The sequence below is a fragment of the Macaca thibetana genome, chromosome 1 (genome assembly GCF_024542745.1).
Source record: "Macaca thibetana thibetana isolate TM-01 chromosome 1, ASM2454274v1, whole genome shotgun sequence".
NCBI classification, from domain to species: Eukaryota; Metazoa; Chordata; class Mammalia; order Primates; family Cercopithecidae; genus Macaca; species Macaca thibetana.
In genome coordinates this window covers 55,431,672-55,575,850 of record NC_065578.1, presented here as the reverse complement: position 1 = coordinate 55,575,850, position 144,179 = coordinate 55,431,672, and the positions used below count along the sequence as shown (strand labels likewise).

Here is a 144,179-nt window from a genome sequence, read left to right as displayed (position 1 = left end):
CAGCTGTTGTGCCATTGTGATGTTGTGGGGCTGGGCAGCCCTGTGGCAGTCTGTCCCAGATCATGGCTGGACTGGCATTCTGGCTAGTCATAGGCACACATGGACTGGGTGGGCTGCCTCCCTGTGTGGTGTGGGTGTGGGCAGGCAAGGATGCTGCGTGGCTGTGTGTTGGCTTTTCCGCTGTGCAGGTCTGCCTTGTCCCTGGGAGTGGTGGTGTGCTGCATCGGTTTAGACACCAGGGTCTTGGTCATCATATCTGGCCTAGGCTCTGGGCAGCCAGCAGACAACCAGGTGAATGTGATGGAATGACAGTGGGGACTCAGGAATGGAGACAGTCAGTTGCTACTAACCCCCAGGGAAGGACTGATGATAGTAGTGGTTCCAGTTTCAAGATGGTGCCAAGCTGTTTGTGGCAGCATAGCTCACAGGGAGGGAGATGCTCAAGGAGGGCTCCTACTATGATGCAAGGCTGCTGTTTGAACTCCTGGCTACTCTCCAGATGGAATTCGGTGCCTGCAAGGACTGGAAGACTCTCCTGTAGTAAGGTTGGCTGGCGTTGGTAGTGACAATGAAGACTACTGGGGATCTCCAGCTTACCTTTTCCCTGTAAGAAGTCCCCTTAACTCTGAGTCTATCCCAGTGGAGGAAGCAGTGTGGGCAGAGGCAGAATGCCTTGCTCCCCTCTCCGCGGCGCTGTCCTGGGTTTCCTGTGCTCCACAGTGATATCACCTTTCCCCTGGTGCTCTCCAGCATGTTTTCTTAGTCACTCCGGTCATAATATAGTTGTTTATTTGTTGTTTTGGTCTCGCGAAGGGGATGAGCACCAGGTAACCCTAATTAGCTATCTTGCTAATATCTCCTGTTCTCCTTTCAGTCAATTGATTTTTTATAAAGGTGCTAAGGTAATTCAATGGGAGAAAAGATAGTCTTTTCAATAAACTGTGTTGAAAAAATTTTTCCTCATATATTACCTATTTGAGGAAAAATTTACCTTGCTCTTTTCATTATACCATACATAATAACTAACTGTAATAACTAACTGAAATGGGTACAAACCTAAATGTAAAACCTAAATCTACAAAACTTCTAGAAGAAAGGAGAACATTTTTACAATAGGATTGGCAATGACTTCTCAGGAAACAAAAAGCATGACACTTAAAAGGAGAAATTAGGCCAAGTGTGGTGACTCACGCCTATAATCCCAACACTTTGGGAGGCTGAGGGAGGAGAATCACTTGAGATGAGGAGTTCCAGACCAGCCTGGGCAACATAGGGAGACCCTGTCTCTACAAAAAAAATTAAAAAATCATTTGGGCATGGTGGCAAGTACCTATGAACCCACCTACCAAGGAAGCTGAGGCGGGAGTATCACTTGAGCTTGGGAGGTCAAGGCCACAGTGAGCCATGATTGCACGATTGCACTCCAGCCTGGGTGACAGAGCAAGACTCCATCTCAGAAAGAAAAAGAAAAAAAGGAGAAATTAATAGATTTAATTTCACTAAAACACTCGAAAACACTTAAGAGTATCTCCAAAACACTGTTAAGAAACGGAAAGGCAAGTCATAGACTGAGAAAATTATTACAAAACATATATTTAACAGAGGCCTTGTATCCAGAACAAAGAACTTGTGCAATTCAATAATATTATTACCAATTTAATAAAAAAAAGGTGAGAAAAAGATTAGAGAAGATTTTTCATAAAACAAGGTGTACAAATGAGTAATAAGCACAGGAAAGGGTGCTCTGCTTCAGAATCACTTTTCATCCTTCATGTGTTATTCCAAGATTTCTTTGCAAGTCCTCCCAAGTTTTCTAGTCTCTACCACAGTGTCTTGCAAAAACACATGAGTAAAGCAATACCATGTGATTGTTGAGCTATAGTCATGGATCTTACCTATTCAGTCAGTAAAATTTCTTTTTCCTATGTAGTTATTAAGACGGACAAACTCATTAGTAATTAGGACAACATAAAACAACAATTAGATACCACAACACACCAATTAGAATGATTATAATTCAAAAGATTGATGATGCCTAATGTTGGTAAGGAAGTGGGGCACTGGAACTGTTGTCTATTACTCACTGGAATGTAAAATGGAATGCCCACGTTGAAAAACAATTTGACGGTTTCTTGTAATGTTAAACATATGCTTGCCAACTTGGCAGTTCCACTCCTGAGTATTTACCTTAAAAAAATGAAATCAGGAGGCTGAGGCGGGTGGATCACCTGAGGTCAAGAATTCGAGACCAGCCTGACCAACATGGTGAAACCCCGTCTCTACTAAATACAAAAAAATTAGCTGGGTGTGGTGGCACATGCCTGTAATCCCAGCTACTTGGGAGGCTGAGGCAGGAGAGTCGCTTGAACCCAGGAGGCAGAGATTGCAGTGAGCTGAGCTGAGATTGCACCATTGCACTCCAGCCTGGGTAACAAGAGTGAAACTCCATCTCGATAAAAAAAAAAAAGAGAGAAAAGAAATCATAGCTCAAAGACTTCTATACAAATGTTCATAACATCTTTATTCATAATACCCCAAACCTAGAAACAATCCAAATATCCATCAACAGATGAATGCATAAACAAATTTTAGTAAATCATACAATGAAATACTAGTTAGCCATAAAAAGTAAGGAAATATTGAGGTATTTAACTCAACATGGAAGAATCTAAAAATCATGGTAAGCAAAAGATAATGTACACAAACGACACATACCGTATTATTCCATTGATAGGGACAGAAGGAACATCGGCGGTCACATGGCATGTGGGAGTGGGGCACGTGGAGGGAACAGGGTAGGCAAGTTCTTCATCTTGAGGGCTTGGATTACAAAGGAAGCTTGGAAAGGGCACAGGTCAACTGTTTGGGATTATGGAAATATTTTATGCCTTGATTGTGGTGATGGTTATGTGAGTTTATACATCTGTCAAAATTTATCAAATTGTGTTATTCAAATGGGTGTGTTTCATTTTATATACATAATATCTTGATGAAGTTGATTTTTTTTTTTAAAGCCAGAGTCTAGACTCCAGGGACTTGCATGATGGATAGGTGACAAGGCAGATACTGAGAATTAAGTTCTCCTCCTTCACTTCAGCCCAGGTTCCTCTTCTTTCAGGATCCATATTTTCCCAGGTGATGGCAAGAGTACCCTAAAATTCCATGTGCCCTCCTGCCAGTACAGGGCTCATTGTAGGTACTCAAGATGTATTAACAAATCCAGAGTGATGCTGAGAGGTTAGCCATTAGCTCCAATTTTGCTTTTTGGCAATTGTCTCTTGGTTTATTAAATAGCTTTAATTCTTAAAACTTCAAAAATTTCCCCTCTAACAGAACAATTTTACTTAGGATCCATCATGAATATCAATCAATTTTTAGAAACACATTATGACTGGAGAAGAAAACTATCTCAAATCAAAACATTGTGCATTCCTGAGTCTCTGTGTACATAATTATATCCTAAAATAATAAATAATAATCCACTTCTCAGGTCAAGTAATTTAACTTCATGGCTTAAAACCCTTCTGTGGTTTCCTATTGTTTTTGAGATGAAGTCCAAACTCCATGGCCTGGCTCCTTAGATCCTTCATGATCCAACCTTTGCCATTCTGTTCCATCTCATCACTTGCCACTTCTCTCATCAGGCTTTAAGCTTGTGGTTTTCTATGCACAGCACTCTGTCAGCTCTATTCCTACTCCCTAGAATATCCCTTTCTCATTTGTTAATGTGGCAAAGGCATACTTGACTTTTAAGACTTAAGTCATATGACAGCTGCTTCCAGACCTTTCTGACTTCACCCTCCTACATTCCCTGCTCCCTGGGTCTGGGATATGTAAGTCTTGTTCGGTGTTTCCACATACTCTATGTCAGGGGTATTCAATCTTTTTGTTCCCTGGGCCGCACTGGAAGAAGAATTATCTTGGGCCACAAATAAAATACACTAACACTAACAATAGCTGATAAGCTAAAAACAATTGCAAAAAGAAATCTCATGATGTTTTAAGAAAGCTTACCAATTTGTGCTGGGCTGCATTCAAAGCCTTCCTGGGCCACATGTGGACCATGGACTGCAAGTTGGACAAGTTTGCTCTTTGTAGACCTTGATTGCTGCATTTCTTTAACCATGTGAAATGATTTCCTTCTTATCTTTCTTATTCATCTTGTGTACATGGATTATTCATCTCTGTATTTGCAAAAAGATAGTCAGAATGATGTATTATCCAACTCCTGGACTCTTCGAGTCCAGGAGTTGAAGGATGCAGTGAGCTATGAATGCGCCATTGCACTCCAGCTTGGGTGACAGAGTAGGAACCTGTCTCTGGAAAAAAAAAAAAAAAAAAAAAAAAAGACAGTGACAAAACCAGAATTTTAACTCAAAGCTATGCAGCCCTAAAATGTATCAGTCCATGCCCTGCCCCTTTTGCCTCTGCTGCAAGAATCAATAGCAAGGGTTGGTTTGGCCCATTGCTCACCAGTTGATAGCATGTACATGTGTTTCACTGGTTAAGTTTTGAAGTGAATTGTTTCTCCCAACAGTCTTTTTAAGTGACCAAGCTAAATTTGAGGTCAAGTGTCTTTGGTGTCATGAGACGCTCCAGTCCAGTTGGTCTCTGTAAGAGCCCCTCCTAGAACCTCCTCCTGGACTGGTCTACTATAGGAGCCGTCAAGTGCATTGGTTGGCACCTTAGTGGATACCATTAAATACTTGTTGAATGAGTAGACCCAAGAATTACATAATTTATAGCTTACAAAAGGAAACCTCTCCCCAAACTCTTCTTCAGTAGAGTGAAATACTCATCTATACCCTCATCTCATCTCCAATATTTCATGTAGAGTCTTGAGCAGAGAGCCATGAACAGAGAAGGAATTTAATTGATGTTGACATCTTTGTTGAAACATACATTTATGATAAGTTGTCTTTAATAATTCTTTTTATTTTCAAGTTAAAAGACTTTAGTTTTAGCTTTGGTTCTGCTATCCTTGTGAACTTTAATAAGCACTTTCACCTCTCTTAGCTTCACTTTCCACATCTAAATAAAGGAAATGATAAAACTTACCACAGAGGACTATTTTGAGAATGAAATGATATATCATCTAGATCAAGAATTGTGGCATTTGAAATGGTCAGGGAGATCTTTCCTAAAAGGTGATATTCACAATTATTCAGAGATGGTCGAATCTGGAGATCCTGGGGATGCTGGCTCAGAAAGGCTGCCTGAGGTATCTAGTCAGTTTTGGGGCCGATGGCTGAAAGATAATCTTGAAAAATCAGAATGGGTTGTGGTACAGCAGGGAGAGGCCATAATCTTTTCTTGCCCTCTTTCTTACCTCTGGAGACTTCTATCCACATCTGGCTCAAGTCATCAGGCAAAATTAATGTGTTGGTTTCACCCTGCTGATATCTGTTTCTGGCAGTGCAAGCCCTTGGCAGCTTGGATGCAAATGAGCACAAGTGTCAGCCCTTTCCCCAGGGAGACCCAAACAATATGCCTGAATTGGGAAGGAGATTTGGGCATGAGTGAGATACCATTTCATGATGCTGTCTGAAAATATGTTGAGTCCTCTAAATGACAAAATTTGAGCAAGGGCTACTTCTGCATTTTATGGCAAGTGTCAAACCTCTTGCCTTGCAAATAGTAACAAAACAAATCAGAGACAACTGCTTTGGTTCCTTTCTTATTTAAAGTGGAAAGAGTTGGATAAGAGAGTATCAGTGATGGTTGGATGCTGTGGCTCATGCCTGTAATTCCAGCATTTTTGGAAGCTGAGGTGGGCAGATCACCTGAGGTCAGTAGTTTGAGACCAGCCTAGCCAACATGGTAAAACCCTTCTCTAAAATACAAAAATTAGCCAGGCCTGGTGGATCATGCCTGTAATCTCAGCTACTCGGGAGGCTGAGGCATGAGAATCACTTGAACCTGGGAGGCAGAGGTTGCAGTGAGCTGAGATCACGTCGCCGCATTCCAGCCTGGATGACAGAGTGAAACTCTGTCTCAAAAACAAACAAACAAAAAAACTATCAATGAAAATAATTATCCTGTTACAAATGTACACACCTCTTTTCTCTGAAAGTAGCTATTCATTTTCTCATTTGATCCTCACAGCAAGTCCTTGGGGGTAGATAGGGCAGGTATTAACCCTATGTCATAGCTAAGAAAAGAAATACTCAAGTTCATGAGAGTTAAATTCCTATCCAAGGTCACCGGCTAAGAAGTAGGAGATGTGGGTCTTGACCTTAGTCTCCTGATTCCAAATCCTCATTGAGTGACGCAAGCTGTTTTCTCCTCCACGTCTTTGCTCATGTTGTCCCTTCTGCCTGAAACAACTTAAAGCAAAGAAAGAACTTTCTAACAGCCACAATATCCAAAGAAGGAATGAGGTAATGAGCTCCTCATTGCTGCAGAAGGGTAAGCAGAGGGGAAACCAATTGGCAGGGATATTGTAGATGAGATCCAACTATTGAATTGTAGATTGGACTTGACAGTCCGAAAGTCCCTTCCAAACCTGTGATTCAGTATCATTAGCCTAAAAGTACTAAAGCTAGCATATAATCCCTGGACATGGAAGCCAGGCTGAGAGAGCAGAAGTGTGGAATATGGATTCTGAACCAGAGGGAACCCTTCAATTCATGTAATCTCAGAACATCATAGCCAGAGGGGGCCTTGGCCCAGGTTCCTGGGCCAACTGTCAAACTCCCCTCCCAACAATCACCATTGTGCTAATTAGGACAGCCCCAGCAATCTGAAAAAGAAGAATTTTAAGGGCTGTTCTGGCTCTGAAAATCTGGAAAAAGGTGCCTCTTGATGGCTCCTGGAGTAGACCAGTCTGGGAGGCAGTTCTAGGAGGGGCTCTTATAGAGACCAACTGGACTGGAGCTTCTCATGACACCAAAGACACTTGACCTCAAATTTAGCTTGGTCACTTAAAAAGACTGTTGGGAGAAACAATTCACTTCAAAACTTAACCAGTGAAACACATGTACATGTTATCAACTGGTGAGCAATGGGCCAAACCAACCCTTGCTACTGATTCTTGGAGCAGAGGCAAAAGGGGCAGGGCATGGACTGATACACTTTAGAGTTGCATAGCTTCGAGTGAAAATTCTGGTTCTGTCACTGTCTTTTTTTTTTTTTTTTCTTCAGAAACAGGTTCCTACTCTGTCACCCAAGCTGGAGTGCAATGATGCATTCGTAGCTCACTGCATCCTTCAACTCCTGGACTCAAGTGATCTTCCTGCATCAGCCTCCCAAGTAGCTGGGATTACAGGCATCTGCCACCACACCTGGCTAATTTTTTAATTGTTATTTTTTTGTAGAGATGGGGCCTTGGTGTTTCTCAGGCTGGTCTCAAATTTCTGGTTTCAACCAATCCTCCTGCCTGGGCCTCCCAAAATGCTGGGATTACAGGTGTGAGCCACTGTGTTCAGCCTCTGTCACTGTCTTGTAAAGTGACTCTGCAAATTAGTCGCCTGTCTTTCCCTGCTTTCTTATCTATAATTTGGGAAATATGTAGGCACCCCTCTCAGAGAAATGAGTAAAATAACATATATATATATATATATGCATTCACATGGTACAAAATAGGTGTTTAATAAATCCCAATTTGTTGACCAGGCGCCGTGGCTCACGTCTGTAATCCCACCACTGTGGGAGTCCAAACTGGGTAAATCACTTGAGGTCAGGAGTTTGAGACCAGCCTGGCCAACATGACAAAACCCCGTCTCTACTTAAAATACAAAAATTAGCTGGGTGTGGTAGTGCATGCCTGTAATCCCAGCTACTCAGGTGGCTGAGGTATGAGAATCTTTGAACCTGCGGGGTGGAGGTTGCAGTGAGCCGAGATCGCACCACTGTGCTCCAGCCTGGGTGACAGTGAGACTCTGTCTCAAAAAAAAAAAAAAAAAAAAAAAATAAAATAAAATAAAATAAATCCCAATTGGTTGCTCCCATCCCAAATAGTAACAGCGTGTCCAATAACTGAAATATAAATGTTGTATAACATGTAAAGATACATGAAAACACTGGGAAAAAAAGATTTAAGAAATTGCCTACTGTTTTCTTAGACTTAGAGTGAGAACCAAGGGCTAACATTTATTATCCATCATTCAGCGCAATTTGAAACAAAACAATGGGAGCCTGTGGGCCCTTAATTTGGCTGAAGAGGTTATCGTGCCCAAGTCTAACCCAGTGTTCTTCACAGCTTTGCCCAACACTGGATTTTCCCCTGCACTCTCCACCCCACGCCCCCTGTCAACATGACTGATGAATTCAATATCCCCCTCTTTCCAGCTGACGAGTCATAGAGCTGACTCCAATCAGCAGGATCCCCTGGTCGCCTGACTCAGGCCTCCCCAATCAGAGGTAGAGTCTGCGGTGGACAGACAGACAGGTCTGGAGAGGCTGGTAAGTAAGAACTCCCCGAGTGCCTCCGCCAAGAACCAATTTGATGAGGCTGCCATTCACTCTGTCAGGCTGCGTGTGGGATTCATCAGGACCCAGCCTCGCTCTCTTTCACCCCCATCAATGTGCCCTAAAGGATTTTTCTTTAAACCTGATTGCTTGGAAGGCATCGTAAGTCCACTGCCTTGTGATTCATCAATCCATGACAGCTCGTTATTCCAGAAGCGTTTAGGCCCCGAACCAGGAGAGAGGGAAAGGTTTCTTGGTGCCATCACGGGACAAAGATTCACTGGCTTATTGATTCATGCCACAAATATTTCCTCAGCCTGCTCTTTAACTGTGGAGATGAACTAGGGGGTGGATATTTGCTGGTGGGCCTCACTATAAAGAAATCCCACTCAACAAAGTGGAGTCCAGAAATTCTGACTTAAGGACTATTAATATTGAACTTCTGAGAAAAGCGTTTTACGTACATCACCTGACGGACTCTATGATGTCTCTGTATGTGATACAGTAATCGTTATTTCACGCATGAGAAAACAGAGGCTCACGGGGCTCAGTGGCTTATTCAAGTTCCATAGCTAGAAGGTAGCAGAAATGGGATTCAACCTGTCTGACTCCAAATCCCATGCACTTAACCATTTTTTACTGCATTACTTGTTCCCACATTTTTTTTAGTTGTTGATAGGTTAAAAGGAAAACAAAGCTGTTTATGGAAGCATTTGAAAAATATAATACTCTCAGTTGTAAGAGAATACTGTGGTGTCGAGTTATCTGGAATTGCACCGGGTGTAACGTTCAATGGGCAATGGAGCATTTGGTAGCCTGACCTCTCTTCCAAGTTCAGGAGGCCTCTCAAGTTTCAGTCATCAAGGCTCCCTTGGAGCACTGGGATTCTGAACTATTTGCTTATGTACTTCTCCTGGGCTGAAGCTCCTGAGTGTGGCTGAACCTGGTGGCACTCTTCTGCCACATAGAGGTGAGGTCAGCCTGGACACTGCCCTGGGGTGTTAATCTAAATAACCACTGGATCAGGCTGCGTTTAAGCTGGCAAAAATGTTTATTTCTTATATCTATTTGAAGTAAGCTTCCTTTCCAAGAGCTCCCCACTAAAAGAGAAGGGATAGAGGGTTTGTCTGTGTTCAGAGAACTCTCTCTTGTATTCATTAGTTATCAGTAATAGAGGCTGAGTTTTTCAGATCCAAAAGACATGGAGATAGGATATTAAGAGAGAATATGGAGTAGCAGAAAATGTTTTGAGCTGGGAGTCTTACTCTAGGTCAGGGTCCCTTGTATTCATTACTCCACTCACTGTCATTTTGGGCAAGTTGCTTAACTTCTCTGTTTTCATTTCTACATCTATAAAATGGAGATGATAATACTTTTTATCTTACAGAGTTATTGTGCAAGTCTTATATAATAATAATTTTATTCATTCATTCATTCACTCAGTAACTGCTAGAAACTTGATATAATGATGAATAAGACAGTCATAGTCTATGCTCATGAAGCTTACAGTCTAGTGGGAGAGATAGACATAAATCAATCTTGATAGAGAGGTAGTTGTTCAAACAAAAGTTATGAAAAGTATTATAAGAAAGGAATATAGGGTGCTGTGAGGGCCTACTACTGAAAGTGTCATTGAAAATGAAACTAGAGGGATGAGTCATAGGTAGTGGAATTAAAGGGGAGAGGAAAGGCATTTTGCTTAAGTAAAGCAGCATGCATGAAGTTGCAATGCAGTCTTGCACAAACCAAGAATGGAGAGAAAGTCAACATGTAAAGTGACCATATGGTCCTGTTTTCTGTGGATAGTCCCTTTGTAAACCCAGTGTATTTGTTAATAGAGCTTTTGTGCATTCCCTAAAGCATCTCTATTGGATGGAGAAATAATACAGTCATCTCATTAACGTGGCTGGTGTGTACGGAGCAAAGTGGGATGTTAGGCTAAACAGGTTCACTTAGATAGACCCAAGCTTTGTAGATCATATTAAGGAGTTTGGTCTTTACTTCAACAGCAGTAGGCACCAATTGGAGGGTAAAAAATAGATCAGAATACTAGTTAACATTTATTTAGTATTGCTACATGCCCGTATTATGCAATATGCTTTAGAAGAGAGAAGTGCCATTGCAATCTCCATTTTATATACGAGGAAACTGAGCCTTATACCGATCAAGGGACTCGCCCAGGGCCACTTGATGGTTAGGGGCAGAGTGCTGATTTAAAGCCAGATGTCATTCCTGAGTCTAGGTATTTAATCTCTCTGACACTGACTCCCAATGTGGAAGCCTTTAGCTGTAAATGCATTCTTTTCAAAAGCTACTTCTTTTCTGAGCACTTAGCCAACTTTTGTATAGGTGCGTTGAAGTGATTTGAAGCCTTCATTGCAACGTCTCCCTACTCTATGAAACAGTAGAACTGAGTGCTAGGAGGGACATCAAAATAGCAGCAATGAAACTCACTGTGGTATCAGTATTTAGGATTCAGGCCCTGGTTCTGCCAGCTGTGACCTCTCTAACAGGACAAACCTGGTCTTTTACCAGGAAGAACACACCAAATGTGAAAGGGCCCTGAAACCTGGAAAATGCAATAGTGATAACAACAGCCAAACACAAGAAAAACCTTTGTTAGGAGCTTTCTTCTTACCAAAGGACTGTGTTAAGTGATTTATAGAATTTTTTTTTTCCATTTACCCTTCAAAATTGCCCCACAAAATAGGCACGATTGTCATCACCATTTAACACGTGTAATCTGAGGCCCAGAGAATTAAGTAACTTTTTTTTTTTTTTGTAGAGATGGGGGTCTTGCTATGTTGTTCAGTCTGGTCTTGAACTCCTGGCCTCAAGTAGTCCTCCCACCTCAGTCCCCCAAAACATTGCAATTACAAGCATGAGCCACTGCACCTGAAAAGAATTAAGTGACTTGTTGAAGGTCACAGGGTTGGTACTAAGAGACACCAAGCTAGGGTTCTTTGCCATTATATAAGTTATGAAACAATTTTATGAAAAGTACTATAAGAAAAGAATATAGGGTGATGTGAGGGCCTATGCCTGAAAGTGTCATTGAAAGTGAAATGGGATGAGTCATAGGTGGTGGCATTAAAGGGGAGGGGAAGGGCATTTTGCTTAAGTAAAGCAGCATGCATGCAGTTGCAAAGGAGTTTCGCACAAACCAAGAATGGAGAGAAGGTCTATGTGTAAGGTGGTCATATGAACAGGATATATCCTGTTTTCTGGGGATAGTCCCATTTAAACCCAGAGTACTCATTAATAGGGTTTTTTTTGCACTCCCTAAAGCATCTCTACTGGATGGAAAAATAATACAGTTATCTCATTAATGTGGCTGGTGTGTAGTGAGCAAAGTAGAATGTTAGGTTACAAGCTTTGTCCAAAGAGGACAACATACCATGGCTCTGAACCATTTATCCCGAGAGCTTAAGAGCCCCAAGGATGAGGATGTTCAAGAAGAGAAGAAGTGGAAGGCAGAGAGGCACTGGCTTATGGGAGTCTGTCCAGGAAGAGAAAGTGACCTCAGATTAAGGTTCACTCACAGGGTATTGAGGGAGTCCTGAGATGGCCAGGAAGGGCCAGAGAGGAGTCAGTGATGAGAAGTAAATTTTTTAGGACACAAATGATGAGTTTTGTTTAGAAGACAGATCTCTTTTTTACTGTGAATAGCATAGTAAATGAGAATATGACTGCCGTTTTGGTGAGTTCTCAAGTGGATTATGTTGAGGATGGTACAACATTGCCTTGTGTTTTCTCTCATCAATCAATCAACAAATGCTGCACAAACCAAGACTCAACTAATGTGATAAGTGCCATATTTTGAGAATTTATTGCCTCTCAACTATCATTCCATATTTTTTATATGTATTACTCCAATAAACCTTTAAATCAGGCCCTGTTTTACAAATGAGGAAACAGCACAGGAAGTGAAATTCTAAGCCAAAGTTCCCATAGCTGGTAAATGAGTTTGAACAAAGTTGTTCTGCTTCAGAGTTTGCTTTCTCAATCACTGGACAAGGTCACCTTCACCGACATATACCAAGTAGAGTGGTCTCAACTCATATTTATAAAATGCCTGCTCTGTCCTGGGCCCTAGGAGTTGCTTTTATATAACTTCATTTAATTTGGCTTTGCCATATAACCCTGGACATGGCACTTAACACTTCCGGTCTGTTTCCTCATCTGTAAAATGAGGACAGTAATAGTACTTACCGCAGAGGGCTGATAAGAGAATTAAGTGAGATAAGCAATGCAAAGCACTTAGTAGAGAGTCTAGCAAGCAGAAAGCACTGGAAAAGTGTTTGCCAAATCAATATTCTGGACAACTGCCTTGTTCTGTAGTTACTTTATCTATTATTCTAATTTTAGCCTGGAGCTGAGAGCCATAAAGAAGGCAGAAGACACTATTTGCTTGCCTCTGGATGATGCAGAAGAGCGACTCTTAGCGCCATAGCGACTATTGCTTCTTCTTCCTGATCCTCTGCCTCCTTCTCTTCCTTCTTCTTCATATACAATAAACTGCACATGTTGAAAGCATACAATATGATACATGTATATATACACCTATGAAACTATCAAACATAACTAAAGTAGTGAGCATATCCATCACTCCCATATGCTTCCCTGTACCCCTTGATGATCCTCTCTTGTCCTTCTCTACTTGCTTCCTCCAACCTCATTCCCATCCCCATCCACATCCCTATTTTCATCTCCATTCCCATCCCCATCCACACTTCCTTCCCATCCACATCCCCACTTGCATCTCTACTTGCATCCCAATTGCCATTCCCATCCCCACTCCCATTCCTGTCTCCACCCCCATCCCCTTCCCCAGCGCATCCTCATTTTCATCCCCATCCCTGTCCCCAAATCCATATCCATCCTCATCCCCATCCCCATCCCCATCTCCATCTTCAGGCAACCATGGATCTGCCTTCTGTTACTGTACATTATTTTGTATTTCTAGCATTTTACATAAACAAAATCAAACAGTAAGTATTCTTTTAAAATTCTGCTCTTTTTAATCAGCATAATTATTTCGAGGTTTATCCTGTTATTCTATGTATGAATAGTTCATTCTTTTTATTGCAATACTATTTCATTGTATGGATATACCATATTCATGGATCCATTTACCTGCTGATGAACATTTTGGTTGTTTCTAAATTTTAGACATTACAAATAAAGCTGTTAGGAACAATAGTGTTTGTATGGACATATGCTTTCAGTTCTCTTCGTTAAATTCCTAGGAGTAGAATGGCTGGGCCACATGACAGAGGTGTGTTTAACTTTACAAAGATGTCAAAGTGTTTTCCAAACTGATAATAACATTTTAAACTTCTCCCAACAATGTGTGAGAGCTCTACTTGCTCTGTATTTTCTCCAGCACTTGGTGTGTTAGTCTTTAAACATTTAGATATTCTAGTAGGTGATTAGCATATCTTACTGTGCTTTCGTTTGCATTTTCCGAATGACTAATGATGTCAAGCATCTTTGCATGTGCTCATTTGCCATTTGTATATCTTGTTTTTGGTAGAGTGTTCAAATATAATTTTATTTTAAAAATTGAATGATTTTATTTTTATTTTTTTATTTTTTATTTTTGAGACAAGGTCTTTCTCTGTCACCCAGGCTAGAGTGCAATGGTGTGGTCATGGCTCACTGCAGCCTCAACCTGGGATCAAGCCATCCTCCCACTTTCACCTCCCAAGTACCTGGGACTACAGGCACATGCCGCCACGCTGGCTAATTTTTGTATTTTTTGTAGAGGCAAGGTTTTGCCATGTTGCCCAGGCTGGTTCGAATCTTGGGCTCACCCACTTTGGCCTTCCAAAGTGCTGAGATTACAGGTGTGAGCCACCGCACCTGGCCTGGTTTGATTTTTTTCATTACGAGTTTTGCGAATTCCTTATAAATTATGAAAATATTTTCTCCTAGTCTGTGGTTTATTTTTCCATTCTCTAAATGGTCTTCTCACATAGCTTAGTGATGATTCATTCATTTTTTTTTTGTTAGTTTTTTCTTCCCTCTCTGTTTTGTTTTGGATAATCTGCATATTCACTGTCTTTTTCGGGGTTAGATTTGCCATTAAACCATACAGTTCGTTTTTCAGCTCAGATGTTGTAGTTCAATTTGTGTCTTTTTACATCTTTCATGTCTCTGCTTAACATGTTTGACCTTTCCTCTGGCTTCTTGAGCATACAGAATACCCTTTCAATAGCTGTTTTAATGCCCTCGTCTGTTTATTCTATCATCTGAGTTACTGTCATTGGATTGATTTTTTTCCTCATAATAGATTGAGGTCCCTTCCTCCTGTCTCAGGTAGTTTTCTTTACATGCACATGCTGCTTGTAAAGAAAAATTAAATTGTAGAGAATTCATCACAAAAAAGCTGTTACTTGTTTATGTTCTCCCATGTTGGCAACATTGTATATAGGCTGTTCTCATGGCCTAAGATGCAGTATCAGCTGAATACTTAAGGGGGACTGTCAGCACATCTCAGGAGTTCCCTCTCTCATTGGCCTCTCCTTCTAGAATACTACCCCTTGAACCCTAGTCACCTTGGTCTCCCTAGACCACATCAGCTTTGTCTTCTCAAATCAGGGTGTCCACTAGCCTCCATCTGGATGTCGCATCCTATGACCACATCAGCTTTGTCTCCTCAAATCAGGGTGTCCACTAGCCTCCATCTGGGTGTCGCATCCTATGCTGTGGCCTAGAAATTAACTCGAGGCTGTAAGCTGGGGCAATCATAAGACGTACCTTCTTTTCCTGTTAGTATAGTTTGGATATTTACCCCACCCAAATCTCATATTGAAATGTAATCCCCAATGTCGGAGGTGAGGCCTGGTGGGAGTGATTGGATCTTGGGGGTAGATTTTTCATGGATGGTTTAGCATCATCCCCCTGATGCTGTCCTCACGATAGTGAGTGAGTTCTCATGAGGTCTGATCACTTAGAAGTGTGTGGCACCTTCCCTTCCACTCTCTGTCTTGCCCCTCCTCCTGCCAGGTAGTGTGCCTGCTCCCCCTTTGGTTTCCACTGTGACTGGAAGCTTCCCAAAGCCTCCTGAGAAGCAGATGCTGCTGTGCTGCCTGTACAGACTGAAGAATCATGAACCAATTAAACATATTTTGATATAAATTACCTAGTCTCAGGTATTTCTTTATACCAGTGCAAGAACAGACTAATATAGCTGTCTTGCAGGAATCATTGTCCTACATTGCCTAAGTGTCCAATGTCTTGAGAACTATTGTTGTTGTTGTTTGATTTTTCAATTGTTTCAGGTAGGAGAATAAAGCTGGTTCCTCTCACTCCATTTTGGCCAGAAGTAGGTATCTCCATAGTTTTTTTTAGGACTCTTTTAGTCCTTTGTCAAACCTATTATTTTTACAGATTAGGAAACTGAGGAACTATGCATCTATCATCTACAGTAGATAATTTGGGATTTAAGGGGCAAAACATGCACTATTTGGTGTTGAGGTTGGGGGATAAATGTCACTAAGGCTGAAGGGGTGGAGAGAAGACAGAGAGTAAAGAATGTTGAATACCATGTAAGTAGAAGGGATTTTATTTTGTGGTTGGTGAAGGAGGAACTGAGGAAGCATTTTAAGTCTAGAAACAGCAGAGTAAGGCTTAATAGCCTAATTAATATTAACACATCCTTTTTAAAATGCAGTTGAACTGTAGTTACCTCTGATACTAGAAAGGAGTTGATAGAGAGTGAGGAGTTGTGTTTGCTGAGCTCTGGACCATATTCTGATCCTATCTGTGTGACTCTGAACACATCAGTTTATCACTCTTAGGCCTCAGTTTCCATGTCTGTGAAAAAATAATTAATAAAACTGAGGGTCAATGAGGTTGTTTTGAAAGTGGTAACAGAGCAAGTAAGGAGCAGCACTGAGGCTCCAACTCAGCTCTCAGATAGTTTTCCATGCCTATGACCCTTGAAAGCAGGATTTCATCCAAGAGAGGTAGTAATGACTGGTTGAGGCAAATAGCCACAGGGCCATAAAGATATATACAGTGGTGGTGAAGAAGTCTCCTCTGCCCACCAGCACTCCTTGACCCAGCTGTTATATCCCAACCTGACATGATTTTCTGACAATGAATGTTGAAAGCTGTTCAATGTCAGACACAAAGAGTTACACTTTGCCAGCTGTCTGCAAATGAAGAATCAGAGCTCGACTGTGGTGTGCAAAGGTTTATGGTCATATGTTTTAACATAATGTTTTGGGAAAAATTAAATTGTCAAGAACTTCAATACACACACACCAAAGCTTTTATTTGTTGATGTTCTCCTATGTTGGCAAGATTTTGTATAGGGCATTCTCATGGCCTAAGATGCATATCCACTATCCACAGTATTCCTTATATGTCTGATTGGAAAACACACACTCTTCCTTCAATTCTCAGATCAGATACTATTAAACATTTCCTGACTTCCTCAGGCAGATTGTATATATTTTTTTCTATTCTTGATTCCTCTGCATTTTGCAAATATTGTTCTTTTCATAATTGACTTTTTTTTTTTTTTTTTTTTTTTTTTAAATCATGCTATTTGTCTGTGTCACCCATCAGACTGTGAACTCTATAATGGTAGCTATTCCTCATTTGTTAACTGTAGTATCCCTAGAACCTAGGACAATTCCTCGAACTGTTAATGCTCAATACATATTTTTAGATAAACGACTGGATGAATGGGCATTAGGAATAGAAGGTGAAGTGATATACGTAAAGAGCTCTGCACATGGGAGTTCCCCTTTTCTCATTTGCCTCCCTTGTGCCAGCCTGAGCTTTCATGGGGTATGTATGATGTCTTGTTTATTTCTACATATTTACCCTGATAGGTTGTTGCAGAACATAGCAAGGGCTCATCAGATGCTGAATGAACAAACACACCAGCCTGGAGCCGTAGTTGCTTTATCTGTTGCATGAAATGGTTGAATTAGATTTCATAGTCACTCAACCAGTATCTCCTGAACCTCTACTATGTGTCAAACACTGAGCCAGGCCGGGCACTGTGGCTCACACCTCTAATCCCAGCACTTTGGGAGACTGAGGTGGGCGGATCACCTGAGGTCAGGAGTTCGAGACCAGCCTGGCCAACATGGTGAAACCCTATCTCTATTAAAAATAAAAAATTAGCCTGGCATGGTGGGTAACACCTGTACTCCCAGCTACTCATAAGGCTGAGGCAGGAGAATCACTTGAACCCAGAAGGCAGAGATTGCAGTAAGCTGAGATCGCGCCATGCACTCCAACCTGGGCAAAAAAGAGTGAAACTCTGTCTCAAAACAAAACAATGAACACTGAGCCTGCTTCAATCATGGACGGTGGCATCAAGACTACAGACTAGTTAAATTGAGACAGGGACTATAATGCAAGGTAAAAAATGAGGGGTTGCATGTTGAGATGCAGCTGAGACTGACAAGGAGTGAATGAGACTTAAACCCAGGCCTTTCCTGTAGGATGGGCAGGTTCTTGGTAGATGGTGCAGCTACAATTATGGAGAAACAAAAAAAAAAAAAAAAAAAAAAAAAAAAAGAGTTCGACTATCAACTCCTCTACACCCCTCAGCCAGAGGTAACCTTTTTTTCATTCAAAATGCTATAGGCCTCTCTCTGAATTCCTTTTAGAATACCAATTCCTTTCTTGGAGGTTATGATGTTTTATGTGTCAACTTGACCAGGCCAGATATTTGGACAGACATTATTCTGGGTGTGTCTGTGAGGGTGTTTCTGGATGAAATCAACATTAGAATTGGTGGCCTGAGTAAAGTAGATGGCCCTCCCTAATGCGGACAGAACGCATCCAATCAGTTGAAGACCTGAACAGAACAGAAAGGCTGAGGGCAGGAGTGCCTCGTGCCTGGCACTTGAGCTGAGACACTGATCTTTTCCTGCCTTTGGCCTCCAGCTGAAAAGCTGGCTCTTCTCAGAGTTGTGAGTTGGCTTTCAGACTGGAACTTATGCCATTCACTCTCCTAGTTCTCAGGCCCTCGACTCAGACTAGAACCACACTATTGGCTTTTCTGGGAATCCAGCTCGCTGACTTCAGATCTTGGGGCTTCTTGACTTTCAAATCATGTGAGCCAATTTCTTATAAGTCTCTTTACACACTCATACACACGGTCTATCTGTCTGTCTATCTATCTGTTATCTATCTATCCATCTATCTATCTCCTATTAGTTTTGTTTCTCTGGAGAAACCAGACTAATATGGATGGTTAAAACAAACAACAACAACAACAAAAAAGACAAAAAAAAAAAAAAAAAAAAAAACTTACCCTTTCTTGAGCTAAAACATGACAGGTACTGGGCTAGGTGATTTATAGCCATAACCTTATTTAGTTCACATAATACTCCTCTGAGGGTGGATGTAATTTCTAGCTTATAGATGAAAACCTTGAGGCTCAGAGGAGAGACACACCATTCCCAAGGTCACACAACAAGCAAATGACTAGTCAGGTTAAAACCCTGTTTCCTCTAGTTCAATACTCCATGCTATTTCTCCTCTACTCAACCATATCCTTCTGTGCATGTTTTGTTTCTTGATTAGGCAGTAAGTTATCTATGGGCAAAAATTAAGTATAATAATTATCATTTTTTCTATCTGTTCGCTTTTAATTCTTGTGCCTACCATGGTATTTGGCACATGAAGGTGAGGAGGGGGCGGTGGCCTCAGGAATTCTTGTATGATCTACTTGGGTCATGAGACTTCTCTGCAGGGAAAGACTTCAGAAACCACCTAACGCTTTCCACCCCTCCCTTTGTTCTTGTTTCTAGACTGATTCCTGTCTTCTCCATGCTGTTAGTAATTACTATATGGCATGTATTCCCCAAGGGATTGCAGGGCATCCTGAAGTTTGCACCAAAAGTTTGGGGCACATACCTGCTCAGGATACACTTCCACAAGCCCCTTTTGGCACCTTGATTTTCCTGCCACCTGGGCCTGGAGCCAGATCTGCAGTTGTGCTGGAGCAGGGAAGAGAGAGTGTGAGCTAAAGAGCACACAGAGACCCTGACAGGCTCCTGGGGCCCCCAGTGGTTGAATTCTGGCTATAAATAGAAGGAATATGAAGCAGAATGTCTTTTTAATATGCACATGGAATTCATTTATTTAATGAAGAATTTTCCTGGAACAGAGAGCTTGCCGTCAGAGCTGAGCTATTTTTGAGTAGGATGTGAAGGAAAAACTCCAGAGAATTATTTGCTGTTTGGATTTATGCTTTTAAAATAGGTTGTAATAAAAAAAGCAAAACTATAGGAAGAGAATTAAGATCAGTGTTTGCCAAGGGTTGGAGGTAGGTGCACGGGATTGACTGGAAAGAGGTGTGAAGTGACTTGCTGGGGTGCTGGCAGCATTCTGTATCTACTGTGGTAGTGGTTACATGGCTGCATATGTTTGTTAAAACTTGTAGAACAGTTCACCTAAAATGTATGAATTTTACTGTATGTAAACTATGCCTGACTTACAAACAATGTGTCACCGTGTTCTTTCCAAGGGAGAAGAAGGAGGAGGGAATGAATGCTTTCAAACATCTCCTTTGGGTGGGGTTCTTTGTAGCTTCTTTACATTATTTATTCTATTTAATACCTGCCAAGCACTATGAGATAGAGATTATTATCCACATTTTACAGATGAAACACCTGAGGTTTTGAGAGCTTAAATTAATTTCCCAAGGTCACACATCAGCTTCTAGTGAGAAGTAAGTTTCCAGATTCCACAATGACCTCCCTCCACTTACCTGATGTTCATGTAGATGGAGCTTAGAATTAAAGCTTTGAAAATAGAACTGAGTTTTGCTCCTTGAAAAAAATGCTTCAGACAGCTCCATGCTTTCTCTCCAAAATGTTCCCCCATTCTATGTTCTTTGGCTGTTTCTGGCTGCATCTGGGAAAAGGTCTTACTAAGGTGCTAATGGTCTCTAACAGCTTTGTTTAGTGCCCTCGGATCTCCCTTTTTATCAAGCAGGCTTGGCTTTGGGCATACTTTGAAATCTTAAAGGGATGGGATGTGTTCTGTAGGACCTGGTAGCATTCCTGGATCCCGTTCCCTTGGCTGGCTTCATTAATCAGTCGTGATGCTCTCTGAACCCTGATTTGCCCTTGTGATGCTCCATAGCATGGTCCTCGGGGCAGTAATTACTAAGAGATTTGAGTTGGCATTCAAGATATCAAAGCCTATTTTGCATACTACCTGTGTTGCTAGGCCTAACCTAGGTACATTTATAAATTGAGGGTGAAATCTTATCTTTTCCACTCCTAAGACCTGGAACCCTGATAAGAGTTAACGTCTGGATCTAGAGGCAAAAGTCGAAAGAAAGAACAGGGATTTGAAAATTACAACTGGGTTTAGAGATCAGCTCTGTACCACTTTCCTCCATCTCACCCCAACACTCATTTTCTTCATCTGTATTATTAGATAATAATAATAGCTATCTAAAGGTGTTGAGGTGAAGCTCAAATTGAATGAGATAGCACCCAGGAAACAGAAGCTCATTATGTGCTAAGAACTTTCATATGCATCATCTTGTTCAACCTTACAACAAAGTTATGCATAGGAAATTTAAATCTACATTATATAGATATGCTTAATTTGTTCATGTCACACAGTAAAGGGTAAAGTTGAGAATTGAACTCAGGCCTGACTCCAAAGCTCGTATTGTTAATGACAAGCTACACTGCCTCTTGTTCCAGGCATGGAACAAACAGTATTTGGGATGGTCCCTCTTTTATTCCAGGTCTGAGAGGATGCGCAAGGACTCAGATCAGGGACTACCACCACATTAGGCTGGTGCAGGCACTGAAGAGGTGGAAGCAGTCCAGTGTGGCAAGACAATCTGGGAATGGTGGCAGGTACAGGTACCAGCACATGCCTGTGTTAAGGATCTTATATCTGGAAATGGTTCTTTCAGGGTCCTGCTGGTCTGTTTGGTGCCTTTGTATAAATTAGAAAAAAATGCTCCCTTGGGACAGATGAATCATATAAGGTTACTCCCTCTGGAAGAACACAGCTCAAAAGAATCAAGGCTGAGTGTTTGGATTAAAAAATTCTTGTGAGCAGAAGAATTGGTACAGTGTGGACTGGATTTCAGCAGGCATTCAGCCCCTCAGCTACTGTGTCTGTGCTGAACATAACTTATACAGCAGTACAAAGTGGTCCTGGGTCTTGATGGGAGGGAAAGGTGTAATCTTAAGGAATCTAGGAACAGAAAAAAGATAAATGTCCAGGGAGCAATTTTGTTGGGGAGTTAACGCCATTGGCCTGAACCAGAATTGGATCCAGCTCTAAACAATTCCAAAGCCAGTGGGACTGATCGTGAGCATCACTTGGGGAGTTGGGGGAGTGGGTCTTGGTAAAAATGCAGACTACCTGCTCCTTCTCCTGAACAATTTAACTCAATAAGTCTGGGGTGGGCAATTCTAATGATCAGAAAAGTTTAAGAAATGCTGCTCTATTTCATGCTTATCATACTGTGTTGTAACTGTCTCTATTAGCAACCCTGGTTGCCATCTGGTTGGCTGGACTTTGAGTGTTTCAAGGGCAAGGCCATCTCTGATTCAATTCCACATCCATAGCACGTAAAGCAACGTCTGGCAGAGCAAATAACCGATCCATCAATTGAATGACATCACGGCCAATTTTCGAATTCTGGCTTACTTGTCATGTTATCACATCTGCCAAGGCAACTAAAACTATGTGTATTCCTTCCTGCCTCCTCACGTCGTCCTATTTCCCTAACCACCATCTATTACTCAACCTAACCTGAAAAAGGACAGTCCTGACACTATGGAAGATGCTTTCAGACTTAAATCTAGAACGTGGCATGTTTCCTGATATCCACACCTATGTTTGGGTCTGGGCTCCATGATGGTGCATATTTGGGCCTCATTTCTCCCTCTATAAAATGAACAGTTTTACAGCATGATTTCTGAGGTGTCTTCCAACTTTGACATACTAGAGTCCTCTGACAGGAATCGAGAGTTTCCAGTAAATTCTGTGAGATGTGAAGACCTCCTTCGAGGCCTCCATATTGGCATCCTTCAGCTCGTTGGTTGGAGCCCAGGCGACGGACAGCTGCAGTCTGGGATTTTCCTGAGGTCGACTTCACTGGTGGGTAGGCTTCGATTACTGGGCATGTTCCAGCAGGCTCAGGGCACCCCTGTGGGCAGGTCAGTAAATACTGGCTGCCTGACGATGTCTTGGATGGGAAGCCAGTTGGATGAGGGATGTGTGTGAAGCCCTGGGAAACACAGCAGTTCAAAGGCTGTGCTGAGTAGGTTTCCAAATGGACTCACCCTCCCAGACTTTGAATTTGAGCTCCATCGGAAAAACACAAGTGTTTGGTTCCAAGGGAATGGCTTCTAGTAATAATAATAATAATAAAAAGGGTTTTGATGGCTTCTTGGAAATCAGTTTCTATAAAATGGTGTTTTGAGAATTTGAGTGCAAGTCAAGCAGAAACATGGATTGAAATTCTTCCCTTTCATACCCATTCTTTTAAAATATTTTATTTTTAAATATGAAAATAATGTGTGCATATGATTAAAGAATGCAAACACTACAGAAAAGTACAAAATAAAAAGTGTCTTTCTTCCTCCCTCCCTTCTCATCCTGTCTCATGTGGTAATAATTTATTGTTTTGTGTGTGTGATTACTATGTGAGTTATTTTTTAAAAAAAATTTTATTGTGGTAAAATATACATAACATAAAATTTACCATTTGACCACTTTTAAGTGTCCAGTTCAGTGGCATTAAGTATATTCACATTATTGTACCTATCACCACATTCATCTCCACACCTTTTTTCATTTTCCCAAACTAAAACTTTGTATCCATGGAACAAAAACTTCCCATTCTCCCCTGGTACTGGCCCCTGGTAGTCACCACTCTACTTTCTGTCTCTATAAGTTTGACTGTTTTAGGATGTCAGATAAATGGAATCATATAATATTTGTCTTTTTGTGACTGACTTATTTCACTTACCATAAACAATTTTTTTGGTCTATTTTTTGTTTAGGTACGAACCTATATTTTCTTTATTTTTGACCATTTTTAAAATTTAGGTACTAACCTATTTTTACCATAGCTCTAATTACATGCTTATATCGTGTCACTTAACCTCTCAAACTTAAATAGCATTTGTTAATTCCTTGCAATGAAAGATTTAGCATAATTACCTCACATCCAAAATTCCTTCACACTCTTCATCTCTCATGCTATTATTTCTAGATCTTCAAGTAGGTGTTCCTTTCTTCTGAACTCCAGACTCATGCCCAACTGCCTGTTTGCTATCTCCACCTGGCAGTCTAATCAACATCTCAAACTTAAAGTGTCCCCAGCTAACTAAATTCATGGTGTTTCGCCTCATCCCACTTGCCCTCTCCAATCTGTCTCCGCTTTCGTCTTCCCACTCAGTGAATGCCACTTCATCTGTGTAGCTGCTCAGCTCTCAAATCTTGTAATCATCTTCCAGTCCTTTTTGTCCCCTTCACATCTCACATCCAAAGTGATGAAAACTCCTGCTGACTTTGCCTCAAAATATATCCAGACTCTGACCATTTCATACTGACTTGCCCTAGGATAAATCATCATCACCTCTCACTTGGATTATTGAAATAGTCCAACTTGTCTTCTGCATCCTCCTTTTCCCTCCTGTAGTCGAATTACAAAATAGTAACCCAAGTGCTTCTTCAAAAATGAAAGTCAGATCATGTCACTTCTCTGCTCAGAATCAGCCAATGACTTTTTATCTCATTCAAATAAAAGTCGAAGTCTTTATAATGGCCCAGGGGGCTCCACACCAGTGATTTTCAAACTTTAATGGGCATAGTATTCAACTAGGGATCTTGTTAAAGTGCAGATTCTGATCCCAGGGGATCTGATGTTGTTGGTTGGACTACCACACTTGTATTGCAAGACTACACAGTCTCCTGCTCAGACCTGCAAAATCCTCCTACAAAATCCAGCGCTGGGTCTGCCCCGTGTAGCTCTCGTCCTCCCTCTTCTTGCTCCAGCCTCATGGTTCCTTTGTTGCATGCTCCCACCTCAGTCTTTGCACTTGCTGTTCTCTCTGCCCAGAACATTCTTCCCCCACAGATATGAGATCTAAGGCTCACTCACTCCCCTTCTTCAGTTCCTTGTCCAAGTATCCATGTCTCCCATGGCCTTCTCTCATCTCCCTGTTTAAAATGGCAACCTTTCTCTTTATGGCTCTCCCTAGTCCTTATCCCTGCTTATTATTATTATATTTTTATAGCAAGAGTGTGCAAACTGTGACTCATGGGCTGTGGGTCAACTCGAGCCCACTGCTTGTTTTTGTAAGTAAAGTTTTATTAAAACAAAGTCACACACTTTTAAAATACATTGTTTATGACTGCTTTCCTGCTACAGTGGCAAAGTTAAGTGTGTAACAGAGAGGACTTATGGCCTGGAAAATTTAAAATATTTACTATTTATCTGCTTTTTACAGAAAAAGCTTGCTGACCCCTGCTTTGTAGCATTGATCACTATCTGACTTACTATAAACAGTAAGTCAGTCATTTATTTGTTTATTGTAAGCTTCACCTCACTAAATTGTAAACTCCATGATTAAAGGGGCTTTGTCTGTTTACTGTTATATTCCTAATACCTACAAAGGTGCCTAGCATAGTCATTCAGTAAATATTTGTTAAATAAATAAATTATTACTTTTACAAGTTAAAAAAAAATATATATATTTTTGTCAGCAGTTTAGATAGCATCAACTGACTTCCCACCAAGTGAGAGGACACTCTTGGGCTGCACTTTCTTCTCCTCTCCTTCCACCTTTCCTGACTCCTGATGGCCAGCATCATTTTTATATTTTTAGTGTTGATACCAATTATATCCTGTACTATCATTATTATTACACGTTAATTGTTTTGCCTATAGATTGATTCTAAATATTCCAAAGAAGCCATATCAAATATTGTAATTGGGCAAGCAATATTTACTACAGAATCTAGGTATGTGATTGAACCCATGGAGAAGAAATGATAACTCTAAGCCATAGGCATAAAGGGCAACATGTCTGTTATCAGGGGTAAATGGATTCTCTTTTCTAACTCTCTGTCAATTGCTTAAAATCATACATATTTGGGGCATGACTTTTGTATACGCTTTCTAACCTTTCCCAAAGTTCCTAATTAATCTTTTTTTAATTCACAGAAGATATAAATGTCTTCATCAAATATTTAAGATCCTGTGCTTCTCAAACTTATAATGTTTGAAATGGAATTTACTTTCTCCTTTAAGATTTTCACAAAACCTTTAGCTTTTTTTTTCTAATTTTGGTGGAATGCTTGTTAGATCTGTTACATAGCTGTCAACTCTGTCTTTACATTTACTTCTGGATTACTTCCATTGTATCTTGTATCATGTATGTTTCCCTTTCTTAGCTTCCACTTTCATTTTGCTAGATTATATCCTTAAGTAACTGTTTTTCAAAGTGGAGTTTGGGAGGTAATTCTAGTTGCTCTAACACATTACCACAAATTTAGTGACTTAAAACAACACAGATTTATTATCTATAGTTCTGTAGGTTACATGGCTGACATGCATCCCACTTGGCTAAAATCAAGGTATCCACAGTGCTGAGCTCTTTTCTGAAAGCTCTTGGAGTAAGTCTGTTTCCTTGCCTTTTTCAGCTTCTAGAGGTCACTGACATCCCTTGGCTTGTGGCCCCCTCCTCCATCTTCAACACCAGTAACGTTATATGTCCCTGACCATGATTCTGTAGTAACCTTTCCCTCTAACCACAGTGTTAAAGGTTTATTGGTTTTTAAAGAAGACATTGATTCTTTTAATTGACTAATCAAAATGGTATATATTTGTGGTGTATAAAATGATGTATTGAAATATGTGTATACTGTGGAATGGCTAAATCAAGCCAATTAACAAAGGTATTAAAGTATCCTGCTTTTAATGACTCATATCAAGGTCTTTAATTTGATTGCATCTGCAAAGTTTCTTCTGTAATGAAAGGTAACATGTTCACACTTCTCTGGAAATACAATGTGGATACCTTTATCTGTGGTGGAGGGCTAACAGGAGACTTGTTTTTTCTACCACCTAACATTTCAGAATCCTCCCAAATACTGAAATTTCTTTAATTAAGCTTCACACTGTTCATAGAATTCTAGGTTCAAAAACATGTTTCCTCAGAACTTTGGAGACACTTGTCCTCTGTCATTTGGGGTCTAGAATTGTTGAAACAAGATCTGAGCACAGTCTGATTTTTGTCCTTTGTAAGTACATTTACGCTCACATCCTAACACAGCTTTTAAGTCTGTCTTCTTGACATTTTATCAGACTATGACTGGGAGTGGGTTTTTGTTTTGTTTGTTTTTCACATCCATCACATGTCTTATTGGAATAGCTCTTTCAACCTGAAGAATTGCATCTCTATTTAAGATAAGAAATACTTTCTTCCTGTTTTTTCTTTGATAACATTGGAACCCTCACAGCCTTCACTAATTTCTCCACCTAGTTTTTTTTTTTTTTTTTTTTTTTTTTTTTTTCAGTCAGTGAAAATTTATTGAGCTCCTATTACAGTCAACCATTATGTTAAATGCTGGAGAAGCAGCAATGAACAGGACAGCCCTAGTTTCTCCTCTCGTAGAACTTATAAATTTAGCTATAGCTACAGACACTAAAACAAAAGTGAAATATTTATTAGCTATGTTCCCTAAATTCTAAAACCAAAGTTATTATTTTATTTTATTTATTTATTTTTTTTAATGTATTTATTATTATTATACTTTAAGTTGTAGGGTACATGTGCATAACGTGCAGGTTTGTTACATATGTATACTTGTGCCATGTTGGTGTGCTGCACCCATCACCTCGTCATTTACATCAGGTATAAATCCCAGTGCAATCCCTCCCCCCTCCCCCCTCCCCATGATAGGCCCCGGTGTGTGATGTTCCCCTTCCTGAGTCCAAGTGATCTCATTGTTCAGTTCCCACCTATGAGTGAGAACATGCGGTGTTTGGTTTTCTGTTCTTGTGATAGTTTGCTAAGAATGATGGTTTCCAGCTGCATCCATGTCCCTACAAAGGACACAAACTCATCCTTTTTTATGGCTGCATAGTATTCCATGGTGTATATGTGCCACATTTTCTTAATCCAATCTGTCACTGATGGACATTTGGGTTGATTCCAAGTCTTTGCTATTGTGAATAGTGCCGCAATAAACATACGTGTGCGTGTGTCTTTATAGCAGCATAATTTATAATCCTTTGGGTATATACCCAGTAATGGGATGGCTGGGTCATATGGTACATCTAGTTCTAGATCCTTGAGGAATCGCCATACTGTTTTCCATAATGGTTGAACTAGTTTACAATCCCACCAACAGTGTAAAAGTGTTCCTATTTCTCCACATCCTCTCCAGCACCTGTTGTTTCCTGACTTTTGAATGATTGCCATTCTAACTGGTGTGAGATTTCTCCACCTAGTTTTTTCATGTCTGAAACTCTTATGAAAGGAATGCTGATGCTTCTGGGTTTATTCTCCATTTAGTTTAAGTTTTAATTTTCTTATATTTTCCTTCTCCTCACCTTTTGCTACATGTTCCAAGAGATATTTTTTACTTCATTTTTCAAATTACTAATTTGGTCTTTAACCACAACCAGTCTACTACTTAGCACCTCCACTAAATTTCAAAAATGTTGACAAACATAGTTTGCATTTCCAAGAACCCTTGACTCCCTCTTTCTCATAGCAACAACAACTTCAAATTTCTCACAGATTACATATAAAATTTATTTTGAAAATTCTCTTCTATTTCTTGCTTATTTCTATTCCTCCAGATTCTGTTGTTTGCATTTTCTTAATGTTTGTCTTTCTCTTTCTCATCAGTTTTCCTCAAAGGTGGACCCAGTTGACTTCCTTTTATTTGTGAATCTCTTGCTTGATAGCATACATAGCTGGCATAGGTTTCCTTTGTAATCCTGCAGGTTGTTTACCCAAAATGCCTTTTCTCTAGATTGGTGAGCTGATGGTGAACTCTGTGCAGATGAGCGTGTCTTGCTGAGTGGCAGGCTTGTCTTTATTGTGCATGGTCGGGAGCAGGCCAGTTTGCTTGCGCCCTCCACAGTCTCCACGGTGAGCTGATCCTCGGGTTAGAGCACTGCAGCATGTTTCCTTTCTTAATAGAAGCATCCTTCCTCTTTCTTTTCAGGTCAAGGCAAGGTTGGGGATTTATGCTGAACTGTTCTCTGCCTCCATCCAGAGCCCCTGTCTAGACTATGGGCCATCTCCAGCCTAGGCATGACTCCCTCACCATGGCCCATTCCATAGCCTTCTTGGCTGCCCTGTTTTTTCTTCAATAAGTTCAGCACCCTCATGACCTTCCCTAGCTGAGGTCTTTCCAGGGCTCCATCAGGTGACACAGTGCACACACTCACCACAATCCTCTGCTTGTGTCTTGCACTGAGTTCTTATGCTCCAGTTTAAGCCTCAATGATCCCGTTTGCTTTCCACCCTCCGTGGAAACCTGAGTAAATCTCTGTTGTATGGGTATCACACTTTTTTTTTTAAAATTAGAATTAATAATGATTTATGTATTCTATTTTGTACAACTTTGTTTAATGGGCTCTTATCTGAGTGGGTTACCTTCTCTGCTATATTGAACCATAAACCTGAAATTCTAAAAGTCTAAATACAATTCAAATTTGAAGGAAATAACATGTATTGCCATTAAGGAGTTTTTTCTCCCCTCCTCTCCACCCAGATTGGTCAAGACCCCTCGTTGGGGTTCCCATGGGAGCATCTTGTGCTTCTGTTTACCATGCTACATCACATTACTATTTGACTCTCTCTGTAGTGGCTGCACCTCCAGGTTATAAGGCCTTTGAGTGCAGGTTGCATGTTCATCTTTAGATCTCTGGAGCTGCACACATAGTAGATGTGCAGTGAATATTTCCAGATTGAATGCATGTGCACCTACTCGATGAACATGAGGAATCAAAGGTGGCATCATATAGCTTTAGCTTTCAAGGAATTCAAGGCATATGGAGGAAAACAGATATGACAACTAATAATCTTCAGACAGTGTAAACAGGGTGGGTACAAAGTGTATGGGCCCACAAGCAAGAGAACAGAAAACTGTGCCTAGGGTGGGTATAGAGGTCAGGAAAGGCCCAAAGTTATGTTATGTTAGTTTTGAGGGTCACATAGGAGCTGTCAGGAGTATTGGGAGTATTAGAGCCTTCGAGAAACAAAAGAGAAATTCAAAGTTAATTATGGCTGGGATGTAAAGTATAATGGTGGCAGTGGCAGGGGAGGGATCCTATGAAATAAGAGGGGGCTAGAGCACACCAAGAGCATCGGCAGCCCAGGAAACACTTGCATTTTATCCTGAGTTGAGACACCAGAAAGTTTTATTCAGAGAGTGGCATGATCATATTGACATAAAGATTTCGACTGCAGTATAGAGGATGGACTGGCAGAGTCCTAAAGATTTGGGACTTGAATGCAGTAGTACAGGGCAGATGTGATAAGGGATTGACTAGGGAAGTATGGGCTGGGATACAGAGACAGATACAGATTTAAGTGATGGCAAGAGGGTAGAATGGGCAGGGTTTGATGGCTGCTTGGTGTCAGGGGTTGCTGGAGAGGAAGGGGGCAAGCATTTTGAGGGCCCTTCCAGTGCTGGGGTTCCAGGGTCCAGTGACTATAGAAAGAACATGAGCTATGTTGGTTTTTAGTCAATGTAGAGTGAATGGCAGAAAGGCTGTGGTTGGAGTAATTTATGAGATTCCACTGGGCTGTTCCCATCTTTTCTGAAGCTGCAGATTCTAGCTGAAATGGGAAAAAGGTGCATCTTCAGTTCTGTTTTGACAGCCTGTCTACTCACTTCCTTCCCAGGAGGATGTCCTGGTAAGATGCATAATATCAGCTTCTTGTCAATTTGGTTTAATTTTTAAAAATTGGATTAGCATCCAGCTGAAATGGATGTCAACTGCTTGGAATGCATCTTTGGATCTGAGTGATTTTGATATGAACCAAATGTGATCGCCTAAGAAAGGTTTTATCTATTCAGAACCATCTTGATGTTTCAGCCACATCTCAAGTTTAACTCTTACGAACCCAGTAAAGAAAGAAGTACATTTCACTTGTTTTGCCTTTGTGGATTTATACTTTATCATGGTGATTATTTACTGTCCCTAACAATGACAACAAAACACAAAAATGTTCATGAAAAGAAAGGGAATAGGTCTTACCATATATTGAGTGCCTTCTATATGTTAGGCATGTCCACTAATGTTATTGCATAGATTCTCATGAGTTAGGAGGTTGGACTCAATGCCAAAAGTGGGTCTCAGACACCCAGTCAGATTGAGGACTAGCTAAAACAGGGCCAGGGTGGAAGCAGCTTTGCAATCAGACATGCCCACCATTGTGCCATGTCAATTTATCATTGCCGTGGCAACACCTGGGAGTTACTGCCCCTCTCCATGGCATGACCCAATGACCCCAAAACTACTACCCCTTCCCTGGAAGCTTCTGCATAAACTTCCCCTTAATTTGCATGCAATTAAAAGTGGGTATAAATATGACTGCAAAACTGCCCTGAGCTGCTAACCTGTGTCTGTGGGGTAGCCCTGCTCTGCAGGGGCAGTCATGAAGCTGTGACACCACCAGAGATGTAACAGTGCCTCTTCAATAAAACTATTTTCTTCTACCTCTGGCTTGCCCTTGAATTCTTTTCTGGGCAAAGCCAAGAACCCTTGTGGGCTAAGCTCCACTTGGGGGCTCACCTATCCTGCATCACTCACAAACACATTAAAGAGAAGTATTATATCCATTTGATGGATTTGGAAATTAGATCTCATAGGGGTCTCTAAGTTAGTAAACGGAAGAGGGGAATTCAAACTCAGAACCAAGTGATGTATGGAGCACCTATTATAGCCTGACATTACACTCACACTTCTTTATTTAATCCTCAAAGCAATGTAAAATATAAAGGCTTAGAGAAGCTAAATAAAAAGAGGCTTAGCAAGATTAAATAACTTCCCCAAGGTCACTCACCAGAGACCTATGTTTTCTTTTTCCCTCTTTATTTGCAGACCAAAGATAATTATTCTATACATAAGGGTGTGTTAACAAATACATGGGCAATATTATGTCATTGCTAGGAAAACTCTTTATGATGCTATTCAGATAAAGAGAAAGAAACCTTTTTCAGAAGCAAAAACCTCTGTTTGCTAGAGAGCCATTCACAGAGCCTTTAGAGAGGGGGCCAGAGATGGGGAGTAGGTTGCTCCAGGCCCTGTATTAGACTACTAATTACATGCCACATGTAATTCTAACACTCCAAACAAACCTTTGGGGTGGATATAATTATTCCTGCTTCCCAGATAGGAAAACTGAAGTTCAGAAAGGTTATGTAAAGGTTAGGTAATTTGCCCAAGGTCCTACCCAGGTCTCTCTGACCCAAAGCCACAGGTTTTCAGGATAGTGCTAACCCACTTTGAGGGCAGTTATTTAGAGAAATGTGAAAAGGAAGAAGATGATCAGAATGCAAGCTCTGCCATTGGCATTTCATTTTGCCCCTGATGTTTCCCTGGGTAGGTGGTGAATAAACGCCCTTTGATGAAATTTGCAGATGATTCTAAATCAGGCCCTGGGTAAACATGAGCAGCACAGAAAAGCAATACAAATGATCCCAAATGAAGGAGGTTAGAAGTGCAGGCAGGAAATAACATGATGAGACTGATTACCACACGGGAAATTCTGAATTAAAACATCTGGGTAGGCCAATGTGAAACAGGCCACTAACATTAGCACCTTTCAGTAGCTCCAGCTCTGCAGTTGGAAGGGCCTGAGTCAGTCCTCTCAAATCCTGTCACTGCTTTGTTAGCTGAGTTTATGTAACATTCTAGATCCTTTGTTGTCATGTCAATCATGTTCATGGGATGTTCACGAGGATTAGATAGTATCTTAATAAACTGCTTTCTTTGCTCATTCATAAGAATCACCTTCTCATCTATTCAAATTTTAGCATGAGATTATAGCAATTTAGTCACATCCTCAGGTTCCACTTCTAATTCTAGTTCTTTTTCTGTTTCCACCATATCTGCTATTACTTCCTCTACTGAAGTTTTGAATTCCTCAAATTCATCCATGAGGGTTGGAGTCAATTTCTTCCAAATTCCCATTAAGTATTGACCTCTTCCCATGAATCAAAAATGTTCTTTATGGCATCTAGAATGGTGAATCTTTTCCAGAAGGTTGTCAATTTACTTTGTCCAGATCCATCAGAGGAATCACCACCAAGGGCAGCTATAGCCTTATTAAATGTATTTCTTAAATAATAAGTCTTGAAAGTCAAAATTACTCCTTGATCCTTGGGCTACAGGATGGATGTTGTGTTAGCAGGCATGAAAACAACGTTAATCTTGTTGCACAGCTGTACTGGAGCCCTTGGGTGACTAGGTGCATTGTCAATGAGCAGCAATATTTTGAAAGGAATCTTTTTATCTGAGCAGTAGGTCTCAATGGTGAGCTTAAACTATTCAGTAAACTCTTCTGTAAATGAATTTTGCTGTCATCCAGCCTTTGTTGTTGCATTATTAGAACACAGATAGAGTAGATTTATCATAGTTCTGAAGAGTCCTAGGATCTCCTTAATGATAAACAAGCATTTACCATTAGGAAACCGTAATGCCCAACATAAGTCACCAGCTACATAGCCTCTGACAAGAGAGTCAGCCTGTCCTTTGAAACTTTAGAGCCAGGCGTTGACTTCTCCTCTCTAGCTATGAAAGTCCTAGAGGGCTTCTTCTTCCAATGGAAGGTTGTTTACATTTACTTGTACATTGAAAATCTGATGTTCAGTGTAGCCACCTTCATCAATGATCTTAACTAGATCTTCTGAATTACTTTCTGCAGCTTCTACTTCAGCATTTGCTGCTTCACCTGGAGACAGTTTCTTTCCTTAAACTTCATGAACCAACCTCTACTGGCTTCCAACTTTTCTTTTGCAGCTTCTTCACCTCTCTTAGCCTTCATAGAATTGAAGAGAATGAAGGCTTTGCTCTGGATTAGGCTTGGGCTTAAAAGAATGTTAAGACTGGTTTGATTACCCAAACCATTGGAACTTTCTCATGTGAGCAATAGGCTGTTTCTCTCTTTTTTTTAATCACCTGTATGTTCACTGGAATAGCATTTTTAGTTTCCTTTAAGAATTTTTCTTTTGCATTCATAACTTGGCTAATTCTTTGGCACAAGAGACCTAGATTTTGGTCCCATGTTGGTTTTTGACATTCCTAAGCTTAATCATTTCTAGTCTTTGATTTAAAGTTAGAGGTGTGATGTGTGACTCTTCCTTTTATTTGAACACTTAAGAGGCCATTGTAGAGTTATTAATTGGCCTATTTGTAATATTGTTGCATCTCAAGGAATAGCGAGGCCTGAGGAGAGGGAAAGAGATGGGAGAATGGCCAGGGGGTGGAGCAGTCAGAACATGCACATTTATCAATTAAGTTCACCATCTTCGATGGATGTGGTTCGTGGCGCCCCCAAATAACCACAACAGTAACATCTGATCACAGAGCATTGATCACAGATCACCATAAAATATATAATAATAATATAAATGTTTGAAATATTGTGAGGATTACCAAAATGTGATATGGAGATATAAAGTGAGTATATGCTGTTGGAAAATCGTGCTGATAGATTTGCTTAAGGCAGTGTTGCCACAAACTTTCAATTTGTAAAGAATGCAACATCTGCAAAGTGCACTAAAGTAAAAGTGCAATAAAATGAGGTATGTCTATAAATCATAATACATGATTCTCCCCTAAATATCTGAATGTCTGAATTCACTGAATTCTTATAGCAGTACTCTGAGATAGGTACTCTTAAGTTTTAACAAGTACTTGGAGAATGGAATGTTACTAATCTATCAGTCAATCAAATCAAAAGTGAAATGTCCAGCAAAAGTAATTTGTAAATATTCAAGCACCATAAAAATATAAGTTAACATTTTAGTTCTTCTATTTCTCTACTTTGATGTAGGGGGCACACTGCTCAGGCTTATAAAAAAGGGAGGAGAATAATTTATAGAGAATTCAGAAACACTGTTCTTCACTTACGTGATTTCATTTAATCTTTCCTACAGCTATTTGAGGAAGATATAACTAGCCCATTTTATAAATTTGGAAACCGAAGCTCAGATAAATTAAGTAATTTAGTAACTTGCTCAATAGCCACCCGACTATGAAGTGGCAAAGTTATGATCCCAAGTTGGCTATCTCTAAAGCCCTGGTGCTTCCGGAAATGCTAGGGAAGAAGAGGAGGCAGGGAAATGGAGAGCAGAAAAATAGGAGGATTCCGATGGGTTTGCAGGGCTCCACAAGCAGGACTGGATTACAACAGGGATTAAAAATATCAAGGCCGGGAGAGGTGGCTTATGCCTATAATCCCAGCTCTTTGGGAGGCCAAGGCAGGCAGATCAGTTGAGGCCAGGAGTTCCAGATCGGCCTGGCCAACATGGTGAAACCCCATCTCTCCTAAAAATACAAAAATTAGCTGGGCATGGTGGTGGGCACCTGTGATCCCAGCTACTTGAGAGTCTGAGGCAGGAGAATCGCTTGAACCCAGGAGGCAAAGGTTGTAGTGAGCTGAGATTGTGCCACTGCACTCCAGCCTGAGCGACAGAGCAAGACTCCATATCTCTCTCTCTCTCTCTCTCTCTCTCTCTATATATATATATATATATAAAAAGAAGAACTGGAGCATTGCATCTACTCAGCTTTCAGCATGATCTCAAATGTTTTTCTTATTCTGAGAGTCAGAAGCAGATGTCCCTGAAGTACCTCTGTTTTCAGGGAAAGGCTGATGAGCACTCTGAAGGGAAGAGCAAGAGTTGAGATGTGTGCCTATGGGGTCTATGAACTGTGAACACAATGATTACTGTGCTTGGGTTATACTCTTTTTTTTCCCCCCCAAGTGTCAGCAAGAAAGCATGTGCAAGTGGCATGAATACTGGACCAGAACTTAGGTGATAGCACCTGGGAACCTTGCTAACTTGCTTTCTGCCCTTTGGCCCTCCCCAATATCCCCCTCTGGAGGATCTCCTTCTTAACTGAGTAAGAGTGGACTGGACCAGCTGACATGCAAAGGCCCTTCCTGAATTATATCCTATGGTCTTAATTTATTGTTTATATTCTAACTTCCTACATCTTAAAGAGGGTGATTCAGGTCTAACTTTGAAAGAAGATGGGGCATTCTCGTCTGGTATTTCTGAAGCATACCTTTACTAATGTCACATCTATGCTTAGGTCTCTTGTATGGTATTTTTGCAAATTTCTTACACTATGTGTTTCAGGCCCTGTACTCAGTACTTTAAATGCTTATATTATTTAATTAGATAGTATGGGTGGTAGTGAGGGAAATGGGGGAGAAATGCCTGAAAGGTAGATTCCCTGTTTGCAATCCCAGGTTCACTTAGTACTAACTGTGAAACCTTGAACGAGTTACTAACCTCTCTAGGCTTCAGTTTATCCTCTGTAAAAGAGAGTAATAATAGTACCTACCTGACTGAGTTGTTGAGAGGAGTAAATGAGTCTGTTTTTGGAAAGCCCTTAGAAGGGTGTCCAGCCCATAGTAAACACTCAATGATATGTTATTTTTAAAATAAATTCTTACCAATACTCTCATTTACACATGAGAAAATGGACCTTCAGAAAGTTTAAGGAACTTACTTGAGGTCCTAGAATAAGCAGATGCTAGGAATAGTGATGGCAGTTTTAGGATATTTTGATTGTATTTCAACCATGGACTTGGAATTGCTTATATAGTAACTAACACTCTCTTACCTATGGTGCTCTACAGCCAGAGATTTCTAAACCACAAAGCAGGCCAAGCCATTCCCAGATTAAACCCTGCGCTGGCTCTTCCTTGTGAAGAGGAAATAAATCTGAGCTCCTTAATATTACACAGAGACTACTTCTTATTTATATATTTATTTATTTATTATTTTTAATTCCAATAGGTTTTTGGGAAACAGGTGGTGTTCGTTTAAATGAATAAATTCTTTGGTGGTGATTTCTGTGACTTCGGTGCACCCATTGCCCAAGCAGTGTACCCTGCATTTGATGTGTCAGACTTCTTTCTACCTCCCCAACCTCACTGCGGCACCCCAACCCACCCAGAGATCTTTGCTTTAGACCTTCACTTAGGACTTTCCCTGTGCTTAGAATGGTGTTTCTCCTTCTGTACTGACCTTCTTGGCCTTCAGTTTTCACTTAGATATTAGCGCTTCTAAGAAGCAATAGCCCAAGAATCCCTTCCAATGTCCACTTGGAACCTTCTCTCTCATCACTTCCCCCGGTCTGCTTATTTGTCCTTATAACTTCTTTGCTGAATCCTATTTAGACTGGTGTGCCATTTCATTGTGGGATGGATCAGTCTCCAATTTGGAACTTTTGGAAGGTGCCACTCTCTTCTCTCTAGGCCATTCCTGCTTACCCAAAGAAGATGAGTGAATAGTCAGCACTCAGTTTATAACATGAGCATGATGAATGGATACAATTCCAGCCAAAAATGGTGGGAAGAAAAATCCTTTTCAGTTCTCTTAGCATGGTGGCCCTATTATGGTTACAATATGATTTCCTTGAAGTCTTGTAAAATTTTGACAGGATCCCCTGAGCTGTTCTTTGGGGAATTTTCTCTAGGACTTTTTTCACAAGACTGGACCTCAAGGCTCTTAATTATGCCACAGGACAGCAGGGAAGCAGTTGAGGAGGAGAAATTAATGAAAAGGATTCTTATCATAAGCTCCTTCTCTAATTTGGGGAAACAGAAACCTCTGCATGTTTTCTCAATAAGCACTCTATCAGAAGCCTTCTTATCCTGACAGGCTTCATTCTTTCATAAACACAGCAAGAATAACCTCTGGACACTGGCCTGCCATAGTCAAGTATGAAAATGTGAATTCCATGGGTCACTGTTTTTGCAGCCGCCAGATGTGGATGAAAGAGGAAGGGTGTTTTATTGTGTTTTCTCAAGAAACAGAGAAAGGTCTGTCCTGAGATGGGCCTACTTTTCTCCCACACAAGTGGCCACCATGTGGCCAGAGGACAGCTAGCTAATTTGCAAGATTAAGCTTTTCCAAATATTTGGAATTGGTCCATTCTGTCTTCAGCTAATAAAATAGATCTTTGCTCCAAAATGGATTTAGGAAGCAGACAGAAGAGCTCCTAAGGGCTTGTTGGCAAGTTACCTGTTAACAGGGTCTGTCAAATGGATACACAATGGGTAGGCTCCATATGGACTGTCTCCAACTTGACCTCTCTAGGATGCCTGCCTTCATGCAGCGGTTCTGCCAATGGCAGATGGTATCCAGTGCCAACTGATGCTGAAATGCCCAGGATATAAGCTTCTGTTCTCTGTCATTCACTCACACCTGAGTAGTGAATACACTGAAACAAGCATACATTAGAAAAACATATGCACAAGTGAGGAATCCATATTAATTGCAAATATCTGATTTAAGGATTCATTCATTAGTTTAATATTGGGTGTCTACTATGTGCCAGAGATTTTGCCAGGTATTAGGGAAATAGATGAAATAAGACATGGCTCCTGCCATAAAGGAGCTTATGGTTTATTTGGGGAGGCAGAGTTATAAACATCTATAATATAAAGTGCTATAAGCTGCAAAAGAGCTCTGGAGAAGGAGCCCCAGGGTCTGTCTGGGAGAGGCAGGGGAAGTTTATAGTGGAAGTAGCCCTTGCATTGGGTCTTAGAGAATAAGTAGGCGGTTTCCAGTGGGAGAAGTATGTTCAGGACAGAAGCATAGACCCTTTAGAGAGCATTCTGTGTTTGGAGAATGGCAAGTTGTTCACGTGGCTGGATTGTGAAGTGGGAGGGAAGGTAGAGGTGGCTTGGGGGAAGACCAGGGCCAAGTCATCTGGGCATTAGTCATGCTAATTAATTTATATTTGACTCTGTAGGCAATGGGGGGACATGGTGGAGAACTGAATCATATTAGTGGAAGAGCAACATGGTCATGCTACGGTGTAGAAAGTGGTTTAGAGGTGAGTGGGGCAATAAATATTTAGTCCAGAGAGTGAAGCGCAGCTGCCAACAACTAACTATAATACAGGGTAATGAGTTTTAATACAGCAAGCTGGGGCTCTTCCTTCCTCACTCCTCAAATCTTTCTCTCCACTCTTCAGAATGCTCTGTGCCCCAGGGGGATGACCTGTATGGACTGTTCCAATGGGCTTCCTATCTAGTTGGGTTCTGCTCATAGAAGCACAGGAGGGAGATGGAAAGGAGAGAGGAGAGTGAAGTCAAGGTATTTATTCCCTTGGGTGCTTCCCTGAGGAGTCACCTTGGGCTGATTTTGTTCCTTGATGGAAGCCATAGCTTCTCTTAAGGGGGCCCTCTCCACAAAACTCTTTCCTTTTGCGTTCCAGTAACCCCTCCTGTCCTTAGTCCTTCAGGTGTAGGGTTGCTAAAAGCCTTGCTAGCATTTGAGTATGATGCTATTCCTTGTGGTTTCTCTACATTCTACACACATCTTCCTAAATCATCCTTTATTAAATCCTGTTTGTATTGTCCAAATTTGAGTAGGTTGTCATTTCATGGTGGGGCCCTGACTACTCTGTACAAGGTGGCATAGGAGTAGAGGGCATAGAAAAGTTAGTTCTGCCTGGGACAGGGAAGAAGGGATCAAGAAGAAGAGGCAGCACTGGAGCCCTGTACTGAAAGATGAGATGGAGTTTCCTAGGCATCCTGGACTGAAGGAACAGAGTCAATAAGTGAATGGCTGAGTGAAGAAACAGGCATTTGTAGGGAGCAGTGACTGAGAGGAGAGGAGAGGCTGATAAGGGAGGTGAGGTACTACAGGAGGTGAAGGGGCAAAGATGAAGTTGGGTCAGAGTGGAAGAGCTTTGAATGCCAACTGAGGAGTTTGTGCTTTCTTCCAGAGGAAAAGGGGCAAGAATGGTGACCACACTGGGAAATGAGTCATATGAGGATAGGGGATATGTGCGTGTTTATCTTGGAGAAAAGACTTGGGAGTATGATTGTCATCTTCAAATATGTGGAGGATCTGGATAACGATATGGCACTATGCATCATGAGTTCATAGTTTTTGGCCTGGGAATTCTGTGTCTAGGAATTTAGCTGAAGGAAATAATCCAAAATGCAGACAAAACCTTCTGGCCAAAAACATCCATTGCTGCATTATTTATAATAAGCAAGAACTGGAAACAACCTAAATACCCAGTGACAGAAGAGTTGTTAAATGAGTATGGCAGGTCTTTACAATAGAATATTGTGTGGTTGTTAACAGGGTGTACAAAAAGTTTAAAGGTGCAGGAACATGCTTTTAATATGTTAATTTAAAAAATTGGATATAAAATGTCTATGTAATTCAGTAATATATAAAAACAATATGAACTAAATAAAGACGTCAAAATATTATTCATAGCTATTGCTATTGATGACTTCGTGGGTGACCGATATTCTCAGGCTGTTCCAAAGATCATTTGTAAACAGGAGTTGGGAACTGGTAGTATCATTAAGATAAGTACACAACGTCTCAAGTGAAAATCGTTGAATGGGACCCCTACCATTTAAATATATATTTTATGCTGTTTGTTTATCACCATCATCACCACCACCATTGAATTTATTGAACGGGTACCATCTCTTAGGCATGTGCTACTTTTTTTCCCTACATATTTTATCTCTTCACCCTTTTAACTTTGTAAAAGTTTTATTTTTACTTGCATTTATGAGACAAGAAAACAAGAGTTCAGAGAGGTCAAGCAACTTGTCCAAGATTATTCTACAAGTAAATTTCATAGTTGAGATTTGAACCCAGGACATGTGATTCCAAACTGTGAGGCTGTACTGTTGCTGTATTACTTTTGCATACTCACATCGTTGTCTCCAGTCATATGTCACTGATTAGAAGTTTTTCCAATAATGAACTCCAGTGGTCAAAATGGTACATCTTCTTGGTAATACATTATAGATGCTGACTGCATTTTAAGTAGGTGACCCAAGTGGGACGAAGTCCTATGAACGGGAGAAAGATTCATAGTAAATGCAGTAATAACTTGTTTAAGAAAAGTGATAAATAATATTGATGAGCTCTTATCATGTGTCAAGCAATATTCTAAGTTTTTTACATTAACTTTTATAGCACTCTATAAGCTTAATACTATTACAGTCTTCATTTTACATACAAGGACACTGTGTTTAAATAATTTGTCCAAGGTGACACAGCTAGACGACATATACAGCTCACTATGCTTCCTACAGTGCAATACTGCCTCTGGATACGTGCGTAATGAAGTGAAAAAGGAATTTTTAATCTTAATGGCTAGTGCCAGAATTCTTTTTTTTTTTTTTTTTTTTGAGGCAGAGTCTCACTCTGTCTCCCAGGCTGGAGTGCAGTGGTGTGATCTCAGCTTACTGCAGCCTCCATCTCCCGAGTTCAAGCGATTCTCCTGCCTCAGCCTCCTGAGTAGTGGGGATTACAGGCGTGTGCCACCAAGCCCAGCCTTATCTTTCTTTATTAAAATACCTCAATAGGCCGGAAGTGGTGGCTCACGCCTGTAATCCCAGCACTTTGGGAGGCTGAAGCGGGCCTGAGGTCCGGAGTTTGAGACCAGACTGACCAACATGGAGAAACCCCTTCCCTACTAAAAATACAAAATTAGCCGGGCATGGTGGCGCATGCGTGTAATCCCAGCTACTCGGGTGGCTGAGGCAGAAGAATCGCGTGAACCCCGGGAGGCTGAGGTTGCGGTGAGCTGAGATTGTGCCATTGCACTCCAGCCTGGGCAACAAGAGCGAAACTTCGTCTCAAACAAACAAAACAAAACAAAACAAAACAAAACAAAACCCTCGATAAACTACTTTGGAATAAAAGTTTTAGCAACAGCTTCAGCAACAAAAGAACAGTCAAGCTTCTCTGCCTGAGAAAGTGAGAGGAGTTTGTTTTTCGCTCTAGAAAAGGAGACGGGAGGGAGACGTGTAGTACATCCTGCAGCGTGTAGATCCTGCCGGAAGGCCAGCCGGCAGCAGCAGGGGCAGAGATGAAATGCAGGGAGGCCAAGGGCATAGAGAGAGCAGGTTACACCTTCACTTCAATTTGAAGTTAGTTGTGTCTTAAATGTAAAGTCTGAAGTTAGTTGTGCCTTAAATCTCTCCCTCCAGAATGTCAGTGAGTACTACTATGCTCACAAACAATGTATGATTATGTTGTTGTTGTTACTGGAAATTGAAGAAGGGCCTGAATTTTATATCTGCCTCAACACTGTGTGAAACAAGGTCGACAAATTTAAACTGGGATCCTAGAACCATATACGTCCTATCAAGAAATGCCCCTGGAATTTGCAGAAACGTGTGTGTGTGTGTGTGTGTGTGTAGGGGTGTGTTTAGACTTTCAGTGTCTGGAACGGGGGACTCCAGGAAGTATTTTTTAGATGTCTCCAGGAACAGAGGCCCCAGCCAACACCTGAGTTACCTGCTTCATCTGGTTTAAATTTCCTGACCCTCCTGTAATCTCTTGCTCTGGTCCTTTTTTTTTCAAAAGAAAGAAACTGTGTTCAGAGAAGGTACAGAACTTCTTCAGGGCTGCAAGGAAAAGGAAGTGCTGGGACGCAAAGCCAGGCTGGTCCAATGGATTACAAAGCCCATGGCTTCCCAGGACCTTGACTGCCTCCTCTGTCTTGGTTTTGCTTTTCTGTTGAACCTCTCAAGGAGACCACTGCAACTTCAGTGGTGGAGATTCTGAATCTCTGGGTATTGGGATGGTCCAGGTCTTAGTCCATAGGCCAGGCCTTAACACTAAGTCAGCAACCGGGGTGGACCTCCTCATTTGGTTATACAGAAGAACAGATGACACTAGGCCCCTGTGAGGGTGAGCCAATGGGCTAATTTGGGAGAGCAACAGGTTATTGGTAAAGATTTTAAAAGTAATGGTTTCCCAGTCTTACAAATGTGCAAGACACATTTTCCCAGTTTTAGACCTGCAAATTCTTATTAAGATGTGCTCAGCCTTATCACTGAATTTTCATAATTCTCAAATATTTTTAAAATTGAAAATGAATACACATTGAACATTTGAGAACTACGAAAAAGAGTAAAGGAGACAAAATCTTAGGAATTTTAGCATGACATTATCAGTAAAAAGTACCTTTGACAATTTGGTTCATAAAAGCCATCACTTATTGTTGTAATTTGCATTGCTTTGAATACTCAGGGAGACTCCCACACCTTTCCATACATCAACTGACAATTTGTTTCTTCTTTCATAAATTGCTTTTTTATTCCTTTGGCCCCTCTTTTTCTGGATAAAATTTTTGTTTATATTGAAAATAGAGTTCTCTTACAAGCCCTGAAAAGAGGCGGTTGTCCAAACATCCTAGCACTTCACCTATATAATAACTGTCTTTCTTTGGCTTCCCCATGTATAAAGATGAGGGGGAAGTGAGTTAGCATAATCATGATAGAGAGCGGTATTTCCCCAATTGTGCTTTCTGGAACAATAATACAAGGGGGAAGTTAGTGGGTGTAATGGGGGAAAGGGCTCAAATGAGTTGGAAAATCCTTTATTAAATAAAAATAAATGGTTTCCCAAATGTAGTAAAACTATAGAATATGCTGTAGGCTTTTGGTGTTCATAGGGACCAAGACTTCTCTAGAAAGGGGTAGAAGATAACATTTCCCACTCAGCACCTCAGGCACTTCAGACATCCCTGGTGTGGAGGAAAGAATGTAGGAGAGGGTGGTGGCCAAAGGCCTGTTTTTCTCCAGGTTTGACACTGATATGTTTTATGACTGTAGGCAAATTCCAACATCCAATCACTGGTAAAATAAACAAGGATATGTTTGAGATGAGGCTTGAAGTATGCATAGGATTTTGATATGAGAAAAGAGGTTTCAGGTGGAGGCAATTGAATGGGCAAAGTCCAAGATGCTTTTCTACCCAGAGAGATACCAAACCAAATACTGTAATTCTGGCCCCCTGTTTTGTAACAACCCCACCCTTTGAGTAGAAAACAGATGTGTTTTCTTCTGAGACACAGTTTCACCAAGTGCCAAGATTTTAAAATTCTATTTCAATGCTCAGAAACCCGCCTACCTTTTCCGAAGTGTTCCTGCCCACCTAGATAAACCACATCATACAAATTCATATTTGAAATAAGAAACCTCAGTGCTTCAGTCACTTTGACAGCCAGTCTTTGGGCTTATGGAGAAATTACAGATGAATGTCTTTAAAATTCAGTGAAAGACTTTTATGATCCGTTACTTGAATAGCAGGTCTAGAATTTTCATACATGGTTTATTTATACTAATTGTATAAAATAGCCATGCAAACTCATTAGAAAAGTATCTGTTTTATTAAGGTGGGGAGGGGGGAAGCATGAACCAGAAGATTATTTGGATTGCTAATTGTGAAATAAGTTACTCGTTTTTAGAAAAATCTTGAATTTGCAGTCATTGTATTACATGTATAATGTAATACATTTCAATTCACTCAAATTTCTCAAACATCTCTTTTGCATCTGGCACAGCGCTGGAGCATTCTTGCTATCCAGGAGCTCACAGACTAGAACACAGCTAAAAATAATCCTGCAGTGCCCCCAAAACTATGTTAGTGTTCTCAACAAAAAAATCCTACAGATCCCAGAGAAAAGAGTGACTGTCTTGCTTGGGGAGATACATAAATTCCACAGAGATAACATTTAAGCTACCTCGTAAAGCTGAATAGGATTTTCTCCTTAAAAGGAAGGACATAAAGTCATTCCTTACTCCAAGAAGCCTTCCCTCATCTTCATAACCAAGTCAATTTCTTCTACCATTACTCTCATAAACAATGTTCCTCCCCAGTGAAGCAGGTACTGTCTCCTAAGTTCCCATTTCTTTGTACCATTTCCTAGTTCATATCTGTTTACTTCATCTAGTTAACGTTAGACTTTACGTCCAATGGAGGTAGGGGCCATATCCTTCTTTTTTCCCTATTCAGAACTCAGGTCAGAGAAGGAGCTCAGCAAATGTTGAAATGGATAAACAGCATGAACAAAGACAAAGCACCAGGAGGTAAGGGCACTTTAGGGGAACAAAGAGCAAGTTATTCAACACATCGGGAGTAGGATGCAGAATGGACCTGGAATTGGCAAAAATTTGAGCAAAAATGTGCTAGCTCTTAGCTACGAATTTTGAACTAAAGTAACCAGAGGGAAGTGAAAATTAGCCAAGCAGCATTTCTAAAAGGCCAGGTTGACTCTCTCCAACATCCTGAGTCCATCTGTGGTTTCCTACGTCCTGTCTTGTGGTTGAAGTCCTTGTCTACTCTAAGGCTGCAGGTGGACAGACCTTTGAGCATTTTTGGTTTTTCAAATAACTCCTTTTAGTTCAAAGACATTTTATTCTGTCTACTCATTCAAAGTAAAGAGGAGCTTTGGGGACAACAAAATCCTTCTCAACCTTCCAAGTGAGGTTCATGTTCTGCCTCATGGAGTTCTTGAGCCTCAGAGCTAGAAAAGACATTAGGAAGCTGAAGAAATTGAGGCTCAGACTGAGGAAAGGACTTGCTGAGAGCCACACAGCTAGGAAGGAGCCAAGCTAGGTTTAGACTCCAGGTGTGTCTGACTCCACACCATCTCATCATCCACTACTTTTCTGAAACTTCTTGTCTTTCATTCAGCAAACTTCTGCATTTCCAGGCTTCCTGCCCCGGAAAAGTTTCCTGTTTCACCTCCAAAGCCATTAGCAGGCCTTAGGCCCCTGCCAAACATCTGGCACTTGACAAGGATGTTCCCTGCTTCCCCATCTCTGCAGGGTGCTGAAGGGGTGGCTCATGAGTTATGCCTTGATTCCATACAGCCAAGCAGAGTGCAAATAAGCAAGAGGGGAGAGCACATGTGCGAATAGAGTGGATGGCACATCCTCCTCTTTGTGTGGCTGTCTGCAAGACAGCCTTCAGTAGCTTCTCTCTGTAGCTGCCTCAGACTTTGCCTTAGCAGGGATTCCTTGAGACTAGGCCACTATCTGTGCCTTAAATATGGACCCCTCCTAAATTATCTCTTTCTTCTCCTATAATACAAAACTGTGTGTACTTCCCATAATGTGCCATGTTCTGTCATACTGCCAGGTTTTCCATTTCGTCATCTCTCTTGTTAGGAATTCTCTCTCCTGAGTTTTTGGGCCTTTAAGGCAGTTCAGTTTAAGAGTTACTTCCTTTGTGAAGCAGCCTTAATTCCTCCAAACTTGAGGGCTTCTTTACCCATTTTTATTCTGCACTTTCAACTCCTTGTAAGTCCATCATTGCATTTATCTTATTGGATTATACTATCGATCTCCCCCATCAAATATATAACAGCTATCATTAATAACTATAATTTATTAAGCACTGACAATGTGCTGGGAAATGCATGAAGAATTTGTCTCATGTTATCATAGTTAATCTTTGCCATGACCTGGTAAATTTGATGCCTTAATTTGAATTTCCCTCAAATTGAAGGTTGATTAAGGTAGCTGTTATATTTTTATATCCCCGGTTCAGGGGATCTCAAGAAGCAGGAGTGAGGGACAGGGAGAGGGAGACAGGGGAGGAGGAACAGTCAAAATAAGTCTGTTTTGTTTTGTTTTTGAAGTCACTGCTGTAGGCAATGGGTGTTAAATTCTGTCTCCTAGGAGAGTGGGAGGCTGGTGCATTCACTCATCAGCCACCATGCCCTGTTGATCAGGAGCTGTCCTGAGGGCTGGGAGTTGTTAATGCCCCTGCACTTCTGGGCTGAACTTACCTACACAGGTCAAGCAGATTATGGCAACCCTGGAGAATGTCCTGGGACAGAATACTGAAAGATGGGAGCTACTTGCTTGATGTGGGAAGCTGATAGTACAAGGTGATTCTGAGCATGGAGATATCTATCACAGCTGCAGCTGGAACAGGGTGTAGGTCAACAGGATGTGATGAAGGTGCTATAGCAGACAGCCTCTGCCATAACAGATAGCCCCATTTTACATGTGAGGGAACCACCGTCTCTAACTCTGAAGCTTGGGCTTTTTAGTAGTATAGTAGAGTCTAAGTGCCCAGAGGTTGAGAATCGGTATCTTTTGTCTCTGCAGCTTTAATGACTAGCAAAGCCCTGGCACATTCTGTGTCCTTAGAAGATGATAGCTGAATAAATGAATGAGTTGCCAGAGTGGTAATTTGAGGCCCTGTAGGATTGATTCTTACCGTAAACACTCATCTGACTTACGTTAAGCAACCCAAGAAGCTTGTAGCCAATCAGGAAAGGCAGATAGCAAATAAGTATGTTTTAAAAATCTGATGAGTGTTTTAAAAGTAGAACTCTGTGTTATGGGAGCATGCAGTGAGAGGGCTTATCTAGTTTGTAGCTCAGGAAGGCCTTTTTGAGGAAATGAAGTTTAAGCCAATACTTGAAGAATAAATAAGTAATGGAGGATGGGTGGGAGGAGGAAAAGCACACTGAGAACGCCTGGCAGTGTGGAGAAGTTGTGGAGCTGAGAGGAGGTCAATAGAGCTGTTGTGTGGTGGGGAGGGCCTGGTTGTGATAATTAAGGCTGGAGAAGTAGATGGGGCTAGATGATGGAGGACTTCTTTGTAAGCCAAGTTAGAAAAGAGCATTCTGGCTATGGTAAGAAAAAGGTATTGGAGAGAAGTGAGTGTGGAAGTGGGAAGACCAGTTAGGAGATGGTAGCTGATGTCCAGAGGAAAAATGATGGCAGCTTAGTTTCGTATCTAGGGGTGGCGAGGATTGGAGAAGTTGGTGAATTCTGGAGATATGTATGGAGCTGAGTGATTAGGAATTGTGATCCACTGGAGGGAGGGGAAGAGACAGTCATGTCAAGGGTGAGTTCTAGGGTTCTGGCTGGAGCAAACAGATAAGTGGTAAATGGTGGTGTCATTCCCTGCGATCGGGAGTATAAGAGGACTAGGTTGTCAGTGGAAGTTGGTAGGATCCATTGCAATCATGATGAACTTGAGAGGCCTATGGATCAATAACTAATACACGGACCTGAGGGTTAAGGGTCACGACTAGAGTTAGTCAAGCAGGCACACAGCAACCAAAATTTAAGGAGGCACTCACTTTCAGGGTACTGTAAGCACAGGGTTAGCACGTGAGAATAAGTGTCTCCCTAAATATTGTACCTTAGGAACCTTGCTTACCTGATTGCAGTCCCAGCTCCATAGGAGGTAAAGGAGAGAGGTTCTGGTTGGAATTTTAGGTTGGGACGATAGCAGCATCGGTGATGGAGTGGACATTTGCCATTGTTTCGCTTCCCAGCATTGATTTCTACTTCCTAACAGCACTCAATTTCATTGGGGAAATTTCATTAGCTTAATCCATTGTGTGTCTTGGTGGGACATTGTGTGGGAAATAGGTGCCTTGCCTCCCACAATAGAAAGCTAAGAGGGCCCCTGGAAGGACACACTGAATATCAGAGCTTGAATCTAAAGTCCATTGTTGTACTCAGTGTAAATTTTGATATAATGGTTCTAGCTCAACAGTTAAGCAAGAGAGTCAAAGAAGAAAATGAACAACTATAGGCCATTTCAGTTTGCTGGCCATCATTCTGTCTTCTGGTCTCCCTATTGCCAATTTTTAATGCAATGTTTCAATGTATTTTTCAACAGAAGAAAATATCACCCTTTTCTAAAAGTGTGATGTGTGAGGATTTGAGGTCTGTACCCACTACAGCAATTTTTCTTACTATCAGTGAAGCCCCTGAAGCTATTTTTGGGCTGGGGTTATGGTAGGCTGGCGGTATACAGAGCAGTTGCGGGAGGAGGACATGTTGAGTCTTGGAATAAGGCAGACACCATAGAAGGAAGACCAGAGACTATGAAAGAAATTGCATCTTTGGTGACATTGTTGGAAACTTCTGGATCAAGTCTACTGAAAAGAATTGTGTTAGTAAGTTATAGACTATGCTGCTATAACAGACTCCTCAATAAAGGGACTTAAATAGCATAGAAGTTCAGGTCTCTCTTAACATAACAGTACAGAGGTCTGCCATCTGCCACACATGGCTTGGCGTCTCTAGGTTCATAGTGATTGCCCCAGCTGACCCATTTCTCAGCCAATGGGAAGAGCAAAAGAAGAATTGTAAAGCTATCAGCTTCTCTGTTAAAGACAGTGGCTTGAGAATTGCACTTATCTCTAATTTACATTCCACAGCATGGTCACCCCTAGATGCAGGGCAGGCTGGGAAAGGTAGACTCTGGAGGGTGTATGAAAGAGATGAGTAGAACCTTTGGGTCTTTGGAGACATGATGGTCTATTACTAAACGAAAGAAAAGGAGACAAGCTTTTGAGGGTAGTGATCAGCTTTTGTCAAACCAATACATTATTTTTTTTTCTTCCCTCAATCCAATTGGAGTTTGGGTTTCAGTTCTTAGCATGAAAATTCCCCCAATATGAGAGAGGATTTGTCACTGAGCCTTTGCTCTTCCCATCATACTGCCTCTCTATCATCTCTAAGGGACAGTCCAATGCTGTGCTTATTTGAATGCAATCAAATTTAATTTGTTAAGGAAAAAAGAGGGAGGGAAATAGCCTGAGATTATACTACATGCCAGCTACTGTTCTACAATGTTTACATATGTGATATCCTTTAATTGTCAACATAACTCTTTGCTTTCTTTATCTCTGGGTTGCAGGTGAGAAAAATGAGGTGGAGAAGGGTTTATACAGGTGGTACAATAGTTAATAGAATTGTGATTCAATCCCTGTCTGTCTGATTTTATAGCCCCTGCTTTGTGTACTCCATTCACACTGTGTCTTTGTGGTATTGAGATGCATGATGGCATAAGAATTAATGGGGACATGGAAGGAAAGATTGGCAGTAGGGAGATAATGGTAAGAGCACAGGGAGCAGTAGGGCTAGGTGTCACACATGTGTGTATGTGTATGTATCTGTGTGCTCATCCACAGAGGTGAGGAGGCAATCAGGAGCCAGATATGTGCTGATAGGACTAGTGAGAGATCAGCCCATAGTCATCACTATTCCAAGGCCCCTTCTTTGTCAATGGCACTCTCAACTCCTCCTTGACAGGAATTTACTTGTTGACTGGGTGTTTATTTGAATGAGATGGACTGCAGACCTGAAGCCTTCTTTGCTCTGACAAACTTGGGGAGGCTGGTTGCACAACACAAAGGTCTGGGATTTAGTGCAGAAAGTCATTTGAGGCCCATCCTGGCTGAAAGCACCATTGGGAAGCTGTTACATAAGCAGAGGAAGCAGTAGCTGGAAGTGCAGGGCATTGAGCAGGGGCAGAATAAGGGTGGGGAGGCAGTTTGTTAGTGAGATGAATTTCCAGGAAGGAAAGCCTGCTCTCCACCACCCAGGCTGCATTAGGGCTGCTGCAGGATGTCTCATTCCTGAGAAAACCCTCTCACAAGAATTCTATTGTCTGATCTTCAGGAACGCAAGGAAACTTGTTCCTTAGTGAGCACAATGAGGACGCCAACAGCCAAGGGAGGAAGCGAGGAGTCCTTGAATTTTCTAAGAACCTACTGCAGACTGCCTTTTGGCAAGTGTTCAGGGAGTGGTGCTCTAGGAAGAGCCCCTGGTGGAGCAACCTGGCCTGGGAACAGTGGTGAAGCAGAGGGGTCAACCTCATGACCTCACTCAACCCTGTCTCCTTCCATCCGAGGCTTATAACTGGGAGTCTCCAGTCTTCCTTGTGCCACAGCCCAGCGTGCCTTATTTCGAGCCAGGCAAAATGGCTCACCATCCCTGAAGAAACAGCCCACTTTCACCGTCCCAGGTTCCCTGTCACACCCTTTCTTTCTCTACGTATCTGCTCACCCTTCAAAGGCCTGATCAAATGTCACTTCTTTGGGGAAGCCTGCCATCATGGATGCCTACTTTCTACTGAGCTCATATTACTTTTACCTGCATACCTTCACACCTAGCTTATCATCATAGGTTTTGCAGGTGCCCAGTAAATATATGTCGGTAATACGAATAGTCCTGATGTACTTTAATGTTATTTTGGATAAAAGTCATACTTTAAATAAACAAATAGGATTGCACTGTATAGGTTTCTGGATGAAATTCTCAAGAACTTTCTTGAACTTTGTGTTTTTTTTTTAGTTCATGGTGTATGGTTAACCTGCATTCAAATGACATGGTAAATGAATTACATGTCACTCACTCGTTTCTGACTGTGTGCTCCTCAAGACGGCCACTCTCTTGATTTCCATCTCTAAATAAGGGTTAGGAAACAGGGGACGCTAAAGTTTCTTCTAGCTGAAAACTGTTAGGTCCCAGGTCTGAAATATTTAAAATGTGACCTCCCAGAAACATTTGTGTTTTAAAGGGTTCACTTAATTAGAGGCAAGAAGCCTTAGAGGTGGAACTTTAATGGAGGATGTCATAGCAAGCAGAGCTCCAAAGGCAAAGATTCAAACAACTTTCTCCAGAATGAGGAGGTAAAGATCCTCTATTCAGCTTCCTTCCAGTATCCTTATTTGACTTGGTGTGAATGTACGTATCCTTTTAAAAATATAACAAAGGAAAAGACATGGAGACTATTTTTTTTTTTTTTTGAGACGGAGTCTCGCTCTGCCGCCCAGGCTGGAGTGCAGTGGCCGGATCTCAGCTCACTGCAAGCTCCACCTCCCGGGTTCATGCCATTCTCCTGCCTCAGCCTCCCGAGTAGCTGGGACTACAGGTGCCCACCACCTCGCCCGGCTAGTTTTCTGTATTTTTTAGTAGAGATGGGGTTTCACTGTGTCAGCCAGGATGGTCTTGATCTCCTGACCTCGTGATCCGCCCGTCTCGGCCTCCCAAAGTGCTGGGATTACAGGCTTGAGCCACCGCGCCCGGCCTACATGGAGACTACTTAAATGCACGTTACTAAGTGAAAGAAGCCAGCCTGAAAAGATTATACCTGGTAGAATTCCAACTATATGATTTTCTAGTAAAGGCAAAACTATAGGGATGATAAAGAGATCAGTGATTGCCAGGGATTCAAGGAGAGGGAGGGATGATTAGGCAGAGCACAGGATTTTAAGGAGAGTGAAACTACTCTGTAGAGTATCATAATGGTGGGTACATATCATTATACATTTGTCCAGGTCCATAGAATGCACGACACTAAGAGTGAACCCTAATGTAAACTACAGATTTTAGTTAACAGCAATGTGCCAATATTGGCTCTTCAATTATAACAAACCCACTACAATAATGCAAGATGCTAATAATAGGGCAAATTATGTGTGAAAGGAAAGAGGTCTACAGTAATTCTTTGTAGTTTTTGCTATATTTTTCAGTAAACCTGAAACTCCTCAAAAAATAAAGTTTATTAATAAAAAATGAACCACACATCTTCTTAATCATAGCTAACATTTATATAGCACTTACCACATACCATTCACTGTTCTAAGCATTTTGCACATATTAATTCATTGGAAAAATTCTCACATCAAACTTGTGAACTATGTATTATTGTTAATCTCATTTTATAGAGGAGAAAATGGAAGCGCAGTGAGGTTAAGTGAGTGTGCACCATGCTACACTACTCTTTTTTATTCTGTACTATACCATATGCCATATGTGTACTTTATATGCCCAGTTGTCACCTCTTCCAGGAAGCCTTTCAGACCTGCCATAGGCAGGGGTAGGTCACACCTCTCTATGCTTTTATAACATCCTGGCCCAACTCTGCAGACATATTCCATTTACCATCTATTTGTTGAATGTGTATTAATGGATTTCTAAAGAAGTGTTCGGCACGTGTTTTGTTGAATCCCAGAGAAGCTAAGAACTTCCACTGAACTCACAACTCATAACTGTTCACAGAAAGGCAGGAGGTGAATGAGTTTGCTGTGGCATGCTCTGTGCACATTTATGCAATCTCCTGGTCACTTCTGCTTCCTTCTCTGATATCCTCAGCTCTCCCCTTTGATCACCTCATCTGCCTCATTGCTTGATCCAAATGTCAAAGCCACTGCTGAAGTTTGCTGTGTCTACTTCTTTTTTCTCATTTTTGGAAATGAAAATAATGTTGGTTAAGTTCCCATCCTTTCATGCTGTTCTCCCTCTTTGTGTGTCCTCAAAGCCCCATTTTTGGGATGGAGTTCAATACCAGCCAAGGAATGAGAACTCAATTAGAAAAATGAAGGGTTCACTTACAGTACCCCAATCTCCTGGAGACGATTTTTCTGGCCAGAGAAGAAAAAGGAGTGGGGCGATTCAATTTCCCCTCACCATTTCCTAAGCATTACACCATTGGTCCCAATCAGTAGGCCACCTTCACATTCCTAATTCACCCTGATTCTTCTATTCACAATAATTGGACTGTGGAGATATGGGTAAGTGTGGGCTGAATTCTTCAACTTGACAAATGGATTCCTGGGAAGAAGCTGTGGTTTGACTGGGATTCTGGAAGGTTGGTTAGAGCTAGGGTCTCACTGAGGATTATAGGTTGCAAAGCATGGAGCCTAAGGACGTCTGAAAACTGTGCAGTGTAGATAGTTGGAAGTGAGTGGAACAGCCAGCCCTCTCTGCATAACCTGGCTCTGGTGCAGTCACATCTCATACCACTCACTCCACATCCTCTGGGACCCAATTACCTTGAGCTCCCTTTATGCCCCTTGCTCCCTGCTCTCCCTTCCCTTGGCTAACTCAGCTTCTGTCCAGTCTCAGCTGAAAGGCCAATGTCTCCAAAGATCCTCTTCAAAGATTCTCCAAGATTCCTCTTACAGGGTAGAGTGCTAGCTATATTTCCTCATACGGTCCTGCCTTCCCCTAGCAATGCACTTGTTACACTTAGTAGTCGTAAGTATAAACCATGGTTTGATTTCCTTATTAGTTTATAACCTGCATAAAGGAGAGAGAATGTCTCTGTCTGGCTTGTCATTTTATCTTTCACTATAATGCCTGAAGTAGGAGAAGTGCTCATTAGTGAGTGTAGACAAAGATGACCACTCCACACAAAGTCACAGGCCAGAAGCCACTGTCGGTAGGGCAGCAGCAATAGCCTATGCATTTGTTAGTTTCTCTGCCCCCAAAATGTGTGTTTAACAAATGAAAGAGTATTGATTTCACTATGCTTGGAGTTTGAACCACAATATTCCCCCAAATTAAGTAAGCCTCTAATGAAGTAAAACACTTTCTCCCCAAGAATCAGAATGGCCTCTGCTGATAAATTTTGGCAAGTGCTGGATCACAGATAAAAAATTAGAGTTTTTCACCCTTCAAAGTACTTCCTTGAGGATGCACTGAATCACAGTGAATGGCCAATTGAACCACTAGCAGGCTCATTAGAAAGTGGGTTGTCAGAGACTCATATTACGTAGGATTAATATTAGGCATCTCTGTCTCAGCCCAGTGAAAGGCCTCAAGTGTCCTTGGAATTTCAGCGACCTTTCACCATCAATGATGACATTGTTCTCCAGGCTCGATGGCTTAATTCATAGGAAATGCAACACACTCCTCATCATGATTGCCCACCACATCTGGAATGGGGTCTGGGGGCCTGGGAATACTGAGCTTCAGACACCAAAATGTTACATTTCCCTTGCATAAACTTTCCAGGCTTTGGGAGTTCCTGAGTGTTCTTTTCTGAATATCTCGACAATCTTCCCAGGGGTCTTAACTGAGAATTAGGAGGCAATTGCACAAGTTCTAGGAGCCTAGCAGGTCTTAAACCTGTCATCAGTGGGCTCCTCTGATCCAATAAGGCATAGCTGCAGATGACAAAATCACCTAGAAGTTAGGCAATATTAGTAGGACCCAAGCCCATACATACCATTTTCAGTTGGGGAAATCACAATGTCACTAATGGGTTGTTGGCATGTTTGTTTCTAAATCTTCTTTGTGCCCTTAAGAGTTTGCTATTGGTTAGCTTTCATTTTACAGATGAGGGGGCTAGGGTTCAGGATACATAGCAATTAAATGGATTGCTGGGATTCAAATGTAGGTCTGCCTGATTTCAGACAACAGAGTGAGTGGTGATGGTACCTATTGAATGCCTAGTTGTATTACACAATGTACTAGGGGTTTTACATTCTTTTTCTTGTGTATTTCTCATTGCAACCTTGTGACGTAGAAACTGAAGCTAAGACAATTTTGTTAATTTTGTTATGATGCAATGCAGCATTATTAAGCAAAATTGGCAGCCAAAGCAGGGAAAATGAGTGACTGGGTGGTGCAGAATGAGTGATCTGTAGGCTGGTGAGAGGATGGACTATGTTGGAGAGGGAGTGAGGGCAGTCTGTAAAAGCAAGGATGGGTCTTATTTAAGGTGAGTCTTCTGCCTGGAGAATGACTGGCACTCAGAATATGTCTTCTGAATAGATGTGTGAATGCTAGCAGGAGGCTGGTGGACAGGGAAGGTCCTGGAGGATCCAGTGGGATCTAACAGGGAGTCTTCATTTGGCCACACATTACTCAGTCTTCTAAACCTTCTCCTAGGCCTATCTGTGCTCTTCGTTGTAAAATCTAGTTTTAGCAAGAATGCTACTAAGTCAGTTTTGCAAGAACTCCCTGCCCTCAATACCTGATCTCTCTTGATATCTGGTAGGTTCCTCATCCTGCACCACCAAGTGATGACTGACTACTCTAGTCTATCTTCAGCAAGAATCCTGTTAGGTCAGTTTTGTCAGAAATCCCCCTTACCCTTGATGTTTCTGCTTAGCAATTTTCCATCCACTGACTGCCACCCTGATGTTTGGCTATAAATTCCCACTTGTCCGTGCTATATTTGGAGTTGAGCCCAATCTCTCTACCCCACTGCAAAATCCCATTGCAGTGGTCCCTCTATGCCTATGGTAATGGTCCTGGATAAAGCCTGCCTTACCAATCTTTAACAAGTATTGCTGAATAACTTCTTTAATAGGCCTTAAAGCATCAGTTTTGACAGTGAGCTACCAGGAGTTGAGATCCTAGAGTGGAATGGTGGACTTTAAGGGTCTTAGAAGAGGAGTCATTTGCAATGATGACAAGAGCCAATGTGGGGTCGTGAGCCGGGCAACCGCAAAGACATGTGGCAATGGCCCCTGGCACTGAGGAACAAGAGGCTGAAGAGGGCATAGCCTAGGGTGACTCCTTCCACTCAGTTCCTGAGTATTTCACACTCTTCTGGGTGGTTGGTGCACACAGGGGTAGGATGGATGTAAATCCTCACTTTGAAGAGCCAAGTGTCAGGTTTCTCCAAAGCTCAGTTTCCAAAAGGGAGAGAAGGCTGTAAACATCTTTATATCAAGGTCCACTTTGCTCCTGTGATGTTAGGGCTGCCTGTGGTGTGTAACCAGGAAGCTCAGATGTGGGCAGTGGTGCCTCCTACTGTGGCTTTCTCTGGATTCAGTGGAAGGTAAAGACAGAGTTAGTTTGTAAGTACATTTTCTTTTTCATCCAGGCTCTGCCTTTACCCAATCAGCCCCTGCTTCCTGCAGCACAGATCTGGGCTGTAATAGAGCTGGCCTTATTTTATTTTTTATTAAGTTCATGAACTTTAGAGGAAGGAACTTGAAAAAAATGGTCTCATTACCTCAGGAATGAAGGCTCAAACTTCTTTTAATGCCAGACGTTGGCGTGGCCTTGCTTGTTATAGCCACAAATAATCCTGGTGGAAAATTGCAACAGAGTGGCCAGGCACAAACAGGATGGCTTCTTGGGGTGAAGCAGGTGGGGTGGAGGAAGTGGAGGTCAGTGAAGGGTCAACTTAAAATGGAAAAGATCCTGAAGTTGAGGCTTGTAGACTTCAACTATGGCTAGCCATTCATATAGATTGGCAATGGGAGGGCCAAATCTACCATTGACCCTTCCAGATGCTAGGATATTGGGAAGAGCTTGGGCCTGGATTCAGATGCACTTGATTCTTATTCCCGTGCGGCTACTTACTATAAGCTACGTGACAGTTTACAATTTTCTTGAACCTCTTGTGCTTTAGTTTTCCATGTCTGTAAAATGCAGAAACTATCTACCTTGCAGGATTGTTAAGGGGATTAGAGGAGAACATGGGAAAGTTGTCAGGCTCTGGGTCTATAAAGGAAAATGTGGTACAAGCAACATTCTTTAGGAAAATATCTCCTTGCATAACCCAGGGCAGCAGTTCCCACGGTTTAATTGTTAACTGACCAGGAGGCTGACCACAGTGCTGGAATCTCCCTCCTCTGCAAAGGGTTGTTGGAGGAGTGCTGAGCCTCAGGGCCCAAAGGTCATTGTTTGCCAAAATTCTCTGATGATGAGAATCTCCTGAGGGTGTTTGTTAAATATTACTAGTTTCTGGCTTTGTCCCAGACCCATTGAATACGAAGCTCTAGGAGGGCCAGGAACCTGTGTTTTTAATAAGAGGCCCTGACAATTCCTATCATCAGGGAATTTGGGGAAACACAGTTATTGCTTCCTGCACTTCTGAATGATTGGTGATAGGAAGCTAGTTTTTGTCTCTGTATGAGTAAAATACATATTTTCTACACAGATGACCTCCAAGGTTCGTATTTATTAAATTTCTTAAACCTTGTATTTGACTGAATTTAGGGGAAGAATGTGTCATGTTTTTAGGGGAAAGCTCCCTGCCTTTGCTGTTGCTGTTCTTCCTGCTCGAAATTCTCCCCCTGTCTTGTCTACCTGGCAAATCTTGCTCCTTCTCCAACACCCGGATCAAGACATTTCCTCTGCAAACCTTTTGTGACTCTTGCAGGCTGGATCAGGTGCTTCTTCCTCTGTGTTCCCTTTGTGACTTTGTGATATGAGAAGTGATTATAAGAGGAACCATTTCATATTATGTGTTTGTTTTTGCACATCTTCCCACACTAGCTTATATGTATAGGAGTCAAAAAGAATCACGGTACCTGTATTTGAATCTTATGAGTCAGGTCAGGCAAAACACTTGAATAGGGAGTTGAAAGAGTAAGAGTTGTCCAGATTAAAAAAAAAAAAAAGGTGATTTCCAGTGAGTAGCAGGTGCAAAAGTGTGGATGTTAAAGAAAAACACAGCTTTTTTTTTTCCCCATCTTGAAACATTTTTAATGAGAAAATAATTTTTTTTTGAGATGGAATCTTGCTCTATCACCCAGGCTAGAGTGCAGTGGCGTAATTATAGCTCACTGCAGCCTCAACCTCCAGGGGTCAAGCAATCCTCCCACCTCAGTCTCTGAAGTAGCTTGGACCACAGGTGTGTGCCACCACGCCTGGCTAATTTTTTTATTTTTTGTAGAGATGGAGTTTCGCCATGTTGCCCAGGCTGGTCTCAACTCCTGGACTCAAGCAGTCCTTTTGACTCTGCCCCTCAAAATGCTGGGTTTACAGGCATGAGTCACTGCACCTGACTTGAGAAAATCATTTTTGCAATGATACTTTTGAGGTCTTGAACATTTTTTAGTAAGGCCATGATTGGTAGTTTTTCATTAGGATTTAGTTACAAAGGCCAGAAAAGGGACTATTCTAATTCTGAAAATAATGTTTTTAATTGTTAAAATTAAAAAGAGCACAAATTAGTCCTTTGTGTGTGAAAGTGTGCGAAAGGCTTTGGCTTCAGACATACCTGATCACCTCTGCCTTTTCTATCTCTCACTGGGTGGCCTTGAGCAAGTTACTTAGATTCTTTATGCTTCAGTTTTCCATGTGTAAAATAGAAAATGAACACCCTTCTCCTTTCATTCTATCCTTTCAAAGTTGAAAGAGGAAATTAAAAAATCAAAATAATAAAGATTTTAAAATAACCCTGATAGGCTGGAGCACTGGACTAACACTACTTAGATAAAATTTTAAAAAGATAAATATTGGCCGGGCGTGATGGCTCATGCCTATAATCCCAGCACTTTGGGAGGCCGAGGCGGGTGGACCATGAGGTCAGGAGATTGAGACCATCCTGGCCAACATGGTGAAACCCCGTCTCTACTAAAAATACAAAAATTAGCTGGGTGTGGTGGCACATGCCTGTAATCCCAGCTACTTGGGAGGCTGAGGCAGGAGAATGGCTTGAACCCAGGAGGTGGAGAGTACAGTGAACCGAGATCGCACCACTGCACTCTAACCTGGGTGACAGAATGAGACTCTGTATCCAAATAAAATAAAATAAAATAAAATAAAATAAAATAAAATAAATATTAAGTCCAGAATTCACATACATAATAGAAATACTGGCTTGAAATGAATTAATTTGGTAGCAGCTCATGTCAGAAGCACTCTCCAAAATTATTAGAAATTAAGTTCAATCACTCCAATGGGTTAATGGGACACTAAAAATGTACTTTTTCCTCTGGCATTATAACTAGGTTGGTAAAAAGCCTGATGTATGATGTGATGTGTTATCAGGAAAAACAGGATTGGGAACCCTCATGCGCTGCTCGGGGGAGTAGTGCAGTCATTCTGGAGAACAGTCTGGTACTACTAAACAGGTGAAGTTTGTGTATGCCCATCACTCATCAGTCTCACCCTTGGTTTGTGGCAAGTTTTATAAATTAGTTCATCCAACTTCCTTCTCCCTCACCACAGAACATGGTTTCCCGCACACTAGGGGACACAAAGGTAAAAATCAATATTTTCCGGATGTCTTTATTGCTCAGGGTCCATTTATTGGATTTTACCCTTTTATCCCCTAGTGTGCAGTAAACCGTGTTCTAAGGTTGCACAAATACATGCATGTGATGGTTGGAAAGTGCAAGGAATTATCATGAGGCAGAGACCTTGCCTTTGTTGCTTCTGTTACTTTTGCTAGTGTGCATAATCACAAAGACTTTAATTTGCTGCAATTTATTTTTTGGAAGACGTAGCCAAGGTCCTAGTGTCTGTTTCTAACATGGTGGCATTGGGAAGCTGGACACTGGGTATCCCTTTTACTAGTTGTGATGGCAGTAGAGGTGGTGTTGGTTTCCAAGCCCCACAGCCCTCCAATGGTGGCAAAGGCCATTGCTTCTTGGTGTACCAGTTCAGTTGTGTTTTTCTGGGGGTTGTTTTTGGAAGCTCAGTCAAGATATTACTTTGTTTTGGCCATTTAAAAATGCAGAATTCTTTTACACAACATGGTAACTATAGTCAATAATAATGTATTGTATACAGACGTACCTCATTTTATTACACTTTGCTTTAGTGTACTTTGCAGATTTTGTATTTTGTACAAATTACAGATTTGTGGCAACCAAGTCTAATGGTTCCATTTCTCCAATAGCATATGCTCACTTCATGTCTGTGTCGCATTTTGGTAATTCTCAAAATATTTCAAACTTGTTTGTTATTATTATATCTCTTAGTGTAATCTGTGCTCCGTAATGTTTGCTGTTACTGTTGTGGTTATCTTGGGGCACCATGAATCTCATCCATATAAAATAGTGAATTGAATCAATAAATTGGTGCATTCTGACTGCTCCCCTGACCAGGTGTTTTCCCATCTCTTTCCCTCTCCCCAGGCCACACTGTTCTTTGAGATGCAACAACATTGAAATTAGGCCAATTAATAATTCTACAATGGCCTCTAAGTGTTCAAATGAAAGAACGAGTCACACATCTCTCACGTTAAATCAAAGGCTAGAAATGATTAAGCTTATTAAGGAAGAAATGTCAAAAACTAAGATGGGCCAAACCTAGGCCTCTCATGCCAAGCAGTTAACTAAGTTTTGAATGCAAAGGAAAAGTTCTTGAAGGAAATTAAAAGTGCTACCCCAGTGAACACATAAATGATAAGAAAAAGAAACAATCATATTGCTCATACGGAGAAGGTTTTAGTCTTCTCGATAAATGATCAAACCAGCCTCAACATTCCTTTCAGCCCAAGCCTAATCCAGAGCAAAGCCCTAATTCTTTTCAATTCTACGAAGGCTGAGAGAGGTGATGAAGCTTCAGAAGAAAAGTTTGGAAGGTAGCAGAGGTTGGTTCATGAGGTTTAAAGAAGGGAGCTATCTCCATACGTAAAAGTGCAGTGCAAGGTGAAGCAGCACTGCTGATGTAGAAGCTGCAGGAAGTTATACAGAAGACCTAGTTAGGATCATTGATGAAGTGTCTACACTAAATGCCATATTTCCAATGTAGAAGAAACAACATTCTATTGGAAGAAGAAGCCATCTGGAATATTCACAGCTGGAGAGGAGAAGTCACTGTCTAGCTTTAGAGTTTTAAAGGACAGGGTGATTCTCTTATTAGGGGATAATACAGCTAGTGACTTTAAGTTGAAGCCACCCATTTACCATTCTGAGAATCTTAAGGCCCCTCAGAATTATGTTAAATATACTCTGTTTGTATTCTATAAATGCAACAGAAAAACTTAGAAGATAGCCCATCTGTTTACAGCATGGTTTACTGAATGTTATAAACTCACTATTGAGATCTGCTACTCAGATGAAAAGATTCCTTTCAAAATATTCCTGCTTACTGACAATGCACCGAGTCACACAGGAGCTCTGAAGAAGATATACAAGGAGATGTATGTTGTCGTCATGCCTGCTAACACAGTATCCATTCTGTAGTCCATGGATGAAGGAGTAATTTCGATTTTCAAGTCTTATTATTTAAGAAATACGTTTCATAAGGCTTTAGCTGCCATAAATAGTGATTCTTCTCATGTAGCTGGGCAATGTAAATTGAAAACTTTTTGGGGAGGATTTACCATTTTAGATACCCTTAAGAATATTCATGAGTCATGGAAGGAGATCAAAATATCAACATTAGAAGGAGTTTTGAAGAAATTGACTCCAATCCTCATGGATGACTTTGAGGGGTTCAAGGCTTCAGTGGAGGAAGGAACTGCCTGTGATGGAAGAATCAAGAGAACTAGAATTATAAGTGGAGCTGGAAGATGAGGCTAACTTGCTGAAATCTCATGATAAACTTGAATGGATGAGGAATTGCTTCTTAGGGACAAGCAAAGAAATACAATCTACTCATGATGAAGTTGCTATAAACATTGTTGAAAGGACAACAAAGGATTTAGAATGTTACATAAACTTAGTTGATAAAGTAGCATCTGGATTTGAAAGGACTGACTACAGTTTTGAAAGAAGTTTTACTGTGGTTAAAATGCTATCAAACCGCATTACGTGCTATATAGAAACCTTTTATTAAAGGAAGAATCAATTGATGCAGCAAACTTCATTGTTGTCTTATTTTAAGAAATTACCACAGACATAAAAAGGAATGAAGTCATGTCATTTGCAGTAACATGAATGCAGCTGGAGGCCATTAGCCTAAGGAAATTAACACAGGAACAGAAACCAAATACGGCATGTTCTCACTTATAAGTGGGAGCTAAACAATGAGTTCTCATAGACATAAAGATGGAAACAATAGACACTGGAGATTTCTAGAGAGGAAGAGTGGCTAGGGGACTAAGGTTTGAAAAACTATTGGGTACTATACTTAGTATCTGGGTGACGGGATCGATCATACCGCAAACCTTAACATCATGAAATACACTCAGGTAACAAACTTGCACATATACCCCTTGAATCTACAATAAAAGTTGAAACCATTTTAAAAGAATCTTAAAAAAATGCACAGTCCAATAGGAATACTATGTGAGCTGTATATTTTATTTAAACTTTTCTAGCAGCCACAGTTTAAAAAGCAAAAAAGAAACCGTTAAAATGAATTACAGTAATATATTTTAGTTTTCCCAACATATCCAAAATGTTATCATTTCAATGTGTATCAATATAAACAATTGTTAATGAAAAACAAGGAATTACCACAGCCACCCCAACCTTTAGCAATGGCCACCCTAATTAGTCAGCAGTCATCAATGTCAAGGGAAGACCCTCCACCAGCAAAACTATTACCACTTGTTGAAGGCTCGGATCATTGTCAGCATTTGTTCACAATAAAGCATTTTTAAATTAAGAGATATACATTGTTTTCTAACACATAATGCTATTCCACTCTTAATAGACGACAGTATAGTATAAACATAAACATAACTTTTATGTGCACTAGGAAACCAAAAAATTTGTGACTCATTTTATTGTGATTGTATTTATTTATTTTTGCAATGATCTGGTACCAAAGCTAGTATCTCTGAAGTATACCTGTGTTTCAAAAAAAAAAAAAAAAAAAAAAGACAGTAAATTTCTTTTTTTTCCTTTTTTTGAGATGGAGTCTCACTCTGTTGCCCAGGCTGGAGTGCTTTGGGGTGATCTCTGCTCATTGCAACCTCCGCCTCCCACGTTCAAGTGATTCTCCTGCCTCAGCCTCCCAAATAGCTGGGACTACGGGCCTGGGCCACCATGCCCCGTTAATTTTTGTATTTTTAGTAGAGATGGGTTTTTGCCATGTTGGCCAGGCTGGTCTCAAACTTCTGACCTCAAGTGATCCACCCACTTCAGCATCCCAAAGTGCTGGAATTAACAGGTGTGAACCACTGCACCCTGCCAAAGACAGTAAATTTATAATGTGTCATTAAATCTAACGAACATATCTATTATCTCATTTACCAATAATAAGAAAAACAAAGATATGTTTATTATCTTGATTTAATCATTCCACATTGTATACATATATCAAAACATCACATTGCACACCAAAAATGTATATAAAGATTTGTCAATCAAAAATAACAGTAATTAAAAAATAATGAATTTTCTTCATTAGATATCTTTTTGGTTATACTAGGTTGAGGAGATTCTGACAACTTCAAATGATTAAGGAGAACCTCTTTTAAAGGGGATATGAATGAGGATGTCTACTACAATGTTACATGCAGTAACTGGGAGTTAGAGGCCACTGTTTACCAGCATTGAGGGGATGGATTTATAAAATGAGATGGGTGGACGCTCAAGAACACTATGCAACAATTAGAAGCAAGGAGCCACATTTCCACATAGTGACATGGACAGATCTTAATAGTACTTAGTTTAAAAAAAAAAAGATGATGTCTATAGCATAATGCCATTTATTCAAATTGAGAAACACATGTGTAAAAGACAATGATATGATTGAAAATGACATACCTTCTTATTTGATCTTTCCTGCAACAGAATGAGTGACTAATTGGGGAAGAGAAACAAAAGCAATGAATGCAGAAACAAGGAATGAATGAAGAAGAAGCCCTTTTACATACTCTTGAGGAACTCAGGAAAATGATTTATAAAAATCTTTGCACCTAGGATGGGGGAGGGAAAGAGAACCAATGTAATATATCACAAGATAAAATACTTCTAAGTATCTCTAACACCACATCCATAATGCAGTATAAACTTTTTCTGTACAATAAAAAAGGAAGGACTTTGACAAAAAATAATGCCCATGAGGAAGGAGAGTAGGATGATGACAGGTCCATGAAATATGTTACGAAACAAAGTTTTAAGACCTTGAGGATCTTCAGCCTGGAGACGAACAGAGAGGAGGCCAGGTGACCAACTCTCCTGGTTTTCCTGGAACTTTCTCAGTCTTAGCATTGAAGTCCTTTCTCCCAGGAAATCCTTTAGTCCAGGGCAAACCAGGATGGTTGGTCAACCTAGGGAGGCATAATTGCTATCTTCAACTATGTAAAGAACTTTCATAGAGAAAGAGGAATTAAACGGGCTCTATGCAACTTTAGAGGGCAGATTTTAGACCACTGAAAAGAACTATATTAGAGAAAAAATAATTTGGCTCAATACATGGAGGGTTTTTTATTTTATTTTATTTTTTATATATAATAGACGTAGTTTGTTATTTTTAATTTTACTTTAAGTTCTGGGATACATGTGCAGAACATGCAGATTTGTTATAGAGGTATACATGTGTCATGGTGGTTTGCTGCACCTATTAACTTGTCATGTAGGTTTTAAGCCCCACATGCGTTAGCTATTTGTCCTAATGCTCTTCCACCCCTTGCTCCCCACCCCCAACAGGCCCCAGTGTGTGTTGTTCTCCTCCCTATGTCCATGTGTTCTCATTATTCAACTCCCACTTACAAGTGAGAACTACATGGAGCATTTTCTAATGGCAAATTGTGAATCAGTGAGCAGGCTATCTTTGTCTACAGCAGTTAGTAATGTTAAATATCGCAAATATTGGAGTTTACCAATTATACAACAAAATAATGTAATGTATGTGATCTGGTTTAATAGATCTGTTAAAGAAAGACACATCCACATACTCTCCCACTTACCATCTTTACAATGGTAGTAGATAAAAACAGGTCACGACAGTACCTGTCATACTACTGACCACTGCTATTCAGTGAGTACCTGCAAGGTACATAATCTCATTAGATCTTCACCATACTGCATTTAATTTATGACAAAACAAAATAACTTTCCCAAGGTCAGGCAATTAAGGATTTGAACATAGTGCTGTCTGACTCCAAAAAAAGTCAATGTTCTTAACTGCTGTCTTTTAAGACAATTTAAAACTTTCAACACCAAGATGGTAAAATTGAGTGCTACATTGTATGTTACAGATTAACAATGCTCAGAAACTCAGAGGTAAAGAATTTCAGTGAAATTCAATGTGCTTTCAGGGACAAATTGTGACTTGATGATGAAAATACTTGATTCTCCTAAGAAGTCTAGCAGACACAATCCTGAAAGTCTGTCTCTGGATGGAAAACTCAATGACAATTGATAAGGAAAGAGCTTTGAAGAGCTTCACTATGTGCGTTAGCCCATGAGAGACTCTCCTATTGTTGAGCCTTGAAAAGCAAAGCAGTTTATTTATTTATTATTATTATACTTTAAGTTCTAGGGTACATGTGTACAACGTGCAGGTTTGTTGCATAGGTATACATGTGCCATGTTGGTTTGCTGCACCCATCAACTCGTCATTTACATTACGTATTTATCCTAATGCTATCCCTCCCCCAACCCCCCACCCCTGACCAGCCTGGTGTGTGATGTTCCCCACCCTGTGTCCATGTGTTCTCATTGTTCAACTCCCACCTATGAGTGAGAACATGTGGTGTTTGGTTTTCTGTCCTTGTGATAGTTTGCTTAGAATGATGGTTTCCAGCTTCATCCATGTCCCTGCAAAGGACATGAACTCATCCTTTTTTATGGCTGCATAGTATTCCATGGTGTATATGTGCCACATTTTCTTAATCCAGTGTATCATTGATGCACATTGGGTGGGTTCCAAGTCTTTGCTATTGTTGATAGTGCTGCAGTAAACATATGTGTGCATATGTCTTTATCATAGAATGATTTATAATCCTTTGGGTATATGCCCAGTAATGGGATGGCTGGGTCAAATGGTATTTCTACTTTTAGATCCTTGAGGAATCGTCACACTGTCTTCCACAATGGCTGAACTAATTTACACTCCCACCTACAGCGTAAAAGCGTTCCTATTTCTCCACATCCTCTCCATCATCTGTTGTTTCCTGACTTTTTAATGATCGCCATTCTAACTGGTGTAGGAGGGTATCTCATTGTGGTTTTGATTTGCATTTCTCTGATGCCCAGTGATGATGAGCGTTTTTTCATGTGTGTGTTGGCTGCATAAATGTCTTCTTTTGAGAAGTGTCTGTTCATATCCTTTGTCTACTTTTTGATGGGTCATTTGTTTTTTTCTTGTAAATTTGTTTAAGTTCTTTGTAGATTCTGGATATTAATCCTTTTTCAGATGGGTAGATTGCAAATATTTTCTCCCCTTCTATAGGTTGCCTGCTCACTCTGATGATGGTTTCTTTTGCTGTGCAGAAGTTCTGTAGTTTAATTAGATTCCATTTGTCTCTTTTGGTTTTTGTTGTCATTGCTTTTTGTGTTTTAGTCATGAAGTCCTTGCCCATGCTTATGCCCTGAATGGTATTGCCTAGGTTTTCTTCTAGGGTTTTTATGGTGTTAGGTCTTACATTTAAGTCTTTAATCCATCTTGAGTTAATTTTTGTATACAGTGTAAGGAAGGGATCCAGTTTCAGCTTTCTACATATGGCTAGCCAGTTTTCCCAGCACCATTGATTAAATAGGGAATCCTTTCTTCCTTGCTTGTTTCTGTCAGGTTTGTCAAAGATCAGATGGTTGTAGGTGTGTGGTGTTATTTCTGTGGCCTCTGTTCTGTTCCATTGGTCTATATATCTGTTTTGGTACCAGTACCATGCTGTTTTGATTACTGTAGCCTTGTGGTATAGTTTGAAGTCAGGTAGTGTGATGCCTCCAGCTTTACTCTTTTTGCTTAAGATTGTCTTGGCTATGCAGGCTCCTTTTTGGTTCCATCTGAATTTTAAAGTAGTTTTTTCCAATTCTGTGAAGAAAGTCAGTGGTAACTTGATGGGGATAGCATTGAATCTATAAATTACTATGGGGAGTATGGCCATTTTCACAATATTGATTCCTCCTATCTATGAGCATGGAATGTTATTCCATTTGTTTGTGTCCTCTTTTATTTCATTGAGCAATGGTTTGTAGTTCTCCTTGAAGAAGTTCTTCACATCCCTTGTAAGTTGGATTCCTAGGTATTTTATTCTCTTTGTAGTAATTGTGAATGGAAGTCCACTCATGATTTGGCTCTCTATTTTTGGTTTATGGGAATGCTTGTGATTTTTCCACATTGATTCTGTATCCTGAGACTTTGCTGAAGTTGCTTATCAGCTTAAGGAGATTTTAGGCTGAGATGATGGGTTTTCTACATATACAATCATGTAATCTGCAAACAGACAATTTGACTTCCTTTTTTCCTAACTTAGTACTTTTGATTTCTTTCTCTTGCCTGATTGCCTTAGCCAGAACTTCCAACATTATGTTGAATAGGAGTGGTGAGCGAGGGCATCCCTGTCTTATGCCAGTTTTCAAAGGGAATGCTTCCAGTTTTTGCCCATTCAGTATGATATTGGCTGTGGGTTTGTCATAAATAGCTCTTATTATTTTGAGATATGTTCCATCAATATCTAGTTTATTGAGAGTATTAAGCAAAAAGGGTTGTTGAATTTTGTCGAAGGCCTTTTCTGCATCTATTGAGATAATCATGTGGTTTTTATCGTTGGTTCTGTTTATATGTTGGATTATGTTTATTGATTTCTGTATGTTGAACCAGCCTTCCATCCCAGGGATGAAGCCAACTTGATTGTGGTGGATAAGCGTTTTGATGTGCTACTGGATTTGGTTTGCCAGTATTTTACTGAGGATTTTTTGCATCTATGTTCATCAGGGATATTGGCCTAAAATTCTCTTTTTTTGTTGTTGTTGTGTCTCTACCAGGTTTTGGTATCAGGATGACACCAGCCTCATAAAATGAGTTAGGGAGGATTCCCTCTTTTTCTATCAATTGAAATAGTTTCAGAAGGACTGCTACCAGCTCCTCTTTGTATCTCTGGTAGAATTCGACTGTGAATCTGTCTGGTCCTGGACTTTTTTTGGTTGGTAGGCTATTAATTATTGCCTCAATTATAGAACCTGTTATTGGGCTATTCAGAGATTCAACTTCTTCCTGGTTTAGTCTTGGGAGGGTGTATGTGTCCAGGAATTTATCCATTTCTTCTAGATTTTCTAGTTTATTTGTGTGGAGATGTTTATAGCATTCTCTGATGGTAGTTTGTGTTTCTGTGGGATCAGTGGTGATATACCCTTAATCATTTTTTATTGTGTTTATTTGATTCTTCTCTCTTTCCTTCTTTTTTAGTCTTGCTAGCGGTCTATCTATTTTGTTGATCTTTTCAAGAAACCAGTTCCTGGATTCATGGATTTTTTGAAGGGTTTTTTTAGTCTCTATCTCCTTCAGTTCTGCTCTGATCTTAGTTATTTCTTGCCTTCTGCTAGCTTTTGAATTTGTTTGCTCTTGCTTCTCAGTTATTTTCATTGTGATGTTAGAGTGTCAATTTTAGATCTTTCCTGCTTTCTCTTGTGGGCATTTAATGCTATAAATTTCCCTCTACACACTGCTCTAAATGTGTCCCAGAGATTCTGGTATGTTATGTCTTCGTTCTCATTGGTTTCAAAGAACATCTTTATTTCTGCCTTCATTTCATTATTTACCCAGTGGTCGTTCAGGAGCAGGTTGTTCAGTTTCCATGTAGTTGTGTGGTTTTGAGTGAGTTTCTTAATCCTGAGTTCTAATTTGATTGCACTGTGGTCTGAGAGACAGTTTGTTGTGATTTCTGTTCTTTTACATTTGCTGAGGAGTGTTTTACTACCAATTATGTGGTCAATTTTAGAATAAGTGTGATGTGGTGCTGAGAAGAATGTATATTCTGTTGATTTGGGGCAGAGAGTTCTGTGGATGTCCATTAGGTCTGTTTGGTCCAGAGCTAAGTTTAAGTCCTGGATATCCTTATTAACTTTCTATCTCATTGATCTGTCTAATATTGAGAGTGGGGTGTTAAAGTCTCCCATTATTATTGTGTGGGAGTCTAAGTCTTGTTCTTAGTTCTCTAAGGACTTGCTTTATGAATCTGGGTGCTCCTGTATGGGGTGCATATATATTTAGGATAGTTAGGTCTTCTTGAATTGATCCCTTTACCATTATGTAGTGGCCTTCTGTGTCTCTTTTGATCTTTGTTGGCTTAAAGTCTGTTTTATCAGAGACTAGGATTGCAACCCCTGGAAAAGCAGATGCAGTTTCTGTCTCTAAAGACAGAGTGGATAACTAGAGTAGTCACAACTGCGAATAATAATAATAATAATAATAATAATAAATCATAATAAAGGCTATCTTTCTTTGTACATATACTATGTGTTAAGCATGGTGCAAAGTGCTTTACATGCATTCAGAGTCAATCACAAGGATGCAATCTCGCCATAAATGTTTGATGAGCAGGTAATCTCATGTAGTTTTCTGCTGCATAGCCATACCTGGAGACCCTATACAACTCTAAATAGCAGGTCCTGTTATTATGCAGTCACTGAGGATCAGAAAAGAATTTTACTGCTATTGTCATCTTCTGTTTTTCCCTACTACCATTGTAAAATTGGTAAGTAGGAGAGTATGTGGATATACTTTCCTCTAACAGATTTATTAAACTAGGTCACATACATTATTTTCTTGTATAATTGGTAAACCCTAATTTTTGCAACATAGTAATATTACTAATCATCTCATTTCTTCTTTTTAGGTTTTTAACTCATTTCTCTTCCCAGTGGAAATATTTTACATTTTTGCTCTGAATTTATTTTCATTAGTTTTATTCATTTTTTGGATGGAGATATTTTAAACTTGATTTTGCCATCTATCATGGTTTCCAAAATCATGGCTGATGACAAAGATTACCTGGGGTTCTTATTTACAATGATTTGTAGGCATGCCTCTGGAGATTCTATCTCGGAATCTGTTTAAAGATCCATCTCATTGTATTGTGTTATAATTAGTTATTTACTATGCAGTGACTTTCTTAAGGTACACAATGCTCAACAGTAATTTGTTGAATGAATAAATGTATCATATAGTCTTACCATATAAATCTTCACCAAGCAATCTGTACAGTTGTTAAAGAGAAAAGGAAAAGAAGTGATGACGATGCTTTTGTTCCAGAATAATTTTGATTTACTCTTTAACATGATTTTCATTCATTGACAAATTGACAAATTTAATCAACTCCAAATGTGTCTAAATGGCATTATCTTCTTGCTAATTTTTTCTGTCTTTTTCACGTGAACATTTTGCGAGATTTGTTAAATGCTTGAGCAGGAGAGAGAGTTTGGCAGCATTCGTGATTTGAATCATTTATACCCCAAGATACCTTTATTTTTAAAATGCTCCTAAATTTTGCTAGTAATTAGTGAATCTGCCCATAGTCTTTTAAATTCATCCTTAGTTGTCTTTTAAAAGACAAACACTTTTTCCAATCTCCTGTCTTGTGGCATTTCTCTAGCCCTCCAATATTTTAAAAAATTCCTGAAAATGTTTCTAATATCTCAACTCAGGGACAAATTTCACTGGAACTGGATTAGTTGAATAACTTTAATCTTCTAGTTAAGCATTCATCCATTCATTCAGTTTATTGCCTTTGTTGAGTATCTACAATATGTCAGATTTTGTGCAAAATACTTGGGAAATGGCAGTGAATAATGATGTGGTCCTCACGGTTTAGGCAGGGATAACAAAACTAAACAGTTGATTATATTATGATGAAGGTAAGCTGAGGCTGCTTACAAGAGAACAGTGAAGGACACTGGGCCTTCTACATTAGCTTGGCATCAGAGAAACCTCAGGAGAGCTGATTCTTGGGCTGTGGCTTAATGGATTCTCAGGCAGAGACATGGGAAAGGACATTTTAGGCAGAAGCAGAGCATTTGCCAAGCATGGAGGCAGGGTAGGAGTAAGAGGAGACTGAGGAAGAGAACTGGCAGGAATTAGCACCCTTTCTCTCCAAGACCCAATGCAAGATCTCTTAGGAAGCATAGACATTAAAGAATCCCCTCCTTGTCCTCTACTTGAACTCCTTTGGTGGTGGGCAATTCTCAGCTCACAAGGTAACCACTCAATAACAATATATTGGCATAAGATGAGGAATTGCATGGAAACAATATTGCCCCAACCAATGATCTGAAAGACTCAAACAGATTCCAGTGGCGCTGATGGGGAAGAATAAGAGATTTTATAAAGTGGATTCTGAAGAAGCCCATATTCATTTACGTCTTATTGCAAGCACATGCCTTGCATAATCATTTTGGCTAGTGCCATGTGCTCCTTATCCCACTCACAAAGCTGCCTGCAAAGCTAGGATTTATATTTATACATGGTTGCACTGTCTGCAATCAAGAAGCTTTGCCTTTGACTTTGCAGCAGTTTTCATTTAAATAAGAATAAAATTAAAATCAAATGTTGCATTTTGAGCTGGTCTGCTTTCTTTGTCATTTACTAATCAGCGCTTCTCATTATTTAACCTCAGAAATCAGAGCCGCTGAAACCGATGCATGGAACTGTGTACCTGCCATCCATTTGTTTATTAACTTTACTTATTCTCTAGTTTCCCTATGAAACTATCCCACATGTTGGTTTCATATAGTCCAGCTAAATTAGTGTTTCTCAAGGTGTGAACTCCAACACATACGCATCAGAATCACTGGAAACTTTACTCAAAATGGTGATTCCCCAGACCTCAGACAGGCTTTCAGCATCAGAATTTCTGGATTTATAAATGCCCAAGTATCAGCATATTAGTCTCTGGTTGATTTTTATTAATATTCACCTATTATGTGCATCTACTTTGAGTACTGTGAGTACCAGTGCTTGGGGTTCAAAGTTGAATAAGACACAGTTAGTTCTGGCTCCCAAGCCACAGTCTGGTTGGTGACAAATGAACACACTCAGTTTATCCAAACTGATAAGTGTAGGGGTGAAGCACATGCATTAGATTAATAAGCACTATGTCAAGGCATGATGGTGGGTGATGGAACAGGAACTTTGCCGCTATTGATTAAAAACATCAAAGTTCATAAATTATTTTAAATAAAATATACATTAAGTCAGATTCAAGGTTTCTTATGTTATTTTAACATATCTTTATTATGAAAAGTTTCAGACATACACAAAAGCAGTATGACTATAACAACAACAGTGGTAATAATAACTACAGTATGATAATAGTAGAGTGTTGTGTAATAGTGTAATGAACTCCATACACGTGATACATACATCAGAACTTTGCTTCACTCCCTTGCTTCATCAACCTCTGCATCCCCAATTCTGCCCAATTATTTGCCTTTTTGAATCCCATATCTCATGTCCTTTCATCATGCAGAGTCCAGGATATATCACTTAGGAATATGGACATTGTCTTAGCTAACCACAGGATTATGATCACATCTAAAGAAATTCACTATAATGCCTGGTGCAATATTCAAATTCCTCCAATTGTCTCAAGAATGTGATGTTACTGTTGACTTATTCAAATCAGGATCTAAACAAGATCCACATATATTGCATTTAGTTGTGTTTCTTAAGTCTCTTGGAATCTAAAACAGCCTGTCCTTCTTGCCCTCTTTCCCTGACCCCTCCATTTTTATTCTATTTTTTATTGACAAAGCCATGTCTTATAGAAAGACCCACATTCTGAATTTGTCTGTTTGCCTTTTTGGGGTTTCATTTAACTGATTTCTCTATCTCTCTTATTTATAGCAAACTTTAGAAGTTCATTCTAAAGTCTTGATTTGATTTAAGTCCAAGGTCTATTTCCAAGATGATTTCATTGTCAGGGCCGTGTACTTCCTTGTTACCTCATATTAGACAGCACATAATGTCTGGTTGTCCCATTTTTCAGGATGCTAATTTAATCAAGGGCTCAGATGGTGACAGTGTGGTATCTCTATTCTAAAATATCCCTTTAACCTTTCATCAAATGGTTTCCTCTATGGGTAATCTTTGCTTGAGTCAATTATTTCATTAGGGATTGAAAAGTGACAATCTCTCTAATTCTAATTCCTTTTACATTTATTAGCTATAATTCTTCTGTAAAGAGCCATTATGCTCACAAGCTATGAATATCTGATTACCCTCAAACATATTTTATAAAGGAAAAATAGGATATATTTTTCCCCTTTAATCGGCAATTAAATGCCGATTTTCACAGAGTTCGTGCTTAGTTAAAACTAATGATGGTTGAGTGTGGTGGCTCATGCCTGTAATCCCAGCATGTTGGGAGGCCAAGACAACAGTATCGGTTGAGCCCAGGAGTTAGAGACCAGCCTGGGCAACACGATGAAACCCCGTCTCTACAAATAATATGAAAATTGGCTGGGTGTGGGGGCACATGCCTGTAGTCTCAGCTACTGGGGAGGGTGAGGCAGGAGGATCACTTGAGCCTGGGAGGATCACACTACTGCACTCCAGCCTGGGTAACGGAGCAAGGCCCTGCCTTAAAAACAACAACCAAAAAAGAACAACAACAAAAGAACTAAAACTAATGATAAACACTGAGAACATGGAGGTTATTTTATTTTCCTATTATCATTATGAGTGCCTGGGTCTTATACGCAGTGTTTCAGTACATTGCAGTCATCATTATTTTGGCCCTGAGTTCTTTTATTACATCCTCGGTAGTCTTTGATAACTTCCCTACCTTCTGGTAAAAGAAGTTCCTGGAACTTTCTCTCTCTAGACCTTAATCATCATTCAGTCGTAGAGAAGTTTCTGTTTCTTTTGGACAGGAATAGCATTTGTAAGTCACAATTTGGGTGCTAGTTATGCTCACTGCCATGGGGTTGTAATTGCTTTTAGGCCCTTTTAGTGGGCAGAACTAGAAAATACCTATTTTTAAAGATTCACGAGTTTAATAATTTTCAACTCAAATATAGCAATATATGGTTTAACTTAAGTGTATTGAATTTACATTTGGATCTCTTTTCTCCCATACTAAAAATCTTGGTTCTTGATAAAATTCACATAAGTACTTACATGTTATGTCCATAGTATATTCTTCTTCTCTTTTTCACTCTCACTTGCATTCCAATATAGTTTCTTAACTGGGAGTCAAAGGGGGAAAGTTCCAGCTGGCATAATGCTCGCTAATATTTGTCAGGTGCATGTTAAGCGATGGGAAAATTTTAACTGGCCCATGTTTAAGTTGTTAAGTCATTTAATCCTCACACCAATCCCTGGAGATGGGTACTGTAATTATTCCCATGTTAGAATTGGGGAAACCAATGAACCAAGAGGTTTAATAAGTTGCTCAAGTTTACACAAAGGGTAAGTGGTAGAGCTGGACTTTGGATAGACTAATCAGGCTGTAGAGCTTCTACTCTCAACCATGAAGAAATAGTGCCTATATGAAGCCATCTGCTCTAGGTCATAGAAAAAGAGGTTGGGAAATCTAATATCCCAGGTTCTTCAGTCTGCACCTACCACTTCTTTCTCCTTCAGTACTGACTAAATCTAATTCATTTTGTTCTCTATGCTTTGCTATTGAAGATTGTAGAAATTTAATAAATACTTTCAGTTTTACTTGTAATCATTTATTCAGTAAACCAGTAACTCTGAAGACAATCTGATTTAGATGTAGGCTAAACTGGAAAGAAGGTTTATTTTTGTTGTATTTTTAGGAAACAAGTGTACTAAATATAAACTTTGTTTTTTAAGAACAAGCCCATGTTCCAGCACAAAACTATTCCACTACTGTACCAATCTCCTTTGATTTCATTGACTCTTAGAATTGAGTCTGGGTGGTGTAGGGGAAGTGCATGGAAGTCTTGGGCCTTCATCATTTTAGTTTTCACATATGAGAAGCTGGGGGAAGCCCATCAGAGGCTCTGACCACAGGAGTGCATTGGGGTTGGAAGATTCTGGGTCCAAGTTGTGGAGCAAGGGTATTTACTTAAAACTTGAGGCAGCATAGCTTAAGTGATACTGAGACTGTCCAGGGTAGCCAAGAAATATATTAGTCAAAAAGAAGAATGACGCATTAAGGCAACCTATTAAGGTAAAGAATCCAAAGAGAAAGTAATACATCAGTGGAAGTTTAGTAGCAGGATAGAATCAGGGACAAGTGTTGGACAAGAACAATTCTGAACTATGGTGGTGAATGAAAGAGAGAAGTGTGCTGGAGTCTCATTTACATGATGCTTAGTGTGGATTTCCCAGTGGCTATGGCAGTTTAAAGCCTTGCTGCACTATCTCTGTTTCATCTCAGGCCAACTGGATCAGAATCTCCATTTTAGCAAGATTGTGGGAGATTGAGGAACACATTAGAGTTTGAGGAGCACAGATCTAAGGGACTTTTCCAATGGCAACTGTGTGATTCAGGGAGGTCCATTTCCCACCGTGGACCTTCAATTCCTCATTTGTAAGATGCAAGAGACACACTTAAGCCTCCAAAGTACTTCTTAACATTGGAATCTCTCTTGGATTGTGCTACGGATGCTGTCTCCTCCCTAGCACCAGGATACAGCACAGTATGAAGGAGCTGGAGCATTTGCGTCCAGCCATGTTTGCAGAGCTCCCTGAGCCATCTTAGGTCACGAAGCCCAGGCCTGCCTTGCCCAGATGGCCCACAAGCTGGGAGACACATGGAGGCACCTCTCCATTGAGAGAGATGAAATGCTCCCAGATCAGCTATCTAGGGGCTAAGTGACACAACCCAGATGTGTGGAGAGTTAATTCCCTACTGGGTGAATTTCACCAATGGGAAAAAACAGACCAGGATGAGCAAGGCAGATGCATTTCTCTCCTTTAACCCTTCTGCAGAGTGCTCTGAGTTGTGGTGTCTGCTTGAAAACATTTTGGAAAGTCATAGCTGCTGAAGAACTGAACAAACTTTTGTAGAATGAGCATCTCTTTGCAGCTTATCATGAAGAGCTGCATCACAACCATGCACACCTCATGTTCATCCAAACATTTCCCCCTTACTTCTGCTTTCTTTCTCACACTGTCCTTGCCTGGCTTGCACCTACAAAATGAATTACCAGCACTTTGATCCCTAACTCAGACCACTTTCTGGAGGGCAAAGTCTAAATTAAATATCAAATACACTATGCTGTTTAATTGGGGGAAGTGCTGTCATCCTATTTTGTAGAATATAGACAAATGTTGAGTGTGAGTTGTTCAAGGCCATGTGATCAGCAAGTGCCAGAACAGGATATTTATCCTAAGTCTATTGGCTCCGAATCCATGTACTTCTTTAGTCAGGTGTAAATCTGAGATTTGTGGAGCATCAGTTAACGTGACAGTTTTCCCACTCAATCCTTACAACCACCCCAGAGGATAAGGATTATTGCCCTCAACTTACAGATGAAGAAACCAAGGCTCAGAAGGTTATCAGATTTGCCCAAGATCACACAGAAATTAAGTGGTAAGACTCAGCCCCATTCAGAGGTCTGCATCATTACACAGCAGTTAACAAATCATTTATGATACCCGTGAGCCTGTGCAAGGGTTCTGTCCCCATATTACTGTTGCTTGCTCACAACCAAACCTGATTAAATGTTATGAAAATCACTACGACAGAAAGCATTATAATACACAAATCTTAGAAAAAAAGGCTCAAAATAATTTTTAAATGAGCTTTTCTTGTGATTATTACTCTCATTTTGCCAAAATGTTTCCTATGGAGTTCTTCATGGTAGCAGCCTGTAGCAGTCTTGAGTTGTCCCCACTCTCACTTCTACCCCACATAAAAAGATAAAAACTGAAATTGCCAAAATACAATAGACCAGCTCCATGGAATATATTTTGATATCATGACTTCAAATAAATACCAGTCTATCTGCACAGTCTTCCCTATCCACTCCTGTCCCTGATCCCCTTTTGGTGGATGGTACACAATTATTCCAACAACCACTGGCTTTTCTTCTTTGTCTCTTCTTTAGCCACATCATTTGTGGAGAAAAATTATAGGAGGAAAAAAATCTCCACCTCATCTGGAGTGCTTGAAAATCTGTAGGTTTTGAAGTCTTGCCTGGGCTGGAAGAAAAATAAGAGGAAAATGACCTTGAAAGTGGATTCAGAATACTTCATGAGGGCCACGCCATCTACCACACCTGTGGAATAATTCCTTGCAGCCAACAGCTACAAAATGAAACTGAAGCCATAGCAGATTTCAGGAGGCCATGCTGATGGTCCCCTCACACCAACCACAAAAGTCCCCTTCTTATGCAGGTTGATGGAGAAGGCATGTCAGCCTTTCTACTTGAGCTTTCCTCCATCTTTGTTCTCAGCCTCATTGCCTGGACCAGTCCCCTATTTATTTTCCCTGCTTCCAGTATGGCCCTTCAAAATCTGATCATGTCATGAAATCCATTACCGTTCCTTCAGGATAAAATCCAAATGCTTGAGTATCTCATAAAAGGCTAGCACTGACTCCTGCCTCACTTTGCAGCCTCCCTCGGTTTGCTTTATATTTTAGAAACATCAGGTATGTACAGGTTAGGAGAAGTTAAGCTGCAATAACAAACAAGTTCAGTGGATTATGTCTTGCTTATGCTGCATGTTTACTGAGTGTTGGCTGGGGCCCCTGCTCCGTGTGTCTTTCATTCATGTGCCCAAGGTAGTAGGATCTCTACCTCCTACTCTTTTGTATACCGATTGCATATTAAAATATTTTGAATATATTGGGTTAATATATTTTCTATATTATTAAAATTAATTTCACCTATTTCTCTTCACCTTTTATTTTAATATGGCTACAGGAAGATTTCAAATTAAATGTATGGATTACATTATATTTCCAATGGACAGTGCTAGCATCTCTAGTCACATACTGGGTGGGTACTGACTCTAAAAGTTTTCCTTGCAGAAATGACAGCTGTCACTTGTATTCACATTTCGTCAGCCAAAGCCAGTCCCAGGCCCCACCTAACTTTAAAACAGCTGGACAGTGCTGTCTTAACATGTGTTTGAAAGGAGAGGAGATGAGGGGTAATCATGACCATCCTTAATGATTACCCATTAACTCTTAGTGTATTTCTGAACAGGGCATGGGTGACTTTGACAGGCTATTGCTTTTGGTTAAAAGATCCTCCCTTCCCACATACATTTGGCCAACTCCTATCCCTCTTTCAGAAGGTGGCTCAAATGTAACTTTTACTGGAAAGTCCTTCAGGATCCCATCTACCCACCCACCCCAGCAACATACATACATTGTGAAGGGTTGGTCACACTATTCTCCTGGTTGAATAGGACCTTGAATACCTCATTCAGTTCCTGAGGCTTTAAACTGCCACACCCACCAGGGAAATCTACACTAAGCATCGTGTAGATTAGACTTTAGCACACTTCCTTCTTTCATCCACTACCTTAGTTCAGAATTGTCCTCCTTGTCCAGCATGTGTTCCTTAGTGACATGTTTCTACATCTGTTGCTATAACAAGCTCCCTGCTTCACCCATTGCTGTATCCCCAGCACCTCTCTCACTGCCTGGCAAGGGAAAGCACTCAGATGACACTGAATGACCAAGTGGAGTGATGGGTTGTACAGCACTGTTACTCCTTTTCCATCTCTGTGTCCCACGTGAACCTTATGGCACTCATGAGAGGGAGGTTGTACCAGGTTTATCCTTTCTGGTTTCCAGATGAGAAAACAGGATCAGAGTGGTGCAGATATTGGTCTACATCACAGAGAAAATAAGTGTTAAAGCAGGAACAGAACACAGGCTGCCTGACTTCTGGTCCAGTGTTTTTGCTCAAATTGCCTCTTATTTCTCAGGTTATTCTTGAAATGGCAGATGGGGATTCTGTTTAATGAAACAATAGTGACAATTCTTTCTTTCTTGGGGAGGAGGTGGAGACAGTCTCACTCTGTCACGCAGGCTGGAGTGCAGTGGCGCAATCATGGCTCACTGCAGCCTCAACCTCCTGGTCTCAAGTGATTCTTCCACCTTAGCCTCCTTGACTAGCTGAGACTACAGGTGCACACCACCATACCTGGCTAATTTTTAAAGTTTTTTGTAGAGACAGGGTCTCACTATATTGTGCATTCTTGTTTTGAACTCCTGGTCCCAAGTGATCTTCCTGCCTCGGCTTTCCAAAGTGCTGAGATTACAGGCATCATCCACCATAGGGCCTAGCCTGAAAATTCTATGTTCTTAACATTTTCCTTCTCAGTATTTCTCCATCCATCCATCCATCTATTCACCCATTTATTTCACAAATATTTATTGAACACTGCCTATGAGCCTCCGTGGACTGTCTTCTGGAACAAAGGCTCTTGAGTCAGAATGGATCAAGAAGCTCTCCCAGTTACTAGCTGTAAGGTCATGGTGAATTTAACTATTCTTTGTCTTAGTTATTCAGTAAAATGGGAATTCTAATGATTCTTTGTTCATAGGGCTGTGTTGAGGGTTTTCTATGTACTACTGCTGCTCTAACAAATAACACAGACTTACTACCTTAAAACTAACACCCATGTGTTATCTCACAGCTCGGTGACTTAACCGTGTCTCTGCCCTGGGCTTTACAAGGCTAAAATTGAGGTGTCAGTAGTCCTGTGCTGTGTTTTGGAGGCTCTGGGGATGAATCTACCTCCAGGCTCATTTAAGTTGTTGACAGAATTTAGTACCTTGTGGGTATAGGGCTAAAGCTGCTGTTTCCTTTCTGACTGTTGGCCGGGAGTTGTTCTCAGCCTCTAGGGGCCACTTGCATTCCTTGGCTTGTGGCCTTTTCCTCCATCTTTAAAGCCAGCAACATATCAAGTCCTTCCCACACTTAGACTTGCTCTGACTTCCCCCTCTGCTTCATCTCTCCTACCTCCAGTTGGAGAAAGTTCTCCACTTTTGAGGTCTTATGTGATTAGATTAAGCCCATCCAGATAACTTCCACTTCAAAATATTTAACTTAATCACATCTGTAGCGTCTCTTTTTTGCCATGTAAAGTAATATTTACAGGTTCTAGGGATCAAGGTATGAACATCTTTGGGGGCCATTATTCTGCCTGCCATAAAGATTAAATGAAATAATGCATGTAATACACTTGGTAACGTGCCTGGGCATATTGTAATTACTCAATAAGTGTTAGGTATTATGATTGCTATTGTTGTATTGTTATTAATTTTATCTTCAGTATGACAGGGCAGGGAGTGTTACCCTACATTATGAATAAGGAAATAGAAAAGCAGAGATGTGACTTAACTAGTTTGCTCTGATGGTACGGTGCATCACTGAGTGTTCATCTTTGCATTCCCAGTGCCTAGCATGGCATCTGGTAAACTATAAGAATCACTACTCTTTGAGTACTTGCTGTGTTTCAGGTGCTTTGCAAAAGTGTTTTTTCACCAGAATAACAACCCTGGAAGGCAGGCATTCTTAACCCATTTTATAGTGGGGAAATGGAGGGTGAGATGTGTTAAGTAAGATCTCAAGGCCTGGGGCTCACAGGTAGTGAAATTGAGACTTGAACCCTAGTCAGTTTAATTGTACACCCTGCCTCTTTCTGCCTCTGCATACTGACCCTCTGGTTTGCCTTACTCCAACAAGAGATATTCCTTGATCAACCCCATCCCTTCAGCATTGCTATTTTTACTTTTTGATACAGATATGAGGTTCAAAGAGGGTAGATGACTCATTCAAGGTCATAGAGGTACTAGATAGCAGAGATGGGATTTGAACTCAGGTTTAGTCTAATTCTTGCTCCTACCACTGTGCTGCTCAGGATATTTGCTGAGCTGAGGCTCAGCACCTAAGTGTTAAATGAATTAACAGCCCATTCCAGCCCTATTCCTGTCTTCGTATTTCACAGGAAAACAGCCAACAGGTGCTGTTGCTCTAGAGGACTTCATGACTTGGGAGAGTAGCTGGTTTTTTGAGGGCTGAAAGTGATGGACTTTCTCCTCTGGGAATGAGAATTCTGCGAGGGGCCCACACTGCCGGTGGTCTCAGCCTGCTTTTTCTTAGGACTTGACGGGGATCATTGTGGAGTTGCCCGTCATGGGTGCTGGCAAGACAATTACTACATTATTTTTCACTGTTTGGGATTATTTTTAAAAGGCTAGCTACAGACCAGAGGAAAAGGAGTATGGGAGGTGGTGAAGCCCTGGTGTTATCCACAGTTGCCATCTTTTCTGTCTTATTTCTGTTCATGGAAATTCAGTCAGACTAAGGCCTCTGGTGCTTGCACGCAGGACAGTGGTTTCAGGGGACTTTAGCCATCAAGAGGGCAAGAACAACTTTGTGTCAGTAACTGCTGATTGACTAAAAACATATTGGAGGGTTTGTTCGGGCAGCATAAAAACATGAAGTCATAAATATTTCTGACAATGATAATTGACACTTATCTTGGGCAACCCCGTTTGCCCCTCTGATCCTCGTTTTCTCATCCTTAAATATGGATAATAACATCAAATGACTAGGGCTATTTGGGCATTAAGTGAAAAAATGTAAGAACAGGGCATAAATCTGGGACTAGCAGGGAGTAGAGGCTCAAAGTGGCGCTGTGATCCTTGCACAGGTACATCACCTGCTGCTGTGAGAGAACATGTGATGTGGGCAGGCTCACCCAGCAAATGAGAGGCAAAACAGGTGCTGGCTGCCTTAATTCCAGAGGTTCTAATGCAGTCTCCTGCTGACTGAATCCTCTTCTCTGAGCCCGTTCATTCACTATCTCTGCCAGCTCTTTCCAAGTGTGAACCCAGTGGAGACCTTTTCAAACTGTAGCCATGGAGCAGTTTGCATGAGGCAGACCCATCTCCTGGCAGCTGTCTCCATAGACACAACAGGTTTCAGTCTGCATCCCTTGCCTAGGTAAGTACAACCCTTTCCTAACTGCTTTCCCCATTTCGTTTTGGTCATACACTACTGCTGGAGCAATGTTGCTAAAAATACTTACTTTAAAACCCTTCACCATCACTCAAGACCTCATCCACTCCAGGCTCACACTGGGGAGTAGGGTTTTCATTTCTCTCGACCGATCCGTACCTCACAGTACTGGCTGAGGGATGTGGTCTTCCCAAAGGATCTTGGAAGGTAAACAGTCCATTCACCCCTCTGGATGATTGAGGTTCCCTTTTGGAATCAAGCGGAGCCATCCGAAGGTCAGTGAACTGTGTTGCCACAGCCCTGTGCAGAATCAAGCTGCGTTATGCCTTCATGGCGTCTGTCCCACACTGGGACACCATTGTGAATATTGTTGACTGTATCACACAGTGCCTCCTGTGTGAAGCCCATGGAAGAAATTCTTTTAGAATTATGCTGGGGAAATAATTATGGATTGGCTCTCCTTTGTGCTTTGGCTGCCAGGAAACTGGAAGTCACACTTGAAACTGTACCATAGCAGCGAGTGAGACTTTATGGTCTGGGCTTTTGGGCTCTGTGTTCTTTCCCCATGTTAATCCATGATTTTTGTGTATATTTTCTCTCATTCTTACTCTTTATGCTAATGAACCTAGTCATAGGATATAATTGAAATAAGAAATAAAGTGTCTGGTATTGTAGAAGTTAATTTGTGAAGTAATAATAAGTAACACTTATTGAGTAATTGCTCTGTGTGAGGCATTGTTCTAAGTCTCTTATATGCATTTTTGCATTTAATTTTCACACAAACCTTAAGTGGTAGGTGATATTATTGTCCCATTTTTACAGATGAGGAAACTGAGGCATGAAACAATAAGTGATTTGCCCAATGTTATGCAGCAAGTAATTGGCAAAGTCAGACTTTGATGATGGGATAGTTTGACTCCAGAACCTAAGACCAGAACCATTAGGCATTAAGCTTCCCAAGAAACAAGAGAAATGGGCATAGCCTAATTAAACCTTAGGTATCTCGTCTTTGCTTATAAGAGAAATGAGATGTGGTGTGGGTAAGAGTTTGCTAAGGTTGATGTACACATAGGAGCAACTAGAAAAGTGAATAGATCTGAGTGAGGCATCAGGCTCTGGAAGACCCCACTATGTTTCAGTGTGTTCTGGAATGGGGACATCTGTGAGCAGAGCCAGGGATTATTTCAGGTCAGGTAACTCCATCATATATACCCTACCTGCCTCTATCACTTAAGTTTCAGTCAGGCCAATTATTTTCAATTCCACAACCCTGCCAGCCAGCACACCCTCTTGCCCTGGGTGTGAATACGCTGCTCCTCTTTCACTTCCAGGTTTAGCCTTGTAAACCAGTCCATTTTTCAGGAAACAGCTCAGAAATCCCAGGGGTGCTTTCTTGGGTTAGACGTCCTGTCACAGTCCCCAAACTTGCAAGTTGCTGTGTTTTTCTTTTCAACAGTGCTGAATGCACTATTAAAAAGGCCTGTTTATTGCTCTATTTTCTCTTGTAGAATCTGAGATTCTTGAGGGCATGCAGTATGTTTTATTCTGCATTGCATGTTGGAGTCATTACATTTGCTTGTGTGCGTAGACTCTGCATGAAGATTTGTCAAACAGAAAATCGTATCTGCTTTGTACTTCTATTTGCACGACTATTCAAATTATCATACAGTGTTATTTTACCATGTGTGGTCTCACACAGGCCTCATTGTGGAATAAAATAGTGTATAAACAAGCAAGCAAGCAAATAAATACATGTAACTCAAATTTGCCTAGTGCTTTTTAGTTGAAATCATTTAATATCATTTATCTCATTGGTTACAACACTCTCATTTTGCATGTGAGGAGAGACTGCTCAGGATTGCTCAGCTCATAAGGTAATTTAGGGCAGGCTCAAATCCAGAACAGGGGCTTTGGATAACACAGGTCCTGGGCATAAAGGCTGACCTGACCACTTGAGGGCCTCTTTGAAATTTAATTTTCTCATTTCTAAAATGAGAATAATAATAGAACCTAGGGTAGCAGTGCAGATCCAGAGAGTTATGCTAAGCATGAAAGCTGCATAAATGCTTGGTGAATACATTAACATACAATTTAACTCTGTAGAAAACTTTGCAACAAATGCCAGGTTGTAAGAAAGCACTGGAATTCCTTGTGTGTTCCTGACCACACTCATTCTTCCTCCTAACTTTTTGCTCATTCACTTCCCTCTAGATTTTGCAGTTACTGAAGAGCCTTAGTTTTTGCCACGTGTACATGATTTCATAATTCTTGGCCTTGCTTTGGATTCCCACTCTCCCTGAGCTCGCTCTCCAAGACTTGTTCTTTCGCTGAGTTGGAAAACTTCCTTCTCCTCTTGCACAACTTCTCTGATTCCACAGCTGTGACACTCCACCTGGCAGGGAGCTCTGCTGTGGACACAGAGCTCACTTGGGGGCCTCAGCCAGGAACACAGAGGCCTCACTGCCTTGACCCAGCAGAGAACACCTTCCTCTGATTCTAGGAAATGCACGAGAGGACCTGCATTGTTTCAAAGCCAACATTTTTCAGGCATTGGACAATTTGATGGTGGAGTTCATTTCCCCCTTCCATCTGGCCTGGTTCATTTTGATCTGTCAAGTATCCTTGGGGCCAGACAGATTGCCAGATTGGGTAATTTTCTCAGAAAAGAGCTATAAAGATGAGGGTTTCAGAAGTGCTTTCAGTATGAATCACGAGTTGCAGGCACCAGGGCCAATATGGAGCATATGTCCATCAAGGAGGATGGGGCAAAGCAAAGTGGGAACTACATGTGACATCCTTGGGGCGGCCACAGTTCAAAAGAGAGTCCTGCACCTGTGAACTTTTAGTACTTTTAAAAGGTATTTCCATAACCCTTTAGATTGAATTCACATTGTTGTTCGTTCAAAAATAATTATCGAGCCTTGAAACAGATAGTTATGGCCCTGGCAGTCTAGTTGGAAACATTGGCCTATAAAGTGACTAGTACAATATAGTGTGATGAGGGCTGTAGTGAGGGAAGCACAGAGAGCTACATGATGCTGCGTAAAAGGCCCTCCATCTAGACTTGGTGGGGGTCGTGAAGATGGAGGTGACAGGTGGCAGGGAAAACTTGTCAGAGGAGTTTATCACTTAGCTAAGATCTAAAGAATGAGAGGAAATTAGCTAGTTGAAGAATAATCCAGGAAAGAGTAATCCAGGGACAAGAAATAATATGTGTAAAACCCTGGAGGTGAGGGAGCATAACGTGTTTGAGAAACAAACACAGTTTCTGAGTGGGACTGGGGTGTAGGCAGAGATGAGGTGAAGACAAAAGAGAGATGTGGGCACTCACTCCCAATTTTTTCCCTCTTTTCCCTTTACTACAATATTTGCCTGAGCAAAATGTGCTCAGGAATAAATGTGTTAAATGAGAAATTCCTTACACTCATAGATTCAGAAATTCTTAAAGTTCTAACAGGACTTTAAAAGCTACCCATTCAGAAAGGAGGCTATCTTAAAGGTGGCCTTTAATAAATAAATAAAGAAGCAACTCAGAACTTTCCTGGGTATGGCAGGATTTTGCAGGATTTGGATCCCAGTATTTGGGCTTATTACTAAGCCATTGTATGAGGCCCTAGCAGAGCCAGCGCATGAACTACTAGGAGGGGTTTGCACATAATAAACCATACCTGCTGTTGTTATATTAACAATCAGGGTTAGCTGAACTGCAAGTTCAAAAGATTTACCAACAGGCTATCTGGCTACATAATTTCAATAACCCCAACTACTCAAGCCATTTGGGACTCCATCAAAGGGTACCTACTAAGTGTAACATGGTTCTTATCTTCCTGGGAACTTTAATAGCTGTGTTATTCCTGCTAATCTTTGGTCTTTGTCTGTTTAGCTTCCTCGTAAAGTTTGTGTCTTCTAGGTTGCAACAATTCCATGTCAAAATGATGGTCGTGCAAGGATTCCAATTAACTGCTGCCTTGGATTCAGACTCTTTTGATGACCCATGCTGGGAACACTGAGACCAGGCAGACAGAGATTTCCATGCCCTCACTAGGCAGGGCCATCACTCCTAATCAGCAGGAAGTAGATATAGAAGACTAACATTCTCCCTCATTGACCCTTAAGAATAAAGGGATGGAAATCTCTGCAGGGGGGAAAATGAGACAGGAATAATACAGGGTGGTTGCAGGAGAATAGAAAATTCCAGGCAGCAGTTTCACATGACTAGCAAAAGGAAACTGTTAAAATAGCTGCAGAAGCTATAGGCTGATAAGACTGAAAAACCAGGGTGTGGACCAAGCTGGCTAAGACCAACTGGACACAACATGGCACTGGGATTGAACTAGTTTTCACCCAAGACCTCATTATATGCTCATTAACACATTAAATCACACACTCACCAGCACCATGTCAGCACAGGAACACCTATAGTTGGTATAAAAATGGATATCATCGCAGTTCCGAGATCTCTCCACCTTTTTTCCAGGAATCTTCCTGGCTAAAGAAACCCATAAAAGTGGAAAACTCAAACTCCGCAGTGCGAATCTCTCTTGAGTACCCCTGCACTACCCTCTCTTGAGTGTGTACTGATAAGACTTCGAATGACATTTTAAGAAATTTAAATTTCAACCTGAAGTCAATAAGGAAGAATGGGGTCCGTTAGAAAGAACTGGTTGGTAAAATGAGAAAAAATGGATTGAAGGAGGTGAGTCCAGAGGCAGGATACTATTTGAAATGCAATTTCAATAGTCCAAGGTGGAGAAAATGACTGTATGAAAGAGAGCATTGACAATGGGGATGGACAGAGAGGAAAGTTCTGAAGAGAGGGACTGCTAAAGTGAGATCTTAATAAACCCCAGCAGACTGACCTGTTGCTTTTTTGTTAATTAGGGCAGTGGTCCTATCCCTGGCTAAGCATTAGAATTTCCAGGAGAAGCAGGCCTAGACTGCACCTCGGACCAACTGAATCAAAATCATTAAGGGCAGGGTCCTGATTCTCAGGTGATTCGCTCTGTTTAGCTCTGGTTGAGAACAGATCATCCTAGGGAGAGTTTTTCAGGCCTTTGCTCTCTGGGCTGGGAGAGATTTGGCATTTATTTACATCAGGAAAGCTAGAAATGGAAAAGCACACTATTGCATGGATGAAAGAGTGCAGTATTTAATATATATCTAGACAGCGCTATCTAGACTTAGAACTGTTATGTAATTTATCATCCAAGCAGAGAAACTATTAACTGCACAGGACACTGGACTGTGAGTGCAAACTGAGATTGTCATGGGTGAACCAAAATAAATGGCAACCTTACGTTTTGTCACCAATTCTACTGCTCCCATTCTTTCTAGAGCCTTCCCCCAATGAGGCTTTCACCCCATTATTGATAAGAACTTTTATTGCCCAGGTCACCAATTACTACATGGTTGAACCTAACAGTCAATTGTCCACTTTTTATGTGGTGCAACAGCTGATTTCGTTGATTCTTTATTCACTTAGCTATGTACCACACTCCTCTGGTTTTCCTCTCAGCTTGCTGGCTAGTTTTTGTTTGTGCTGGCTCCTTATAACTCCCTGACCTTTCAATATCAAAGTGCACCTGGGTTCAGTCCCAGGCCCCATCTTCTTTGTCTCTCTCCACTCTTTGACAATGTCATCCAGTTTCATTGATTGGAATGTTATTGTTATGCTGACAAGTTCCAAATTTATGTTTCTAGCCCCGGACCTCTTCTGTGAATTCTAGACTCTTCTTCCAAATGCCAGTTTGACATCTCACCTGAGTGATAAAAGAACCTGACTTCAGCTTTCCGGCAGCTGAACTCCAGCATCCTCCTGCCCCTGCACAAGATCTGTTTTTCTCAGTCTTCCTCATTTTAATAAACAATAACCCCTTTCATCGAGTTGCTCAGACCAGAAGACGTATTGCCTTTCCCATGTCCTCTCTTTTTCCTAATCACCATACTCAATCTGTCAGCAAGTGCCTTCATAACACACCCAGCATTTGCCCACCTCTTCTCCCACAACTGCCTTCATTCTGTGCTAAGCCGCCATTGTTTAGTACCTAAATGATTTCACCAATGGGTCTCTGTACTTCTGTTCTGGTTTCCCTGCTGACTCTTCTCAACTCCACAACCAAATTAATGCTTTTAAAATACATGCCGGTTGATCTCACTTTGCTGTTCAAAATCTCCAATGGCCTCCCATCCCATACAGAGAAGAGGTCAATCTTTACAATGACCTTCAATGCTCTGTACTCTCACCTCCCATCTCCAGCCTCATCTGCTCCCATCATCTCCTTCACTTACACTGCTCTACCCACACTTGCATCAGACTTGATCCTAAAATTCACCACTCTGGGTGACTTAGACACTTTGGACTGCTATCAAATTTCTCAGGAGTTCGGGAGGTTGGAAGTCCGGGATCAAGGTGGCAGTTTGATCAGGTTCTGGTAGGTACCTTCTTCTGGGGTGCAGACAGCCAACTTCTTATATACTCCTATGGAGTGAGAGGGCTCTCTGGGGATCCCTTTTATAAGGACATTAATCCCATTTTTGAGGGCTCCCCCCATGATCTAATCACCATCCAAAGGCCCCACCTCCTGGTACCATCACCTTGGAGGTTGGGTTTCAACATGTGAATTTGGGGAGGACACATTCAGGCCATTGACTGTAGCAGATGATCATTTTCTCTAACTTGGACTCTTAACATTACTGCCAACTCTGGGCCTTCAATGTTTCTTCTGCTTTAATGCCTTACACCAGGTATCCCTCTAGTCACTCTGTTACTTCCTTTGAGTCTTTGCTCCAAAGGCAACTTCCGTAAGAGGTCTTGGAGGAACACTCCTTAAAGTATCACCTTCCTTCTCCCCCAGCACAAAATGTATACTCTATCTCCTTTTATGCTATTTCCCCATAGTATTTTTCATGACTTGATGTTCTTCAGGTTATCCTGACTTATTTATTATTTGTCTTTCACCCATTTAAATATAAGTAAACATAGGAGCAAAGATTTATTTTCTGCATCCCTGGTGCTTAGAAGAGTGTCTAAAATATGATAGGTGCTCAATAATTATTTTATGAATAAGTAAATTGAATTAGAGGAGTTGGAGTGAAGGCTGAAGTCTGGTTTTCAAGAGGATGGCATCATAATGATTTTGTAGGGGCCCATTGTAGGAAGCTAAGGGCAGCAGAAGTGGATCTCCTGCATGGATGAATCAGGGGTCATTCAATTAAATAAACATTTATTGAGGACTTATTCTACATTAGGAGAATTTCAGAGTTGCTTCTGACCTGGAGAAGCTCACATGCTACCGAAAGACAGGAATATAAACCATGATGTTAAGCAGAATCACGTGTGTACAAAAAGGAAGGATAAACATGGGGAGTAGAAGCAGAAAGGGAGGAGAGATTTGCTCAGAGGAGGAAGGGAGACTTACTAGGGAAACTTCCACAGAGAAGGTGGCATGGCATTGTGTTTGTATCAGATGAAGAGAACTTCAATGGAGGGAGGGTGGAGTACAGGGCACAGCATGGAAATAGAAACGAATAGGATGTGTTTGGTCAGTGGGGAAGAGACCATCACGAGTGCATCATGAAGTAAGTGGGCAGAGTTAGTGAGATACAGACAGGCAGGCAAAAGCTAGACCACTTGGGTGAGGGGAGCGGTGCCGTGTTGGAGAATTTGGCTATTATTCAGTAGAGAGCTGATTACATTTTGGAGACCTTAAGTGATGTGATGTAACTGACTTTGTAACATAATAACTCAGTTTGAAGCAATGGAAGAAACCAGAAATTTCAAAATCAGTTAGAAGGCCATTTCTCAGATGAAAGGTTATGAATTTAAGGTAAGTAATGGACATCTGATTGCCCGCTGTCTTCATTCTTCACCTACCTAAATCTTTACCACCCTTTAGATTGAACACTTCTTTCAGGAGGCCTTTCTGAGTTCCCCAAGATCCCTTTTTGTGCCTTTAATCTGTTCATTTGTTCATTCATTTAGTCTACAAATATTGAGTAAGCATCTCTTTCCTACAACTGTGACAAGTATATTAACACAATAATAACAGAATAGATATGAATTATAATATGGGCTAGAAAGGAAAAGAATAGAGGGGGATATAAGGAAATAAATAACAGGAAACTTAATTCAATTTAAGGTCAGGAAACTCCTCTCTAAGGAAGCCACATTCAGATTCTTTGACTGAAAAGTAGGAGCCGACCAAGTGAAGATAGGAGAGGAAGACTAATCAGGCAGAAGAGATACATGTGCAAAGGCACCACAATGGTGGGAAGAGTGTCTGTTTCCCTTTCTAGAATATAAGTACTATATCTTTAGCATTCAGCAGAGTAGCTGGGGCTTAATAAGCGCTTAGAAAATATTAGTTTGGTGAATGAATCTAGCCACGAGTCAAGTCTAAATATGATTGGCTATTTAGCAGACACCTCGGATCCTGTCTCTCTAAATCCAATATGATTTCATTCCAGTGTGGCTTGTATTTACTTCAATTATTGATTCGGGCAATAACAGTGATCACCCCTATTCTTGGATACAACCTGGAAATAAACAGAAGAAACCTGGTGTGTGTGTGTGTGTGTGTGTGTGTGTGTGTGACCGAATTGGAGAGTTACTTGGTTGATTATAACACTAGCTCTCATATATGATTTTTTATTGCAAAACTTTTTTGTGGGGGAATCAGCTTAGGAGGGTTTCAGAGCTGAAAAAGACTCTGGAAATCAGGTTTCCTAACCCTTTGTTATAAATTGAGACCTAAAAAGGCTTACTGTCTTGTTTGTGGTTGGACATATGGTCATGCAAAAATAGTAAGGCAGGGATATTGGAGGTAAGAGGAAGTTTTCAAACCCTGAACGATAGTTCCTCAATGCTCAAAAGGCTGAGAAAGAATTCGAATTGGTAGTGGGGCTGGAAGTGGGCGGGGAGCAGGATTGTTGTTGGTAAATGTTAAAAAAAAAAAAAGTTCTGGATTTGCTCCTAAAAAGAAGGAACTGAAAAGGAACTGTTTTTTTTTTTTTTCTTCCAGATATGGCCTTTAAGACTGTGAAATAACAGAAAACCCAAATGAATCTAGTTTACTTCAGAGAGCTGTAAAGATTTTACAGAGGAATTTTCATTAGTCTTTGCTTTTTCTCCAGGACCCAAGTGACCACCTGGTAATTACTTCACCAGCAGAACGACTCATACAGCCAGCAGTCCACTTTGTTCTTCTACAGATCCTGCCTGCAGTGTTGGATCTAACAACTTCTTCCCTGACCCAAGATTATGAAGAATTTCTCCTGTGTTTTCTTCTAAAAATTTTACATTTAGATATATAATCCATTTTGAGCTAATTCTTTTAAATAGTTCAAAGTATAGGTTGAAGTTCTTTTTTTTTTTTTTTTGCAGATGCATATCTAATTTTTCCAGCACCATTTGTTGAAAAGACTAATGTTCTTGCCTGAATAGCCTTTGCATTGTTGTTGAAAATTATGTTTACACATATACACATTCCATTGATCTATTTGCCTATTCATGAAAATACTATAAATAGGGATTTATAGGGAGTCTTGAAATTTTGATTAATATAGATTTATAGGGAGTCTTGAAATCGGATAGCAGAAGTTATTTAACCTTACTCTTGTTTTTAGAAGTTGTTTTGGATAATCTAGATCTTTTGCATTTCTATATAAATTTTATAATCAGTTTGGCAATTTATTTAAAATATTCTTCTGGGATTTTGATGGACACTACACTGAACCGGTGGATGGCTTTGGGGAGAACTGACATCTTAGCAATACTGAGTCATCTAACATATGATCTTGGAAATTGCTCCATTTATTTAGGTCTTCTTTCACATCTTGAAGTAGTGTTTTGCAGCTTTCAGTGTGTAGGTATTTAATAGATTTAAAAACATGATCCCTAAATATTCAATTTTTTGACGCTATTGGAATTTTAAAAAATTAATTTCTTTTCTGTAGAAGGAAAATAATAAAAGATTAAATAAGACAAAAAGAATCAAAGTAAAAGAGAAATCATTGACAAATATAATAAAAATAAAATAAAATAAAATACAAAATTAATTTCTTATTTTTTTGCTAGTATATGGATATGTAATTGATCTTTGGATTATTGATTTTGTATCCTTCAGGCTTGCTAAACTCATTTAGTTCTAATACCTTCTTTTGGGCAGAATCAGTTGGATTTTCTACATAGATGATCATGTCATCTGTGAATAAAGTCAGTTTAACATCTTCCTTCCCAATCTTGATGTCTTTTATTTATTTCTTTTTATTGTCTGAAAACTCTTAAGAGAGTTTTCAGAATTATAAAGAAATCTTAAAATTCAATAGTAAAAAGGCAAAAGATGGTCAGAATCTAAACACAGTTCTCCAACATGGCTAATGGAAGTAAACCAGGGCAATCATGGGATTCAGCTGTTTTGTTTCTCACATCTTAATGATTACTCTCTGTTTTTGCCTGATGTTCACTGCTTTGAAGACCATTATTTCATGTACGTAGTCTGGTTTCTGATTATATACGGCAGGAGGGTAAATCCAGTCTCTTTTACTCCATCTTGACCAGAAGCAGAAGTTTTCCCAATTTGCATTTAGGATAAAGGTAAAAGATGAGATTTTAAAAATATTCTTCATATCTTTAGGCAAATTTATATTCACTGCGTGCAGAGCTTCTTGAGCCCATGTGTTTAATTTCTCATGGGAGCAGATCAAGCATGGAGAGATGCTCTTCCTAAGGGAGCCACAGGGGCCAAAAGATCTAAATTATTTTCAAGGTCATAGTGATAGTAACAAAGCAGTTCCTGACATATGTGTAGCCCTTCATGGTATAGAGAATGCTTTTGCATTCATGAGCTCAGTTGAGCCACACAGCTTCATCAGACAATAATGGCTATGAGGCGGTGGGTGAGTATTGACAAAGACTTGGATGCTCAGAGAAATGAAATGAATTTTCTAAGAATATGCAGCTAAGGAGGGGAGCTAGGGGAGCTGCTACTTGAGTCCTGGGTTGTCTTACTTCTTATCCAACTCTTCTGTTTTTGAAGACATTTTTTTTTTTTTTGAAAAACCACATTTTGTTTATTCAACAGTTGCTGGACATTCAGAAAAACACTGTTTTAGCTATTTTGAAATTTCCACTTTATGCGTATTATAAACACTACTGCCATGAACATTCATATATAGGTTTTTGTGTGGACATCTGTTTCCAGTTCTCTTGGGTGCACGCTTGAGTGGAATTGTTGGGTCATATGGTAACTCTGTTGAAATTTTTGAGGAACTGCCAAACTTCCAAAGTGACTCCACCATTTTATAATCCTAGGAGCAATGTGTGATGGTTCCAATTTCTTTCCATCTTCACCACTTGTACTGTGTCTGTGAGTCAGCCTAGTAAGTATGAAGTATCTTTTGTGTGTTCATTAGCCATGTTGGAGAACTGTGTTCAGATTCTGACCATCTTTTGCCTTTTTATTATTGAATTTTAAGATTTCTGTATAATTCTGGATATAGGTCCCTTATCAGATACAAATGCTTCTCAATTTAGGATGGGTTATGTCCTGGTAAACCCGTCGTAAGTTAAAAAATCTCAAGTTGGAGCTGGGCGCGGTGGCTCACGCCTGTAATGCCGGCACCTTGGGAGGCCACGGTGGGTGGACCACGAAGTCAAGAGATTGAGACCATCCTGGTCAACATGGCAAAACCCCATTTCCACCAAAAATACAAAAACTAGCTGGGTGTGGTGGCATGTGCCTGTAGTCCTAGCTATTCGGGAGGCTGAGGCAGGAGAATCATTTGAACCCAGGAGGTGGAGGTTGCAGTGAGCTGAGATTGTGCCACTGCATTCCAGCCTAGTAACAGAGTGAGGCTCCATCTCAAAAAAAAAGAAAAAAAAAAAAGGAAAAAAAAAAATCTCAAGTTGAACCATCATAAGTTGGAGGCCATTTGTATATGATTTGCAAATATTTTCTCCCATTTGGGGGCTGACTTTTCACTTTCTTGATGGTGTCCTTTGAACAGAGCACACAAGTCTTTAATTTTGATGATGACCAGTTTATCTGTATATTTTACTTGTTGTTGTTTGTGCTTTTGGTGTCATATCTAAAAAACCACTGCACAATCCAGGGTTCTTAAGATTTACTCCTGTGTCTTCTTCTAAAGGTTTGATAGTTTTGTCTCCACTCTTCAGTTTTCAAATATTCTCTTTAGAAATGCCCAAAGGCCTTTCTGCCAAACAGAAGAGTCAAGAATCCATGGTGTCCCTCACTTGCAAATGAAGTAATATGAACAACTTCCCACCTAAGAGTCCCTGTCTTTACTACTTTTATCTACTTTCCAATCATGTGGTCAGAAAGGACCTTAGTTCTTAGTGTGGAACAAATAGAATCCATTACATGTAGTAGTCTAGGAATATTTGCAGAGCTTGTGCCATGTGCTGGGCAACAAACTAGGTGCTGGGGGTACAAGTGAGACCACTCAGGTCTGCAAAGAGCTCACAGGCAGTTGGTAACGATCAGAAACAAGAAACTACAGGGTTACCAGAAGTGTGATAAAAAGTGGCCCCTCATAATGCAGTGAGGTTGGGTTGGAGGGCATTCTCCAAAGTGAGTCCTAAAGGAAAAAGCACATGCAAAGGCCTGAAGCTGACAAGTACATGGTATGTATTGAGAACTGCAAAGAGCTTGTTATGACAGGGTGATCAGGAGCAAGACAAGTTCAAGAGAAACAGGTGTTCTAGAGAGAAGTTAGCCAGAAAGGTAAAGCAGCTACCATGATCATTGTGCTGTGCTAGAGGTTGTGGATACACAGTGAACACCTGGCCTTTTGGTGCTGGCTCCAGTTAGCACAATTTCATTTCATGCAACTATAAGACCAAGTGGTTAACCTTGGCCTTTGAGTATTTTTAATTGACAAATAATAATTGTAGGCCAGGTGTGGTGGCTCACACGTGTAATCCCAGCACTTTGGGAGGCCGAGGTGCGTGAATCACGAGGTCAATAGTTTGAGACCAACCTGGCCAACATGGTGAAACTCCGTCTCCACTAAAAATACAAAAAATTAGCTGGGCATAGTGGCGGGTGCCTGTCCCAGCCACTCAGGAGGCTGAGGAAGGAGAATGGCTTGAACCCAGGAGGTGGAGGTTGCAGTGAGCTGAGATCACACCACTGCGCTCCAGCCCAGGCAACATAGTGAGACTCCGTCTCAAAAAAAAAAAAAAAAAAAAAAAAAAAAAACAGACAAATAATAATTGTATATATTTATGGGACACAATATGATGTTTCATTAAATGTATACACTGTGGTATAATCCAATCAGGTGAATTAATAGATCCATCACCTAAAATATTTATTTCTTTGTGGCAAGAACATTAAAAAACTCTCTTTCTTGGCTGGGCACTGTGGCTCACACCTGTAATTGTAACACTTTGGGAGGGTAAGCTGGGAGGATTGCTTGAAGCCAGGAATTGAAAACCAGCCTGGGCAACATAGTAAGATCCTGCCTCTACAAAAAATAAAAAAAATATTGTGAAGACAAGTTTTTAGAGAAGTTTTAGGTTCATAGCAAAATTGAGAGGAGGGTGCAAAGATTTCCCATATAGTCCCTGCACCAACACATGCATAGCCTCCCCTATTATCAATATCTCTCATTTTAGTGGTACATTTGTTACAATTAACTTATATGAGGAAAGCTACAAAATCCACAGTTCATTAGATTTATACTTAAGTATTTCATTTTTAGGAGTGCTAATGAAAGTGGTATTGTGTTTTTAATTTCAAATTCCACTTGTTCATTGCTGGTCTATAGGAAAGCAATTGGCTTTTGCATACTAACCTTGTATCCTGCAAACTTGCTGTAAATTTTTATTAGTTCCAGTTTATTTTGCCAGTTTTTTCAGGTTTTTTATATAGACAATTACGTTATCTGCCAACAAAACCAGTTTTATTTCTTCCTTCTAATCTTCCTTTGATTTCCTTTTCTTGTCTTATTGCATTAGCTAGGGCTTCCATTATGATGTTAAAAGGAGTGGTGAGAGGGGACATTCTTGCCTTGTTTCTGATCTTGGTGGAAAATCTTCTACATTCTTACTATTAAGTATGACATTAGCTACAGTTTATTTTAATAGATATTATTTTTCAAGTTGAGGAGGTCCTTCTCCATTCCTAGCTTACTGAGAGTTTTTGTCATGAATGGGCACTGGGTTTTATCAAACGCTTTTTCTGCATTTATTGATTTGGTCATGTGATTTTTCTATTGGGCCTGTTGATGTGATGATTAACGTTAATTACTATTATTATTATTTTTTGAGACAGGGTCTCACTTTATCACCCAATATGGAGTGCAGTGGCTCAATCATAGTTCACTGCAGGCTTGACCTCCTATGTTCATGTGACCCTCCTGCCTCCGTCCCCTGAGTAGCTAGGACACTACAGGCACATACCACCACACCTAGCTAATTAAAAAGATTTTTTGTAAACACTGGGTCTCACTTTGTTGTGCAGGTTGATCTGGTCTCAGGTAATCCTCCTGCCTCAGCTTCCCAATGTGTTGGGATTACAGGCATGAGTCACCACGCCTGGCCAACATTCATTGAATTTTGAATGTTGAATCAGCCTTGCATTCCTGGGGAAGAAACATCTCGCTTGGTTACAGTGTGTAATTCTTTTTATACATTGTTGTATTCCATTTGCTAATATTTTGTTGAGGACTTATGCATCTATGCTCATGAAAGATATTGGTCTGCAGTGTTCTTGTAATAGGTTGTTTTCCTGTGGTGTTTCCCAGTCTGGATTTCACTGATTATACCTCTGTGGTACAGTTTAACGTGTTCTTCTGTCTTCTGTAGTTCCTAAAAATTAGTTTGGTATTTCACTCTTTTTTTGAAAAATAAAAACTTATGGAGAATTTCAAACATGCTAAAGTAGCTAAAATTGCATAATGAATTCCCACATATTCATCATGTGGCTTTAATAGTTATCAACTCCTGGGCACTCTTTCTCCATGTATACCCCCGTCTACTTACTGCACTTCATACTAATACATCTCAGCTGTAACATAATTACACCGGTAAATAGTTCAATATGTACACTAAAAGATAAGGGGTATTTATAAATGCATACTTATAATACCTTTTTATGTCTAACATTAGCAATGGTTCTTTAATGTCATCAAGGATCCGGGACATCTAGAAATTTATAGTGGTCTCCGAATGTCATAATTTTTTAAACAGTTAATTTGAATCAGGATCCGGTAAGTTCACCACATCGTAATTTTAATGTATATGTTTCTTCTCCATCTTGTTTTCTTCCTTTTGTAATTTATTTGTTGGGAAAAAAAACCCCAAAAAACCAGGTTTTTTCCCTGTAGTGTTTCCCATTCTGGGTTTTGCTGATTGTACCTCTGCGGTACAGTTTCACATGTTCTTTTTTTTCTGTAGTTCCTGAAAATTAGTAGTTGTAACTAGAGGTTTGATTAGATTCAGGTTTAATTTTTTTATTTTAACAAGACAACCTTATAGGTGGCGTTGTGTTCCTCCTCAATAGGCACATAATCTCTACATGTTTTTTTTGTGATGTTAGCAGTCATTGATACTTAAAGCCATAATTCATTGCGGGCTGCAAAATGGTAATATTCTAATTCTATCACTTGTCTGGAATTATTTTCCTTTATATTATCATACATTCTACAAAGTGACTTTAAATATATTAGCTTATCTGCTTGTAAATAACCCTTAAGGTAGGACACCTGTGTATTAGGTTGCCACAAAATGGCCCTCCAGAGAATCATGTTTCTCTGTGACCATGTTCCTTTCTGCGGTTTGATTTTGCCTTCCTCCCATCAAAGGGTTGGTGTGGAGTCTCTGTTCCTTGCCCTTGATTCTGGGCTGTCCGTGTAACTTGTTTTGACCAATAGAATATGGAAGAATTGATACTGTGTGAGGCTGTGCCATAAGAGACTATACATTTTCTGGTTTCCCTCTCTTGGAACATCATTGTCATGTAAAAAGGCTCAGTCTCACTACTTGGATATGAAAGATACTATACAACAATAGATTCTCAGAGTCTTAGCTGTGTGCCTTGAGCCTAGATCCCAAATGACCCACCAGTTAAATGCTGCTCCATGAATGGGCCCAGGCAAAATCACCAGAACCGCCCAACCAACACAGAACTGTAAGAAACAAACTCCTGATGTTTCAAGTCACTAAGATTTGGGGTGATTTGCTGTGCAGCAAAGGCTAATGAAATGGAAGGAAGCTATCTACATTTTACGGATGAGAAAATTAAGGCCCCAGATAGGGGATACATCCAACTTACAGGGCTGTAGAACAAGATTAGAGTTTAGGAATTTTAACTCCTAATTCAGTGTTCTTTCCATTTATATTTTCCTTTCTCTTTCCCAAATTTACTGGCCATCTTAATCTAAACTCTATTATCTCATGGCAACCTCTGAGGCTTCCCAGCACATCAAGAAACCCTATGAACTGAGCTGAACTTAATAACTAGCTATTAGCTGGGGATCTAAAAACTTCCTTAAGGAAAATAGAAACCGAACATCTTTAGTAAAGTTTCAACCTGGGCTCTACTTTTAATTCCTATCATCATTCAATCTTTGGAAACAAAAACTTGAAAATTCCCAAATTGGCGGTGAGTATGCAGAAAGGCTTGCAATGTGCATAGCGTTAAGGGCTTAAAAAAAATACCCAAGCATAACAACAAATCTCTGTGTAAGTCAAGTAAGTGTTGACTGATTCTATCAATTTGTAAGTCCAAACAACTTCCAGATGGTTCAAATAATAATAAAAGTATCTTATATTTGATTAGTGCCTTTCAGTTTACAAAGCAGTTTCACATCTGTGTCTTTGTTCCAACCTCACAATGGAGCCTGTCAGAAAGGTAGGCTGGGGTCATCACTTCCATTTTTCTAGATGAGGAAACTGAGTCCTAGAAGTCACTGGCACAAAGCCAGTGACTAAGCAACTAGAAGAGGCAAGATTAAATCAAATCTTCTGATTTTGTGGTCAACAATTTTTCCACTACCTTGCCTTTATTCTTGCCTGTAAAGTTTCCTGAGAAAATCCTCTATCCATTTCCATTTTAATAACATGAAAGACGCAAGCAAAAATGATAAGAACACAAAATGGAGGAGCTCACAGTCTGGCAGAGCGATAGATAGGGAGACACATCCTTAGGACAACAACAACAATAATAGTATTAATAGTCAATATTAATTGAGTACTATATGTCTAATCCTGTTCTGAAAGTCTTACCTATCTGATTGAATTATCAAGACAATTGTATAAGGCCTGTACTGCTAGTATCCTCATTCTATAGATGAGACAACTGAAGCATAAATACATTTTAAGTAAAGAACTTCTTAAACACGACTTGTACGTGGTAGAGCTGAGATAGTAAGTTTCGTAGTAAAGGCTTGTAGAGGGTGAACAGGAACACAAAGAAAAGGATTCCTAGTTTCTCAGGAAAAGTCTGGAAAGGCTTCACTGAAGACAGTTTACATGGATTAGGACATGAAGCATCTTGGGTTTGTCAGGAGCCATGGGCAGTGTGATGGGCAGGTGGCATGTTAGAGAATGGCACGATCATGGAATCAGGAACAGTTCAATATGCTGAAGCTTACTAGCAAAGTGCTACTACACAGAGAGATACGTAAACAGACAACCATAAGGACAATTGCAACTCATATGCTTGTATAATAACGGGTGGTTTTGGTATTTTTCAATCCTTTTCACCTCAGAACAGCAGAACTCTCAGACCAGGAAAGCAAGGCTAATGTGTTTCTCTTGTTCAGTTTCGGCTAGGTTCATTAGCTTGCTTCTGTATCCTTGGGCCGACTTTCATTTGGGATGTTTACTCTACAGTTTCACGCTAGTTCATGCTTGGCGGACCTCTTCTAAGTATCAGTGCTAATTATCATTATTATCAAGAATTTTAATTAGTATAATTGCCACCAACATACATTTTGATTAATGCTAATTAACAGTAATTTCTAAGTTTCATTATTATAACTGAGATTTAATAAATTAATTAATATACCAATTAATAACATAGTTATATGGGACTTAATTTGCAAAGTGGTTTCAAATATAAAATCCCACTTGATCCACCCCGAAACTCCAGATAGTCGGCAGGGTGTGGGTTATTAACCCCATTTTATAGACAAGGAGGCTTAGGTAAGATAAATACCAAAACTCATTCAGTTTCCTGCCTCCCGGTCTAGTTCTATTTCTTCCTCAATCTCTCCATCTACAATTACTTTGAGTTTCACCCCAAGGTGAAGAGTTTCTGCCGTCGTGGCATGTATCATTCATTGTCCTACCTACAGGAAGATAGCAAGAGATTTAAAAGGAGTGCAGGCTACAGATCCAACTTGGGTATCAATTCTGCTGTGCTGTATATGAGCTGGGCAACTTTGAGAAAAATCACTTAATCTCTCTGAGCCACAGTTGTCCCTTCTGTAAAAAGATGATCATGTTGTCTACCTTGCACAGCTGTAGGATATGCAGAGGTAATATATTTAAAGCAGTAGTCAATAAATGGCAGCCATTATTATTGTCTCTTTTGGGTCCTAACTGCTGGTGCCCATGAAGAGCATCTCTCCTATAACTAACTGCTCTCAATTTAATGCTCACAAATGCAATAGGAGAGGCTTTGTGATATTAAGTAAGAGAACAGGCCATCTTCTGGGCTAATAGCCACTTTGAAGCCTGACTCCCAATTTTCTCAAATACCTACCCGCTTTGTGCCAAATTTTTTGTATCTGACAGACTGTAGGTCTCTCTCTCAGGCATTCCTGGCCTGGAAAAAAAAGCTAAGACCATGAAGATCCTTATAACTGAGTGGGCTTTGGTGTGTAATTGGTCCTATAAAAGGAAACAAAACCACCATGTATTGACATCTATGTGAATGATTCAAGCATTTTGCATATCTTGTTTAATTTAAAAAAAATGCAAAGAAAAAAATTATCGTTTTTCCAATTTTCACATGGAGAAACAGGCTGAGAGTAAGTGATATCCCCCCCACCACAAAAAGTCCCATGAGTGACATCACTAAAGTTTGAACACAAACTTTTCTCTGGCTCACAAAGCTGGTGCTCTTCTTCACATACCACCTGATAAAACTTTCTGCCCAACCCGCTTTCTGCAGGTCCTGGGCTTTCTCTGCTAGAAGAGGCTGAATCCCTGGAGTACCTAGAGTGGAGAACTGGTGAATGACATCTTATCTCCCTGCTCTAGCCTGTCCTATGTAACTTGGTCCCAGCCACCTCTCCTGTGGACTTTTCCTTCTTCTGAGCTTTTCCAGATGCTGGGCTGAGCGCAGATTCTGGTTTGATGGCATCTAGTCTGTAGGAAAACAGTTTGGTTTTGACCAGCACCGATAGACTCTTCTTCTCTTTTGAACTAGTTTTCTAGACACTAATGGCAGTGGAATTTGACCTTCTGGTCTTCCTTTTATGTTTGCTAAAATAAATGAAGCCAATAATCTCAACAGATAACCCAGTATTCCCATCACATGGCTCAGGACTACCCCCATTTGAGGTCTGTGATCCTGAGCATCTTTCACCAAAAAAAGTACCACTACTAATAATTAAGGTGATGGTTTACTGAAATCCTGCTAAATACTTAGCCAGGTGCTGGTTGTTTCACATGACTTGTTTCCAATGTTTTCATCATTCTGCAAGGTAGTAATTAGTATTGCAATTTAACATTTAAATGGGGGCCCAGAGAAGTTAAGTAACTTCTCAATGTAACACAGCACAACACATCATTAGCTTCCTTTCACACCTTTTCTTTATTTCTTCCTGATTCTTTTCTCCAAATGTATCTCTGAGGAGCTCTCCTTAGCCCGGTCCTCCTCTCTCGATGATTTCCCCTGTATTATACTTTCTTCTGGCTTCTGCTCTTATATCTATGTGGATGATTTCTAAAATGGCAGTTCCAACAGTGGCCCCTCCACGTTGTCCAAGAAAGGCTTTTAGAAGTCCTATTAATGTCTTAACATATCTTAACCTATCACTTGTCTTTACCCTTAAACCTACCCTTTCTCTGTCTTTGAGAACACGTCCACTCTCTGGGCACTCAGGTTCATAATCTTGGTATTCTTATGGGCAGATTCTCCTTTTCACTCCCCTAATCTGACACTCAGTCCCTAAATCTGGCCCTTCTCCATTCTCTTGATGGTGAGTCCTATTCAGGATCTTATTATCTCCCACCTGGCTGATTGCAATAGCTTTCTTCAAATCTCTCTGCTGTCATTCTCCTTTTCCTCCTCCTTCTTAGACCCTGTGGCAAGATTGTATCTTGGAAATACCTCCTTGCCTCAGGAGCCACTGATAGACCAGCAGCCTCCATGATCCAGCCTAAGCTAGTTCCCCGTGATTCCCCTGCATGTCCCATTTGTGCCAGCAAACCAAGCAATTCACTTTCTCAGAGTGTGCACTCAATTCTATTCCCTGAGCACACGTGCGCATGCTCACGCACACATACACACACACACACACACACACGCATACACACAGTGCAGTTTTGCTTATGATGTCATGGAGTGTTCACAAAGGAGGTGACATAGGAGCCAATCCTCGAGAAAGGAGCAGTTAGCCAGCTGTCAAAGAAGGGGCAGGGTATTAAAAGCAGAGAAAAGCACTTGCCAAGACAATGGTGAAGTAAAAAAAGCATGGTTCATTCAGCAAACTACCAGGATTTCAAAAATGTCCATGTGGCAGAGCAAAGTTTGGGAGTCAAATAGACCTGGGTTTGGGGCTTAGCTCTGTCACCTTTGTGGTCAGCTGTGTGATTCTGAACAGGTTTCTTAACTTTCTGAATCTCAATAAAATAAAGGTAAAAACATCTCATAGGAGGCGTTGTGAAAAACTTTTATATAGGAGGTATGTAGAGGGTCTTCCCTAAAATTTGGCTATGTTAGTATCATGGTTATGATGATAGAGGAGGATGGATCCTGGTGGTATGATGGGTGAAAGTGGCAATGTCATATTAGAAGGATGCAGAAGCTAAATTATACAGAGTACTGGTAAGTAATTGGGACTTTATTATCTAGCAAATAGTAGCCACGGAGAGTTTATAAGCATGGCTGACATGGTTATATCAGTGTTTTCAGATAACCATCCTGAAAACAGTACGGAGGTGAAGGACTAGTTAAGAGGCTGTTTAAACTCTCCTGGGGCAGAGATATGAAGGCCTGGGCTAAGGCTATGACATATTGATGGAGAAGAGGACACAGGCTGGAGATGTTCCAAGGAAGTCCATCACCCGGCCTACTGCCTGATTGCTTGTGTGGTTTAGAAAGACGATGCCACAGTTCCTAGTTCGGGCAAATTTGCTGCTGATGGGCTATAAACAAAATGTTGGCTGACAGAGACTTTTCATGTGTCTTGCAGCTATTTCCTAAGGATGGAGATTATTCCACAGAGCCTTAATTTCTTTAAAGAGTGCTGTCTGAGACATTGCAGTAGGGTAGAACTTGGCCAAATGAAAGAAAAACTTTATTTTCTTTGTTAATCAGTACTTCACAGCATGAGAAAGTTCAGCATAAACCAATTATAATTCAGTATCACTGAACTGGGTGAAATGAAAAAATAAGCAGAGACCAGGTGGTGTCAGCACAAAATGAATTCAGAAGAACAATGTTTATGTCTGTTTTAAAAAACCAAGAAGAGCCCAACACTGGAACACTGGAATCCAGGATAAATTAACTCTGTTCTTGTTTCCTCAGTTAAATTCTGTCAATCTGAGTTCTAAAAAAATAGCCTAAAGTATTTGTCTGCCTGCCTTACTGGCTCTTCCAAACATATTATTTCAAAGGACAGATTTCATTTAAATATAGAAAGTCTCAAAATCATGGCACGCTAGAATTATGTGAGAGAAAATAATAGCTCACCTTTGTTTTGCATGGAGGTTTTCTTAAAGCACTTTTACTTGTCTTAATCTCATTATCAGAAAAGTAGACAAGGTAGAAATTATTTTTCTCAATTTGCAGACAGTAAAAGTGATGCACACACTTTGGGAGGCTGAGGCAGTTGGATCACTTGAGTTCAGGAGTTCGAGACCAGCCTGGACAACATGGTGAAACTCCCTCTGTACTAAAAATACAAAAATTAGCTGGGTATGGTGGCATGCTCAGGAGGCTGAGACAGGAGAATTGTTTGAACCTGGGAGGTGGAGGTTGCAGTGCACCAAGATTGCACCACTGCACTCCAGCCTAGGTGACAGAGCAAGATTCCATCTCAAAAACGAAACAAACAAACAAAAACAAAACAAAACAAAAAAACACCAATGCACAGAGAGATTAGGGGTCTTGTCCAAGGCCACACAGCTTACCAGTGGCAGGGGTAGATCCCAGGACTTCCAGGTTGTAGCGACTATTGCTTTGCTTCCCACGGAGGCTGAGGCCTAAGGCAGCAGTCACAGGAAGTAGAGAATAGCTAAGTATGGGAATTGAGCACAAGGCTTTGGAATCAGTGTCCAGGATTTACATCTGCATTTACAACTTACTACTGTGGGACCTTGAGCAAATTAATTGGCTTTTATGAGTCTCAGTTTCCATATTTATGAACTGGAGATGAGCACTACCTTTCGTGCTTGTTGAGAAAATCAAATGAGGCAATGATAGAGCTAACACACTTTCTCTGTTCAGGGTCTGGGGCATTTTTAATCTCCCACAAATGGTGACTACTGTTATTAATTAAGTGGATACCCTCTGGAGTGGCTTTTGACTCACAAAGAATTTTGGAGACTGACCCTCAGTATGCAGGGATGGGGTGAGCCCTCCAGTAGCTTGTGTTCCTACTCATAACTGATGGATTGATGGGTAAACACGTGACCCACTCTGAGCTAATCAGAGGTTTTCCCTTGGATTTCAAGCCCAAAAGTGAGAATGGGTCTCTCTGTAGCTGTGAAGTATGAGGTTCCAGAACTGAGGGCAACCAAGCTCCCACCACATGAAGCAAGAAAGAGTCCATGGGCAGAGAGTTAGACAAGAAGGGCAGAGGGTCTTAGCAGGCCTCGTTCCTGAGGGCCAGGGGATTTCTGTCTTTCTTATGCCTGAGTGCTCAACATTTCCTTCATTATGTTGGTCACTTCTGACATATCTACTATAAGCTCTCCCTTTGACCTAATCCAGTTGAAGTTGAGCTCTTGTTATTTACAGATAAGAGTCTGGATTAATGTAATTATTGTTCGCCAGTCTTGATTATTTACTTCTGGTGGGACTAGAAAGCCCTTGGAAATAGAGGCACAAGATGATTCCAGAAACCAGGCAGAAAGAATGGAGTTTGCAGGCTGGCACACTGCTTACCAGATGTGTGACGTCAGACAGATTCCTTCACCTTCTGGTACCTCAGTTTCTTCCTCTGTAGAATGGAGTTCTGCCTGAAAATATCTGGCACCCAGATATTTTCAACAAATACTAGCCCCTTTTCCCTCTCCTTTTCACTTCTCTTCCCTTCCATGACAACGCAGTCATCTGCTGTGTTAATAGTCACATCAGAACAAATCTTCCACTCTGACCTCCATGAGGGTTTGTCATCAGAATAGCGTTCCTCAGTAGTATTATTTTTCATCACCAATTCCACTCCCCTTAGCATCCCCACTTTGTCTTTGTCTTTCCTTTACCCCCTAGTCCCCATAACACATACAAGTGCTTTCAGTTTCTCAAACATGTCATGTTCTCTCTCATCTCTGGATCTTTGCATGTTTAATTTCTTCTCTGTGCACTAGTCAATCCTTTATCCATCAAATTCTTTTGCATCCCTCAGCTGTCCGCTCAAATATTCTTCTTCTAGAAAGTGTTCTCTGACCACGTTCCACACTCAGGCTAGGTAAGCTGCCCTTTCTCTCTTCTTCCATTGCACAGTGTTTTACCCTATCATGCCACTGAACCATACTCTATGATTACTTACCTACTTTACTTCTCTCTTTCTCTCCTATTTTTTGCCTAGTTATTACTTCTTCAGGAAACTTTCTTTGACTTCAGTGACAATACCAGCATCCCTCTCCAACACCCATTTTACCCACTAATAGTTAAAACTCCTTACTGTGTGAGGGTCTTTCACGAAGATCTGTCTCTGGTTTTTGCTCAGCCCTTTGGCATCAGCACCTTGCGCATAGTTGGTCCTTGAACATATTCATTGGCTGACTAACGAACCTATAGAGCAAAGGAATTTCTGAATTCTCTAGAACTAGCATAGGGCCTAGGACACAGAAGGTACTTGCCACTGCCCCACACTGCCTGCCAAAACGTGGGCTTAAACAAAAACAAAAACAAAAATCAATAGGCTTTTGTGGAACACAAGACAAAATAGTGGCAAAAATTATGGTAATTATTATTATTTTTTTTGATGGAGATTTGATGGAGCCTCAAACCTCCATTCTTTCCCCATCAGCCAGGTTGGAGTGCAGTGGCATGATCTTGGCTCACTGCAACCTCCGCCTCCCAAATTATGGTAATTCTAACCGACCATTGGATTGACAATTTTGAGCTGATGGGGAAAGAATGGAAGTTTGAGGATCATAGAGTCTGGGTGGGAATTCTGGCTTGGCCACTTACTCTTGGTATGATAGGAAAGCAATGTAACATTTCTGAGATTCAGTTTCGTCTCTGTACAATGATATAGAGAAACGGTAGTGAGGTTATGACGTGCTATATGTAACATATTGCCTGTAGAACAAGCACTCGACTATGGCTGCTGTAACCTGGATAGCTTTTACCCATACATAGCCACTTGGGCCTTGACATCTGGATGATCTTCTTCATTTTTCACTCTGTTTGGAACTGTTGTAGCCTCCTAATAGGCAGGCGATTTTTCCAGCGACTCCAACCATGGATTTGTCATGAAGACTGTTTAGTGAACTGGAAACACTTTGGCTATATGCACCAATGATCAACGTGTCTCTGTGGAAAGAAGCTAAGACTTAAATTCTTTATCCTCTGGGTGTTCAGAATGAAGATGTATCCAAATTATTAAAGACTCCAGAAACCCAGGGACTGTAAAAATGAGTTGTAAAAGAAAGAATGGTTCATCATGGATTTTACTACTCCAGGATCCATGGAGGAAATGTAGTTGGTCCAGGCCACCAAATGTGTGAGGGATTTTATCATCGGGCAAGTTGCACATTGTCTCTCTCTGGACAGAGCCAGGTTCTTAGGATTCAGAAGCAGTGCCAAGGCTTGTGTCCCACAGATTAGCCCATGGGAGACTAGTAGGGTCACTAAGCTTTGATAGATGGAGACAGCATACATTGTACAGCTGTGCATTTCCCTGTGCTGTTTTTTTCTGCCCAGAACACTGTTCCCAACTTCTCCCCACACGCAAGGCTCTTGCACTTTTTATGGAAGGCAGCAGACCAATAGTCAACAAAGAGCATGGGCTTAGGAATCAAACTGTCTTGGGTTTGAATCCTGACCTTGCCATCTCCTAGTTGTGTGGAAAGTGACTCCTCTCTACACCTATTTCTTTGTCTTATAAACAACAACAACAAAAAAACAATGGGTAGTGGTATTCTACTCATCTGAGAAGGTGTTGTGAAGTTAAATGTGACAACGCATACAAAGTGTTTAGCACATTGTAATGCTAATAAATGATACTAATGTTTACTCATTCTTGATTCTCAGCTCAGCTCTCTCTTCTTTGTAACTGGTGGCCTCAAACACTCCTCTTTAATGTTCTCACTGCTTTTGGTCCAATCCTCCATCATAGCACTTTCCACTTTCTATTGTAACAGCCAGATTTTACAATTCAAGCCTTATTCATCAGCTTAGAATATGTTTTCATATCAACCACCTCAATCTGTGACTTCAGCTAATCTCCACCCACTCTCCTCTTCCTATGAATTATTTCCCAATTTATAAAATGAGGCTATTGGGCAACTCTTTATGGTCTCTTGCAACTTCAAGCTTTCTAAAAACTTGAACCAAATTATGACGGGATGCCAATTACCCCACTTCTCAAATCACAAAAAAACCTTTCCTTCTGGAACATTTATTATTTATACACCAATAAGCCTAGATCAGCCATTTTTCAAAAGAGTAGCACAAAGTGAATTCTCCATCGGGGAAACAAACGACGAATTGAAAGAGATTTCACGCCTGAATGCTCTCATTCTGCTCACGCCTGGACATCATGGCTGCTACCTTTCTGTACATTATCAAGGGAACTGGGGTTTGTCACTTGCACCAGACTCTGGCCTCTCCCAGAGAACCTCCAGAGAAGGCCTTAGCGGTTACCGTAGAAACGTCTTCCTTCCTGGATGCAGACCCACGAAGGCTCAGGCAGCCACGACCCAAGAGGGGCCTTGTTTAAACAGGAAAGAGCAGACAGTTTAATGGGTAGCTTTGCAGCTCAGATTCCTACACAGCTTACAGTAGTTGGAGTAATAAATTCATAATGAATGTTTCTTTATTTTACAGCTAACTTTTAATGTTTGTTTTCTTCTTCTTTCTTTTGTTGTTTTTTCTGAACACTATCTATCTGATGGTAGGCAGTGATGGTTTTTATATTTTTCATTTTTAATTGATAGAAAAATAATATAGAGAAAGATTGTGCTTTATGGACATTTATCTCATTAATTCTTCATGATATTTCTATGACATTTGTAATTATTGTTAATACTTGATAAAATTGGGAAAATTAAGAGTCAAATAGCTTAATTTCCCAACCCAGGGACACATGGCTATTTGTATAAAGTGGAACTTTCAAATGAATAACCACAAAAATCCATTTAGGCTTCATTAATAAGTTAGGAATTAAAAGTGGAATTTTCCATAAGTAAAGACCATTTGTAATTTGATCCATAAAAAGTGTAACGTCTAGCTTTCAGGTACATTACTTAGTTACTACTTCAAGGAAATAGTCAAAGAAGCCAATTATTAAATTTTCTTTTGGAGAATTTTATCCTCAGTTGCCTTTGGAAACTTGAGACCTCACAATTTGTCAGGCAGTATACAGTACATTGTTGAAACCAAGGTAAGATCTAGAATAGTCACTGATCACCTGTCACGTATCAGGTACTTTACCCATGCTACCTTCTTTAACTGCTAATAACCCTATGGAGTAGATGCTACTATCTCCATTTTACTGATACTGTAAATAGAGCTTCAGAAAGGTAAAAGATAAGTTATTCAATGTCAGGGCTATTTTTTTTTTTTTTTTATTTTCAAGCTCAGTGCTTTGCTGGCATGTCATATTTTGTCTTCCCAAAGGAAATTCTTATGAGAAAAATGAAGAGCTATTGTCTCAAGATAGATGGCATTTCTTTAAATGTAGGAAGCCTTAGCTTCTTACAGCTCACACCCAGTTCCTTAGTAGATGACCTGCCTTTGAGATTTAAAGGTGGGTATACTGACTGCCTTTAAATGCCTCTGGTATAGTGCAGTATCCAGTGGGCACTGTGGATGGGGACTGAACTCACTCTCACATTCATGGAGTAGGAAAATATCAGTTATTACCCTGGAAAGTTCCCAGGAAAGAGCAGGCAGCTGCGGGGAGTTACAAACTGTGAGAACTACCTGGAGCCAGGAGGGCAGGTCATTTTAAAAGCCAATGGAGAGTTTTATCAGGCCATGGAGAGTTTTAATTGGTGGAGACGCTCTTATACTCAGGACAGTTAACTGTCCTCTACTGTGCTCAGTAAACCAAAAACAAGAAAATTACTGTGCGTGTGTGTGTGTGCCTGTGTGTGTGTGTTTGTATAGAAGAGAAGAGTACAGATTTGGGGGCAGGTTTTATTGAAAAGGACCTGTGGATTTATCCACATGTCCAGAACCCATACTAAATGTGAATCAGCATTTGCCAAATAAATGATGAGTGAATGGGTGAATTATAGTAAATAAAGATAGGAAAGGAAGTGGCAGATCACAAGGTTTAGGAGCACCATAAACCTTCCTCTCTGCACTCAGTTGCCCTGAAGCAAGGCATATTGGAAACTCCAAGCTCCCCGTTATGTCCCAAGACTTTGTGCCTTCACACAATCCTGGTCTTCTTTCCAGGATGTCCTCATCAATTCCCCACCCCAGACCTTATTCACATGGTAGACGCCTTCCTTTTCCTTCTAGAATCTTTCTCTTCTAGGAGGTCTCCTTTTCCTTCCCCATTTTCCTCCTTTGTTTTACATACCTCCCTGAGAGCAAAGCAAGATGTGTTGTCTATTTGATATTTGTGTACCTTAATTTGCACTACAATATGGACGCCTGAAAGGGAGAGAGCTTTTATGTCTTTAACACTTAGTATATTTTCTTGCACACAGGAAGTGCTCAACGAGTATTTATAAATGAACGAAAGAATCAATGAATGGATACACTAGGCAAATCCTCTTACTTCAATCAGTAGCCTAATCTGAAAATAGAAAAGGTACTGTGCCTGCACAGAGAATATTGACATGGGGTTCAGGGGACAGGGTTGAAATCTCACATTGCCAACCAACTTACTGGCTGATTTTGGGAAAGTTACTTACCATCTCTGAGCCTCACATTACCTGTGGGTAATAGGAAAGAGTCGGATTACATGATGATTAGTGCCCTACAACCTCCAGCATTCTAGAACTTACAGTTTTAGCAAGAGTCTAGGTAGATTAAAAGCCATTTCCATGTCCTAGTTGTTACTATGAAAGCCACACCACTGAACTTGTGTTTTGCAGTGCATTGGTCTCACAAAAATTTTTAGGTCTTCTGCAAAAGGGAACTATAGTCAGTACGTGGAAATGGTGGAGAGAACAAAATTAAGGATGTGCTCTGCTGCAGGTGTTCTTGGTTCACTTAATATGCAGATGGACATTGGGTCACTTTAAAACGGACATGTTATATTTGGTATTGCACTAGTGAATACTCTGTGGAATGAGTAATATATAGAAGTTTTGGAAAAGTCCTGTGCTAATGTGTAAGAAGATCTCACCACTGCCAAGATTCTAGAAACTCCAGATTTTGACTCAGACTGAGTTAGAATAAGGAAGCTGTTAGTAGTGAACAAAGTTATGGTTTTTGTGTGGTATCAGAGTGGGCAGGAAGGCAGAGTTAGGGTTCTGGGATGGTTGAACTCTGTATCTGACTGATTCATTCTTCTCTCTAATTCTTGAATTAACAGGGGGTTCTAGATTTGATATTATGACCCTAGAAAACCTTCACATGCAGGTAGAGTGAAAGAACCATGGAATATGGCGACTAAGCAGAAAAGGACTAATCATTATTGAACATCCACTGAATACTACATCTCATTTAATTCTCACGGCAAATCCAAGAGATAGGTGTTACTGTGCCATTTTACAGCTGTGGTGATTGAAGCAAAAATAATTCAAAAATATGCCCAAGGTCATACATACAATAGATGGCAGACCTACAGTTTGAACTTTGGTCTTTTGGGTTCCAAGGCCTGAACTCTTCCATTACAACATGACTACCTGGCTAGAAGGGCACTTTTTAAAAAATGTGTTTGTTTTGGCCATGATTTTGTTGACCATTGCTCATTTACCCTCCTCTGTTGCCCATGAGCCTCATACTTCTCCTGTGTAAAATGAGAATGGTAATTTCTCTATTTCATGGAAGTTGTAGTGAGGATAGAATGGGCACATTTTCTTCCTTCCCCATATTTTCCTTCCTTATTCAATTCTTTAAACTGAGGCACATCAAAAAAAGAAAAGTTGAGCATTTCATTTGTTTTTATGCAATAGGGTCAATCCTAAGCAAGTTGATGTTTAATGTAACTTACAGTTCCCATAATTTCCCATGAATATTTGGAAAATATGCTGACATTGCTTATTTTAATAAAGTACGTAAGTCAAGTAGATGGTCATCAAATGTAAAGATCACTCTCCTCTCTCTGAGTGGGTTATAGGCACAAGTAACAAACTTTGTCTTTTTATTTATGTTATAAATAAAATTTATGAGGGAAAAAAAGAGCTCAGAGAGACTAATACTATATACATTCATTTTTTGGCTGTCCTTCTCAGTGACGCTTGTGAATGAGAGAAACTCTTGTCTGTCGTCCTCAGGATGCAATAAGCCTTGTGATTAGTTCAGGTGAAATAACTCTTGTATTTCCTGCGTGAAACTCAGTAATCCAATTGACTTAACGCTTCTTTGTTTTGCTTTTTGTGGGGCAAACTTGGTGGCCGGGTTTCACCTGACTTTGGAGTTACGCTGTTGTTGGGGTTTTAGATCATTGCCTTTTAGTGGATGTTAATAAGCTGACCAAAAGAGAATGGAAGTGGAAATCCTTCATGCGCAGTTGGGACAGTAATGTGGGTTGTTATTAGTGTCTACCGTTATTGAGGGTAGAAGATGAGGTAGGTTGACTACTGTGGCCTGACTCAAATCTCATTTCAAATCTCCGCTCAATCTTTGTGCAGTTACATGGGAGTCACCTTCTTTATGAAGGAATCCCTGGCTAGCTCTTCCCATATGTGTCCTAGCATCAGGAGGATTTTGTATCCTGATTTTGGAATTTCAAATAACATAACTTTCTCTACAATCACAGCATCTCTTTCTCATTGACACACACATCTACCATGGTACTTACTCCCTCATGGGCAAGGGCCATACCTGATTTTACTCTGTGTTCCCAGGGTGTGGCGCAGGGCCTAGCATGCTGTAATGTTGGAAATAGTAGCAACCAACATTTCCTGAATGCTTAATAATCCCAGGCACTCTTTTAAGTGTTTAATATGGATTAATTCACTTAATCTTCACAACAACTCTCTGGGGAACAAACTAATGTCATTTCCATTTTATAGGTGAAGAAACCAAGGCAACACATGATTAAGTGACACATTTGAGAGAGCCCAGGGAGTGGAGGTCAGAGTTCAGACTTGGGCAGAGAGGATCCAGAGCCACCTTCCTGGTTATCGCATGGTACTGTCACAGGTTGGGTTCTCTGAAGAAGAGATGGAGATACAGTTTGTGATGGGATGTGTTTACTAGAGATTGACAACATCTGTGAGGAAGCAAGATCAGGCAGAGGGAGTGCTGCCGTAGATATTGTTAATGAGACTTGATCTGACTTAGGCTTAGATAGCTGGAGCTTTACACCCTTGCTTTGCTTAGTCTTCATACATGGGCTGCTCTAAGGAAGGGTGTGACCATGGGCAAAACTGCTCCTTCTAGCTAACACACAGACCCAGATGTTGCTGGCATCTGGAAGCTGTGTGTTCATCACACCTTTCATAACTGGTCAAGTCCTTCCTAGAAAGGAATATGGACAGCTCATACCATTGTCAACCATATATCATAGTCTCTCAGAGGAAATATAATAACCATTTGTTAAATTAACAGAGTGTTTATTAGTTATAATAACTATAATAATGACTGTCACTTCTTGGGCAGTTACTACGTACCATATAAATACGGCTACAATTTATTGAGCCATTAATCATCATTAGAATACACTGAGGTTAACACTTGTTACATAACCTCATTTTACTACTAATAAAATAGAGATCTAGTGAAGTTAACATGTCCAAGATTCTATAATGAATAAGTGGGAGAGCTGTGATCCTCTCCAAGTCCATTTGACACTGGAGTCCACACTCCTAACCTCTAGGTATGTATTGCCTCAAATTGATTGTTGTGAGCTTCTCTGGAGCAGAGAGCATCAATTTTGTCATGACCAGCCCTAGTAATGCCTGACACATAGTGTGGACTGAGAATATTTTTGTTGAATGAATGATTAGTTGGTCTTCCATTAAAAATAATTTCATAATTTAGCAACTTTTTTTGAAAACAATTGAGCATTTAATCAGGCATATAAAACCATTAAAGTTAAAAATCTTTGTTTATTTAACAAGCCTAGTCAAAGCTAAGAATCGTTAGTGAAAAGAACAGGAAGAACGCACGCAAGCACACACACACAGACACAAAGTGTGCAGAGGTGGCTAGCTGGCATATTGAGCAAATCAATCAAGGTAAATGAGAGGCTACATGCTCTTATAGAAAGAGCATTGGCCTAGAATTAGAGACGTCTTAATTGCAGGCATTTCACTCAAGTGAGTTTGTCATTGACAAGTCACTTCACTATTCTTATTTCTGAAATGAGGAAATTAAGTGTGGGAGATGATCCTCAAGTTTCCTTTATTACTGACATGCTATAATTCTTAGAACTTATTTGGAAGTGACATCAGGCATTTTGTGAAGGAACAGAGAGTGGAACCAGAACTGGTGGGTATAGATAGAGGAAGAGAATTTCAGCTCCATATGATCAAGTATATTCTAAAGAACAGCATTGTGAGGAAGTGATTCCTCCTTAATTATAAGTGTTTAAGCAGAAGCTGACCTCTGCTTAACACCATGCTGAGGAGCTCTGGGTGGGCTTTCTGTGTTGGGTCAAAGGCTGGATGAGATTCTCATAAAGGTCAATGAAATCTAGGAGCCTGTGGCTGTAAAAAGCAACAAATAATCTCAGATATGATCAAAGTGTCAAAGAAAGCAGAGTGACAGATTATAGCCTGGGACATAGTAGCTGCTCAATAAATATCTTGAAAGAATGAATATTTAAAGTCATTTAATAATAAATCAGCACTTAAGAGTAGGGTTGAATGTAATTGATATATACAACCTCAGACAGCTTGAAGTTAAAATGATAATATCAATGTGAAGGTGTTTTGCAAATTGGAAATGTCATAGCTTAGGTTCCCCCCCCCAAAAAAAAACTGTGCCTGAGACAAAGACTAAGGTGCAGATAATATTGCTGCATTCCCAGTAATTAAAAAATAGTTAATAAAAATTGCTGAGTACATATAATATGTCCTAAATAGATAATATCCATAGCAGCTATTCCTTTTTTTTTTTTAATTTATTTATTATTATTATACTTTAAGTTGTAGGGTACATGTGCATAACGTGCAGGTTTGTTACATATGTATACTTGTGGCATGTTGCTGTGCTGCACCCATCAACTCGTCATTTACATCAGGTATAACTCCCAATGCAATCCCTCCCCCCTCCCCCCTCCCCATGAAAGGCCCCGGTGTGTGATGTTCCCCTTCCTGAGTCTGAGTGATCTCATTGTTCAGTTCCCACCTATGAGTGAGAACATGCGGTGTTTGGTTTTCTGTTCTTGTGATAGTTTGCTAAGAATGATGGATTCCAGCTGCATCCAAGTCCCTACAAAGGACTCAAACTCATCCTTTTTTATGGCTGCATAGTATTCCATGGTGTATATGTGCCACATTTTCTTAATCCAATCTGTCACTGATGGACATTTGGGTTGATTCCAAGTCTTTGCTATTGTGAATAGTGCTGCAATAAACATATGTGTGCATGTGTCTTTATAGCAGCATAATTTATAATCCTTTGGGTATATACCCAGTAATGGGATGGCTGGGTCATATGGTACATCTAGTTCTAGATCCTTGAGGAATCGCCATACTGTTTTCCATAATGGTTGAACTAGTTTACAATCCCACCAACAGTGTAAAAGTGTTCCTATTTCTCCACATCCTCTCCAGCACCTGTTGTTTCCTGACTTTTTAATGATCGCCATTCTAACTGGTGTGAGATGGTATCTCATTGTGGTTTTGATTTGCATTTCTCTGATGGCCAGTGATGATGAGCATTTTTTCATGTGTCTGTTGGCTGTATGAATGTCTTCTTTTGAGAAATGTCTGTTCATATCCTTTGCCCACTTTTCGATGGGGTTGTTTGTTTTTTTCTTGTAAATTTGTTTGAGTTCTTTGTAGGTTCTGGATATTAGCCCTTTGTCAGATGAGTAGATTGCAAAAATTTTCTCCCATTCTGTAGGTTGCCTGTTCACTCTGATGGTAGTGTCTTTTGCTGTGCAGAAGCTCTTTAGTTTAATGAGATCCCATTTGTCAATTTTGGCTTTTGCTGCCGTTGCTTTTGGTGTTTTAGACATGAAGTCTTTGCCAATGCCTATGTCCTGAATGGTACTACCTAGAGGTTTTCCTCTAGGATTTTTATGGTATTAGGTCTAACATTTAAGTCTCTAATCCATCTTGAATTAATTTTCGTATAATGAGTAAGGAAAGGATCCAGTTTCAGCTTTCTACTTATGGCTAGCCAATTTTCCCAGCACCATTTATTAAATAGGGAATCCTTTCCCCATTTCTTGTTTCTCTCAGGTTTGTCAAAGATCAAATGGCTGTAGATGTGTGGTATTATTTCTGAGGACTCTGTTCTGTTCCATTGGTCTATATCTCTGTTTCGGTACCAGTACCATGCTGTTTTGGTTACTGTAGCCTTGTAGTATAGTTTGAAGTCAGGTAGCGTGATGCCTCCAGCTTTGTTCTTTTGACTTAGGATTGTCTTGGAGATGCGGGCTCTTTTTTGGTTCCATATGAACTTTAAAGCAGTTTTTTCCAATTCAGTGAAGAAACTCATTGGTAGCTTGATGGGGATGGCATTGAATCTATAAATTACCTTGGGCAGTATGGCCATTTTCACGATATTAATTCTTCCTATCCATGAGCATGGTATGTTCTTCCATTTGTTTGTGTCCTCTTTGATTTCACTGAGCAGTGGTTTGTAGTTCTCCTTGAAGAGGTCCTTTACATCCCTTGTAAGTTGGATTCCTAGGTATTTTATTCTCTTTGAAGCAATTGTGAATGGAAGTTCATTCCTGATTTGGCTCTCTGTTTGTCTGTTACTGGTGTATAAGAATGCTTGTGATTTTTGCACATTAATTTTGTATCCTGAGACTTTGCTGAAGTTGCTTATCAGCTTAAGGAGATTTTGGGCTGAGACAATGGGGTTTTCTAAATATACAATCATGTCATCTGCAAACAGGGACAATTTGACTTCTTCTTTTCCTAACTGAATACCCTTGATTTCTTTCTCTTGCCTGATTGCCCTAGCCAGAACTTCCAACACTATGTTGAATAGGAGTGGTGAGAGAGGGCATCCCTGTCTTGTGCCAGTTTTCAAAGGGAATTTTTCCAGTTTTTGCCCATTCAGTATGATATTGGCTGTGGGTTTGTCATAAATAGCTCTTATTATTTTGAGGTACGTTCCATCAATACCGAATTTATTGAGCGTTTTTAGCATGAAGGGCTGTTGAAATTTATCAAAAGCCTTTTCTGCATCAATTGAGATAATCATGTGGTTCTTGTCTTTGGTTCTGTTTATATGCTGGATTATGTTTATTGATTTGCGAATGTTGAACCAGCCTTGCATCCCAGGGATGAAGCCCACTTGATCATGGTGGATAAGCTTTTTGATGTGTTGCTGAATCCGGTTTGCCAGTATTTTATTGAGGATTTTTGCATCGATGTTCATCAGGGATATTGGTCTAAAATTCTCTTTTTTTGTTGTGTCTCTGCCAGGCTTTGGTATCAGGATGATGTTGGCCTCATAAAATGAGTTAGGGAGGATTCCCTCTTTTTCTATTGATTGGAATAGTTTCAGAAGGAATGGTACCAACTCCTCCTTGTACCTCTGGTAGAATTCAGCTGTGAATCCATCTGGTCCTGGACTTTTTTTCGTTGGTAGGCTATTAATTGTTGCCTCAATTTCAGAGCCTGCTATTGGTCTATTCAGGGATTCAAATTCTTCCTGCTTTAGTCTTGGAAGAGTGTAAGTGTCCAGGAAATTATCCATTTCTTCTAGATTTTCCAGTTTATTTGCGTAGAGGTGTTTATAGTATTCTCTGATGGTAGTTTGTATTTCTGTGGGGTCGGTGGTGATATCCCCTTTATCATTTTTAATTGCGTCGATTTGATTCTTCTCTCTTTTCTTCTTTATTAGTCTGGCTAGTGGTCTGTCAATTTTGTTGATCTTTTCAAAAAACCAACTCCTGGATTCATTGATTTTTTGGAGGGTTTTTTGTGTCTCTATCTCCTTCAGTTCTGCTCTGATCTTAGTTATTTCTTGCCTTCTGCTAGCTTTCGAATGTGTTTGCTCTTGCTTCTCTAGTTCTTTTAATTGCGATGTTAGAGTGTCAATTTTAGATCTTTCCTGCTTTCTCTTGTGGGCATTTAGTGCTATAAATTTCCCTCTACACACTGCTTTAAATGTGTCCCAGAGATTCTGGTATGTTGTATCTTTGTTCTCATTGGTTTCAAAGAACATCTTTATTTCTGCCTTCATTTCGTTAAGTACCCAGTAGTCATTCAGGAGCAGGTTGTTCAGTTTCCATGTAGTTGAGTGGTTTTGATTGAGTTTCTTAGTCCTGAGTTCTAGTTTGATTGCACTGTGGTCTGAGAGACAGTTTGTTATAATTTCTGTTCTTGTACATTTGCTGAGGAGTGCTTTACTTCCAATTACGTGGTCAATTTTGGAGTAAGTATGATGTGGTGGTGCTGAGAAGAATGTATATTCTGTTGATTTGGGGTGGAGAGTTCTATAGATGTCTATTAGGTCTGCTTGCTGCAGAGATGAGTTCAATTCCTGGATATCCTTGTTAACTTTCTGTCTCGTTGATCTGTCTAATGTTGACAGTGGAGTGTTGAAGTCTCCCATTATTATTGTATGGGAGTCTAAGTCTCTTTGTAAGTCTCTAAGGACTTGCTTTATGAATCTGGGTGCTCCTGTATTGGGTGCATATATATTTAGGATAGTTAGCTCTTCCTGTTGAATTGATCCCTTTACCATTATGTAATGGCCTTCTTTGTCTCTTTTGATCTTTGATGGTTTAAAGTCTGTTTTATCAGAGACTAGTATTGCAACCCCCACTTTTTTTTGTTCTCCATTTGCTTGGTAAATCTTCCTCCATCCCTTTATTTTGAGCCTATGTATGTCTCTGCGTGTGAGATGGGTCTCCTGAATACAGCAGACTGATGGGTCTTGACTCTTTATCCAGTTTGCCAGTCTGTGTCTTTTAATTGGAGCATTTAGTCCATTTACATTTAAGGTTAAGATTGTTATGTGTGAACTTGATCCTGCCATTATGATATTAACTGGTTATTTTGCTCGTTAGTTGATGCAGTTTCTTCCTAGCCTCGATGGTCTTTACATTTTGGCATGTTTTTGCAATGGCTGGTACCAGTTGTTCCTTTCCATGTTGAGTGCTTCCTTCAGGGTCTCTTGTAAGGCAGGCCTAGTGGTGACAAAATCTCTAAGCATTTGCTTATCTGTAAAGGATTTTATTTCTCCTTCACTTATGAAACTTAGTTTGGCTGGATATGAAATTCTGGGTTTAAAATTCTTTTCTTTAAGAATGTTGAATATTGGCCCCCACTCTCTTCTGGCTTGTAGAGTTTCTGCTGAGAGATCTGCTGTTAGTCTGATGGGCTTCCCTTTGTGGGTAACCCGACCTTTCTCTCTGGCTGCCCTTAAGATTTTTTCCTTCATTTCAACTTTGGTGAATCTGGCAATTATGTGTCTTGGAGTTGCTCTTCTCGAGGAGTATCTTTGTGGCGTTCTCTGTATTTCCTGGATTTGAATGTTGGCCTGCCCTACTAGGTTGGGGAAGTTCTTCTGGATGATATCCTGAAGAGTGTTTTCCAACTTGGTTCCATTTTCCCCCTCACTTTCAGGCACCCCAATCAGACGTAGATTTGGTCTTTTTACATAATCCCATACTTCTTGCAGGCTTTGTTCATTTCTTTTTCTTCTTTTTTCTTTTGGTTTCTCTTCTCGCTTCATTTCATTCATTTGATCCTCAATCGCTGATACTCTTTCTTCCAGTTGATCGAGTCGGTTACTGAAGCTTGTGCATTTGTCACGTATTTCTCGTGTCATGGTTTTCATCTCTTTCATTTCGTTTAGGACCTTCTCTGCATTAATTACTCTAGCCATCAATTCTTCCACTTTTTTTTCAAGATTTTTAGTTTCTTTGCGCTGGGTACGTAATTCCTCCTTTAGCTCTGAGAAATTTGATGGACTGAAGCCTTCTTCTCTCATCTCGTCAAAGTCATTCTCCGTCCAGCTTTGATCCGTTGCTGGCGATGAGCTGCGCTCCTCAGTTGAAAATGCAGAAATCACCGGTCTTCTGTGTCGCTCGCGCTGGGAGTTGGAGACTGGAGCTGCTCCTATTCGGCCATCTTGCTCCGCTCCCCCCCATAGCAGCTATTCCTACTGAAGAGTGAGGATTTTCCTGAGGATAAAAGAGATCTAGGCAGAGGAAGAGGTATTTCAAAAGGACTGAATGTAACGGAGTAATTGGCATTCTCTAGGAAAGAAAGATATTTTTATTTCGAGCCTGTTCATGGGGAAATTGAGTAAGCCTAGAAAACTAGGCAAGTGAAGATTGTAAAGGTTTTGTGAGCCGTATCTGAGATTGGACAAATTTAAATATATTGAACTAATGCAAAAATATCCTTAAAACTGTGTGTAGAAAATAACAAAATTGAAGAGTAAAAAGAGTTAAATTCCAATGATAAAAGTGCCCATGAAGAGCAGAAACTCAGGCATGAATAATATTTAAGCATGACAGACTTTTTTTTCACAAAATGTGGAGAAAGCTAATCTAAAAAGAATTGTGCCTTTTCTTTCATTTTCTTCATCTTTTTTTTTTTTTTTTGAGACAGAGTTTGCTCTTGTTGCCCAGGCTGCAGTACAATGGTGTGATCTCTTGGCTCACCACAACCTCTGCCTCCCAGGTTCAAGCGATTCTCCTGCCTCAGCCTCCTGTGTAGCTGGAATTACAGGCATGCGCCACCTCGCCCAGCTAATTTTGTATTTTTAGTAGAGACAGGGTTTCTTCATGCTGGTTAGGCTGGTCTTGAACTCCCAACCTCAGGTGATACGCCCACCTCAACCTCCCAAAGTGCTGAGATTACAGGTGTGAGCCATCGCGTCAGGCCTCATTTTCTTCTTTTTTCTTTCCTTTTTTTCTTTTCTTTTGCTCTTTCTTCCCTCTCTTCCTCTCTCTCACTCTTTCAACAATATCAAACATGTTGGAAATAAGCCACAAATTATAAATTTTAATCTGACCTTCTACTGTTGGAGATTTCCTATCAGTAAATGCATTTGTAATTTATACAAAATAAATGTATGTAAATTTGAAGTTCAGATGCAGTTTTATATTTATGTAGTGCACACTAAAAGCATCTTAGAAGGAAATAAAAGGATCTTAGGTGATGTTTAGGAGTCATTATGTTTGAATATAAAGAACAGCTATCAATAGCACTTTACTGATTACAGAAATCCCAATCTGATGCTGAAATATTGAGTTCCTTAGAGTGTCTTGAAGGTGCCATGCTGCTTCATGCCTCTGTGCTTTTGCATATATTCCTTCCCCAGACTGAATACCCAACAGCCAGCCTTAGCTGAGCACCAGCTTCACCCATTCAGCTAATATGTGCATATTTTGTCTCTTTTATATCCCCACAGCACTCTGTACTTACCTTAGCATTGCCCTGAGCCCAGTGCTTCTCAATCTTTAATGTGTGCAGGAATACCCCAGGACCTTGTGAAAATGCAGATTATAATTCAGTAGGTCTGGGATAGGATCAATATTCTGTATTTTTAACATTCTTTTAGCAGACGATAATGATGTTGGTCCCTGAAACATACTTGGAGTGACAAGGTCAAGGCTCACACTGTAGAAATAATTAGATTACTTGTCTGTTTTGACTGTTAAGACAAAGAATTTTTTTTTATTCCTATTGCGTAATATAAGTCTGGCACAGAATAAGATACTCAGTAAACTTCTGGTGAATGAATACATAAGTATCACCTCAAAAGTTCACTATAATAACCTAAATTACTAGTATTACTATTAGCCTTTTTCTTTTTCTAAGGAGAAAAAATGACTCAGAGAAGTTAAATAACTAGTTAGAAAGTGATGGAATGAGAACTCTAATGCAGTTCTACTAACTCCAAGTCTTGTGTGCTATTCACTCCACTATTTGCCTTCCAAAATTCAAACACAATGCAGGTTAGATCTAAGGAGTGGAGAGGCTTACAAAACTAACGAAATACAACTATTCATAATGTCTTGTTTAAGAGATTGGAAGTTTAAAATTTTAGCCTCAGACAATATAGAGTTGCAGGAAATCCTTGGTCTTGAGAGATTTGGACCACACTTCCAACTCTGACGTTCTATACCATTCTCACAGCTGAACAAATACGACATATATAATTGTTGAGCCCACCACTGATTTTACGAATTAATTCTTGGGATTTATGGTGTTTTGTTCTCTCTTTTCAAAGCACCTTACAATCGTTAATTATTTAAGCCGCCTTACATCCCTCAGAGGAAGGACAAGGATATTATTCTGCCCTGATCCTGGCGGGAGGTGGAGGTCGAGAGAGGTGGAATACCAGTGGTCGCCAGAGTCAAGGGGAAGAGAGATCAGGTTGCACCTGAGTGAACTCAGAAAGTTTTATTATTGAGGAAATTCTGCAGGCGAGATGGGACAGGGCTTCTTTCATGGATGTTTGGGTTAGTAGATGACAGTGCAAAGGCCATTCTTGATACCTAACCATAAGAATGATAGCTATCATTTTTTGAATACTTACTATTAATATACGGCAGATGGTCTACCATGCCATTAAACATTTTTAGTTTAATTTCAAATGAGAAATGTGAGTTGGCCGATGATAAAAATAATAGCTGCCATTTATTGAGAAGTTTGTTTGAGACAGAATCTCACTTTGCTACTCAGGCTGGAGTGCAGAGGTGTGATGTGAACATAACTCACTGTAGCCTTGACTTTCCAGGCTCAAGCGATCCTCCCACCTCAGCTTCCCAAGGCTGAAGTCCCTCCTGGGACTACAGGCACATGCCACCATGCACAGCTAATTTTTTTTTGTATTTTTTAAGACAGGGTTTCACCATGTTTGCCAGGCTGGTCTTGAACTCTTGGGCTCAAATAATACACCCAGCTCAGCCTCCCAAAGTGCTGAAATTACAGGTGTGAGCTACCATGTTTAGCCCATTTATTGAGAACTTAACATGTCTTGCCTTTTAGGATCCTTGGAGCAACCTCATAAGGCTCCTACATTACAGTAGAGAACTGAATAACTCAAGTCACATACTTGATACATAATAAGACTGAGGTTTGAATCTTGGATTTATCTGCTTTCAAAGCCTGAGTTCTCTCCATTTAGTTTTACTGCAAATCATTGACTATTTCTGAACCTCAGTTTCTTCATTTGTAAAATGGGGATAATAATATCTAAATTATAGGACATAATGAGGATTCGCCTTGATAATATCCTTGGCACTCAATAAGGATGTGGTAGAAAGATCATGAGCTTTAACACAGTAAAGACTGGGGTTTGAGTTTAGTCTTAATACTTAATAACCATAGTATCTTATGCTTGTTACTTAGCTTTCTGAATTTCAATTTTCTTATCTGTAAAATAGTGATAATACTAACTACCTTACAGGGTTTGGTGAAGATTAAATAAAAGGATCCATACAAAGTGCCTACTTCAGTGTTTGGCATTTAGCAGTACTCAATGTAAGCTGTGATTTTTTGTTTTGTTTTTTCTCCTTCCTTCCCCTTCTGGGCCGTCTTCTCCGATATTCTTACTTTTGGATTCTCTGTCAATAAATAACACCACCATCTTCTCAAATGCTATGTAAAATCTTGAAATTCCTTTAAAACAATTTCCTATCCTTGTCATTCTCATTTAACCAACTGCCAGTCATATTTGGTGAACTATGTCAGACATAGAACTGTTTCGTCAGTATCTACCAGCATTCTGATTTTAAGGCCCTCCTACTTTATGAGGCACAATTATAGGAACCAACATTACTTATTTCCTTTGACTTGCCTGAAGCAGAAATGCTGGTAAATTCATATGCCAGTGTCTCAGTATTCTACTGAGGAGATGTCCTCACTACCTCTATGCCTATGCAAATAAAGGAGAAAGAGAAAGAAAAATCCACTTGAGATGTTGTATTCTAAGTGTGTGAGTATCTCTGATGTTTGGTGCCTGTGACTTTTCAGGAATTGGAGTTAACATCCCTGGAGACTATTTTTTTGCCATCAAACAAACATTTGGTAATAAATTGAATCAGATTTCTCTACCTCCACCCTCCCCACACTGCCTCACCTTGCCTCAATGTCTGGGTAAACTCTTAAGTTTCTCAGAAAAGCTCTGAAATCCAGGCGCAATGAATCACCCTCACATGATAGAAAACAGTAAATAATAACCACTATTAGAGTGAGCAATGGACTCTTCTTCTCATTCTCTTTTTCACTATTGACAACATGGCTTTGTGACCTTGAGGAGATTATAGAGGGGAAATTTTGCCCAACTGTTGCTATGACACATGCCCAGAAACTTCTAAAGCACGTTTGGTGCTTGCCCAGGGCCTATTGGCTCAATCACCAACCTTCAGATTCCATTCTCTGGGCTGTGAAAATCTAGGACCTCTTACACTACAAAGCCTCTTCACTGACTGAGCTGCACCAGGTGCTTCGTTGACTCATACATCTTATGGCTGCATTTGAGACTCTGGGCTGGGGACTGATTAGAGCTTTGTGTCCAAAATGCTGAAGGTTTCCAGATGAATTGGCTTCTCTAAGAGTTCTGATTAAATGGTATATAAAATAATGGAGAACTCGTTTGCTTATTTTAACTCTGGGAAAAAAAAGTTGGAGAAACTAGACTCTTCACTTCTATGCAAGATATTTTCCAGTTCTAAGATATTTCTATTCCTGCTTCTTTACCATGCAACAGCAATAGTAACACAGGGAGGGACATTAATGGGTAATACCTGTATGGAGATAAAGATGTGCCAGAAATTATTCTAAGCATTTTAAATGTATTAGTTCATATAATCCTCACAATAGTCGTATGGGACATGCATAATATTATTATTCCATCATTATTATTCTGATTTTGAGATTAGACATTGAGAGATTAAGCAATTTACCTGTGTTCTAATCCAGGTACTCTGGCTCCAGAGTTAGTGTGCTAAACAATAGTAAGTATGAAATAGTAAGGATTACCTTGCATAGATATTTAGAGTTTACAACAAGTGTTCACATATATTATCTCATTTTATTACCACAAGAATCTACTAAAGTAGACAAAGAATATCTATTACTCCTTCATCACTGGGAGGCTGTAATATTATAATAGCTAAGAACATGAACTTTGAATTTAGAAAAATATAGGCTTGAATTTTTGCTCTGAATTTCTGAGTCTCTATTTCTTCACCAGTAAAATGGGGTTACAATGCCATTTTATAAAATTTTTGTGAGGAGTAAATGAAATAATGTAAACAAAGCACTTCATGCTACACAGAATAAATGTTAACAGCTAGCCTTTCTCCCTTCTTTCCTTCTTTCTTTCTTTTCTTTCTTTCATACTTCCTTACCTCTCTGAGTAAATACTGGGCTTTGTATCTGTACTAAATTATATATACACAAAATTATACATATATTTTTATATATGATATATGGATACTCATATATTAAACCTATTTTATATAAAATATAAAACATAATATAATTTACTCTCTTAACCCTCTTTCAGGCATTGGTGAGAATAAAGTTAGAGATTGATTTGAAAGAATAAGTAGTATAGTTCAAAGTACATTTATTGTGTACCTCTTATGAGCAGTTGTTGTACTAGGAAGGGAATGTGGGTATAAAAATAATTAGATGTGATTCCTACCCTCAAGTAGCACATACTCCTTGATGAATGGAAGCAAGAAAACTTATTGAGGGCTCACTCTCTGTCAAGTACTGTATATTACATGTAAAATCTCATTATGATCTCATTTGGCTGCTGAGGAAACTGAGGCTTGGAGAAAGAGGTAGAGTGATTTTTTCTAGATCATCATTATCTGATAATATTTTCTGGATAATGTAAATATTCCATTTGTGCTGTCCAATACGGACACTACACTGTTTATTACTTGAAATGTGGCCAGTGCAAGTCAGAAACTGAATATTTAATTTTATGTAATCTTAATTCATTTACATATAAATAGCCGCCTGTAGCTGGTTGTTGCCATATTGGAGAGTGCAGCTGTAGAAGATGAAATAGCTGGAAGTAGTAGACTCTGTGGCATCTGAGCCCTGCTCTTCTTGACTGCAAAGCTAGGATTTTTTTTCCATTATGTGAGTAAGCATGGCTCAAGGCTTCCAAATTTTTTCATAGAGTGTTAGCAGAAAGCCCTTTGCCAGCAAAAGACAGGCAGTCCTGATGGCAGGGTAGTGTGGAGAACATCCACCCACACATGGCACACACATTTCCTCCTTGCTCAGAACGAGGACTGGGACTACGAGCACTCATCCTTTTATACTACAGCCCTAAAAACTAGGAAGCTTTTGCATGCATGGATTTCCCTTTGTTGCAAGAGCAATCTTTGAAAATTTTCTAGTGTTACTGACACAATAAGAAGACCAACTAAGGTCCTAAGTAGGGAGGACTTCTGAAATCCCTTAGTGGGAAAATAGGAAAAAGGCTGCTTGTTGTTAGGGTGAGGCATTTTAATACTATAGACCAAAGGCTTTTAGATTTTCTTGTTGCCATCTTCAGGATTTCATAAGCCATATCATCAACAACACGTTTGCTGCCAACCTGAATATAAAGATGTGATGACTCAATTCTTCCTGTGACCTAGGCTGACAAAAAAACTTCAGAATTCTAAATAAATACAGTTGGCCCTTGAACAACATGGGTTTGAACTGCACGGGGCCACTTATACAAGACTTTTTTTCAACCAAACATGGGTGGAAAGTATTCATGGCATGTATACATGGGTGCCACAGGGCCACCTACTGGACTTGAGTATGTGCAGATTTGGGTATATGTGGGAAGTTCTACTACCACAGGTCCTTGTTACAACAGGGATGACTCTAGTAGCATTTGTTTTTTTGGTCTTTACTATTGCTGTCATTATTATTATTAATAAGGCATTTAGTTTGTATAGGAAACACCGGGCAGGGCAGGTGTTAGATACATTACCATACATGCAGAGAATTTGTGTGTGTAAGGCAGTAAATAGTCTTATAATTTCTGGAAAAATGATTTATTCACTAATGTATTCATTCAGCCAATACTAGTAATTAACAACATTCAGAAACAATCAAATAAAATACCGACAGATAGGTGCCAGAAAGAAAATGCTCAGGAAGCTACAGTAGTAGAGAAAGAACTACTTTGAACAAGATAGTTAGGAACTTTCTGAAGAGGTGACCTAAAACTCACACATGAATGTTGAAGGGCAAGCCGTGAAAGTGACTGGGAAGAGCATTCTGAGTAGAGGAAGTTTATAAAAGGTTCTGACGCACACTAGATCTTGAAACATTCAAGGGTAATTATCAAATTTCTGATGCTTATCAGATGTTTAAGAGAGGATGTCAAGTAGGCAATTGGATATGCAGATACAGAGCTCAGGGGAGAGGACTTGTTGGATAAATAAATTTGGGAGTCATCAATCATAGATGGTATTAAAATAATGGGGCTGGATGAGATCACTATGTATTATAAGCTATGTAGGTAGAAAAGAAACAAAGGACTAAGACTGAACCTGAGGAACTACAACGTTTAGAGATTAAGCAAAAAAGTAAGGCAATACACAGAAAAATTAAAAGCAGAAGCTCAGAAAATAAGAGGAAAATCAGGATTGGTGTTATGGAAGCCCTACAGAAAATAGTCTTTTGAGGAAGAGGTGGCCAAAGAGGTCAAACCCTACTGGGCGTAACATGCAGCAGAGGGCCCACTGGATTTGGCAGGAGAGAAGACCACTGACAAACTTGTTAAGGGAAGTTCCATCAAGGTAGTAGAGATGGAGGCCGATTAGAGTGTATTGAAGAGTGAAAAGGGAAATATCCTCTTGTATATTTCACTTTTTTCTTTGTGAACTTTTGCTGTAAAGAAAATAGAACATGACAGTAGCTGGAAGGGGATGTGGAATCAAAAGTTTTTAAGGTGAACAATATTTGAGAAGATATTGATGGAAAGGGTTCAACAGAGTGGAAGAGATGAGCAATGCAGAATAGAAAGAGGGTAATCAAAGAACTAGCATAATGAGAAATGAGAATGAAACTGAGTATAGCTGAGCAGCTGGTCCTTGGAAGGAAGAGAGATTGTAACTGTAGGGAGGGAGGAGAAGAAACATCCAGAGGTAGAAATTGTTATAGATTAACAGTGGGGAAATGAGGAGCTATCCTTAGGTGGCTTCATTTTCTCACTGAAGTCAGGCATGGCATCAGATGAATGTTAGGACTGTGGAAGGAGGCAGAGTGCTTGAGAAGAGCAAAAATATAAAATGGGTGTCTTGAAAATGTAGAAAGTAAACCACCTAAGTAATTGGTCGTAATGTTCATCAGTGTTGAGTACCCAATTGGGACTCAAGATTTGTGATTACAGTGTTAAAGTGAAGTAGATTCTTAACTGTGTAATTTTCCTCCAGGAGTGGGCACAGAGGAGACAGTTAGATTCAACCAGAGTTGGAACTTTGTCATGTGAAAGAGGGGCAAAAGGGTTGAGACTTTTGTAAAGGAATTCTTAAAATGATAGGCCCAGGAAAACTTGATGAGGTAGGTCAATGGCTTAGAAATCAAGAATTATTGCGTGAAGTTGCTAGAGAAAGTAAGCAGGAAGGGCTGGAGGTGAGGAACACAAAGCGAGATGCTTGAGAATGAAATTTAGGAGGTGGTGCATTTACTGGGGATGCCAAGGCTCAGACTGTGACCACGGGAATGAGAAAGAAGGTTATTGGAGGAGAAGTGGTCAAGCAACTAACAAACTGAGGTGTTCACTGGGCCAGCAAGATGACTGATGCAGAAATAATAATGCCAGATTTTAGAGTAGAAAGTTTGAATTATTTAGGATTTGGTAGGAAATTCATGCTTTTTCTTTGCTCTATAAGATGCAGCAGTGTGGTAGAGTCAGGGCTCCAAGTTTTGAATTCTATCTATCACTTAAAGTGTGGAACTCTGGGCAATTTTCTCCTTTCTTTTATCCTCAACTCTCTCTCTTTCTTCCTTCCCTTACTGTCTTTCTTTTTGAGACTCTCCTAGATTTCAAGCATCATGCAAGGTGATAGGGATATAATAGTGAGAAAGGAGACATAGCATCTGCTTCATAAGGCTTATACTGGAGATAGAGGCAATCCAATAATTAGACAAATGTATACTTATGAAATGTGACAAGTGCTGTAAAATAAAGTATTAGTGGCTATTAGATTTTGTAACAAATAATCTGCCTTCATTAAGGGGCAGAGAGTCAGGGAAGCTTTCCCTGAGGAAAGGATGAGATGAGATCTTGAAGGATGAATAGGAGTTAACTTGGACTGTGGTGTAGGGGCTAGGAGAGATGGGGATTAGGTTACAGGCAGAAGGACCTGCATATGCAAAATTGCTGGGGTTAGAGGGATCTGGTCCTTTGGAAAAACTGACAGATAAGATTAGTGTGTCCGGAACTTAGAGAGCAAAGGCATGAGATGGGGTTGAAAAGCTGGGCGGAGGCCAGGTTTTGCAACATGATTTAGGTTACATAAGGATTTTTGGTGTTTAACTCAAAAGTGACGTGAAGAATTTGAAAAGGTTTGTGTAAAGAGGTTGCAGAGTGCTAGTTGTATTTTTTAAGAGATCATTTGCTACTGTGTAAAGAAAATTGAAGGATGATAGAGGTGAACTTGGAAATTATCTGTAGTCAATGGTAGTAAGTCCGGGTGAGAGACTAATTAGCCTCAGGGTAAAAAATGCTGGATGGAAAGAAGTGAATGGACTTGAGGAATCATTAGAAAAATAGGACTACAAGATGGTACGAATGAGCAGATTGCATGGAAAGGAAGGAATCAAGAATTATGTTAATTTTAGGTTTATAGCATCTCACCAAGCTTTGTCTTCAACTCTATAATAGAAATTATGTAGGTGAAAAGTGCATTATAGCATGCTATATTTATGATCTGTGAGAATATTTAGGAGTGAACGATATACTAATAAGCTAATCATCAGATGGCCTATTTCTCAAAGTAGATGGTAAGATCCTTGAGGACAGAGACTAACTATACATTATTTTATGTCTCTAGTTCATATAATATTGTATCCATCACAGGGTAATTAGTTTTGCCCTCTGTGTTGGTCCTTGATATTTTTGCCCTGAGATTCAGCCTTATACTTCCCTACTTGCTTTTATATTGTAGTGGGCTGGTTCCTGAAGTCCCTTACCTTAGGCTCCTACATCAGCCAGCTAGCTTCTGTCTGGATTTGCCTATTGCAATGTACTGGTGAGAGATTGCAATAGGAAGAAGGGAGAAGCCACGGTTCCTTCTTCTCTCTGTGTCTCGCGTAGTATCTGAGGCCTTTGACTCATGGTGATTCTAGGTTCAGCCAGGTGACCTGGATGCTTAGGTACTTGTCTTTGTTTTTAAGCCTAGGGGTGGTAGTAACTCCCTGCTGTAGCTAATCTCTGGGGTGCCTCATGGTCTCTTGTGCAGCCTCTCACTCTTTCATCACCTGCGTAACCAATTTCTCATGTGAAAATTTTCTATTTTAGACATTTGGAATAGTTTTTGTTACATCCTGTGAGTAGATCTTGACTTATACACACGTAGGCCAACTTTGATTAATTGTCAAATAGTATTCTTTTCCACAATGCAGTATTTATGTACAAATAACCTTTGGAACTTTAAAACAATAAAAAACAAGATACTGTCAACATAAACAAATATCTAAATTATAAACAAACTTAGAAGGGTATTCCTTGTAATTTAGCAATAACAACATTAACTATAAGTTTTTTCAACTTATTTTTTCAGCTGACTGAGCTTCAGAGCTGGGACAAATGTTTCACTTAGTGTTCTTTAAATAGTATTTAGCTAGTTCTAATTTGAAGAAAAAACATTCATCAGTAGAGACAGAGAGAGAAATAAAAAAATAAAATAAACAAGTCACATACTCTGGAAAAACTTGTCATTATGTCATAGTACTACATGCTATCTTGGCAAATTTATGGATAGTTTTAATTTTTTGTTTCACTTGGTAATGGTTTTATAGAAAACAGTGATATCATGGGCAAGGATTCTCTTATGTTGCTTGAAAATTTACTTGGAGTCTTCTCTGTGTTCCTTACAATAGAATGTTTTTTCAAGATAGCATTATTAACTGATTTACTGATACACTTACTGGCTTATTAAAAATTTTGGAATGACTACTGCATTTTCTTTAAAAAACGAAGTATTTCCATACAGAAAAATTCTTTGATGGACCTTCCTTGAACGTTATTGAGGTTATCAATCTATTTTTGAAATAATTTATTCAGGTAAAATTCACATAACAAAATTACCCATTTTGCAGTGAACAACTCAGGGCAGTTAGTACGTCCATAATATTGTGTAATTATCACCTCTGTATGGTTTCAAAACATTTCCATCATTACCAAGTAGAACTCTTTAGCTGTTAGTTTCTTCCCATTCTCTCTCCCTCCAGGCCCTGACAACCACCAATCTTTATTCTTTATGGATTTACCTATTCTGGATATCTCATAAAAATAAAATCACATGAGATGAGACCTTCTGTATCTGGTTTATTTCATGGCTGAATAATAATCCACTTGCATGTACAGTAGTCCTTTGGTATCCATGGGAGATTGGTTCCAGGATTGGTTCCAGGTGGTATTCGCATGTAACTTATGCACATCCTCTCGTATACTTTAAATTATCTGTAGATTACTTATAATATTTACTGCAATGAAAATACTGTATAAATAATTGTTACACTATATCTTTTAGGAAATAATGACAAGAAAAAAGTATGTACATGTTCAGTACAGGCACAATGTTTTTGAATATTTTTGATTCATAGTTGCTTGAATCCATGGATGCAAAACCCAGGATATGGAGGGCTAACTGAATATAATACAAATCTGTTTATCCTTTCACCTGTTGATGGACATTTGAAACGTTTCTATCTCTTGGCTATTGTGAATAGTGCTGCTATGAACAATTATGTGCACATGTACTTGTTTGTATACCTGTTTTATTTCTTGTGAGTATAGCCCTAAGAGTGGAATTGTGAGGTCATATGACAATTTTGTGTTTAACTTCTTGAAGAATTGCCAATTTATTTTCCACGGTGGCTGAACTTTTTTACATTCCTAACAGCAATGTACAAGGGTTCCAATTTATCTGTGTCCTGGCCAACATTTGTTCTTTTCTGCTTTAAATATTATTATAGTCGTCCTAGTGGGTGTGAGGTACTACTTCATTGTAGTTTTGATTAGCTTTTCCCAAATGACTAACAATGTTGAGCATTTTTTCATGTACTTGTTGGCCATTTGTATATCTTCACTGTTAAGATGTCTGTTTAAGTCCTTTGCCCCACTTTTAAATTGGGTTGCTTGTCTTTTTGTCGTAGAGATGTGGGAGTTTGTTAGGTATTCTGATATCATTTGCAAATATTTTCTCTTATTCTGTAGGTTTTCTTTTCACTTTCTTTTTAATGTCCCTTGAAACACAAAAGTTTAAAAATTCTTTTTCTTTTTTCTTTTTTTTTTTTTAAATTTATTTATTATTATTATACTTTAAGTTGTAGGGTACATGTGCATAACGTGCAGGTTTGTTACATATGTATACTTGTGCCTTGTTGGTGTGCTGCATCCATCAACTCGTCATTTACATCAGGTATAACTCCCAATGCAATCCCTCCCCCCTCCCCCCTCCCCCCCTCCCCATGATAGGCCCCGGTGTGTGATGTTCCCCTTCCTGAGTCCAAGTGATCTCATTGTTCAGTTCCCACCTATGAGTGAGAACATGCGGTGTTTGGTTTTCTGTTCTTGTGATAGTTTGCTAAGAATGATGGTTTCCAGCTGCATCCATGTCCCTACAAAGGACACAAACTCATCCTTTTTTATGGCTGCATAGTATTCCATGGTGTATATGTGCCACATTTTCTTAATCCAATCTGTCACTGATGGACATTTGGGTTGATTCCAAGTCTTTGCTATTGTGAATAGTGCCGCAATAAACATATGTGTGCATGTGTCTTTATAGCAGCATAATTTATAATCCTTTGGGTATATACCCAGTAATGGGATGGCTGGGTCATATGGTACATCTAGTTCTAGATCCTTGAGGAATCGCCATACTGTTTTCCATAATGGTTGAACTAGTTTACAATCCCACCAACAGTGTAAAAGTGTTCCTATTTCTCCACATCCTCTCCAGCACCTGTTGTTTCCTGACTTTTTAATGATCGCCATTCTAACTGGTGTGAGATGGTATCTCATTGTGGTTTTGATTTGCATTTCTCTGATGGCCAGTGATGATGAGCATTTTTTCATGTGTCTGTTGGCTGTATGAATGTCTTCTTTTGAGAAATGTCTGTTCATATCCTTTGCCCACTTTTTGATGGGGTTGTTTGTTTTTTTAAAAGTTTTAAATTTTGATGAAGTCTAATCTATTGGCCTTTTCTTTTGCTGCTAATGCTTTTGATGTCACATCCAAGAATCCACTGTCAAATTCCCTTGGCAATGATGAAGATTGGTCTGTTTTTATTTCATTAATTTTTTAAAAAATAAATTTTGTTATATACATTTAAGGCATATAACATGATTGTGTTATGGAATACATAGAGATAGTAATAAGGTTACTATACAGAAGGATATTGACATATCCATCATCTCACAGTTACTCGCTTTTTTTGAATGTGGCAGGAGCAGTTAAAATTTACTCATTTGGCATGAATTGCAAATACAGTACAAGTTTATTATTTATAGTCCTCATGTTATACATGATGTTTCTAGACCTGCTTATTCTACATATCTGCTACTTTGTATCCTCTGACCTACATCTCCACATTTCCTTCCCATTTCTCCTCTCCCCTGCTGTTGGTAACCAGTATTTTGATCTCTGTATCTGGATATTTAATTTTTTTTTTTTAGATTCCATATATAAGTGAAATCATGCAATATTTTTCTCTTTGTGTCTAGTTTATTTTACTAGTATAATGTCCTCCAAGCTCATCCATGTTGTAGAACATGGCAAGAGCTTATTATTTTTTAGGGCTTAATAATATTCATATATGCATATACGTGCCACTATTTCTTTACCATTCATTCATCAATAGAAACTTAGGTTGTTTACATGTCTTGGCTATTGTGCATAATGCTGCAATGAACACAGAAGGGAGATATCTTTATAAGATAGTGATTTTATTTTCTTTGGGTATTTGCCCAGAAAAAGGTTTGCTGGGCCATATGGTAGTTCTATTTTTAATTTATTTAGAAATCACCATACTGTTTTTCATAATAATCGTACCAGTCTTCATTTTTGCCGACAGTGCACAAGAGCCCCCCTTTTCCACACCTTCACCAACATTTATCTTTTGACTTTTTAGTAGCCATGCAAACAAATATGAGGTAGTATCTCATGATGGTTTTGATTTGCGTTTCCCTGATTAATGATGTTGAGCACCTATTCGTATCCCTTTTAGCAATTTTTTTTAATCTTCTTTTGAGAAATGTCTATTCAAGTCTTCTGCCCATTTTAAAATCAGCTTATTTGTTTTACTGCTATTGGGTTGCATGAACTCTTTATAAATTTTGGACATTAACCCTTTATTACATATACAGTTTGCATATATTTTTCCCTATCTGTAGGCTGCTGTTTCCTTTTGTTGATTGTTTCCTTTGCTGTGCAGAAGGTTTTTGGAATAATGTAGTGCCATTTATTTATTTTTGAATTTGTTACCTGAGCTTTTAATGTAACATCTAAGAAATTATTGCCAAGACTTATATCCAGGAGCTTTTCCCCCATATTCTCTTCTAGGAGTTTCTATAATTTCTAACCTTACATTTAGGCTTTTTATCCATTTTGAGTTGTTTTTTTGTGCATGGTATAAAATAAGCACCCAATTTCATTCTTTTGCATTTGGAAATAGTTTTCTCAGAACCATTATTTGAAGAGACCACTATTTCCCCATTGTGTAGTCTTGGTGTCTTTGTCAGAAATTAGTTGATTGTAGCCATGTTACCTACAGAGGGCTTCAAATGGGTGCTGTTGTGGATTTCTGTCATAACTTAAAGGGAAACTTTCGAAATGTCCAAAGCCCTTGATGTCCTGCAAATGAAAGAGGAGGATGTTCTCGAGTTTTTTGCTGCAGGAGCCCATTTAGGTGGCAACAACGTTGACTTCAAAGTGTAACAGTACATCTATGAGAGGAAAAGTGATGGCATCTACATCATAAATATGAGGAGGACCTGGGAGAAGCTTCTGCTGGCAGCTTCTGTCTTTGTTGCCACTGAAAACTCTGCTGATGTTAGTGTCATATCCTCCAAGAATACTAGCCAATGGGCCTTGCTACAGTTTGCTATTGTCATTGAAGTTACTCCTACAACTTGCTGCTTCACTCCTGAAAACATCACTAACCAGATCCAGATGGTCTTTTTGAAGCCATGGGTTCTGATGGTTACTGAGCCCAGGGTTGACCAACACCCTCTCATAGAGGCATCTTATGATAACCTGCCTACCATTGCTTTGTGTAACACAGATTCTCCTCTGTATTATGTGGACATTGCCATCCCATGCAACAACAAAGGAACTCACTTAATGGGTTTGATGTGATGGATGCTGGCCTAGGAAATGGTTTGCATGTGTGGCACCATTTCCTGTGAACACCTATGAGGAGTTATGGCTGATCTCTACTTCTACAGAGATCCTGAAGACCTTAAAAAGTAAGAGCAGGATGCTGCTAAAAAAGCTGTAACTAAGTAGAAATTTCAGATTGAATAGACTGCTTCAGCTCCTGAGTTTACTGCTACTCAGCCTGAGGTTGCAGACAGGTCTGAAGGCGTGCAGTGCAGGTGCCCTCTGTGCCTATTTCGTAGTTCCCTACTGAAGACTGGAGTGCTCAGCCTGCCATGGAAGACTGGCCTGCAGCTCCCACTTCTCAGGCCACTGAATGGGTAGGCGTGACCACTGAGTGGTTTTAAGATGTTTTTCCAGACTGCTAAGCAACACAAAAATAAGGTTGATGGAAAATAATCATCAGTTTCTTATAAAAATTTAGTTGACTGTATACGTTTGGATTTATTTCTGGGTTCTCTATTTTGTTCAACTGGTTTATGTGTCTGTTTTTATGCTAGCACCATACTGTTTTGATTATTATACCTTTGTGATTTAATTTAAAATCAGGAAATATGATGCTCCCAGTTTTGTTTTTCTTACTTAGAATTATTTTGACTATTTGGAGTTTTTTATGTTTCTCTACAAATTTTGGAATTGTTTTTCGCTACTACTGTAAAGAATACCATTGGGATTTTTCCAATTTCATTGAATTATTTATTTGTGTTTTTGTATATTTTACTTAGTTTCCTTAAGACCATTATTTTGAATTCCTTTTCATGTAAATCATAAATTTTCATTTCTTGGGGTCAGTTACTGAAGAATTATTGTGTTCTTTTGGTGTTTTCATGTTTTCTTGCTTTTTTGCTTCTTGTTTTTCTGCACTGATGTCCCACATCTGATGGTGCAATCACCTCCTCCAAACCTTAAAGAGTAGCTTTTGTAGGGGAAGACTTTCACCTTCAAATGGGCCTGAGGTTGCTGGATGGGCAGGATGCACTGGCTCTGGTTCCTTGTAAGTACATGATGTAGTCTCTATCCAGCTCTTTTGTGACCAATGTCAACAATGACTACAAGTGCCTTAGTGTTCTAGGCTGCAGGAATTTGTGGCAGTGACAGTGGCTGTGTAGGTTATAAAGGCCAGGGTTTTAGTAATTCTTTTGTTCTTGTCTTTCTCTCAGTGGAAAGTTTTAGCTGAGAGGATATCTGTTGATGTTGGGTCTGACACAGCCCTCAGGCAGCTGCAACAACACTGGGATCCAGAGTACTAGTGCTTGGAGCAGCTGTGGGGTCAGGTTCCTGGGCTCAGTGAAACTGCTGTAGCAACTGGAACTTGAGACAGAGGTTCACTTTTCAAGATCCAAGTGGATGCAGTTCTCCTGCTAAAACAGGATCTGTTGCTCTGAGGCACACCCAAGTAGCTCAGGCCCAGGGGCTTGGGATGTGGTTGTAATCTGTCCCTGGTGAGCAGGGAATAGCACTGGCATGGCTCGGGGCAAAAATGGGTGCTTCAGTGGCTTGGGCTCCAAGGAGTAGAATGCAGCTTCAATTCAGGACCCCAAATCAACAGGGCACAGTGATTCTGGAATGAAGAGGATGGAGTATCTTTGTGGTAGCTTGGACCTAGTGGGTAGGGCAGAGCAGCAGTTTGTCTTAGGGGTGACTTGTTACCAGGTAGGCATATTGCAGTGGCAGCAAAGCTTCAGGGACGGAGGACTGCAATAGCTACTCACCCCTAATGTAGGATGCACTCTGGCAGTGACTCTGGTTTTAAGGTGGTACAGTGCAGTAGCAACATGGGTCACAGGAGCTGGGGACACAGTAATGGCTTTTTCTCTGAGGGTAGCTCAGTGTGGACTCTGAGGAGCTTCCTCAGCTAGTTTCAAAGCCTGGGAGTACTGCAGGAGTCTCTAGTAGTGAAGACTCAGGTATTCATGATGGTGATGGCAGGTGCTGGGATCTTCTCATTTACTTTTTCTCTGCAAGAGGGAGTCCCTCCTGGTTCTGAGCTGATTCCAGCTGGGTGATGGGGATACTGGAGGCAAGATGTTTCCTTGCTTTCTTTATGTGCCATCCTGGGTTTCTATGCTCCACAGGATTTCTGCCACTTCTTTGCTGTTCTCTGGAGCTCTCTTTTAGTTATTTTGGTCAAAATATAGTTGCTTATTCCTTGTGGGTTTTTTTCCTTTGTCAGGAGGGAAGAGTGCTACGAGCTTCTAGTTGACCGTCTTGCTGACGCCACTCTCCAATCTACTTTTCATGTTTGTAAATTTTTGAATATTTTTTTTTATATCATGTACAACTCGATCTGTATAAAACCATATACATACATATATGCACATATTTATATGTATATATCTTTCCAAAATATCTTTTAATTTATTGAATCATTGGATTTTTTTAACAATGTCATGAAGTAGACAAAGCAATGGTGATTATTCTCATTTTAAAGATTAAAAAACCTAAACTTTAAGGAGGAAAACTGCCTGCCAATGACTTATGAATGGTAAATAGCAGATAAAAGATATAAGTTCAGCCATTTGATGCCAATCATGTGTCTCTCATTTTACCATCTTGTTTCACTAGATTGTTCCAATATATTTGCTGAATAATGTGAAGAGCAGGAAAGAAAACCAACATTTGTTGTGTCTCTAGTATGCACGAGACTTAATTAAGGTGCTCTTACATGCACCATTGCACAACTCTTACACTATCCTAGAGGTGGATGTTGATATTCTGATTTTAAGATGAGGAAAATGAGGCCCAGAGAGTTTGCAATTCACTGTGTATTATGGAATTGCCAGCATCAGAGTTTTTGTTCAATCCCTAATTGGCATGATTCCTTGTGATAATATAGCACTTAAAAGAGAGCCTAGTGGCATGGGATTGTTTCAAAGACAGGTAATAATAGAATATAATCCCAAAATGGGATGTGATATTATAATTTTCTTCTTTGTGTTCAATCTCTTATGTTTAATAAAATCTGAGCATTTGTTTCTTACTCTTACACCTCATCTGCTTAAGTGATGTCTTGCTTTTTAAAATTACCCCTTCAACCAGTATCCTTTTCCTGACAATATTAAATATTCCCCACACCAGAGATGTGGAACCATTTCTAAAAGCTTCAGCCTCCAGTTCCAGCTGGCCAGGCCCTATGGTATAGCTTTCGCAATCACCATGGATCCTCATCTGGTACTTAACAAATCTTGCCCCTCCCATCCATACTCTTGGCACAAGGACAGGAAATTAAGAATTAAGAGAAATTCGCCTCTGACCTTTAATTTGCTTTTTAATAAAAGCATTCAGAGTCACTTGCATGCTTTATGCTAGACCCAAGGAGAGCCAATTTTCATGGCCCTTTAAAAGTAAACCCATTCATCTTCATGCCCTGGCATTTTTTCAGTGTGTCAATCCTCAAAGTCAATTGTTAGCCCAGAGCAGTGATCCGCGATAAAATCTCACTCAGTGCCCAGCACATAATAGGTGCATGAGCATTGACTGTGCTCAATGAATATTAGTTGTTCTTGAAAAGTGAATGACAGTGCCCTACATAGCAAAATAAATTAATGATAGGATTGTCCCAATTTTATATATTGCTCCTATCATTTTTTTTAAACTATTGGCACATTTGATGTAATGTTTTTACTAGACATGTCTCTTTTGTCCGTTTGAGAAAGAAACACATACAAACTGGCTTAAGAAAACAAAGGAGGGAATTTATTAGCTCACTTAATAGCCATGGCTGGATTCAGATAGCTTCAGGAACCTGCCTTTCTCTGTTGTAGTGGATTTTCTCTGACTAGTTTCATTCTTAAGCAAATTCTCATGGCAGCAAGGTGACCACTGAAATTCAGCCATATTATCTTACCAGTGTGACAATTTCAGCTGCAAGACAGATCTGCTGTTCCAGTTGTGTAGCTCTAATCCTGGGACTACTTGTCATGTGCTCATGCCTGGACCAATCAGGTGGGCATAAAGCTTTTGTACTCTTATTGGTTAGATATGGGTCTCACACTCACCCCTGAAGCCCGAGGGGAGGATCAATCCCCTTGAATTACATAGAGCAACACTGGGGAAGGAGATTCCCAAAAGAAAATTTGGCTGACATATTTGGATGAGGAAAAAGGGGATGAATAGGTAAAACAACAAATGTCCACCACATGTATGATATAGTACATGATGATTTAGAAATTATAAATTTGAAACATACATCTATAAGTTTGATTTTTTTGGAGTTAGACAAAAGCATTATCATTTTTAAGTGTTCTGCAGTTGGAACAGAAGATGAATATCAAATTAGAATATACATTCAAAGAGCTTCTTTCAAAGCCTCCTTTACATATATCTGAGCAAAAGCTGTAGTTATCTATATTGATATATTTACTTAGTCCAATGCATTGCTTACTTTCAGCATTCTCTACTATTCATAGACTATTTACTGTGTACCAGACATTGTATCTTACTTTGGCAATAAAAATGTTAAATAAGAAAACATTCCTGTCCTCATGGAGGTTATAGCATAATAGAGCTTAGAAGATACATCTAATTAACTCCTAACCGGGACTTACTAGAGTTATTCAACTGATGAAACCAAATTGTTACATTTTCAAAGAATGGATATGTAGATATATTCACTTTATATAAGAATTAGGTTAATTGAATATGTTGAACACTGATAATTTGCTTGGATCTGTGTTAGACACATTGTACTGATAGCCACCTTCATCCTTAAATTCATTCTGCAGTTCCCCTTAACACATGGAGTCAGGTAACTGGCCCACTGTCTCACAGCAGGATAGGGGTCTAGGTGCTTGCCTAGGACTGGCTTTTAAGCTTTTCAAGGATATCTTGCCTATATTGGGTGATCTGTGACTTTTCTTATGGCATAAGCATCAGCCACATCCAAAAATATATGTACATACATAGTTCGTTTATAAAGGTCATTGGGAAAAAAATTCTCAAGATCATCTGGGAAAGCTGTGAGGACAATGTCATTAAGTCTGGCTCCTTTGTTCTTTACAGATTCCATATCCATTCCCCAGGCCCTGCAACCTTGTTTCTTCATTCCTAAGGCATTGTAAATATAGCAAACTCTGCATGTATGTGTGTGTGTGTGTGCATGCACATGCATGTGTGTGTGTGGTGGGGGCTGATGGAAGGAGGCTGACCTCAGAGCCCTTGAGCAGGCTGTAATTAAGGGATTTGTGGCCTACAAGGAAAGTCCATGTGAGGAGAGAGCCGTGTTTCCTAGCGGAAAAAGCACTGGACTAGAATTCTTATGACCTGCCTTTGAATCCTGGCCCTACCACTTAGGAACTGTAGCCACTTAACACCTCAGTTGGCATTTCAATTACTAAAAGTCAGAATTCACTTCCTTATACTTCACGCCACCCAGGTATCTTATGAGAATCAAATAAAACAGCACCTGTGAAAATTGCTTTGGGCATTGAGGAGAGTTGTTCCTTTGTAAGGCTTTATTGTGTAAACCACTGCTCTTTCTATCTGCCTCTGCTTGCTGTCTCTCACACAACTAGTGGTTTCTAGCATTCCGGAGGTGGTATAGTTCATGCTTAGTGTAAACATGTCTCTGTTTCGTTTTCCATTTTTTAATTTATTCTCATCCATCAACCATTTCCTCCAGGGTCCCTCATGTTCTAGAAGCATGATTTGGGGAAAAGAGTATGAATTTTGGATTTACAGAGTGTGTGAATCCTGACTGTATCTGCACAGCTTTGAAAAAGTCAGCTAACTTCTCTACACGTTCAGTTTCCCTATCTGTAAAACAGAAATAATTTCCATGATTTATCAGGACTTGGCTGAGTGCTGGAGGGAACACATGGCTCAATAAATCAGCCATTATTTTCTTCAAGACATTTTCTCTGCCATCTAAGAGCTCACAGTTTAGAAATGGAGATAAGACTTTTAAAAAAGATTATTCTAAATCAGGGGAGAGATTAACTGGCTGGGAGGGACCAACATTTCAGTGACTGAGCAAGGCATGACTTAACCAAAGGTACCTAGCTGGTGAGCAGCAGAATGGAGTCTTAACTGCAAATTTCCTAGGGAGTTTCCAACGAGGTAAAAATCTTTAAGTTGTGAAACTATTGTTTGGGCCTTGATTTGTAAGAAGATATTTAAGAACGTTTCCTGAAGTTAGTAAATTTTCCAAATAAGAGAGGACATGGGAAATCCCACACTAGTCTAAGGAGCATAGTTTTTCTTAAATAAAATAATTAAATGTTTTGCATGGAATTAAATGTTTCTGAGACAGAGAATTCTGGCACCGAAAAGTTGTTTGATTTTACAACAAATGGTTACTGTCAGAAAATCACTCACTGGTTGGCCAGTCTAGGACGCTTTGGTGGTCTTGTCCTGGTTTACAGGAATGTAGGCTATCAGCCAGTCAGCATGATGCAATTGTGTGTTGTTTCAGGTAGCAAATGGTATGTCCATTATGCAACAATCCCACTATAGTCAGCTTCTCTTGACTCTTGCTTTCTGCTTCCCTACCTTTCCCCACCAAATGCCTACAGCATAATTATATCTACCTGTGTTTGGTTCTTATGCATGATGATGTCCTTGAGAGATCACCTTGGATATCACCATGAAGCAGGGTGAAATAGGGTTTTCAAAGCCCTTCGTTAATAAGCCAAATAACAGCTTCCAAAGATAGCAGGCCCTAATTCCCAGAATCTGTAACTGTTACCTTATTTGGAAAACGGCCATTGCCAATTTGATTAAACAAAGGATCTAGAGATGGGGATATCATGGGTTTTCTGGGTGGGCCCTAAATACAATCACGGAGGTCTTCTTAGAGAGCAGCAGAAGGAGATTTAATGTAGAACAAGAGGAGAAGGCAATGTGACCACAGACACTAGAAGCAGACTGGGATAATGCAGACACAGGCCAGGAATGCCAGTAGCCACCAGAGGCTGAAAGAGGTAAGGAAGGATTCTCCTCATGAGCACCTGGAGACGGCACAGCCCTGCCAACACCTTGATTTCAAACTCTGGCCTCCCAAACACGGAGAAAAAATTCTGTTATTTTAAACCACTAAGTTTGTGATAATTTGTTACAGGAACTATAGGAAATGAATACACCCTCTATCTCCTTTCTGTAACCATTCCTCCATTCTCAATACTATTGAGAATGTTTAAATGTGATTTTTAACAAAAGATTTTATAAAACAAGCCCATCTGCATTTTAGGACATCATGAGAGGCACCATGTTATAGTAAGTAGAGCTGGAAGGGCTCTCAGAGACCATGCAAACTTCTGATTGTAAACTGAGAAGCCAATAGAGAGGGTCTTGTGCTCACGATCACTCAGTAAGCTAGTGGTATCATCAAGGCCTACGCCAAGAGTCAAGCCTCCTAACTTTGGTCAAGTGCTTTTCCACCACAGGTAAAGGGACATAGCTACCCCTTTATAATTGCTGAGGATTTCTAGCTCAGCAAGTAGGAGGGAGAGAACTTATTTAAGCTTGTTCAAAGAACGTGACCTTTTTAGTGAACTGTAGACTGCTCCTTTCACTCTGGTTAACAAAACTCAAGAAATATTTTGGAGAACAGAAGACAACAACAGCTTTTTCTTCAAGAAACAGATATGATTAAATATATCTCATTTGGCAATATATCCCTGATACACAGTGTGGTTAGGTATGTGGACTGTGAGATCATAGGGCCTGGCTAGAATTCTGCCTCTGCTACTTCCTAGTGCTGTGAACTTGGGAAAGTTACTTTCCAGGAGCCTCAGATTTTTTAGCTGCTAAATAGAGGTAGTAATAGTACTTGCCTCTGACTATTGTGGGGACTAAATAAGATGCTATATGTAAAGGTGTTTTGCCTGGTGCCTGGCAATTAACCAAGGCTCCATATTTTAAATCTCTTATTATTCAAGAAAGTAAGTTGTAGCAAAGTATGTGGGATTTTGGCTTTTTAATATTTCTTGTTTGGACATTTTACCGTATAATCAGGAAAAACAGTAAAGATGAAAAGCAGGTCTGACTCACAGCAAGCAGAACCTGCCCTGAGGCTTTCTGGTCTCCAGTGCAGCAGCTGCTGACAGGATTGTCAGGCTCCCAGAGCTGATGGGAATCCTCGGACCTCTCTTCTGGGAAATGTGTGGCTATAAATGTTCATTAACTGAATAAATAAACAAGATCAAAGACAGCTTGATCCTGGGGGGAGTGAGGTGAGCCCATTCCTATAACCTAAGCTCCAAGTTGTATGACGACCTGATATTGTCTAGGGGGCTCGGAGCTGGTGGTAAAGGAAACTGCGCTCTCATCCCCGCTGAGCCACTCAGAGTTTGTGTCTGGGACATACACGCTCTTACGCTTATTTTCTTCTCTCTCAAACACGCGGCCCCCTCATAAGGCTCAAACAGGGTAAGAGATACAAAAGCTCTTAGTAAGCAGATAGCAAATCAGAAAGGGACACTATTTTATAGCCTATCAATTACCAAGCTCAACAGAGTGTACTGCTGAAGCATATTCCAATTCTGTTAATTCTGTTCAGTTTTCACAATATTAATTCATGTTCTCATTCCTTCCCTCTTGTCTGTTTGCGTCATAGTTGGTCTTCCCAATTCTTGTGGTTTTTCTCTGTGTATTCTAACTGAATAATCTTCCTTAAACACACCTCCTGCCATATTTCACCACTAAATATATGAAATGGCTGGGCATACAAGAAGGAAAGCATTTATCAAGGTACAGCCATGTGTTTTAACTAAGAAGCCCCAAAGGGAGCTACGAACTTTGTTTTCCTGTCCCTGTTGCTGAGATGCCAATTCCCTGGTCCCTACGGGGAAGCTTTGAGTGACCCATTCTGCTGGAAAAAAAAAAAAAAAAAAAAAGACTTTAGTTCCTGTTCCTTTGCCTTTGGTCCTGTTCCTGGCTTCTAACCCCGGTTTAGACCTGAAAACTGGCTACTGTAATTTGACCAGCTGCTGATCTTTTTCTTGAATATATTTCATATTTACCCGCTGGCTATCTCAGGTAAGTTTCCTTCTAGTCGATGGGCTGACATTCTCTGGACCTGTCCAGACTTTCCTATGAGAGGGAACAATTTGTTCTTTAATTCTACACATGCATTAAGTACCTAAAGTATAGGAACTATTCCAGCTGAATATGGCTCCTGCCTTCATGAAGCTTATAGCTAAGCAAAGAACATAGGAATTGAAAAAGTTATTGTAAGTATGGTGAGTATTACTAAATAGGAAAAAAAAAAAGATGCTGTCGAGACAGATAACGGTGGAACCTCTAACTTAGGTAGGGTGTCAGGGAAGGCCACCTTGAGAAAGTGGCATTTATCTGAGATTTAAAGATAAATTGGAGTCAAAGAGCAGTAGGGATCAGCATATGGGAAGATCTGTGGCCT

The 144,179-nt window shown here is 40.1% G+C and overlaps 1 pseudogene; it reads left to right on the top strand.

Moving 5' to 3' along the window:
- Positions 1 to 134,425: 134,425 nt before the first annotated feature.
- LOC126948156 (40S ribosomal protein SA-like) lies at positions 134,426 to 135,168 on the top strand (annotated as a pseudogene).
- Positions 135,169 to 144,179: the final 9,011 nt, after the last annotated feature.